General features: G+C 42.9%; 2 protein-coding genes across 3 annotated transcripts in view; both read left to right on the forward strand.

Moving 5' to 3' along the window:
* The first annotated feature begins 3596 nt into the window (after positions 1-3596).
* LOC117514001 (antigen peptide transporter 1-like) lies at positions 3597-80257 on the forward strand. The gene is given in 14 exon segments (XM_034174284.1): positions 3597-3740; positions 27466-27798; positions 57992-58187; positions 59087-59201; positions 59925-60055; positions 60801-61006; positions 61088-61285; positions 76674-76802; positions 76942-77136; positions 78828-79001; positions 79285-79447; positions 79749-79885; positions 79975-80148; positions 80150-80257. Coding segments are annotated over 13 exon segments (2196 nt in total). The 5' UTR covers positions 3597-3740; positions 27466-27477; the 3' UTR covers positions 80207-80257.
* Positions 80258-119871: 39614 nt separating this feature from the next.
* Positions 119872-144179, forward strand: part of LOC117514002 (antigen peptide transporter 1-like) — a 37111-nt gene continuing 12803 nt past the window's right edge. Inside the window, exons 1-10 of one of the 2 annotated variants that reach the window (XM_034174285.1) lie at positions 119872-120171; positions 120863-121192; positions 123372-123567; positions 124270-124384; positions 129366-129496; positions 132402-132607; positions 132699-132896; positions 141826-141954; positions 142105-142299; positions 142406-142579. In XM_034174285.1, coding sequence (XP_034030176.1) covers positions 120872-121192; positions 123372-123567; positions 124270-124384; positions 129366-129496; positions 132402-132607; positions 132699-132896; positions 141826-141954; positions 142105-142299; positions 142406-142579 — 1665 coding nt within the window. In that variant the 5' untranslated portion in view covers positions 119872-120171; positions 120863-120871. Of the gene's footprint in view, positions 120172-120244; positions 120380-120862; positions 121193-123371; positions 123568-124269; positions 124385-129365; positions 129497-132401; positions 132608-132698; positions 132897-141825; positions 141955-142104; positions 142300-142405; positions 142580-144179 lie in introns of those variants that run through there. The other variant, XM_034174287.1, reaches the window with a different exon arrangement.

The following is a 144179-nucleotide window of genomic DNA, read 5'->3' on the forward strand; positions in this document are numbered from 1 at the left end:
CTTCCCACACCTTTTATTTTTCTTTTTGAGGGCACCTTTTTTTTATTTTAACCCCTTAACGCCTATTGTCGCATATATGCTACAATATTTGACTCAAATATGCAACATACCAAATTGACCAGTATGCCTGTTGTTGCAAATTTGCAACATGCCATTATTATTATAACATTAGAACATAAATTATTACCAAAATACCAAAATTACTATTTATTTTTTGTGCAAAAGTGTAATTAATAATCTCAACATTATTTACCATCTACTTAAAGGCAAAAACACACACAAAACATTTTTTATATACAGCTATATAAATTCAGGCGTTAAGGGGTTAAATTCTCCAGTCTTCCACTTCTCCCTCACAGTCTCTCGCACACGTTGCATCTTCACCGTTGGAGTCATCCAACCATCGATGCTTTACAAAACATTTCTTAAGCATTGATATTAGTCTTCAGGTAATATTTTATTCATATGCTTAATATTTATTTTCAATGACCCACCCACAAATTACCTAAATAACAGCAGGTAACCACTCGTGGTGTGCGATACTGCAAGATTTGGTATTGATCCGATGCCAAAGACAAGGCCAGTATCGTTGATACTGATACATTGGAATAATTAAGGTGGATGCATCATCAAATTGCTAAATCTGAATTAATTTTAAAGACCTTTAAGTGTTTTTGTGATTTTTCCTTTGGATTATTAATTAGTTAAAACCCAAGACAGAATTTAAGCAAAGATTATAGGTAAATAGAAAATACTTTATTATTATAATGCACCATCAGTTCCACATGAGGTATCCATGGTTTGAATATGAAAACCTGTCCGTGTGTTTCATTTGCATCCATTCTCCACGTCATGTGTAGCTGTGTTAGAAGGGCATCAACATGCAAATCCACCTTGGATCTGCTGTGGCGACCCTGAGTGAAACTGAAGGGATAATTGAAGGGGCGTACTTATTGGTCCACCAGTTTCCATCACACCCTCGTTATGATTTCATTCACACGTAAGCGGATAAAATGTTTGGAGTTATTTCAAGTGTTGGTCTGCTGAGCTCAGGCCTGTAAGATCATGGATAATAAGTACAATGAGTGACAGAAAAATTGTTTTTCTGGTGAATAAAAATGCTTTGAACACAGGTGGCTCGATCAAGAACAACCCCCAGGAAATTGGTGTATTTGTGTCAAATGCAATAATCGATGAAGCACATTGCCTGAATAAATGTACCTACTGTACATATCAAAAAATGGAAGATACTGTTAAGGTTTCCCAAGAAATAAAAAAAAAAAAAAAAGTCTTGATGAGCAGTTGGACAAAGACTGATAATGATGAAATATAATAACATGAATGATGCAGATTTTGCTGGTGATGATAATCAGATGAAAAGAAGAATGAATAAATAAAATTGTGATATATTTTATGATTACATTGTTTGTCCAGTAGGGCTGCAATTAACAATTATTTTCATATTTGATTAATATATTGATTATTTTCTTGATTAAATGACTGATTGATTGGTTTGATTTGGTCAATAAAATGTCAGAAAATGCAGGATAATGTTAATCAGTGTTTCCCAAAACCAAAGATGACATCCTCAAATGTCTTGTTTTGTTCACAACTCAAACATATTCAGGACCTTGTCAGTGAGGAGGAAAGAAACTGGCAATTGAAACACACACACACACACACACACACACACACACACACACACACACACACACACACACACACACACACACACACACACACACACACACACACACACACAAATCACATTTGAGATAGAAATCATATCCCCCCACCACCATAAAAAAAAAAAGAATTCAAACAGATTAATCCTGATTCAGGCAGCACGGTGGCTTAGTGGTTAACACTGTTGCCTCACAGCGAGAAGGTTGTGGGTTCAATTCCCATGGCCTTTCTGTGTGGAGTTTGAATGTTCTCCCCGTGTTTGCGTGGGTTTCCTCCGGGTGCTCCGGTTTCCTCTCATCCAAAGACATGCGGGTTAGGTGGATTGGAATCTTTGAAATTGTCCGTTGGTGTGTGTGTGTCTGTGTTTGTTTGTTTGTCTGTTTGTGGCCCTGCGACAGACTGTCGTCCTATCCTGGGTGTACCCCGGCTTGCGCCCTGTGACTGCTGGGATAGGCTCCAGCCCCCCGCGACCCTTAATTAGACTAAGCGGTAGAAGATGAATGAATGAATGAATAATCCTGATTCAGCCTATTTGAATGTCACTATCCTCACATTAACACTGAAAGTCTGCATGTCCAGAGTGGTATTCCAGCAAACGCAATTAAGCCAAATCCCCGCTTATTTTGACAATTCGCAACTTTCTAAGCGAGGGTTCCATTCCAGCAATCTCACTAATGTCAAGTCTCGCTGAGTTAGTGTACTAATTTATACTTCTGAACTAGTCTGTTTACTACCAGGCTAATTGTCAGTCTTAGCCTAAGTTGCCGCTTAACCATACCTATCAAATGTGGGAAATATCAGAGAGGGAGATATATATTTTTTGCCATAAACTTATCATGAATGTGCAACCCACCCTTGAGCCCTGTAGTGTGCCGTGCATTTTTTCCTTTCTTTTTTTTTAATTAGTTAATTAATCCTAATTAATTAATTAATTTATTGCACAGTGTGTAAAATAGTGAAAAAAAGTGCCACTCTTTGCAACTTTGAGTTCATCTTTTGCAGGTTTGAAGTCACGGGCCTTGCAATCTGAGTTGAGTTTGAATCAAAATCAGAACTGAATTTAGTGCCAAGTAAGTTATTGGCGCAATAACAATAGAAAAACACTCAAATAGACAAAACCATATTCACTGTTAAATAAATAAAATGGAATGGAATACCAATGCACACACCAAAACATGAACAATTTACTGGCCACCACTTCAAGTTGGACCAATGCAATGCATTAGCCTTTCATTTTTGAATAACTATCATTTTAAATCCAGAGACGATTGAGATAAATTGCATATCCCACTTAGGGTTGTAGCAGTACCGCTTTGACTGATTCTTTAGTAATTACTGTTTTACTTTGATTTCTTTACCTCCGATATAGGCTTTGGCACCAGTATAGTAGGCCCACTTCCCTGCCTTCCTTGCAGCCTCCACCTGAGGCCAGAGCAGGTTACGAGTCTCAATGTCTTTGGGAATCAAATCTAGTTTGAACCACAGCTCCTGGTCTTCACAAAGGCAGACTTTTTTATTTTCTTGTTCGACCGCATGTGCTGCCTATGAATGGCGTGCACACTCAATTAGTCTGACTGGCTGAACCTGTTTTGACTTATTTTGAAACCGCTTTAGCTTCATCTCATTTATTAGGCTTATTCAAGTCAAGTGTTTCACATTAACCACCGCTTTTCTGAGCATGCTTTATGGAATGAGCCCCACTTTGTATTTTATTTAATCTTCGATGTGTTGACAAGTGAATCAGCACGTTTGCCAGTGTCCAAATATTTATGAACCTGGTGTTTTGGAGAGTTTGCGCTCTGGCCACGTGATGTCGCTGTTGTACTGAGCTCAAGTTGTCACCGTATGAGACGTATGTTCATTTTTCATGTCAAACCTTTTGCTGTCTCCCTTTTGTTGGGAAAGCAGAGGAAGAGTGAGCAAGCTGATGGTTAGTTTGGAAATTAGGACTGAAAGTTTATTTCGTGTAGCAGAGAAAATATGAAACGCGCTTCAAAGACGGAGACTAAGCTGTAAACGGTCCATCACAGAAGAATCGTCGGTGGATACACAACGTAAGTTCCAGGACTTAAACGGTGTCAACGACAGTAACTAATTACCTTGTTGTATTTTTTTTCCCCGATAGAAAATGCTTTCAAGCATCATCATGTAAAATGGGCAATGTATCAAACTACAATATGTGTAAAAAAAACAACAACAAAAAAACAAAAACATCAGTCTCAACCTCAACTATTATATTTTTAAGAGGGACTACTGTTTTTTTTAAGAGGGACTACTGTTTTTTTATTTTTTTTTTTAAGAGGGACTTGGACTACTGTTTTTTTGTTTTTTTTTAAGAGGGACTACTGTTTTTTTTAAGAGGGACTACTGTTTTTTATTATTTTTAAAGAGGGACTACTGTTTTTTTTAAGAGGGACTACTGTTTTTTTATTTTTTTTTTTAAGAGGGACTTGGACTACTGTTTTTTTGTTTTTTTTTAAGAGGGACTACTGTTTTTTTTTAAGAGGGACTACTGTTTTTTATTATTTTTAAAGAGGGACTACTGTTTTTTATTATTATTTTTAAGATGGACTACTGTTTTTTTTAAGAGGGACTGCTGTTTTTTATTATTATTTTTAAGAGGGACTACTGTTTTTTAAGTGGGACTGTTGTTTTTTATTATTATTATTATTTTTAAGAGGGACTACTGTGTTTGTTTGTTGTTTTTTTTTTAAGAGGGACTACTGGTTGCAGCGTTTTTAAGGAGAAGCCGCTCCTGTGGCAGTGAGGGACATCACACATTTTTACTGCGCTGAAACAATCTGCAGTAACGCCAGGGAGTGTCACTGTTTTAATTCAGAACCGACTTGTTCACGTATTTATTCTTGTACAGACTTAAAACAATAATGAACATGTTTGTTCACATTCCTCAAATGAAGAACATGATGATGATGATGATGACGAAGACTAGGTAAATGAATGACAGTGTTGTCAAAGTAACTTTGAAAAGTTACTTTTTAGATTTTAAAGTTAATTTATGCAGTTACTTCATTAGCAGCTTTATGCAATTACTTTATTAGAAGCTGCAGAAAACCTGCAACTAATAGGTAATGTAACTAATAAGGTAACTAGTAATCCAGTTTGGTTACTCTTACGATTGAGCAATCAACAAAGTAACTAGTCAGTAAAGTAACTAATAGTTACTTTTCTGAGTACAAAATCTTAAAAATAACCAAGTTAGATTATGAGTTACTTTATTAATTACATTCAGCATCTGCTGACAATTTATATGAAGCTGCTAATGAAGTAACTGTATAAAGTAACTGTAAAATGTAACTGTATAAAGTAACTAATGAAGTAACTTTTCAAAGTTTGGCAACACTGATGTTTGACACCAGAGTAGGGGAAACTGGGGCATGGTGAATCAGTAGCTATAGCTGCAAAACTACATATATATTTGCAGCAATTATGCCATATTTTTATGCATAAGACATCCCCCTTATAAATTACTGTTTTGTTTTTGGATACATTAAGGGCAACCTAAGTGGCAAGTGAAGTCAGTTTTTTCCTGTCAAAAGTAAATTTTGTGGATGTCAGTGTCTTTGTATTTATTTCTCAGAACAGAGGAAAGTTGGCCCAAAAAATGATTAGTTAGAAATGACGGAGAACAAAAGCAAGTCCGTGTTGGAAGTCTCACGGGACATGTTGTGACATGCCCAGCTCTCCACAATTTCTCGGATACTCACTCGAGTAAAAAGCCACCGGAAGCCGTCTGAATCTTCTGAATGGTGGAAGACCTAATGCCATTGTGGCTTCGTCCTGACATGTGAATGCCTCCGCACGTCTTTCATTACAAAATCTCCCGTAACAGTGGAATCTGACGAAAAATGACTGATGTCCACCTTTTCTGCCATTTCTCTAGTAGTCACACGACGTCCCGGATCAACACAGCCTTCACTTTGGAAATGATCTGGTTTTTTCAGCCTGTCGATGGCCGCTCGAAGCGCGGCGCGTCCTCAGCCGCAGTGGGCCGTCTTTAATCCGGTTGTAATGCTCCTTAATCTGTGTGATGCCCATAGGATTTTCACCGAAAGCCATCTGAATTTTCCAAATGGTTTCCACCTGGCTGTCTCACACAGTTTCTTGAAAAATTTGATGCAGCGCTGCTCCAGCCGTTCAGACATTTTCCTGACAATGAAAATCCGACGAGACGGGTGGACCAGTGCTCACTCAAGGCCTGCCCACAGGTGAATGACGCAACCGACAGGCGTGAAAAACTCACGCATGCGCACGAAGGTTCAAGCTTGGCTGATGCAAGCGCACATGATTCAAATCCATATAGTTTTTGCAAAAAATAAAAAGGTCCGATACTTTTCTAACAGACCCGTAATGCTATATGATGCTGTATGTCCCATATTCTGATGCCGTCTATATTCCTACATGTCCTAACTGCGATCGCGAGAGGTTCTATTGCTAAAGTGAAAAGCAGAGGGGACAAAGGGCACCCTTGCCTGGTTGAGCGTTGTAAACTAAAGGGTTTAGAAATTGTATTATTAGTCAATATATCTGCCATTGGATTTGTGTACAGTAATTTAATCCATTTGAGAAATGGTTCTCCTAAACCATATCTAGGTAGCAGATCAAAAAGGTATTTCCACTCTGTTCTATCAAATGCTTGACTAGCATCAACTGATAACATTGCAGTATCTTTGGCATTATTTTTCTCAAAAAGCACATTCAACACTCTCCTGATGTTATGGAAGCCTTGTCGTTACTGACCGATTAAGGAAGATACTGTTCTAACCTTTTAGAGAGAGCTTTGCACAAAATTTTTGTGTCACATCCCATTAAACTAATAGGCCTGAAAGATGAGCAACTGGTAGGTGATTTATCACGTTTTTAATATCACAGTTATCATAGTTAATCGTAATGATGGTGAAAGAGTTCCTGTTTTATATGATTCGTTACACATATCCAATAAAGGTTTTGCAAGTTTCTGTTTAAACTTCTTATAAAATTATACAGGTTTCCCGTCGAGACCAGGTGCTTTACCGCTGTTCATACTGCTCATGGCATCATAAAGATCCTCAACTGTCAATGCCCTGTCCAGTGCTTCCTTTTCATCATCATATAATTTCTGGAACTGTAGCTGATTGAGAAATGCTTGTTGTTGTGTAGCTCCAGAATATTCAGATTTGTATAATAGTTCATAAAAGTTTCTAAAGGTAGTATTAATTTCAGTTGGGTCTGTTGTTAAGTCGCCTGACATAGTCTTTATACTGTTAATTGTCCTTTCGGCTTGCATTTTCTTAATCCGCCAAGCCAGTAATTTGCTTGGTTTTTCACCCTGATCATAGTATGTTTGCTTGATCCATAAAAGGTTTTTAGCAATTTTGTCAGTTGTTAGTTTATTGTATTGCGCTCTCATTACTGTTAATTGTTGCTGTTTATCCTCATCATTATTCTCATAAAGATCTAATTCTAGTGTTTTGATCTGTCTTTCCAATGTCTGTATTTCCTTTTTGTGCTGTTTAGTCTTTGAGCTTGTATATTTAATAATTTCTACCCTTATGTATGCTTTGAAAGCTTCCCACCTTACACTGGCAGTTGTTTCATCCGTATTTAGTAGGAAGTAATTATCTATGCAGGTTCCTATGAATTTAATAAAGGGTGGATCTTGTAGCCAATATATCTGGAACCTCCACCTCTGATGTTGAGCAAATATGCCTAAGCATATTCCCATTGAGGCAGGTGCATGGTCACTAATCACTATGCTGTCATAACAGCACTTTGTGACATTAATAAGCAGTTCAACAGATATTAGGAAATAATCGATACGTGAATATATTTTATACGTAGAAGAGTGACAGGAAAATTCTTTTTTGTTTGGATTTCTTTCCCTCCATATATCGACTAGTCTTAGATCTTTTATGATTTCAGTCAGCTTTCTCCTTGTCTGTACGTGCGATGTACGAGGTCTTTGAGAAAAGTATCCGACCTTTTTATTTTTTTCAAAAACCATATGGATTTGAATCAGGTGTGATTGCATCAGCCAAGCTTGAACCCTCGTGGGCATGCGAGAGTTTTTTCACGCCTGTCGGTGGCGTCATTCGCCTGTGAGCACGCCTTGTGGGAGGAGTGGTCCAGCCCCCTCGTCGGAATTCCTTTGTCTGAGAAGTTGCTGAGAGACTGGCGCTGTGCTTCATCAAAATTTTTTCAAAAACTGTGAGGCACATCCGAGTGGACACCATTCGAGAATTTCAGCTGGTTTTCGGTGAAAATTTTAATGGCTGATGAGAGATTATGGAATGTTACTATCGCTTTAAGGACTTCCCACGGAGCGGGACGTCGCGCAGCGCTCCGAGGCGACGTCGTCATCCTGTTTCAAGCTGAAAACCTCCAAATTTAAGCCTCTGTTGACCCAGGATGTCATGAGAGAACAGAGAAGTTTCAGAAGAGGTCGGAATCAGCAGTTTATCCGGACATTCCACTGTTAAAGGAGATTTTTTTAATGAAAGCCGTGCGGACGGATTGGCGCGTCGGCTCGCAGCCGGCGTGGCGCGCCCGCCACAGGAAGAACACCTCCGTTGGAAGCCTTAAGGACAAGTTGGAACATGCCCTGCTGTTAAACAATTTCTCAGATACTCACTCAACTGAAAGTCACCAAAAGCCACCTGGATTTTACAAATGGTTATCAACACGGAGGTGTTTTTCCTGTGGCGGGTGCGAGCCGACGCGCCAATCCGTCCGCACGTCTTTCGTTAAAGAAATCTCCTTTAACAGTGGAATGTCCGGATAAACTGCTGATTCCAACCTCTTCTGAAAGTTCTCTGTTCTCTCACGACGTCCTGGGTCAACAGAGGCTTAAATTTGGAGGTTTTCAGCTTGAAACAGGATGACGACGTTGCCTCGGAGCGCTGCGCGACGTCCCGCTCCATGGGAAGTCCTTAAAGCAATAGTAACATTCCATAATCTCTCATCAGCCATTAAAATTTTCACCGAAAACCAGCTGAATTTCTCGAATGGTGTCCACTTGGATGTGCCTCACAGTTTTTGAAAAAATTTTGATGAAGCACAGCACCAGTCTCTCAGCAACTTCTCAGACAAAGGAATTCCGACGAGGGGGCTGGACCACTCCTCCCACAAGGCGTGCTCACAGGTGAATGACGCAACCGACAGGCGTGGAAAAACTCACGCATGCGCACGAAGGTTCAAGCTTGGCTAACATAAAAACGTATCAGTCAAATCCATATAGTTATTTTAAAAAATAAAACGGTCGGTTTCTTTTCTAATAGACCTCGAATCAGTTCCAGTAAGTCGATCCAGTGCTGGATCTAATGTGCAATTAGTCACCCCCAAAAATATAGAGACCTTCTAAGGTGGACACAGTCAATTTTCAATTTCAATTCAATTTCAATTTATTTTCATTTATATAGCGCCAAATCACAACAGAGTTGCCTCAAAGCGCTTCACACAGGTAAGGTCTAACCTTACCAACCCCCAGAGCAACAGTGGTAAGGAAAAGCTCCCTCTGAGGAAGAAACCTCAAGCAGACCAGACTCAAAGGGGTGACCCTCTGCTTGGGCCATGCTACAAACATAAATTACAGAACAATTCACAGAACAATTCACGGACGAATATACAAGAAATGCTATTGGCACACAGGACAGGAGGATCGCCAACACGAATACAACTTCCATCTCTGGATGGAGCTGCACTTTAAACAGAGAGAAAAAAACAGAATCAGGCATCAGAAAGACAAAAAATACTGTATAATTTGCCAGCATTAAACAGCAAGAAAAACAGAAATACTAAGGTGATCTCCGGCCACTAGCCCTAAACTTCATTAAAAGACCCAGAATTTAGGTAAAGTTGAGGCCGCAGCCCGCTCCAATTGCTAGCTAATAAATTAATTAAAAGAGTAAAAAGCGTAAAACAAAATTATACCAGTATGGTAGCCATATGAAAGGGAAAATAAGTGCATCTTAAGTCTGGACTTGAAAATCTCCATAGAATCTGACTGTTTTATTGATGCAGGGAGATCATTCCACAGAACAGGGGCACGATAAGAGAACAGTCAACAGTAATGTTTCAAAAAATGAAGGCATGTCCTCATTAGGCCCATAAATATTAATTAGGTTGACCTTACGTGACATAATGTTTCGTTGTACAATCACATATCTACCTGTTGGATCTTGAATAGTCTGAGTAATTTGGAATGGAACTGACTTGTGTACAAGGATAGCAACACCTCGAGCATAATTATAAAGAATAAATCACTTGGCCTGGCCATCTTTTTTAGACAAGGTATGTCTGAGGCCATCATATGAGTTTCCTGTAGGAAAACAATTTTAGACCTGAGATGTTTCAACCTATTAATAACTTGCTTCAATTTAGTCAGTTTTCTAAGCCTCCTAACGTCCCAGCTGGTGATCTTAATTTCGGAATTATTCACAAACATACTTTATTACCCTTAGTAACATCTTCTGATATCCTAATGAAGTTATAAATGTTATTGATTCTGCCAAAACCCATCCATCCATCCATTTTCTTCCGCTTTATCCGGAGTCGGGTTGTGGGTGCAGCAGCTCAAGCAAAGCCGCCCAGACCTCCCGATCCAGACACACCTCCCCCAGCTCCTTCGGGGGAACCCCAAGGCGTTCCCAAGCCAGCCGAGAGATGTAGTCCCTCCAGCGTGTCCTGGGTCTTCCCCGGGGCCTCCTCCCAATGGGACATGCCCGGAACACCTCTCCAGCGAGGCGTCCAGGGGGCATCCGGAAAAGATGCCCTAGCCACCTGAACTGACTCCTTTAGATGTGGAGGAGCAGCGGCTCGACTCCGAGCTCCTCCCGAGTGACTGAGCTCCTCACCCTATCTCTAAGGGAGCGCCCAGCCACCCTGCGGAGGAAACTCATCTCTGCCGCTTGTACTCGCGATCTTATTCTTTCGGTCATGAGCCAAATCTCATGACCATAGGTGAGAATCGGAACGTAGATCGATTGGTAAATCGAGAGCTTTGCCCCCCTACTCAGCTCTCTCTTCACCACAATGGTCCAATACAGCGACCGCATCACTGCAGATGCTGCACCGATCCGTCTATCGATCTCACGCTCCACAACTGGGGTCAGTTCTTGCCGAATGCGGAGCGTTTCTGCAGACAGATCCTGGAAGAAAGACAGCTTGCTGTCGCCGTGCATGATTTCTCACTTCCTTGCTTCACGATACACAAATTCCTTCTCTTGAAACTTCAAAAAACGCACAAGAACTGCTCGGTTCTGGTGAGGCTTGGCCGGTGCCAGCGTGCGATGAACTCGCTCCAGAGTGAAAGTTTTATCAGGACAATCGAGCCATCGCGGCAGCATGTCGCAGACAAAGTCAAAGAGTGGCTTACGTACTTCCTTCAGCTTGTTCATGTATTCCAAAAATCCGTAAGTTCTTTCTTCTGCCACGATTTTACAGATCTTCTGTTTTTGATTCAAGATAGGCATTTCGTTTGGTGGCAGACTCAAGTGCCTCTTGAGTGTGCTGTAGCTTGTCTTCTGTTGTTGCTATACGCGTTTCTGCCTCTCCAATACGTGTTGTATTTGCAACCATGTTTTTTTCCATGTCTGAAAGCTTGCTTTCAATCACCACATTTGAGTTTGCCATATTCAACAGACGGTTATCAGTGTTGTCCAGTTTTGATCCAAAATTCGAGCGAAGGGACTTCAACTCCGTTAGCACATCAGGTAAATTTGCCATCCTGCTATCTTCATTAGCCACCGCTGCTGCCGGAGAAGTTGTCTCAGCGATGTTTGCCTTGCGTGCTCTGGTGAAAATGTTGTAGGGTTTCGATTCGGGTGGTACTGACATATACAGAGCTGCACTGTTTACTCAAAATTGTCTGTGCGTTTGTTGGGTTTTTCTAAAGTTTGTGTCTGGCTGTGTGGAGCTTCTAGGCTACGCCATCTTACTCTCGGTCCCACGTGACCCCGTCATTTCCATGATAAAAAAAAGGGTCATTTTTTTTTTTTTTTACACTGTGTTCAGACCCAGACCCACAGCCTGACGAGCACCTGTTAAATTAGACACAGCAAAAGGCTGTGATTTGACACTTTTCTGCTTTCATTGCTTCGATTGTCATCATATTTTAATAGTTCTTGCAATGTGCACGCTGATTAATTAATTAGAAAAGTCCGCAATCAGAAAAGTCCGCAACTTTACAGCACGAAGTTGGAAAAACAGGAAATTGTACAGCTTACCTTTGATTTGGAGGTGGTGATTGTAGAAAGAAAAGCTTGTTGAGGGACAAATTAGTCCAGAATAAAGCATAATCCAGAGACGGAGAATTTTAAAACTGTCAGGCTTTTCAGCTTGCAGTTGCGAAGTGGACAGTTCAACTGAACGCCGACCTCCACCTGTCCACGGGAGTTTTAATGCTTCAGTCGACCCACAATACAAAAATAATAGTAAGGCACAGTGACTTGAAGTAACTTTAATCTGATTACTGATTTGGAAAGATTAACGTGTTAGATTACTCGTAACTGTAAAAGTGGTTAGATTAGAGTAACGCGTTACAGCATCACTGCTCATATGCTATGCAAAACATACAGTGAGGCAAATAAGTATTTGAGACACTGTTGCTTTTGGAAGTTTTCCCACCTACAAAAACAATGAAGAGGTCTGTAATTTTTATTTATTTATTAGGTACACATCAACTGTAAGAGACAGAATCTAAAAACAAATAATTCAGAAAATCACTTTGTATGACTTTAAAGAATTAATTTGCATTTTAATGCATGAAATAAGTATTTGATACAATAGAATAACAGACCTTAATATTTTGTACAGAAACTTTTGTTTGCAATTACAGAGGTCAGATGTTTCCTGTACTTCACCAAGTTTGTACACACTACAGCAGGGATTTTGGTCCACTCCTCCATACAGATCTTCTCCAGATCTTTCAAGTTTTGAGTTTCAGCTCCCTCCAAAGATTTTCTATTGGGTTCAGGTCGGGAGACTGGCTAGGCCATGCCAGGACCTTCAGTGACAATGGACCAGCATGACAATGACATGACAATAAAATACTTATTTCCCTCACTGTATGTACATGTGATTTCTTAGGCTTTTTTTTTTTAATTTGCAAAAAATTTCACATTGTCATTATGGGGTATTGTGTGTAGAATTTTGAGAAAAAAATAATTTCATCCATTTTGGAATAAGACTATAACATAATAAAATGTGGAAAAAGTGAAGCGCTGTGAATACTTTCCAGATGCACTGTATGTTTGACAGCACTGTTTGACTGACCAGAACAATGGGAAAGTTCAAGGAATTCAGGGAAGAGCTAAGAAGGAGAATTATAGATTTACACAAACTGGGAAGGTTTTTGGAGTCATTTTTAAACAACTGCAGATTTCAAGATCATCAAAATTGACAGTGGATCAAATGCTTATTTGCCTCACTGTATGATGAATACTGTTAAAGTTCTGTCCCGTCGGGTTGTTTTTGGGGTTGTCATTAGGTCTCTGTCTCTGTCCATCCTGTCTTGTCTTCCTGTGGTCCGTCTTAGTTCTCTGTTACTGTTCTGTCTGTGAGTGTCTCTGTGTGTTGTGGGTGTGTCGTATGGATGAATGAGTGTGAGGCGTGTGCGTTAGTTGGCGTCATGTGTATTTGCAGGAGGCGTGGCGCATGTATGTTAACACATCTTGTCTTGGTGTTTCTCTCATGCCTCTTACATGTGTCTCCCCTTGTCTGTTGTCCAAGTCCGGGGTCCCAGTCCCAAATTCTGTATGTCTGCTCTGCTCTCTTTCTGTGTCTGTTCCCTGCACATGTGCACACTTGTGGGTGGGGCTGCCCCTCACAGCAGGCACGCCATGTTGTCCTCAACGGTCAGACTCCGCACTATGTCTACATTGTGTTTCCCGTTTGTGTCTTTCTGCCCTCCAATCTTGGCACCATCCTCCGTCTTTGCACCGTGCATTGTGGGTTTTGCCCTTGTCATAAGTTGTATTAGTTTCTGTGTCCTGGATCACTGTGTGTTATTAGATTAGATATACTTTATTGATCTCACAGTGGAGAAATTATGTTTACACTCCAGTTACCTCAGACAGCAATTAGTCTACAATTATTACTTGTTTACCATAATAATGGCACACATCAGAATTAAAGGCAACACATACACATTTGCCATTGTTTATGTGCACTAAGTTTGAAGAAGTCCGTTATCCGAATTGAGGCAAGTGGGTGAAGGCCACGCAGCAACCCTGAGATGCACCGCCATCAGCTTGGGGGGGACGTGGGCTTGCAGCTAAAACTGCACTGCCCCCTCCGAAGGGAGAAGGAATGATGTTAGCGGCGCCGGAAAGTGTGGGTGTTGATGGGGGAAGGAGGGGGTGGGGGGAGGGAATGGAGCATGCTTCAGTCTTGTGAAAAGCAGTTTGTTGTCTTTGTGAGATGAAATAAGAAACAGCCAATGTTTCCCAGGCCGAAACAAATCCCTCTGGAGGAAAAACAGTCGAGCAATTTGACCTTCAGGCTTGATGAGCCTGTAATGTTATGGTTACAGCAGTGAAATCACTTTTTAACTGTTCCACTTGCACTTGCACAACCAAATCCCAATTATGAATTAAGAATATTCACCGGCCTCTGAAATCTTCAGCTTCAACTGCAAGGCACGCATCTGCTCCAAGATGTCATCCAATTTGCGTCTGAGTTCAAGAGTCATCGAGTCTGAGAATGCACTGCCTTGCCAACCTTGTTAATCATGACGGACAAGCGAGGGGGCGTGGTTCTTGATGCCGCAGTTTTGCCAATTTTGCGGTAGATCAGGGCAGCACATAAGCCAAAAAGTACCAGCCCTGCTACCATGAGACCAAAAATGAATAAATCCTCGACGTCCTCAAGGGAGAATGGCACCAAGCATGCAACACGCCAAGATCCCCAGGAGTCGAGGACATAGCCCGCAGGATACGTTCCATCTGGGCAGGTACAACCCCTGGCAATAATTATGGAATCACCGGCCTCGGAGGATGTTCATTCAGTTGTTTAATTTTGTAGAAAAAAAGCAGATCACAGATATGACACAAAACTAAAGTCATTTCAAATGGAAACTTTCTGGCTTTAAGAAACACTATAAGAAATCAGGAAAAAAAATTGTGGCAGTCAGTAACGGTTACTTTTTTAGACCAAGCAGAGGGAAAAAAATATAGACTCACTCAATTCTGAGAAATAAATGATGGAATCACCCTGTAAATTTTCATCCCCAAAACTAACACCTGCATCAAATCAGATCTGCTTGTTAGTCTGCATCTAAAAAGGAGTGATCACACCTTTGGAGAGCTGTTGCACCAAGTGGACTGACATGAATCATGGCTCCAACACGAGAGATGTCAATTGAAACAAAGGAGAGGATTATCAAACTCTTAAAAGAGGGTAAATCATCATGCAATGTTGCAAAAGATGTTGGTTGTTCACAGTCAGCTGTGTCTAAACTCTGGACCAAATACAAACAACATGGGAAGGTTGTTAAAGGCAAACATACTGGTAGACCAAAGAAGACATCAAAGCGTCAAGACAGAAAACTTAAAGCAATATGTCTCAAAAATCGAAAATGCACCACAAAACAAATGAGGAACGAATGGGAGGAAACGAGTCAATGTCTGTGACCGAACTGTAAGAAACCGCCTAAAGGAAATGGGATTTACATACAGAAAAGCTAAACGAAAGCCATCATTAACACCTAAACAGAAAAAACAAGGTTACAATGGGCTAAGGAAAAGCAATCGTGGACTGTGGATGACTGGATGAAAGTCATATTCAGTGATGAATCTCGAATCTGCATTGGGCAAGGTGATGATGCTGGAACTTTTGTTTGGTGCCGTTCCAATGAGATTTATAAAGATGACTGCCTGAAGAGAACATGTAAATTTCCACAGTCATTGATGATATGGGGCTGCATGTCAGGTAAAGGCACTGGGGAGATGGCTGTCATTACATCATCAATAAATGCACAAGTTTACATTGATGTTTCGGACACTTTTCTTATCCCATCAATTGAAAGGATGTTTGGGGATTATTAAATCATTTTTCAAGATGATAATGCATCTTGCCATAGAGCAAAAACTGTAATAACATTTCTTGCAAAAAAGACACATAGGGTCAATGTCATGGCCTGCAAATAGTCCGGATCTTAATCCAATTGAAAATTTTTGGTGGAAGTTGAAGAAAATGGTCCATGACAAGGCTCCAACCTGCAAAGCTGATCTGGCAACAGCAATCAGAGAAAGTTGGAGCCAGATTGATGAAGAGTACTGTTTGTCACTCATTAAGTCCATACCTCAGAGACTGCATGCTGTTATAAAAGCCAGAGGTTCTGCAACAAAATACTAGTGATGTGTTGGAGTGTTCTTTTGTTTTTCATGATTCCATAATTTTTTCCTCAGAATTGAGTGATTCCATATTTTTTTCCCTCTGCTTCCTCTAAAAAAGTAACCGTTACTGACTGCCACAATTATTTTTTCCTGATTTCTTATAGTGTTTATTAAAGCCAGAAAGTTGCCATTTGAAATGACTTTAGTTTTGTGTCATGTCTGTGATCTGCTTTTTTTCTACAAAATTAAACAACTGAATGAACATCCTCCGAGGCCGGTGATTCCATAATTTTTGCCAGGGGTTGTAGGATCCCCTGGTCCTGACCTTCTTGTATAAAAAATGGTGTCAACAGCATTCATAGACCAGCTGATCAATTCCATGGTTAATCCAGTAGTAGTCCAATAGATCCTGACTGGGTGACTGTGAGGAGGAAGCGTAGTTCCAAACAGAAGCCCCATGTACACCGCCAACCCGTTCACATTTCTAACCGTTTTTCCCCACTCGACGACACACCCGCCGAGGATCAAGCTCGAGTTATTGGCGACTCTGTTTTGAGAAATGTGAAGTTTGCGACACCAGCAACCATAGTCACTTGTCTTCCGGGGGCCAGAGCAGGCGACATTGAAGGAAATTTGAAACTGCTGGCTAAGGCTAAGCGTAAATTTGGTAAGATTGTAATTCACGTCGGCAGTAATGACACCCGGTTACGCCAATCAGAGGTCACTAAAATTAACATTGAATCGTGTGTAACTTTACAAAAACAATGTCGGACTCTGTAGTTTTCTCTGGGCCCCTCCCCAATCGGACCGGGAGTGACATGTTTAGCCGCATGTTCTCCTTGAATTGCTGGCTGTCTGAGTGGTGTCCAAAAAATTAGGTGGGCTTCATAGATAATTGGCAAAGCTTCTGGGGAAAACCTGGTCTTGTTAGGAGAGACGGCATCCATCCCACTTTGGATGGAGCAGCTCTCATTTCTAGAAATCTGGCCAATTTTCTTAAATCCTCCAAACCGTGACTCTCCAGGGTTGGGACCAGGAAGCAGAGTTGTAGTCTTACACACCTCTCTGCAGCTTGTCTCCCCCTGCCATCCCCTCATTACCCCATCCCCATAGAGACGGTGCCTGCTCCCAGACCACCAATAACCAGCAAAAATCTATTTAAGCATAAAAATTCAAAAAGAAAAAATAATATAGCACCTTCAACTGCACCACAGACTAAAACAGTTAAATGTGGTCTATTAAACATTAGGTCTCTCTCTTCTAAGTCCCTGTTAGTAAATGATATAATAATTGATCAACATATTGATTTATTCTGCCTTACAGAAACCTGGTTACAGCAGGATGAATATGTTAGTTTAAATGAGTCAACACCCCCGAGTCACACTAACTGCCAGAATGCTCGTAGCACGGGCCGAGGTGGAGGATTAGCAGCAATCTTCCATTCCAGCTTATTAATTAATCAAAAACCCAGACAGAGCTTTAATTCATTTGAAAGCTTGACTCTTAGTCTTGTCCATCCAAATTGGCTGTCCCAAAAAACAGTTTTATTTGTTATTATCTATCGTCCACCTGGTCGTTACTGTGAGTTTCTCTGTGAATTTTCAGACCTTTTGTCTGACTTAGTGCTTAGCTCAGATAAGATAATTATAGTGGGCGATTTTAACATCCACACAGCTGCTGAGAATGACAGCCTCAGCACTGCATTTAATCTATTATTAGACTCAATTGGCTTTGCTCAAAATGTAAATGAGTCCACCCACCACTTTAATCATATCTTAGATCTTGTTCTGACTTATGGTATGGAAATTGAAGACTTAACAGTATTCCCTGAAAACTCCCTTCTGTCTGATCATTTCTTAATAACATTTACATTTACTCTGATGGACTACCCAGCAGTGGGGAATAAGTTTCATTACACTAGAAGTCTTTCAGAAAGCGCTGTAACTAGGTTTAAGGATATGATTCCTTCTTTATGTTCTCTAATGCCATATACCAACACAGTGCAGAGTAGCTACCTAAACTCTGTAAGTGAGATAGAGTATCTCTTCAATAGTTTTACATCCTCATTGAAGACAACTTTGGATGCTGTAGCTCCTCTGAAAAAGAGAGCTTTAAATCAGAAGTGCCTGACTCCGTGGTATAACTCACAAACTCGCAGCTTAAAGCAGATAACCCGTACGTTGGAGAGGAAATGGCGTCTCACTAATTTAGAAGATCTTCAGTTAGCCTGGAAAAAGAGTCTGTTGCTCTATAAAAAGCCCTCCGTAAAGCTAGGACATCTTACTACTCATCACTAATTGAAGAAAATAAGAACAACCCCAGGTTTCTTTTCAGCACTGTAGCCAGACTGACAAAGAGTCAGAGCTCTATTGAGCCGAGTATTCCTTTAAATGTAACTAGTAATGACTTCATGACTTTCTTTGCTAATAAAATTTTAACTGTTAGAGAAAAAATTACTCATAACCATCCCAAAGACGTATCGTTATCTTTGGCTGCTTTCAGTGATGGTTGGTTGGTTAGACTCTTCCTCTCAGATTGTTCTGTCTGAGTTATTTTATTAGTTACTTCATCCAAACCATCAACATGTCTATTAGACCCTATTCCTACCAGGCTGCTCAAGGAAGCCCTACCATTATTTAATGCTTCGATCTTAAATATGATCAATCTATCTTTATTAGTTGGCTATGTACCACAGGCTTTTAAGGTGGCAGTAATTAAACCATTACTTAAAAAGCCATCACTTGACCCAGCTATCTTAGCTAATTATAGGCCAATCTCCAACCTTCCTTTTCTCTCAAAAATTCTTGAAAGGGTAGTTGTAAAACAGCTAACTTATCATCTGCAGAGGAATGGTCTATTTGAAGAGTTTCAGTCAGGTTTTAGAATTCATCATAGTACAGAAACAGCATTAGTGAAGGTTACAAATGATCTTCTTATGGCCTCAGACAGTGGACTCATCTCTGTGCTTGTTCTGTTAGACCTCAGTGCTGCTTTTGATACTGTTGACCATAAAATTTTATTACAGAGATTAGAGCATGCCATAGGTATTAAAGGCACTGCGCTGCAGTGGTTTGAATCATATTTATCTAATAGATTACAATTTGTTCATGTAAATGGGGAATCTTCTTCACAGACTAAGGTTAATTATGGAGTTCCACAAGGTTCTGTGCTAGGACCAATTTTATTCACTTTATACATGCTTCCCTTAGGCAGTATTATTAGACGGCATTGCTTACATTTTCATTGTTACGCAGATGATACCCAGCTTTATCTATCCATGAAGCCAGAGGACACACACCAATTAGCTAAACTGTAGGATTGTCTTACAGACATAAAGACATGGATGACCTCTAATTTCCTGCTTTTAAACTCAGATAAAACTGAAGTTATTGTACTTGGCCCCACAAATCTTAGAAACATGGTGTCTAACCAGATCCTTACTCTGGATGGCATTACCCTGACCTCTAGTAATACTGTGAGAAATCTTGGAGTCATTTTTGATCAGGATATGTCATTCAAAGCGCATATTAAACAAATATGTAGGACTGCTTTTTTGCATTTACGCAATATCTCTAAAATTAGAAAGGTCTTGTCTCAGAGTGATGCTGAAAAACTAATTCATGCATTTATTTCCTCTAGGCTGGACTATTGTAATTCATTATTATCAGGTTGTCCTAAAAGTTCCCTGAAAAGCCTTCAGTTAATTCAAAATGCTGCAGCTAGAGTACTAACGGGGACTAGAAGGAGAGAGCATATCTCACCCATATTGGCCTCTCTTCATTGGCTTCCTGTTAATTCTAGAATAGAATTTAAAATTCTTCTTCTTACTTATAAGGTTTTGAATAATCAGGTCCCATCTTATCTTAGGGACCTCATAGTACCATATCACCCCAATAGAGCACTTCACTCTCAGACTGCAGGCTTACTTGTAGTTCCTAGGGTTTGTAAGAGTAGAATGGGAGGCAGAGCCTTCAGCTTTCAGGCTCCTCTCCTGTGGAACCAGCTCCCAATTCAGATCAGGGAGACAGACACCCTCTCTACTTTTAAGATTAGGCTTAAAACTTTCCTTTTTGCTAAAGCTTATAGTTAGGGCTGGATCAGGTGACCCTGAACCATCCCTTAGTTATGCTGCTATAGACTTCGACTGCTGGGGGGATTCCCATGATGCACTGAGTGTTTCTTTCTCTTTTTGCTCTGTATGCACCACTCTGCATTTAATCATTAGTGATTGATCTCTGCTCCCCTCCACAGCATGTCTTTTTCCTGGTTCTCTCCCTCAGCCCCAACCAGTCCCAGCAGAAGACTGCCCCTCCCTGAGCCTGGTTCTGCTGGAGGTTTCTTCCTGTTAAAAGGGAGTTTTTCCTTCCCACTGTCGCCAAGTGCTTGCTCACAGGGGGTCGTTTTGACCGTTGGGGTTTTTACGTAATTATTGTATGGCCTTGCCTTACAATATAAAGCGCCTTGGGGCAACTGTTTGTTGTGATTTGGCGCTATATAAATAAAATTGATTGAATTGATTGATTGATTGATCCAGAATCCAATATCATTTGAGGAATTCACAGTCTGGTGAAGTAGGGACTTGAAGGTTAAAGGCAGAGAACAGAGATAAGGGAGATTGGAGGAGATGCGACCGCCCTCGTCGGAGTCCCAAGCTAAGTTATGTTCCATTCTCTGCTGCACCCTTGTGTCCGAGTTGTGTCACTTTCTGAGTTTTGCCGTCCACGTCCATGTCACGTTCTGGTCTCTGCTCTCCTCTTGCATTCATGTTTGAGCAGCATATCCTCTCCGTAGGTTCCCACCTGCAATCCATTGTCTCATCAGTCATTCTGTTTTCATGTCTCACCTGTGTTGATGTCCCTTGTGGGTCCATTGTAGCTGTTTGCCATTGTCTGTTCAGTGTTGTTTAGAGCTTGCTCCGTGTTACTTCAGCATTCATTCAACATTCCATTGTTGATAGTTTTATTGCTTTACCTTTTTGAGGCTCTGTGTTCTCAAACGCTCCATCTGTAGTAAGTAATCTGCTCTGTTTTTTGTTTTTTTTTGCACTCCTTGAAGATTGACTGTCTTAGTTTTTCTTCGCCGTCCCATGCCCTGGATTCCCTTCTCCGTTAAGGGGGTTGAAGTTGTATTTTTGTTATATCCTTAACCAGTTTTTGTATTCCTGTTCACCAGTGTAAATTAAACTTGACATCTTTTGAGATCACTTTTGTCTTGACTGTCCTGCATTCTGGAGTATATTTCTGACTCTATTCCTAGGACCATAAACCTAAGGGCCCCTTCACGCATAGTGCAAATTTGGTTGATTTGCGAATAAAGTGTGCATGAAGCAGGAATTGTGTGCAAAACATGTAAAAACGTAGCTGCCTCGTACACCTGTTGCTACAACTATTTGCACACACCAGTGGCTGAAAGACAGAGTGTGCACTGTGTGAGGCCATCGATCCTTCTCGCGACAGCTGTCGGCCAAATTCCAGGTGACATACACGAACATCTAACACCACTCATTTGGCACTTAGAAAATGTGTGGCCATTCGTACTATTAACACAACAACAGTCAGCAGAAAATCATTGTCGAGCTGGCATTGAAATTTGTCTAAGTGCCCCACGACTGTGAAATTGCAGATGTGGGGAGACGTAGTATTGGCCCCCCCCCACAACACCTGTGCGCATGTGTTTTGTGCACTCCCCCCCCACCCCACAACACGTGTATGTGTGGTTTGCGCCCCCCTGGCAGGCGAGGCATCTCTCATCAGTGTGATATCGGTCTGTGCGCTGACAGAACAGGGGGTGTGGCTGGCTGCCCACAGCTGTTGAGACATCTTCGGTCCTGGACATCACAGCTGCAGCACATGTTCAGTGTTTTGACGGACACGTGCGTGTATGTGTTTGTGTGGACATACATAAAAACGGACCGTCAGTCCATTTGAACACGCGGCAGGCAGTCTGAATGTCACATCTGACAATACACATATGTCGGGCCGTGAGGGCTGTGAGCGGTGCACTACAGAACCAGGACAACCCAACAGTATGACAAATACATCACTTTCAGTCACGTATCAGCAGAAATACGGCATCCCAAACACAGTGTGGTGAGTTATCACAGCACTTTTTTCTTTATTTTATTAAATACGTTTAGCTGCTTGTTGATTTTGGCCATTTCACACTCCCGTTACAAGATGGTGATTGTAGCGCAGTGGTAAAGTTTCTGTCCAGTGATCAGTGTGTGGGCTCAAATCCTGTGAGTGGCATTTTTTTTTAATTTAACCAGGGTTATTTAACCGTGTGTTTCTGTATTGCTTCCCCTTTTATATATTATTTATATCAGTCCAGTGATATTCACAAATTATACAGCTGGTTTTTACTTTTTTTCCTCCACATCGCGCCGCTGACGTGGAGGAAAATAAAAATGCTCGCACTGTGTTCCTGCTCGAAAGACACCGTCGCACTAACTGTCGTACCGACATCGTGCATGCCTGCCCATCAGCATGATGTTTCGTGGTGCGCTCACACGAGCTCTACTGCCGTGAGTCGCCCTGAGGTGTAGGTATTCGCACTATGTGTGAAGGGGCCCTTAACAAATACATGTTTAATTTTTTACAATTTTTTTTTCTCTCCACATAATCACTTTCTTCCTTTAGAGACATTGCTGAATTAATACTTACTGGCCAGGGGCTCTCGATTGGGTAGTATTTATAAAATAGGTAGCTGATATTTTTCAAAGGTGGTAATAAATTATGCAAAATTTCTATAATGATTTGGAATGATGTGTGAGTCCACAATGTAATTATCAATGTCCATTGTTCACTGTTATGGAATATCCGTAATTTCTCCAAAAATATTAGTCCAATCAACGTTCCATTTTGGCAGTGTTCATCCTTGATCCAAAATACAAAAGCATACCAAATGGCAGATTCATATCTCCCAAGTTTGTCCATGTTTGAAGGCACACACACACACGTATGCATACACGTACACGGAGGCCACTTCACTTTTAATATATAGATGATTTACCGCCCTCTGCTGGAATGGCATGTTAGTCCAGAATATAACTCTGTGTCCATTTTTGACTGTTGAGGGTTGGGTTTTTACCAGAGTTTTTGTATGCTCTTATCTATCCTCTTCTGTCGGTCAAGTGCATGCGTGTTTGTCAGGTCCACCCTGGATTTAATGTATTTTTATATTTCTGTATTTCTGTTCCTATGTTGTGCGTACTGTCCAGTGGTCACAAGTTTATTTCCTCCTTTGCCTGCATGTTGATCTTGTGTTTAAATAGTGTTTGTCTTTCACGTTTATTTGGTCTCTGAGTCCCAGGCGTTGATAATCACTTGCTTTATTAACTTGTTAGCTCCTCTATTATCCACCTACCTCCTGTTTTCATGGCTCATGTTTTGCTCCATGGATCATTACGAGGTCTGTTAGAAAAGTATCAGACCTTTTTATTTTTTGCAAAAACCTGATGGATTTGAATCACGTGTGCTTGCATGAGCAAACTTTGACCCTTCGTGCACATGCGTGAACGTTTTCACGCCTGTCGATTGCGTCATTTCCTGGTAAGCAGCCTTTGTGTGGGATGTGTGTAGTGCGCTCGGCGGATTTTCATTTCAAAGAAAAAGACGGAACGACTGGACCAGCGCCGCATCAAATTTTGCCAGAAACTGGGTGACAGCCAGGTGGAAACCATTCGGATGATTCAGACTGCTTTCGGTGACGATGCTGTGGGCATCACACAGATTAAGGAGCAGTACAACCAGTTTAAAGACGTCCACACAATGGTGGAGAGCGAGCCACGCTCCGGTCGGTCATCGACATGCTGAAATGACCAGATCATTTCCAAAGTGAACGCTGTGGTGATGCGGGACCATCATGTGACTGTCTGAGAAATTGCGGAAGAGGTGGACATCAGCGCTTTTTCAGCACATTCCACTGTGGCAGAAGATTTGGCCATGAAAAGAGTGGCTGTGAAATTCATGCTGCTGCTGACGGCGGAGCAAAAGCGCCTCCGTGTTGAAGTCTCACAGGACATGCTGTGACATGCCCACCTCTTCCACAATTTCTCGGATAGTCACATGACTGAAAAGTCACCGAAAGCCATCTGAATCATGTGAATGGTTTCCACCTGGCTGTCGCCCAGTTTCTGGCAAAATTTGATGCGGCGCTGCTCCAGTCGTTCTGTCTTCCTTCTGTCTGTTTTCCTTGAAATGAAAATCCGCGGAGCACACAGCACATGTCCCACACAAAGGCTGCTTACCAGAAAATGATGCAATCGACAGGCATGAAAAAGTTCACGCATGCGCACGAAGGTTCAAGGTTTGCTCATGCAAGCACACGTGATTCAAATCCATCAGGTTTTTGCAAAAAATAAAAAGGTCCGATACTTTTCTAACAGACCTCGTATTTCTGTTATGTTGCGGTTTTTGCCACAGTCATGAGTGTCTCTTATTTCCGGATTTTATTTCTTGTTGGTGGGTTACCATATGTCATTTCTTTCTTACCTGTTGTTTTCTTGATCATTATTCTTGAGTAGTATTATTCTTACACCGGTTGTCTGTTCAGGTTATCTCCCTGCACTTTTTAGTCCACGTGAGGTTTTAATTCCATCGCGCCCTCCGTCGCTGTGGGCCGTCTTTAATCCGGTTGTAATGGTCCTTAATCTGTGTGATGCCCAGAGTATCCTCACCGAAAGCCGTTTGAATCTTCCGAATGGTTTCCACCTGGCTGTCTCTCACAGTTTCTGGAAAAATTTGATTCAGCGCTGCTCCAATCGCTCAGCCATTTCCCTGACAATGAAAATCCGACGAGGTGGGTGGACCAGTGCTCACTCAAAGCCTGCCCACAGGCGAATGACGCAACCGACAGGCGTGAAAAAACTCACGCATGTGCACAAAGGTTCAAGCTTGGCTGATGCAAGCGCACATGATTCAAATCCATATAGTTTTTTTAAAAAATAAAAAGGTCGGATAGTTCTCTAACAGACCTCGTATATATACATACATACACTCAACAAAAATATAAACGCAACACTTTTGGTTTTGCTCCCATTTTGTATGAGATGAACTCAAAGATCTAAAACTTCTTCCACATACACAATATCACCATTTCCCTCAAATATTGTTCACAAACCAGTCTAAATCTGTGATAGTGAGCACTTCTCCTTTGCTGAGATAATCCATCCCACCTCACAGGTGTGCCATATCAAGATGCTGATTAGACACCATGATTAGTACACAGGTGTGCCTTAGACTGCCCACAATAAAAGGCCACTCTGAAAGGTGCAGTTTTATCACACAGCACAATGCCACAGATGTCGCAAGATTTGAGGGAGCATGCAATTGGCATGCTAACAGCAGGAATGTCAACCAGAGCTGTTGCTCGTGTAGTGAATGTTCATTTCTCTACCATAAGCCGTCTCCAAAGGCGTTTCAGAGAATTTGGCAGTACATCCAACCAGCCTCACAACCGCAGACCACGTGTAACCACACCAGCCCAGGACCTCCACATCCAGCATGTTCACCTCCAAGATCGTCTGAGACCAGCCACTCGGACAGCTGCTGAAACAATCGGTTTGCATAACCAAAGAATTTCTGCACAAACTGTCAGAAACCGTCTCAGGGAAGCTCATCTGCATGCTCGTCGTCCTCATCGGGGTCTCGACCTGACTCCAGTTCGTCGTCGTAACCGACTTGAGTGGGCAAATGCTCACATTCGCTGGCGTTTGGCACGTTGGAGAGGTGTTCTCTTCACGGATGAATCCCGGTTCACACTGTTCAGGGCAGATGGCAGAAAGCGTGTGTGGCGTCGTGTGGGTGAGCGGTTTTCTGATGTCAATGTTGTGGATCGAGTGGCCCATGGTGGCGGTGGGGTTATGGTATGGGCAGGCGTCTGTTATGGACGAAGAACACAGGTGCATTTATTGATGGCATTTGAATGCACAGAGATACCGTGACGAGATCCTGAGGCCCATTGTTGTGCCATACATCCAAGAACATCACCTCATGTTGCAGCAGGATAATGCACGGCCCCATGTTGCAAGGATCTGTACACAATTCTTGGAAGCTGAAAATGTCCCAGTTCTTTCATGGCCGGCATACTCACCGGACATGTCACCCATTGAGCATGTTTGGGATGCTCTGGACCGGCGTATACGACAGCGTGTACCAGTTCCTGCCAATATCCAGCAACTTCGCACAGCCATTGAAGAGGAGTGGACCAACATTCCACAGGCCACAATTGACAACCTGATCAACTCTATGCGAAGGAGATGTGTTGCACTGCATGAGGCAAGTGGTGGTCACACCAGATACTGACTGGTATCCCAACCCAATAAAACAAAACTGCACCTTTCAGAGTGGCCTTTTATTGTGGGCAGTCTAAGGCACACCTGTGCACTAATCATGGTGTCTATTCAGCATCTTGGTATGGCACACCTGTGAGGTGGGATGGATTATCTCAGCAAAGGAGAAGTGCTCACTATCACAGATTTAGACTGGTTTGTGAACAATATTTGAGGGAGATGGTGATATTGTGTATGTGGAAAAAGTTTTAGATCTTTGAGTTCATCTCATACAAAATGGGAGCAAAACCAAAAGTGTTGCGTTTATATTTTTGTTGAGTGTATATCTATATACGTGATCTGTCCATAAATTAACGGTCCTTTTTATTTTTTTAAAAAACTATATGGATTTCATTCATGTGTTTTTACGTCAGACATGCTTGAACCCTCGTGCGCATACGTGAGTTTTTCCACACCTGTCGGTGACATCATTCGCCTGTGAGCACGCCTTGTGGAAGGAGTGGTCCCGCCCCCTTGTCGGATTTTCATTGTCTGGAAATGGCGGAATGAAAAGGACTTTTTTTCCATCAGAATTTTTTCAGAAGCTGTTAGAGACTGGCACCTAGAAACCATTCGAAAAATTTATCTGGCTTTCAGTGAAAATTTTACAGGCTTCACAGAGATTAAGGACTTTAACTACAGCTTTAAGGACCCCTTTAAGGACAGTCGGAGTGCTGCGCTGCGAGCTGCGACGATGCGACACAAACCACTGGATCATTTCTAAGCTGATGGCTCTGTGGATACGAGACCGTCGTGTGCTCTTTCTCTGGTTATCACAATACCTGGACATCAGCCATTTTCCGGCAGATTTCACTTTTAACAAGAGATTTTGTCATGGAAAGCCGCGCGGAGGCTTCGCGCATCACAGCCGATTCGCTGATGAAGCGAGACAAAGGAACACCTCCGTTTCGGAGTGTTAGAGGACAAGTTGGGACATATATATATATATATATATACACTGTATGTGTGTGTTCACTGTTTACTGTTCTGCAAATTAATTTCCTTTGGGATAATACAGTTCATCTTGTTCTTTTTCTTATGCTACAGTTCAGCCCACCAGCCCTACCTGTAGTATTATTGTTGTGTGCTCTCAACCTTCACTCTCTCTTGTATTTGCAGGTTCACAACATCATGCAAAAAATGAGCTGCTTCTTCCCGATGATCTTTGTTTCTCTGGATGTGTGTGTGGTGCACGCTATCCATCTGGCACAGTTCTCACCTCTGCTCCTCTCCCATCCCTTCATCGCCCTGTGGGGAGGAGGACTGACCAGGGCTTGCCTCCTCCTCCTCCTCACCTTTACCTATCCTGGCAGCGTGACATGTGTGAGCAGCTTTGAGGGCCTCCAGACTTTAGGGGTACTTTGCTTCCACTTCCCAGTCTACACCAGTCTTCTGTGGACTCTCGGGCAGCCGACCATGGATGAAATATCTGGGTGTCACTCATGGGAAAGGGTGGGTAATAATGTTGTTTGTTGGTTGGCTAGTTGTGTGCCTTGTTTAAAAAATACAATAATTTAATTGATCAAGTGTTGTGAGACTTATTTTTCCGCAAGATACAGAGCTAAAAACTTTAAAGTGTGTTGACGCAAAATGGGGATGATGTTGTCAGCAACCAAATATTTAGAGTATTTATTTGATAAAAGGCTAAATCTTCATTTTTTATTTTAGGATTTTATTTTATTTTTTTCTTCAGCATACCTTCCAAACATGAAAATACCATGAAACACAGAAAAGTGAACCATAACCAAAATTCTCGACAGATATTTCAAGTTTGTGCTCAGTTAAAAAAATGTTGTGTCAGAAACAAGTGGAATTGTCTTACTTTTATCATGCTAATGACATTAGCTTTAAGTAAAACAAAATTTTCTTTCTCCTCTGTTGTGCTCTCGTTTTATTCAAAATTTGTTTGTTCATCTGTTGTTGGTTTTGTTTGATGTTTAACTCTCAGTAAAAAGTTAAATAATCACAGCTTTTGCACAAGATGACTGGTTTAACATTACTGTAATGTTTCTGTAAACTTGATATGCAACTCACAGGAGTTTAGACACCAGACCTCTTTGGTCACCTAGTGAGGTCAGCGTCAGCACTTGTGACTTAAGGTGAGAGTGTTACAACTCTACACACCCTTTGTTCTGGATGAGATACAAATTAAACTAACAGAACACCTATGACACATTTTATAAACTGAGCTCCAAGTGTCATGTTGCACCACAGGACTACGAGTAAATTACGAGGTCTGTCCATAAAGTATAGGTCCTTTTTATTTTTTTCAAAAACTATATGGATTTCATTCATATGTTTTTACGTCAGACATGCTTGAACCCTCGTGCGCATGCGTGAGTTTTTCCACGCCTGTTGGTGACGTCATTCGCCTGTGAGCACTCCTTGTGGGAGGAGTCGTCCAGCCCCTCGTCGGAATTCCTTTGTCTGAGAAGTTGCTGAGAGACTGGCGCTTTGTTTGATCAAAAGTTTTTCTAAACCTGTGAAACACATCGAAGTGGACACGGTTCGAAAAATTAAGCTGGTTTTCAGTGAAAATTTTAACGGCTGATGAGAGATTTTGAGGTGATACTGTCACTTTAAGGACAGGTCCGCGCGTCGGAACGCAGCCGGCGCGGTGTGGCGGCACAGGAAAAACACCTCCGTGTTGATAACCATTTGTAAAATCCAGGCGGCTTTTGATGGCTTTCAGTGGAGTGAGTATATGAGAAATTGTTTAACAGCTGGACATGTTCCAACTTGTCCTTAAGGCTTCCAACAGAGGTGTTTTTCCTGTGACGGAGCGTCGCGGTGGCTGTGAGCCGACGCTGCAATCCGCCCGCACATCTTTCATTAAAAAAATCTCCTTTAACAGTGGAATATCCGGATAAAATGCTGAAACCGACTTCTTCTGAAACTTCTCTGTTCTCTCACGACGTCCTGGATCAATAGAGCCTGAAATGTGGAGGTTTTCAGCTTGAAACAGGCTGATGACGGCGCCTGAGAGCGCTGCACGACGTCTCGCACTGTGGGAAGTCCTTAAAGCGACAGTATCACCTCAAAATCTCTCATCAGCCGTTAAAATTTTCACTGAAAACCAGCTTAATTTTTCGAAGCGTGTCCACTTCGATGTGTCTCACAGGTTTAGAAAAAATTTGATCAAACAAAGCGCCAGTCTCTCAGCAACTTCTCAGACAAAGGAATTCCGACGACGGGCTGGACGACTCCTCCCACAAGGAGTGCTCACAGGCGAATGACGTCACCGACAGGCGTGGAAAAACTCACGCATGCACACGAGGGTTCAAGCATGTCTGACGTAAAAACATATGAATGAAATCCATATAGTTTTTGAAAAAAATTAGAAGGACCTATACTTTATGGACAGACCTCGTACTTAAACGAAAACTGTTGAGGCCACCTCCCAGAAGAACATGAGAGAGAGCACATGAGATTAATAGTAAGGTATGGCCCAAGCAACGAAACTGTTCAGAAAACAAAAAGAAGTTCACAGTGTTTCCATGAGATCCTGTTTGTCAGTAAGAGAAGGTGGTAACATAATTGTCCTTGCCTCGCTGAGCACTGTATTTGTTGACAATAACCCAGCTATTCAGATAGGTAAACACTCTCCCATCCATCTGCCAAAAAGCACTCCATTTGGTTCTTCTGCAGGTTTTAATTGTAAAACTGTAGGATACAAAATACAGCAAAATTACTGCAAAGCTGGTAGAAAATTACAACTTTAGCATTATATTTTATTATATATAATATGCATATGTCCCGGACATGAATGAGCAAAACTCGTCAGCATCTCACCATGTCATTTAGGTCCTTCAGACTTTATTTTGAGTAAATGCTCCAGGGGAGCATTAGCATGGCAAAAACCTTTCAGACCCCCGCCTTTTTAAGCATTTTTCTTTATTTTCCTCTTACATGCCTGGAAAAGCTCCTCACCATCTAACCATGTCCTTTAGGTCCTTCAGACTTTTTTCATTAAAATGGTTCTTGGGAGCATGAGCATGACTAAAACCTTTCAGCTTCTAATCCCCCCCGCCTTTTTAAGCATTTTCCTTATTTTGCCTTTCAGCTTCTGGAGGGGCTCTACCCCCCATACGCCCCACCTTTTTAAAGCATTTTCCTTATTTTGCCTTTCAGCTTCTGGAGGGGCTCTACCCCCCATACTCCCCACCTTTTTTAAGCATTTTTCTTTTTTTTTTTTTCTTTTTTTTTGCTTTTCAGGTGACCCCTCAATTACAGCCCTCTTAACCCCCTGCCACTTTAAGCATTTTTTTAAATGTAGATGTAAATTAATATTCAAAGTTTTCAGCTTGTTGGCAGTAGAAATATGGAAATAGTAGTGGTACAATATGGCCAAATTATCGTATCTCAATATTGTCATACAAATTGTCATGTAAATGTCACTTATATACATGCTGTCCATATTCTTGAGCCATTTAGGTGGGTAGGGAGAATTCCCATGGGATAAAAAAGCTTTTCAACTTAGCGTCCCTGAATCTCAAGACCAGGTACCTAAGTAGCTCAACTCTCTCTCTCTCTCTCTCTCTCTCTCTCTCTCTCTCTCTCTCTCTCTCTCTCTCTTTAAAAGATATTTAGGTGTAACTTAATAAACACTAGTAGAGTTCCACCTTAGATTTGGAATGTATAATAGAAGATATACCTTACTGAATTTTCATATCAATATGATATACGATATGACTATGATTTGATACAAAGTGCAGCAACAGTGAAAATTGAACATTCTTAAAAAAAAAAAAACAGTAATAATACCACACTCATTTTGCACTCATCATAAGGTTAGGATACTGTGCCCTCCAAAAGTATTGGAACACTTGGAATTTCACACATTTTAATTTGTTTATGCCATTTTAAATACAAGAAATACAAAAAAAACAAACAAATAAATAAATAAATAAAAATAATAATAATAATAATAATAAAGAAGAAAAATTTCTAAAATGATCTTCCTCAAACTCAAACTGAAAGCAAATCTCTAACACTTGATAAAACCTGTAAATAATAATCACTTTTATTGCCAGTTTTCTTTAGACAAGGCAGGAGATGGAAACATGAACATTTCCAAGTCACTGAATATGTCTTGGATTTTTTTTTTACATCAATTATGAAGAAATAAAAAGTTTTGTTCACCAAAACATCAAATCCAGGCTTTCATCTCAAATGTATTTTATGTCAAATTGTAGCTGAACTTTCAGGTATTCTTTTTAAGAAAATCCTCCTCTATACCACTTCATCAGGAAGCTGGATTTTATATTTTTAATTAATTTATATAAAGTTGTAGAGATTTGCTTTCAGTTTGAGTTAAGGAAGATAATTTTCAAAAGTTAAAGTTGTTCCATTAATTTTGCGCCAGCTGTATTTGTGCTGAATTTGATGCTTGTATCACCATTTGAAGGATGGTTTTAGTTATCTGCTTGTACTAAGCCAACAGAGCATGAACCAGCTGCTGTCTGTTAGCTTAAACGTGTATATAAGGCAACCCGAATTAAAGGAGAAATGCTGCTTTTAACAACCTGGACCTCATTTCTTGCATAAAATATGGTCGTTTAATCACCAGTAATGTTTGGTGTCATTAGAAGTTCATAGTTCAAACGACGTGTTCAGTTTAAATGGTAAATGGACTGCATTTATATAGCGCTTTTCCATCTGCATCAGACGCTCAAAGCACTTTACAATTATGCCTCACATTCACCCCGATGTCAGGGTGCTGCCATACAAGGCACTCACTACACACCGGGAGCAATAGGGGATTAAAGGCCTTGCCCAAGGGCCCTTAGTGATTTTCCAGTCAGGTGGGGATTTGAACCCATGATCTTCTGGACTCAAGCCCAGAAGCAAACCTTTTTCATCTTCTACTAAGGTGGATTAGAACTTTTTGTGGTACACAGCACAAACTGCTGGACAGGAGGAACATAGCAGTCAGTGTGACTCACTGATTTGAAAATGCAGGTCTTTCAACCAGACATGTGATGCACATGTCTGATCAGATTTCAGGGGAGTCCAGTGAAACCCCGACCTCCGCTCTCGCTCTACCCATGCCAGGAAGTGTTCAACATTTCCTGTTTCACTGTGACTGAGAATTTGGCACTTCCTGTTTGAGTGTGAGCTTGCCAGTGAGTTCCTGCGAAATTCCATGGGATCTCATCTGTCAACCAGGAAGTGCTTGACATTTGAACATTTCCTGTTTTACTGTGGATTTGAATTTTGGCACTTCCTGTTTAGGACGCCCTGTACCATGAGTGAGCTTTGCGCCGCTGCGCGCCACTTCGCTCATATTATTATATTCCAATGCAGAATAACAAATTATTACTTACAGACAAGGCAGTTTGAGGGTTAGCCCAAAGAAAAGACAACAAAATGGTTGCTAACAGCACATGGTCAGATTGACTATTCTAGAAAACAAAACTGCAGTGCTAACTTTTGCCACTAGGTCATCATTGTACAAGATTAAAACAAATAGATTCCATTACATTAATCCTGATAACACCAGTTGGGTTAGGTAATGTAGAGGCAGGATTTTTGAACTATCAAGTGTCCTCCATCTGAACTGTTAAAGTGGATTCCATTTGAGCTATCAAGTGCCCTCATTAGTCTCTCGGACTGTGCCCTCATTAGTCTCTTTGACAGTTAAGTACCTTCCCACCTGATAGCTGAGCTGGCTGGCGCCAAAGAAATGCATTAAAATCATGACTCTCTAGTCTGGTTGGTGTCAAGAATGTGTTAATGACAATGAAACAGCAATGAACCCTCATGCCAGGTGGTGCCAGCTGATAGAAAGCAATGATTTAAAAAAAAAAACAGTTATTAATCTATCTGAACATAATGGTGGCAGCTGTCATATGGGAATAATTAGCTCTAAACCTGCTTAGGGTGAACTAAAGGTCGCTTCCATTAGAAAACCATGTTTGGAGAATGAAATAAATAAAATATCGGAGGAGGAGCGATGCCTGCGGGTTTCCTATAAAAGATGAGCGCGGTTGGAACATATTCAGTCTCTCTAGAGGACTCAGTTTGTGCAAGTATTCTGCTTTGCTGAACACTTGAATAAACTTAAACTCTGTGCATTTTATCCTGTCCAAGGCTGAGTTTTTCTAAGTGTTGTGGCCCCTCTCTTGCAAACCACCTGCAGTCATTTTTGCGTTATCCAAGAAGGCATTCTGAGACGAACAGAGAGAAGGACCACGACAGTAACTCTACCGGACCAACTCACTACCAGTTGCCTGTCAAATGAATCACTTGTATTGACCCTTGGAGTGACACTGGGTGGTGCAGGTGGTAGGGGTGACATTTTGGACAGTTCTTGGATCAGGTGCTCTGTGGGCACGTTCCCCTCAGAGCTTGCTGGCTTGTCAACCCGAAGGAGAGGTCACCTGTTCCTGATAAACTTGGTTCTTTGTGATGTTATGTAGCTGTTGGGTTACAGAGCTGGGCTTTTCACTCTGGCTACTTTGTCAAAACCATGTGCAGTCTACACCCTGACTGTTTGACCTGGTCTTAATGAAAGGATGCGCCGAGCACTGCGCCCATGATACACTTTCCTCCTCATTTTCCATTTGGTGATGGTAGCTGTCACACTGGCAAGAACAGCAGGCCGTAGCATGTTTTTGATTGCTGGCAAGAATGTTTTGGTTTGTCTTGACATGAGGTGCTGAGCAGGGGAAGAGAGACCATCACAGGGAATGTTGCGAGTATGGAGGACTGCCACTTGGATTTCTGTGCCATCACAGTGGCATTTTACAGCAGATACTTGACAAATCTCACTGCACACTCAGCAAGGCCATTTGATTGAGGGCAATATGGACTGGCTGCGGATGTGTTTAAAGTCCCATGAGTGTACAGAGCTGCAAAGTCCTTTCTAGTGAACTGAGTCCCTTTATCCATCATGAGAGTGTGAGGCACACCATGTGTTGTGAAACGTTGTTTCAGTTTTGCAGTGAGCATGGTACTGGTCATGTTCGGGATGTAGTCTAACTCAAACCACCCTGAGAAGGAGTCCACCAGGATTAAGTGCATTTTGGAGTGCCATTGAAATATGTCAGCTATAGGCAGGGGTGGTGGCCAAGTGGTTAATGCGCTTGGTTTCGGTTCAGAAGGTTCCGGGTTCCGGGGTTCCACATTTCTCCACATTTCTCCATGTAATGTGGGGTTGCGTCAGGAAGGGCATCCGGCGTAAAACTTGTGCCAATTAACATGCAGATCCACCTTGGATTTGCTGTGGCGACCCCGAGTGCAAACAAGGGAGTAACCGAAGGGACTTACTATTGAAATATGTTAGCTGCAGTAAACAACCATGGTAGTTCAGGATGTTGTGGAGGTGCATGGGTTCCATTGTGTGTTGAGGTGAGTAGGAGTTACAGAATGTGCAGTGAGACACTTCTGTTTCAATATCTGTGTACATTACGCCCAGGGCCAGTACACAGTGTCTTGCATTCTACATTTGGTGGCTTTGATTCTGGGATAAAACATTTGCAGTGCAGCTGGTATTATCAGCCTTGGTCCATCCTCCACCATCATCTCCCTTCATGGAGAAGAATGGCCTCAGCCCTTGAGGCAGTTCCTTAGAGGTGTTCGGCCAACCATGCATGATGACGTTACCAAGCTGTTTGCACATGATATCACTCTTTACTGCATTCCTTAGTTTATCTGCATGATGGGAGGAGAGCACCTGGACTGTCGTGACCTCCAATAAGTCATTAGTGAGTGATGGCTTAGTCACTGGTAAGCAGTGTTGCCACAGTTACTTTGAAAAAGTAATCCAATTACTGATTACTGATTACTCCTTGAAAAAGTAACTTAGTTACTTTACTGATTACTCAGTTGTAAAAGTAACTAAGTTAGATTACTAGTTACTTTTTTAGTTACTTTCCCCAGCTGCCGACAACAACCCACGTCAACATGACAATGATACCTGTTTTGCCAAAACTCACTTTATAGTCACCCTTTCTTGACTTCAATGAAAATAAATACTTGTTTTATAAAAAGTAAAATAAAGACCTCTTTCTTGACCTCATATTTAACTGTTGACAGCACTGTAACAGTAAAACTTGCAATTTCAAACCTACATTGTTTATAAATGTAACTATTCTAACATTTTTCTAACATTTAAATTCTCTCTAAACATTTTACTTGTTGAAATTATTATTATTTTAAGCAATATTAGTAGTTGTAGTAAAAAACAGCTTCAAAACTGGACCTTTAATCTAGGGGTGTTGTGGGGGAGGGGGGCACATCCTTGCCCCACGCCCCCATCCATCTGGATTCGCCCCTGCTTTGGCGTTTGCGCACAAAGAATGGATAACATTTATTTATGCAGAAAACAGGACCAGATTTACAGGTAAGAAAGTTTTATTGCGTTTTCACATCATGTGGTCCTCAGAAAGAGAGTTTAGATGCATTTGAGTGGAAAATAGTGTTAGTTGACGCGTCGCGGAGTATCAGCTGTTTTTAACGAGACGATATGGAGTGGCTCAGCTCAGAATTCTAAATAAAGGAGGGAAAAAAGTATAAAAATGTCTTTGTAAAGCTCAGTGCAGGTGTGCTGATCACCGCGCTTTAAGAGGTGAGGACGAGTCGAGCAGCTGCAAAAAACCGTGGATGAAAAGCTCACAGCTCGCTGAAAGTGGGCAGTTCAGTCGAACCCCGACCCCGTGCCCACAGACCAAGTTTAGTGCTGCTATTGACCCACAATGTAAAATAATAGTAACGCACAGTGACATGGAGAAGTAACTTTAATCTGATTACTGATTTGGAAAGATTAACGCATTAGATTACTCGTTACTAAAAAAGTGGTCAGATTAGAGTAACGCGTTACTTAGTAACGCGTTACCGGCATCACTGCTGGTAAGTCAGGTTAAATCTTAAGTATATCTACTAAGTCACTGGTAAGTGTACATGTGACAAAGCATCTGCCAGACAGTTCCATACCACACATATAAATCACATCAAGGTTGTATCGAATGCAATTTCAACATCATACCCTGTAGGTGAGGCGATGCAGTGTGCAGTGGTGTTGTCAGAATGGTTACTAGGGGTTGATACTGATCTGTTTCAGCATTGACAGGGAGGCCATAGATGAAACTGTTGAACATTTTGGTTGCAAAAACCAATGCCAACATTTGGCACTGGTATGAGGCCCATTGGGAGGAAATGGAGCCTGTTACTGAGGCCAAGAGGAGAGCCCTCCTGGCCTACAAGGCAGTGCCCAGTCCCAGCACATTAGAAGCCCTCAAAGCTGCCAAAACAAAAGCCCAGCAAACAACCCGCCACTGCACCAACTCATATTCGCTGAACTTCTGCAGCAGTATTTCTGTGAAGGCTCTCAGTTGTCCAGGTGGTTTCCATAGTAGAGAAGCTTGAATCTTCAACTGGACTGGGTTTGCTTGACGGGAGGACGTTTTGTTTCAAATCGCAGAAGCTTTCTCAGCTAAAATTCTTGCTCTGGTAGTCTGACTTCTGTCTTGACTCTTGTAGAGAAGAATAACAGAAGCCACAAAAGCTGGAGTTTTAAAACCTAACCAGACCCCTCCTACCGAGAGGCAGACTGCTATAGGCTAGTGACTAAACAGTTGCTCTAATTAGCATCTATTGTGCTTCAGTTAGCACCCTCCTAATGACAGGGCAGCTGTCCCTCCTAACGATGGGACTGGCAGCTCTCCGGATGACGGGAATGACTCCTTACCATGAACAAAAGACTGAAATTGCTTTGACCTGAGTACCCCATTGTAAACAGGGGACAAAGCATGTCTCAGACCCCCTCCCCAGTTAAGGCTGGGTTTCAACTGTTTCACATACAATGCCTCCTTCACTCCTCTCTCAAACCATTTCCTTTCTCTGGCTAAGGTTTTAACTTCCTTGTCCTCAGACGTGTGGTTAGTGTCTTTAAGGTGGAGATGAACTACAGACTGAGGTCCACCAGTGCCCTCTTGAACACTACATAGGTGAGAATAAGCAGCTACAGTTACACAAAAGGCTATACCAGCACTGCAGAGAGGGCACCGGTGGACCTCAGTCTGCAGTTCATCTCCACCTTAAAGACACTGTAACAGCACCTACTGATTCAAGCCCAAATGAATTGTAAACACGACAGAGGTCGAGCTGTTTTTGGACAATTTTTTGTTTTTGCCAGCTGTTTGGTTGTAATCAACTGATAAAAAATAATAAATTTACTATCTGTGACATCAGAAAAAAGTAATGAAGAAGTGTGGATTTTTTATTTATGTTTTTTTTTCTTAGAAACAGGTACATGCATTTCAAATCTGAGAAATGACACGAGGGACTGAAAATATTTAATATTTAAATAAATATGCTATTTTTAAAATGAATATTGGTTCCTTCTTGAATACAGTTAGTGTACTGTACATTAGTCCCCTAACATGTTATTATTAAATATTTAACCATTCACACAAGGAGTAAATAATGTAGTCTTGCCTGTCCATTTCAGTGAGATCATCTGAAAACATCCACCTTTACAAAACGACATCTGAAAATAATTTATTTCCTTCTGTCTTGGCTGAAGAAAAGTCCATCTGTCACACGGGAGTTTGGTGCCAGGTTACAGCGCCGTCTGTAATCCATTATTGTGGCTGATGGATTGAATCTCTGCTGTTAACGAGCCCCTTTGCGTTGCAAGTTAAAAGACTCCCAGTCCCTCATCTGCTCATAACGTCTCAGTTTGCACGTGATGAAATTATCCCATGGTCCAAAAAACAATATACATTCCCCAGGACATGCGAAATGCGACCATTGTCACCCTGTTTAAGAACAAAGGACACAGAAGCGACTGCAATAATTATCAAGGCATCTCCCTTCTCAGCACTGTTGGGACGGCCTTCGCCCTTGTTGCCTTAGTGTGTCTACAGACCTTGACCTCGCATGTTTACCCAGATTCGAGTGCGGCTTTTGAGCTGGGAGGTCTATCGTGGATCTTTTCAATACCCCAGCTGCAGGAAAAGTGTCAAGAGCAGCAAATGCCACTCTACATCGCCTTCATTGACCTCAAGGATTTTGACTTGGTCAGTCGAGATGGACTCTTTAGGCTCCTGCAGAAGATCAGCTGTCCCCCAAAACTCCTCGCAGTGGTCTCATCATTCCATGAGAACATGCATAGTAGTTTGCTTCAACGGTGCAATATCAGAGGCCTTCCCAGTTAGCAGTGGGGTGAAACAGGGCTGTGTCCTTGCACTGACGCTCTTCAAAATCTTCTTCTCCATGCTCCTCCAGTGCGCCTTGAAGGATGGCAGCAAGGGAGTGTACATTCACACCAGGGCAAGCTCTTCAACATCACCCGACTTTGCGCCAAGACCAAGGTTGTGGAGGTACTCATCCATGAGATGCTCTTTGCCGACGATGTAGCCTTGACATCACCCTCCAAAGACAGTCTGCAGCAGCTTGTCAGTTGCCTCTCTCACACCTGCAAGGCGTTTGGACTGACCATCACTCTTAAGAAGAGAAACGTCATGGCACAGGGCACAGTTGCTCCCCCTCACATTGATATTGATGGGTACAGCCTGGAAGTCGTGGAGCACTTCACATACCTTGGGTCAACCTTCTCTAACTCACTCTTCATTGATGCAGAGATGAACAGCAGGATTGTGAAGGACGCAGCAGTTATGGCAAGACTAAGCTACAGAGTCTGAAACAACTCCAGCCTCGCTGAGAAGACAAAATTGCACGTCCACCAGACCTGCATGCTCAGCTCACTCCTCTGCAGTAGCGAGGCATGGACCGCCTACACCAGACATGAGAAAAAGCTCAACAGCTACCATCTGAAGTGCCTTAGACAAATTCTGCACATCGGATGGCAGGACAAGATGCCCAACACAGAGATCTTGGAACGCGCCAACATGAACAGCATGTTCACCATTCTTGGCAAAAGGTGACTTCGTTGGCTTTGCCGTGTCAGGAAAATGGATCCAGGCCACATAAAGATTTACTGCAAAGGGCACTCGTTTGGCTTGTTGACCACACCTGCGCTTCAAGGATGTCTGCAAGAAACACTTGAAAATGTGTAGCATCAATGTCAACACGTGGAAGCAGTGTGCACAGGACGGTGCAGCCTGGCGCCTTACTGTCAGAACAGGTGCACAGAGGGCTGAGCAGGAGAGGAACCAAAGCCTTGCTGAGCAACGAGCTAAGAGGAAGGAGCGACAGCGGCAGCCTTAGCAGGCAAAACAGTACACGTGCAACAAATGCAGCAGAGATTGTCACTCGGGCATTGAATTGATAAGTCACTCGCGCAGGTGCAGACAGAAACAAAAGGCAAAAAATTCCTGTATATTTGTATTGTCAACTATGTCGGTAGCATGGCCCGAGCAGAGGGTCACCCCTTTGAGTCTGGTCTGCTTGAGGTTTCTTCCTCAAATCATCAGAGGGAGTTTTTCCTTACCACTGTGTGCTTGCTCTAGGGACTGGTCAGGTTAGACCTTATTTGTGGCAACTTTGTTGTGATTTGGCACTATATAAATGAAATGAATTAAAATTGAATGGGAAAAGTGGCTAAAAAACAAAAAAATAACAAAACAAAAAAAAGCAAAAGCAAACTGTACGCTACACCATCATCTCCCACAGGATGCCAGGAGGAAGGGGATCTCCCAAAAAGCTACATTTGGCATCCAGTATGCTTATGATTTTGATTGCTCATGGAGCATGCAAATGCTTGCCACCAATTCAAGGGTGACAATCTTTTCACGTAATAGCTGTTTGGGCACATTGGGCCTCATGTATCAACGTTGCGCACTTGTGGCGTAAATTTATGGTGTAAATTTGAAGTACACCGAAGTTGCGTGTGACATGTATCAAGCAGTGCGCACCTGCCCATTTCCAGCGTACGCCTGACGTGACCTTGATAAATGCGGCGGGTGAAAACAGTCGTAATTATAATAAACACGCCCATAAATATTCAGACTCCGCTTCAGACACACCCTCATTTTACGACATGGAAGCCAGGAAGACAGCAAAGAAAAAGAACTCCACCAATCACGACGTGTGCCAATAGAGCATCAAAAGCAGCCGTCGTATTAACTGTTTTGTAGTATAATCAAAAAAGTTTTACAGTGGTCCCTCGTTTATCGTGGGAGTTACGTTCTAAAAAATAGCCCGTAATATGCGAAACTGCGACGTAGTCAGCGTTATTTTTTACAATTATTATAGACGTTTCAACGCTGTAAAACCACTTTATACACTTTCTCAATCAGGCATGAACATTTTCTCACTTTTCTCTCATGTGTAAACACTCTCAAAGTTCATACCTTATTAGAAAAATAAGACCAACCTGTTTTCAGGCCCAAACATTTGCTTGAGAAATAAAAATAGAACGTTTTCCTATAAATAATTACGATGGTTTTTAGAACTAACGAATTTAATTTTAACGATCAACGTACGAGGTTGGACACATAAGAAATTATTAATAGTGACTGACCAGTATTTCACAGATCGCGCCTCTGCGTCCTGACGCCGCGCCTTTTTCCACTCACACCTGTTTCTGTTTCCGAGTGACAAACACAGTTATGAGTAGTTGTTGGTGCTCTTTTTCTTCTGGGCAAGAAGATTCTTATAAACAGACACGCAGACCACAATGCACTGTAAAAAAGCATGCAAAATTGGACTAAAAAAATCCGCGAAACGACGAGGCCGCGAAAGGTGAACCGCGTTATAGCGAGGGACCACTGTATTCTCTTTTCACGTCAATAATTCTTGACGTGGATATTTGCTCGCTCAATTAATAAGACACGCCTAATTTTTCGGATTTCTTTATTTTTTAAATGTATTTATTTATTTTATTGTGACAAACGAATGGAGAAGACAAAACCTGATTGCAGCACGGGCGAAGTGAATGAGAACACTACAGTTGTAATTATCAGTTTCATTATCTAAAACGATCACACCACATAAAGTTAAGCTCAGCGCTGCTCTGGCTCCAGGCTCTGGAGAAAAAGGTGAGTAGCGCTTTCTTTGCAGTCAGCGCTGTGACCACGGATCATGCTCGAGACCAGCAATCCCGCAAAAGCGGGATTTGTATTGATTATTATGTAGTATAATCAGGAAAGTGTTATTTATGTAACATATGCATTGATTTGTATAATGGCACTGTTTATCATGTTCATCATTTACATTTTTATGTGGATTCCGGCGCTGGTTCATTTTGGTGTATAATTTACGCCACCTCTCGACCTGGTGTATATTTTCAGCGCAGCGTACGCCAACAACCACATTGATAAATGCCAAGTAGCGCAGCCGTTTTGGCGTGCACCCCATATACGCTCAAATATCGCCGTACGCACGTTGATACAAGAGGCCCATTATCACTCTTAATCCCACTTACAATATGATTCATTATTAATTCATCATGGAGCGGACCAAAATCACACTTCTTTGCCAATATTTTCAAAGTGGAGAGTGTAGAGAAAGAAGGGCTACAGGATGAATATTATAATATTTTGGAATATGGAAAATTATCACTTGTGGATAATTTTACCTCAGGGGCACCACTTATTTAAAGGATAAGTCCTTCTGAGTTCAAGCATTAATTAATTGATTAGTCTCAATTTAATTAATCAACCTCAGTTTCTTTAATCAGTTTAATTAGTCAGTCTCAAGCTTCTTTAGGAGTAAGCTCCGCAGGTCAGATCCGACACCCTCTGTAAAACCATACAAAAATCACAGACAACTTCACAAGTTTAAGATATTTATTTAACCCTGGCAGGAGTTAAATAACAGGACATATCACAGTGAGCAATTTAATTATGACGACATTCAATTAACAATGATTATATGATGTTCTGTTTGTTTGGTTTCATAGCGGGAGTTTTGGAGTAAAATTCGTCCTAATGTAACAGGTAGTTTACTTTGGTATTTGTTAATCAGAGAGAGAGTTAATGATTTTGAATAGAGTTAAATAAAGCCACTCTGTTTATCTGACAACATAGCCCGGTCTTACTTTGCGCCGTCTTCATGAGGTCCGATGCTGGAATCTTCTGGTTCAATCGACGCTCTGTCAACCACACAGCTTCATCAGGGACCTTGACAAAGGCTCTGCTGGTCCGACCCACTCGGTCTCATCAGTGGCGGGGATGAATTGCTGTGATTTCACGGTGGCAGATTGAATCGCTGGGACGTCTCAGCTGACCTGGATGTTTTTCCTCTGCAGCGCTCTGGCGTATGGCTCGTCAGAATAAAAGTTTGAGTGTCTTTATTCTCTATCAAAAATCAAAAATTCGTCTTTCGTCGTCGTCTTTTGGAAGCTTGGTCGAATCAGAATTCAATGCAAAAAGGGTTGACTTTAGGAGAAAAGGTTCAAAAAGAAATTTGGATTCTTACGAAAGAAAAAGGTTTTAATTTGGAATTCGAAAAAGGAAGTTGAAGGCGTCCAGCGCTTTTAACTTGACAAAGGTTGCAAAGTTATCTGTCGGAAAAATATAAAGTAAATTCTTGTCGGTACGCCATCAAGAATTGAAATCTTAGGTAGCACGTGGCTTCAGACAAAGGGCTGTAAAAATGATGGCTTTAGGCGGCGTCTTTACCCAAGGAAAAGAAAAGATGATAGAGTAGTCAGAGGAAGAAGAGAAGAGAGAGGCATTCTCGGGCATGGGCTCTTTTAACCGGGTTAATAAGCTCCACCCCGAAGAATTCGGTGTAATGTAATTTCTGGGGTTCTTTGTCTAATTTTTATATATCTGAATCAGCGAGGTTCCAACATTCTGCTTTGAAACCAAATCATCTCGCAGAATAACTCTTGTAACTGTTTACCAGAAATTATATACCACACATATATATATCGTATATAACACATTAAGTAAACATTTCCAAATGCAGAGTATACACATCAAATATAAAATCTTCAGGCATGCATAAAGAAAAAAAACGTTTCCTTCTCTTCGTTTTTCTTCTTTTTTGTTACAGACGATATAATGACTTTTCGTTTCTTTAAAATGTCGTTATGACGTTTGAGGTTGGGAGATCATTCATAGCCTGCTCTTCCCAAATCGTCCCACAGGGGTCGCTCTTGTTCCATGGTTAAAGTTTTATATTTATCCAACAGAGCGGTTAAAGGTGTTGAGCATGCACCTGGTTTTGGGTAACTGATAAGAGTTCACAGCTATGTAAAGAATACTTTTTGGGGTAATCTTAAATCCTTAAAGTGTTGGGGGTTTGTTGATGGATCCAAGCCGTGCCGGGCTTAAAAGTCTCTTCTTTGACACCTTGAGATACACCAGGCCTGGTTGTAGGGAGTTTCTCTCTGTTTAAAGGAATTCAAACCCCATCTTAATGCAAGCTGGAGATGGTGGTTTGTTTGATCACAGCTTTCCGCTACATTCCCCCACTCGATTCGACTTTGGGTCCCCAATGTTGAATCGCCAAGACGAGGAAGGCTGTGACGGTCGGTGGGTGATGTCTTCCACTGGTGGTGAGGCTGAGGAGGGTTAGAGTCAGACTAGCAGAGTGGCTACTACATGCTAAAGTGGTCCGACTATGGTACCACATCCTACGTTTGCCTAATTATTTACATTATTCACCGCTGGTTTGGCTAATCCAAATAAGCTCGGACACCTGGTCGGTTTCAGATTCTTGGTCCAAATTTGGGTTAGCTTCAGTATCTTCAGACTGTTCGGCCGCGCGTCGTTTTCTTCGGGCTAGTCTGGCAAGGGCTCGAGAACACCTGGTAAATACCATTCTGGAGGGTATTGGCGTGTCTGCACGCTCATAGAGCTAAGCCGAGGGTGGTCAAGTAACCGACGATTGTGGCTACAAACAACAGTGTGTCAGGAGTAGACCAAGCATACGATAGGGCTTGGTAGGTTTTGAGATCTCGATCTCGAATCTCTTTCAACGTTTTATCTATTGGGGCCACGTCGATGACTTGAGAACCCTCTTACTGGATTTTCTCCAGAGTCTGTTGGTCTATTTCGATAGCGGTTTGATTGTAAAAGTCGGACACTTCGATGGCTCCTTCGTATTGGTCAGGATGCAGGTGATAGAGAGATACCTCACCAATACGGAGCAGGGCGTTTTCGGTACCGTGACCCACAAGGTTTTCCGCGGAAGTTCGATGCGAGTCGACGTGTCATGACGGTTGTACACTAGTAGGGCTGATTTTTCAGGGGTGTTGACTAACCAGCATTGTCCTACTATTTCTACCTGAGTGTCCGTGACTTGGTGGAACGGCGTGACAGTCGTTGGACAGCGATTTGTCCCGGTGAGTGTTTTGAGACTGTAGATGCTGGCAGTGTCATCCCAAATGAACGGTTTGCTGGGACACAAATAATGAATCTCTTTTGTGGCAGTGCACATTTTCAGATTGGGCACTAAGTATAGCTCAGGATTAGCGTCGTTGAAAGCCACTACGGATGGTGTGTGGATCTTAAGATGACTGTCTCCTTGCCAGAGACCTACGTTCACGACACTTTTGAGCCTGTAGATGTTTTCAGTAGTGACAATCGGTAAGTTAATTAGAAACGCCATTTCCAGATCCTCCGGGTCTACATAGATTGGGATTGAGCTTCCCAATGCGCACGCGAGGTGAGCTTGTAATGGCGTGACTAGACTACGAGTTGTGGACTCGAGAATTTGGTGGACTAGGTTTAAAGGGACAATATAGGGTGGAATCCTACCAACGGCGAGGCTGTCAATGGAAGATCCGACGTCCTTGGTCATGTCTGCCATGAGCATATTCAACATCTGTGTGTGTGCATAGTCTTCCTGCAACACTGACGTTAGTTGATCAGTTACGCCCACTGTCTTTTTCAGCACATTGGTATGGTTGTTAAGGATTACCACGGTGTCTCGTACGGTTTGTCCAATGGTCTCAAGACCTTCTCTCTGCCTGTTAAGCTGAGCCTGTATCTCAGGGATTACCTCTTGGAGCTCGCTAACGTGTCTCTTTACCGTTGATAGTGTGATGTGTTAACTGCTGATAAGCCAAAACTGAAGAGGGATCCTACAGCTGAGGCTGCCATTAGCAGACCTCCACTGAACCTCTTCTCTCTTTTGTTGAGTCCACTCAGTTCTGCCTGTGTTACTGTGAACTTCTCTATCTGGCGTAGCATGTGGACTATGTCTGCCTCAGCGTGCTTCAGGACAGACTTGGTCCACCGGCTACCTGCCCAAGAGACCAGGTTCACTGTACTGCTGGCGAAGTTGGCCCTGTACACTTCTGTGGGGTCGAGCCTGACGAACACCCTCTGTGTGTGCAGGTGGCAGTTTGTTATCAATAAGCCGGGCTGGTCCTTCAGGACGATGCCTAATTCTGGTCCAAATTCAACCACGCCTGGGGAGCTGTTGGCGATGGTTGCGCTGAAGAGCAGCAGGGTCACGAGCCAGGTCATCCTGGCAAAGACGATAAGCATGGTTAGAAATTTGTCTTAAAGTGGTCAGAGATTTTCTTTTGCTTTTCTGGCTTATAGCACAGAGTTTAAGCTATCGGACTGATTCTTAAATAGAGTGTTAGGCTGTCGCCTCCTTTTCTTTTTTGATGTTAAGGACGGAATTCACGTGGTGGTTCACCCCCACTACAGTGGTGTTGGTGAGATCACCCGAGTTGTTTTATTTGTCCTGTTGGAAGTTAAAGTGATTTTCTTAATTTGTCTCGATCTGTGTGATTCGATTGTTTGGGACGCGGCAGGTGTCGATATTCCTTCTTTGCGTCCTCTCGACCTACTGAGTTGTTTTAAGTTCTATCGGCGAGGTTGACGTCCCTGGCGAGTCCCATGGGGTTTTTGTGAGGCTTAATTTGGTTGCGGTGTACCCACTTAAAAACTGGTTCTCTTTGACCCTTGCTGACCTTAATTTGGAATACGACGGCGGAGAGTTTGTCAGTCACCAAATACGGTCCGGTCCAACGGGGTAGCAACTTCCGAGTTAACCTGGTTGTTTTCTGGCTGGGTTGCCAGAATGAGTAGTACCACACCTTGTCCCCCACTTGTATCTCATGGTGGGACGCCTTCTGGTTGTAGTAGGCTTTTCGGCCTTCTGCGCTTTTGTTCAAGTGTTTCTGAGCAAAGGAGAAGGTTGCTTTCAGATGTTCAGTCAGGTCGGTCATGTATTGTTGAGCCGTATATGCTGTGGCAATGTTTGCCTCACCTGGCTGATACAGCAGGTGGAGGGGGAGCGTCATTTGACGGCCTGTCATCATTTGAAAAGGGGAGAACCCTGTTGATTTGTGAGGGGTCGCCCGGATGGTCATGAGGACCAGGGGAAGTTTCACATCCCAGTCTCTGTGGTTGTCTGCCACATATTTGCGCAGGATGGTCACCACAGTTCGGTTGGCCCTTTCCACCTGTCCTAACAACTGAGGGTGGTGGCTGATGTGGATGTTCACCTTTACCCCCAGCACTTGCCAGAGCTGTTGCATGACTTCACTGGTGATTGTTCCTCTATCCGAGTTTATTCGGATAGGTAGTCCAAATCGTGAGAAGATGTGATTCATTAACAAATAGGCTGTCGTCAAGGCTGTATCGTTCGGAGCCGATAGACATTCCAGCCATTTGGTGAAGTCACATGTGACAGTGAGGAAATATTTGTTTCCTCTTGCAGACTTCGTGAGGGGTCCTACCCAGTCGATTTGCAGATCTGACCAAGGGAAGGAAATACTTCTTTTTTGTAAGGGAGCTCTGTGAATCGGGTTCACAGGTTGGAATTGGCAACAGACCAAGCAGCCTTTGATGTAATTGCTTACATCCTTCTGCATTTTTGGCCAATATGCCACCTGTCGTATCGCATTGTATGTTGCTTTTGTTCCTCTGTGACCTGCGCATGCTGAATTGTGTCCGCGCATCAACATCACCCCCCGGTGGTTGCGAGGAACCACGAACGCAGGTGAAGAGAGCTCCTCGGAAGCATAGAACAAGATGCCACGGAGCACTCGTAGGTTATCTCGGGCATGGTACAGCTGTTTCAAGTCAGGGACGGAAGCAAAATCATCCTCAGTGAGCGGGTGAACTTGAGGATCAGTGAGGTTTAGCACCATTTTGTTTATTGCCGGATCCAGAGCCTGGAGTGAAGCCAGGTCGGAGTCGGAGAAAGCTGGAGCGACAGAGGCTGTTGTGGGGATGGGGGCTGTGGCAGGACCTGCGGTAGCAGTCCTGGCATGAGTCACCACTGATACAGCATGGGTGGGTGGGTGGGGCAAAAGTGCCTCATCGAATGCCCACGGCGTGCCGTCCAGGGCACCTTGCTTGGCTAGTGTGTCAGCCAAGTCATTAAATTAATTGTCTTGGTCTGGTGTGCGGGAGTGACCTCTGACCTTTTTCCAGTGTATCTGGAGGTCGTGCGTGGTTATGAGGTGATCACAAGCCGCAAACAACTCTTTGTGTTTGACCAATTTCTTGGTGGAGGTCATGAAGCCATTGCGTTTCCAGCAGGGTAGATGGCACAAGAAGCTAAGGCGTGCATAGTTCGAATCTGTGCATAGCACAAATGTTTTGACATTTTGCACCACAGCTAACTGGCATGTTATGAGTATGCCCACAATTTCGGCATACTGAGAGGACTGTGGTCCCAGCTGGAATTTTTGTGGCTCATGTGGTGTCCACGCAACCCCACTCCTGCCCGGGCGACTGTTTCATGGTGAAATGAGCAGCCGTCCACGTACGCAGTGATCATGCCTTGGCAGGCATTGTGGTCAAAGTAGTGCTGATTAGTATAGTCGGGTGGTGACACGTCTTTGTTAAATGGGTTTGCAGCCGGTGTGTCTTCGGTGCAGCGCTGGCAAGCAGCTAACCCTGTGCCTAGGGGAGTTTTGCGGCCTTGTGCGTACCGCACCTCCATGTCAAAGCTTTGCAGTGCCATCAACCACGAGGCAACTCGTGAGTTGGTTACTACACCTTCTCGCAGTCTTTGACTGTTAAGGAATGTCACTGGTTGATGCTTGGTTTCTACAATGACTTTTTGTCCGCCCAGGTAGTTGGCGAAATGCATCACAGCCCAGACTGTTGCTAGTAGGGCTTTTTCACAGTCACTGAATTTAAGTTCCGGCGGTTGTAGCGTTTTGCTCGCATATGCGACCACTCACCTATCTTTGTCGTACATCTGGTACAGTCCCGCGCTTAGGCATTGATTGGAGAATCCCACCTCTAGGTGGAATTCTTTGCTACAATCAGGGTATGCTAGGCATGGGGCTGAGCAGAGTTTGTCTTTCAGAGCCTGCATGGCCTGTTCTTGGGGTTCACCCCATAGGAACTGCGTACCATTTTTGAGCAGGTCTGTCAATGGTTTCGCCAAATCTGCATAGTTTTCAATGAACTGGCGGGAGTAATTGCACACTCCCAGAAAGCTGCGCAGTTCTGTTATGTTCGTAGGCGTTTTGATGTTGGTGATGCCTTGGACTCGTCCAACTTGTGGTTGCACTCCGTCTGGTCCGACAAGGAGGCCCACATAGTCGACCTTGGTCCGACACCATTGACACTTCGAAAGTGAGATTTTTGCACCAGCATTCGTGAGTTGGCTCAGGATGTGGTCTATCTCGTCCAAATGTGTGTCTAATGTTGGGTTTCGCATTAGGACATCGTCAACATAGATAAGGATGCCTCGCTCGTTTGCGTCGGGGCACGCCTTGTTCAAGAAGATGTTAAATTCTGCAGGTGAGTTTGCATAGCCAAATGGACACCTGGTGAAAGTGTACTGGCGGTTGGCGAAGGTGAATGCCAGTTTGTGTTGATCGTCTTCATGGACAGGAATTGTCCAGAACCCGGAGGCCACATCAAGCGTGGAAAAATATTTTGCGTCTTTTACCTTAGGAAGTTCCTGCTCTAACCGAGTCATCGGCCATTGAGATAGCGACACCTGTTGGTTGAGTTTGCGGTAATCGATGGTAAGTCTCCACTTACCATTTGATTTGATAACCAGCCATACAGGGGCTGAATAGGTGCTGTTGCACGGTCTTATGATCCCTTTTTCCAATAGGTAATCTATGATTTCCTGTACAGGTTCATAGGATGCCCGAGGAATTTTGTACTGCCGCACGAAGGTGGGCGGTGCATTTGGAGGAGTTGGGATGTGCACAGAGTGGATGTGGGTGAGCCCACAATGCAACGAATCATTAGCGAAGGACGCTCGGTATTTATAGAGTAGGTCTCTTAGATGTCCTCGTTCCTCGTCATTCTTTAAGGCATCTGCTGCTGCTACGACTTGTTCTATCTGAGATGCAAATTCAGAATCAGAACCTGGGTTACGGTTCAGAACGGGTTCAATGTCATTTCCAGCACTCGTTTTGTTTTCAGTGTCGACCGTGAGGACCGTAAGGGTCTGGAGGACCATGTGGTCAGGATCATCAAGGTCTATTCTGCTGACAGTGTCTTCCTCGGAGATGTTTGCTGGAAATACAGCGATCACTCCTGAGGGTTTCGAAAAGACAACCCCCCGTTGTGAACAGGGGAGAAGCGATGGAGGGACTTGGCCAAGAACTGGGATGTTCAGCTCAAAGTCCTGGAATTCAGTGCTGATTAACCAACCCAGTGGGGTGGCTTTGGGAATCAGAATGTCTTCGCCAGTGTCATTATGCACCATCAAGCGAGTTGTCCGACTTCCTAGGCTCAGAAGTGGAGTAGCTTCCAGAGATAGTCCCAGTTTGGTGAAGAGCTGGGATGGCTGGAAGACTGCCTGTGAATGTCGGAGCCATTGTTCTGGACGTATCACGAGGTGGAGTGGTGCATTTTTCACGTTGGCTGGTATCGTGATGTGACCATCACTCACTACCTGACATGCATCAGGGATCAATTGTCCAGACCTTCGATACTCCGGATCGGAGTAAGCGGGATCATTGCATGCTCTGGTTAGGGACCAGAGGACCTGATTGACTCTGTCAACCTGCACCTCCAATCGGACAAGGAGGTCACCTCCTATATAAACAGAGTGTGGTAAGTTTGATATGACTAAGAATGAGTGGTTCAATTCTCGTCGGTTCCAACGCATTCTGAGTGTGCAGATTCCAGTTGCCTTGAGTACGGACTGGGGTAGAGGGTCCTTTGGAAAACGGAAAGATTTTTCCACATATAAAATGTCTGGATTGGATTTTCTCAATGAGTCAAACAGACTCAGGGCTACTTGAGCAGTGGGTGTGTTTTCCAAATGGAGACCATCTACTACCAGAGGGCAGTACTCACTCGCATTCGTGTCCTCTGACAACTTACAGAGGAAAGTGTCCTTCTCAGCCAGCAGTGCATCTGGGGGCCAAGAAGCATCTTGCGGGTCGACAGCTGACGGAATGTCTGCTGTGACCATGTCGCGTGGGGGTTCTGCGTCATTTTGGATCTCAATGGCATAACACTGGGGCTTTGCTGGTTGAGTCACCTCAGGCGGGTGAGGGTGACGGACCTGTGCCCACAGTTTTAACCATTTGAAATCGATGAGGGGTTCAAACCGGTTGACAAAATCTTTCCCTATGAGGAAGGGAATGGTGTCGAGCGCTGATATGTACATGGGGTGTACCAGACTCATGGGTCCAACAGTGATGTTGACCAGGGCCATTGAGGACAAAGTTGCCGGGTTGTTCGTGTAGGGCTGGATCTCCAATGAACACGGCGACAGTTTGAGGTTTCTGTTGGCCTGCCGTGCTGCTACCTGCAGTTGTTTAAACAGTGAGGTAGACATCAAGGTGACATCGGCAGCGGTGTCCAGAAGAGCTTCATGTCTTAGTAAGTTTTCCAGGGTTAGGGACAAATAAAATTTCTTTGCAATCCCCTTCTCAGAGAGGTTGCCTAAGAATTTTTGTACGGGTGGTTGTCCAGTTATAAAGGATGCTGGATCAGCGCAGGATCTCTTGTCCTGATCATCCTGGACTCCCAAGATGGCACTGGGAGGACCAGACTTGGTCTCTCCTGGTTCTTGGTCCCTATCTGAAAGATATGGTGCCTCAGGACGTGGGTCCTGGGATGGTGACGCTAACGGGTTGTCCACACTTCAGTATAGGTCTTCCTCAGACGCTTCTGGCAGAGTTTGTGAAGACCCCGGGTGGGTGGTTGGAGCTATGCGGTTTACACACAGCACGTTAGCTTTCTTTTTGGCCATTTCGTCCTCGACTTCCTGGAGGAGGGCTTTCATGATCTTCCGAATTTCTTGATGGAGACTTGAGTCCACATACTTATCTGAGGGCTTGGATCGGTCTCTTTCTCTGGAGTCTCGGTTCCAAGTGCCCTTATTGTTGCGTCCAGGTGGTCCCTGATGTGGGTGTCTGGAACCCTGCCATCCTTGGGATCGGTCACCTGGGTACTCACGTCTGTCATTGGGGTGATCTTCCCATGTGGTGGGCTTCTCCCACTGTCTGGGTTTGAACTTATTTCCCCGATTTTCAGCAGTTTCGGAGCCCTCTCTGGTTCCGAAGTCACTTTGGTTTTGTGGGGACCAATGCGGTTTTGCTCGTGGTCCACCTCGGTCCTTGGGTCGGCTCTTGACAGATGGTTTCATCTGTCGAGGGGAGGTAGTGGCAAAGCCAGCATGAGATTTAAATGACCCCCTGGAGGTGTCTTCAAGCTCGAGGGTAGGTCTAGGTGCTTCAAGACTGAGGATCATCTTGTCCTCGGAATTACCCTCTCTCTTAATTTGTTTAGCGAAACCTTTCATAGCAAGGTCACGCAGGTACTGTATGGGAGCCTCATTGGGATCGCCTAGGATTCCCAGATGATGACTCGTGTTGACCAATTTTTGGTTTAAAATTAAGGTCCTCCTCCATACCTGGTTCATTTCGGGTGCCGAAATAGGTACAGAGAAGCCTGTTGTAGTATTGTTGGGGCGGTTCACGCCTGCCTTGTTTGACGGCCATAGCGGCGGCTAGGCCTGTCCGGACGGAGTGATCCGAATATTCTTTTTCTAATGCTAAGCTAAGTTTAGCAAAGTCTTGTCGTACCTCAGTGGGTTGACGCTCAACGAACCGGCTGACCTCGCGGCTGGAAGTCCGCTTAATGAGGTAGATGTAATGTTCACCGGTAGCATGAGTGTAATCCCTGAGGTAATAGCATATGTCATTATGTCGTTTAAATACGCACATGTGACAGGGGAGCCTCCTGGAGTTGGCTCAAAACGGTTAATAAGTCGTGCAATCTTGTCCAGTTCTCTGTCGTTAAGGACAGTGGTAGGACGCATCTGAGGGAAAAGGAGAGGCGGTGCCTCTCGATGACCATGATAAGGAGGTTGGAACTCCTGAGGATGCGGCATGGGTCCTGACAGGGGTTCAGGGCGCACTTCCTTGCGGTCTGTGGTGGTGAACGTTTGCGTTCCGCTTTTCCACATGACCTTTTGTTCAGGGTCTCCCAGTGGTTGGGAGTTTAACTGTCGTTCGCGCTTTAAGGATTGCACTTCAGCATTGAGGCGCTCATTTTGTTCTCGAGTATCGTGTAGAAGATTTTGTGTGTCTGTCAGATGTCTCAGCACCTCGCGAGTCTTCAGCTTTCCAGACTCCAAAATGTCTTCATGCTTTCCAGCATGACTCTTTAATGTTTTAACCTCACCATACGCCTGTTGGAGTAAATCATGAGCTTCTCCTTGTTCTCGATACGCGGAGCTAAGTTCAGTCTGTAACTCCTTAATTTCATTGTCATGTTCCTGAAGAGTTTCTTTCAGGATCCAGATGCGGTATCTAATTCATCGGACTGATTTGGGGAAGGCTGTAGGTCTTCCAACTTTTCTTCAACAAGGGTCAAAGACTGCTGTTTTTCTTCCAATTGCTGTCTCAGGAGTTTATTCTCCTCACGCAGTTCAACATTTTGTTCTTTCTGCCTTTTTATAGAAAGAACTGATTTGTCCATGAGTGATTCAGTGTTTTTGAGCTTCAGGGCTGTGGCAATGGCTAGCTTGCCAAGCACTGTAGCCAAGTTTTTCTTTTCCACAGTTGCTGCTAATGTCTGACTCATGAGTTCAGATATCTCAGCACCTATGCTTTCGCGCGTGGCTTGTTGCATGTCGTGCAAGTAGCCAGGCAATATTTCGGCGGTCAGGTCAGATAAGACCTCTTCTAAAAGTCGCTAAGAGTCGCTACAACCTTGGCTTTCCAGGTCGGTAGAAGTTCTTGGTTTGTTGTCACTGGGCGTGGCCATGTTGGCTTTCTGGGGTGACGGTTAGACGGCGTGCACCAGAAACAAAACAATAAAGAACTGACAACAAAATAAGATGAGCGACAATAAAAAATATTTACAGATGATCCAGCTGCAGAAGTATGAAAGGGATTAGTGAGTTAACTGCAGGTGAAACCAGCAGTGGAGAATTCACACAAATGCAAAAGGAAAATATTGAGGAGTGTTATTTGTTGTGTTATGAAGAACTTTACTTTGTTTAGTTATTGTGATGTAACGCCAATGTTCTCTGTTTAGAACTGCTATGGGTTACACTTCGGTAAAGCTTCAGTGCTTTCGCGTTAAAAAAAAGAAAAAAGTCACTCCTGAAGGAGGTGTTCTTTTAATGAGGTAGGAGTATCAGAAGCAATAAATTTTTCTTTATTGTGATTAAATGATCTCCTGATTAATCTTAATTAAATAGGATTGAAACTGTAAAGTTCATTAGTTAGTTGTGAAAACAAGATTAAAAATATAAGTGTGTACACTAGATTAGTATCCAGACAGTAGAATAAAAGATTCGTATTTCCAATTAGAATTGGAAAAAGCGACTTAAAAGAGAAAAAAAAAGTTATTATGCAAGATAAGACTTGATAAAAAATGTTTCAGTTAATGGTAGTTATTCTTTTAAGTGGTAGCAAAAAGTTAAAAAGTCGCTGGAAATTATTTACATGCAATACAGGCTAGTTACCAGCAGTTGGCGGACTATCCGGTTACTGTAGCATGCTGTTATGTGGTTAGCGGAAGCTAGACTAACTGGTCAGGAGCTTAGCTGCGGTGGTTAGCACCTGGGTTAATTCAATGATCGGAGCCTCGGCGTTTGAGAGCGGCTAATGGCCTGTTAGCACGCTATTGCCTCCGGTTTTCCGATGGCTGATTAGTGTTCAATCCGAGTTAAGGGGCCGTTAGCACGGCTGTAGACGCCAGTGCGTGTTAGCGTTTTGTTAGCAGGCCCGAACTGTCGCATGTCGCGCCGACAGCAGAAATCGAATGAACAAAATTACACGGACTGATTAACATACAGGTTTCATGCAGTTAGTGACCGTTAAAGCATTAAAAGGAGCTTGGTTCACCAAGTAATGCTTAATGAAAACAAATCGTTATGATTTTCAACACCGCTCATGGGCCGCTAAGCCGTTCAGAGCGGGCGTTGTAAGATGGTGACTGTTTACGTTGTGCATATGACGTAGGCAGTTTGACGGCGGTGCGTCAAGCCGTTGATGACGTCGTAACGTCGGCGCTTCATGACGTGTTTTGCACACAGAGGGGGTTTGAAGCAGGCAACGCCTCCTCTTCAAACTTTTCCACTCAACAACAATAAATTCTTAAAAACGTGCTTGTTTTTCTTCACAAAATGGTGGACTCGGCGGTCCTTTGGAACAACACAGCACTTTTAAAACACAAGATGGTGGACACGGCGGTCCCCCTCCCTTTTCTCTCAAACAAGCTTTTAACCTGGACGTCTCCGGGTCAGGGAAGCAATCACTTGGCAAGGCTCAGTGTAACATCAGAATCTCAGCTCAGTCAAGCCATGGCTGGACAATCAGAGCACAACGTGCTGACTGACTCACACGTTTTTTGACTGGTTAAGTAGCTAATTTAACTAGTCCCTTGGAGTCACGAATACAGTGATTACAATAATTGGAATCTCGCAATTTTGCAATATGTATCCGGGTGACCAGTTTAAATCTGGAAACTCGCAGAATTTAACTGTCACCGAGGCCTCACATTAAACATGAATTTCTCATGTGAAAATAATACAGCGCTTTCTTTGTTTTCTCTTTTTTCTCTCTCACATGCACACACACACAGTTGAATAAAGACAGATTAAGTTGCTCTATACGCTTCCAACTTAATTGACTGTATTTTCTGTATGACTCACAGAGGTTCAGACCTGATAAGTGCACCTCACACGGGGCACCAATATACTGTAGAGAAAGAAGGGCTACAGGATGAATATTATAATATTTTGGAATATGGAAAATTATCACTTGTGGATAATTTTACCTCAGGGGCACCACTTATTTAAAGGATAAGTCCTTCTGAGTTTAAGCATTAATTAATTGATTAGTCTCAATCCGACACCCTCTGTAAAATCATAGAAAAATCACAGACAACTTCACAAGTTTAAGATATTTATTTAACCCTGGCAGGAGTTAAATAACAGGACATAACACAGTGAGCAATTTAATTATGACGACATTCAATTAGAAATGATTATACGATGTTCTGATCGTTTGGTTTCGTAGCGGGAGTTTTGGAGTAAAATTTGTCCTAATGTAACAGGTAGTTTACTTTGGTATTTGTTAACCAGAGAGAGAGTTAATGATTTTGAATAGAGTTAAATAAAGCCACTCTGTTTATCTGACAACATAGCCCGGTCTTACTTTGCGCCGTCTTCGTGAGGTCTATTGCTGGAATCGTCTGGTTCAGTCGACGCTCTGTCCACCACACAGCTTCGTCAGGGACCTTGACAAAGGCTCTGCCGGTCCTACCCACTCGGTCTCCTTAGTGGCGGGGATGAATTGCTGTGATTTCATGGTGGGAGATCGAATTGCTGGGACGTCTCAGCTGACCTGGATGTTTTTCCTCTGCAGCGCTCTGGCGTATGGCTCGTCAAAATAAAAGTTTGAGTGTCTTTATTCTCTATCAAAAATCAAAAATTCGTCTTTCGTCGTCGTCTTTTGGAAGCTTGGTCGAATCATAATTCAATGCAAAAAGGGTTGACTTTAGGAGAAGAGGTTCAAAAAGAAATTTGGATTCTTACGAAAGAAAAAGGTTTAAATTTGGAATTCGAAAAAGGAAGTTGAAGGCATCCAGCGCTTTTAACTTGACAAAGGTTGCAAAAGTTATCTGTCGGAAAAATATAAAGTAAATTCTTGTCGGTCCGCCAACAAGAATTGAAATCTTAGGTAGCACGTGGCTTCAGACAAAGGGTTGTAAAAATGACGGCTTTAGGTGGCGTCTTTACCCAAGGAAAAGAAAAGATGATAGAGTAGTCGGAGGAAGAAGAGAAGAGAGAGGCGTTCTCGGGTGCGGGCTCTTTTAACCGGGTTAATAAGCTCCACCCCGAAGAATTCAGGGTAATGTAATTTCTGGGGTCCATTGTCTAATTTTTATATATCTGAATCAGCGAGGTTCCAACATTCCGCTTTGAAACCAAATTATCTCGCAGAATAAATCTTGTAACTGTTTACCTGAAATTATATACCACACATATATATATCGTATATAACATATTAAGTAAACATTTCCAAATGCAGAGTATACACATCAAATATAAAATCTTCAGGCATGCATGAAGAAAAAAGTTTCCTTCTGTTCTTTTGTTTTTCTTCTTTTTTGTTACAGACGATATAATGACATTTCGTTTCTTTAAAATGTCGTTAGGACGTTTGAGGTTGGCAGATCGTTCATAGCCTGCTCTTCCCAAATCGTCCCACGGGGTCGCTCTTGTTCCATGGTTAAAGTTTTATATTTATCCAACAGAGCGGTTAAAGGTGTTGAGCGTGCATCTGGTTTTGGGTAACTGATAAGAGTTCACAGCTATGTGAAGAATACTTTTTGGGGTAATCTTAAATCCTTAAAGTGTTGGGGGTTTGTTGACAGATCCAAGCCGTGCCGGGCTTAAGTCTCTTGTTTGACACCTGGAGATATACCAGGCCTGGCTGTAGGGAGTTTATCTCAATTTAAAGGAATTCAAACCCCATCTTAATGCAAGCTTAAGATGGTGGTTTGTTTGATCACAGCTTTCCACTACAAGACATACGCCTGGATTGACTCACCTCCTGTCCAGCATGCCTGTCCATAATAACATTTTTTCATGGCAACCATCATTCAGCAGGCTTTGCCAGTAAAATCTCATAATCTTCATGATTTCCCCCTCTCTGTAGTCAAACGATTCCAACCTTTCAACAGCCTCTGGGCCAGTGAGATTCAGAATTATGTGCACTTGTACTTTCTTTCATTTATCCTACAGTCCTGTGTTGCAGTAGATTCTCCATTCCTTCTCAGTTTTTTGGCAGTTATCAGCAATGTTGTCATTAAAAAACTAATTGATCAATGACATGGAGTGCTTGAGTCATTACCAGGCACTTCTGACATCATGTGATATGACCGTAAACTTGACATGCAACTCCCAGGAGTTTAGCCACTAGACTGCTTTATTCATGTGGCTCCAACATGCAGTGGTCACCACTATTCAGTTTCTCTTATATAGTGCTAAATCACAACAAAGCTGCCTCAAGTCGCTTCACACAGGTAAGGTCAAACCTTACCAACTCCAAGAGCAAGAACACAGGTGACAGTGGTAAGGAAAAACTCCCTCTGAGGATTTGTGGAAGAAACCTCAAGCAGACCAGACTCAGAGGGGTGAACTTGCCATGCTGCCAACACACTTGACAACACAAATATACAGACACCACCTAGTGACATCAACATCAGCGTTGCCACTTAGTGATGCCAATATCAGCACTTGTGATTGATGGTGACAGTACTACACTACAATTACAAAGCAGGAGTTTCTGGGCCTTGGCAGAGAAATTGTATGCACTTTCAGTGCATTCTTAGAAATTTTGCTCAAGATGCCAGTTGTTTTGCAGATACTACAGGGTTATGGTGTAACAGTAGTGGCCTGGATCTACTGGAGTCGATATATCTTACCTTGGTTGATGAAGATGACCACCAACAAGCCCAGTGAGGATACTGGTGCCATCCTGAAGAGACTGATGGAATACATGCTGCCTTATCGCTGGCGTTTTGTTGCTGTGCTGGTTCTTGTGGTTCTGTCCTCTTGTGGTGAGTAAAACATCTCCTCTCTTTAAATGTAGTCTGCACGAAGTAATTAAACAAGTGTAGTGTTTTGATCAAAACATGAACATAGCCTATATTTTCTGCTGTTTAAAGTTTTAAGTGAACATCTCCAGTAATTCTGCATGTTTTAGCTGAAGCCTGTTCATATGATGTGTTCCTTACAACCACTTTACACAGCATGAAACTCAAGGATGCAGAAATTATTTTTAGGGTTTCCATTTGATTCACTAGATTCTAGTATAATCTTACAATCTGATTGCTGACATGTGGGGTTGATCATCTGCCACAGCAAAATTTGTGTGTTGGTTTTTATAAAGTCATATTTTAAGCATTTGAATGTGACAAAAAGTGCAGACAGTAGTTTTGTCAGGATGAATTTTGGAAGTGTTGTGAAGAACATTCAGCTGCATTTTTATCAGGTTGGGAACATCAATGTGTATTCAGTAACATTAACCATATCAAAATGTTATTTTTTAACCCTGTACTGAAATTAACTCAAGCATAAAATGGTTCTCAGAACATAATTTGTTGCAAATTGTGTTTTCATAATTGGCTAACGCATGCAAAATTGTCAAAATCATTCTTTAATATCAAACCAGTTGCTCATCACTTTTCAAGGAATCACTCCATTTCAAGGAAAGGTGGTAACGCATCGTTGGGCAGCCAAATGGCTTAGTGGTTAGCACTGTTGTCTCACAGCAAGAAGGTCATGGGATTGATTCCCCCTGGGACTAATCTGGTTAAATTAAAGAATATTAGAAGAATATTACATATTGTGTGACTGAACCCCTGCAGTCGTGTTTGCAGGGATGTTGATGTACAGTAACACCCAGACTGCTGTCACCAAAAATGATTGTCATGATAATATGAACTTCTGACTTCAGCTGAGATGGCTGTTCCAAAATACACTGGTCATGTGGCTGACTGGATCCAAAATGAAGAAGCACCTGGTGTATTCACAGAGGCCGTCACAGTCATAACAATAATGACTGCTGCCAGGTAATGTAGTCTTCTGCCACAGAGTGAAAGATTTGGTACATTTATGGCAAACACTTTAAACACTGCCATCAGCCATACAAATATAAACACTGTGATAAATATGAGGGTCCACATTGTTCATACATCAATTTTAAGTTTGTCATCTTATTCTTCCAGCAGCTTTTGTTAGATGTCAGAACAGCAAATCACCCATCTCCATCTCACCCTGTCCTCTGTCACACCAACCACATGCATGTCCTCCATCTCCATGTCATAAACTTCTTCTTTGGCCTCCCTTTTGTCCTCATGCCTGGTATTTTCATCCTCAGCATCCTTCTCCCTGTATACCCTGCATCTCTTCTCTGCACATCAAAACCTTCACAATCGTACCTCACTGACTTTGTCTATAAACAGTCCCTTTGTCCAATTTCTCTATGTTCATTCCTCATCTTGTCCAGCCTTCTCAGTCTAAAAGAAACCTGCAGCATCTTCACCTCTGCCACCTCCAGGTCTGCCATCTGTGTTTTTGTTAACACCGCTGTCTCTGTCAACACTGTACAACGTTGTTGGTCTTCCTACCAGTGTCTAAATTTTCTGTTTCACTCTTGCAGTTACCCTTCCATACCCGCATTCTAGCTTGCAAAGCAGTGCCAGCTTTGTCAGCAATGCACCAGTCACAAGAACTAAAAATGCTATTGTGTTGCTGATCTTGTTATGTATTGTATGCTGTGTTATCTGTTTCAGTGCTGTGCTCGAGCTGATATGTGACCTCATCTTCAACATCACCATGAGCCTCGTACATGCCTCAGTCCAGGGAATTATATTCCAGTCAGTGCTAAAACAGGATATTGCTTTTTTTGATGTCATACCAACAGGTAAGTCATACATATAAGTGACTAGACAGAAGCTCTGCTTTCAATGTTGAAATTTTCAAAGCCGGCACAAATGATTCATGCACATTCCGAGGCAGCAGCTCACAAATCCAGGTCGACTACCCAGAATGGGTGGAAGGTGAGCAGGGGGGGCGGACCTGGACCTGGTACTGCTGGTGAAATTTGATATTCTACTGGCCAACAGGGAAGGGTGAACAGTCATTATAACTACACAGTTGTGCCAGATTTAAAGAAAATATATATAATAAAAAAATAAACAACTTTGCAAGCATCACCACCACCAACCACTGCAAAGTGACCAAACACGGTGCTCTTTGCACTCTCAAATCTAAAACGTGATGCTGCTTTTACACAGCACTTCTACACGAAAATTTAAAATAAAATAAATAAAACGAAACAGCCACCCCAGCCAGATTTGTGGGTACTGATGTTTTCCCCTTAAGTGTGTGTTAACTGCGATAGTGTGCTCCACTCTTGCAGGAACTGATCCGTGTGTACGTGTGTGTGCATCAGTGTGATCTGCTTGCGCGGTATAACATCCAGAATGGGCATGATATCACACATCCATTGTCAGTCCATCTCATGGGTCAGAGGATGCATCTGTAATATCATGGCTGTTAGAACCCATACAGATGGCCGCTGACTTTCAGAAATCCTCGATCGACCACTGCATACATTACATTTTTCTACTTAAACCCGAAATGCTAACATGCTGCTCTGTTTTTAGGTGAACTGGTGTCACGTATTACCACTGATACCAATGAAATGAGTGAGGCGCTTAGTGCGAAACTAAGTTACATGATGTGGCGCACAGCACGTTTTGGCTTCATCTTTTTCTTCATGGTAAACCAGTCATGGAAGATGTCCTTACTCATTTGCATGGGACTGCCCATCATCTGGGTCATACCAATGCTCACCGGGCATTTCCATCAGGTAAAGAGGAGAGAGATAACATTGAAATGTTACATAAATTGTTTCAGTACACGTAAAATGTGCATCTACTGTATGTTTCAGGCTGTAGCTGCAAAGGTTCAAGAGTCGCTGGCTAAGGCCAACCAGGTGGCCACAGAGACCTTCTCCTCCATGAAGACAGTGAGGAGCTTTGCCAGTGAGGACGGTGAGACAGAGAAGTACAGACGGAAACTGGATGACATCCATGCCCTAAACAAAAAGAAAGCAGTATATTCTGCAGCCAATACCTGTGCCAATAGTGTAAGTTACAAAACTACTTATGTTAACATTTTCAGTACTTCAGATGGAATTAATCAACAGAATAATGCTGTATATGTAGATACTATTGGAAAAATTCTATTTGGATTTTTTTTTTTTAATTTACGCATTTGGCAATCTGTATTTGTGCTTTCTTTTTAAAGCCTGAATATGGATGTGCAATTTGATTGCTTCAAGAAAATGTTTGGTTCATATGGCATAGACTATGTGACTAAAGTGTCAGGCTTTAGATTTAGCGGTTAGCACTGTTGTCTCGCAGTAAGAAGATCCTGGGATCGCTTCCTACCTTAACCTTTCTGGGTGGAGTTTGAATGTTCTCCGTGTAGGTTTTCTCTCACAATCAAAAAACACACACACATTCATCTTCAACCACTTAGTCCAATTAAGGGTCGCGGGGGGCTGGAGCCTATCCCAGCAGCTATAGAGCGCAAGGCAGGGCTGGGCCACTCAAGGACATTCACGGAGTTGTCCTGAAGTCACTTTGATATCTTGGTGTTTGCTTAGGGTCATTGTCCTGATGAAAGATGAACCGTCACCCCAGTCTGTGGTCAAGAGCGCTCTGGTACAGGCTTTCATCCAGGATGCCTCTGTACATTGCTGCATTTATCTTTACCTCAGTCCTGGCTAGTCTCCCAGTTCCTGCTACTGAAAAACATCCCTATAGCCAGCGGTGGGCACAGATAACCAAAAAAGTATCGATAACAGATAATCAGATAACTTAAAAGTTATCTTTGATAAAGATAAACTGATAAACCACCCAAAAATGTATTGGAAGTTACAGATAACCGATAAATTCTGGTATTGTCTCTGGTACACTTGCAACTACTAACAAGCTGATTTTGAATTTTAACACCACGATCACTTTTGGAAGCATTAAAAGGGACGATGAACCCAAATGAGTCAGCACTTCTGTCTTTGAGCGTCCTGCCCCCTGCTGGAAGCTCCTGTTTACTGCATGGCTTCCAGCACAGACGCAAGTTGAGGAGAGCTATGAAGGTCACCTCATTATTATGACTGAGCAGAGAGCCGTGAGGTGAAAATATCCGTGATGCTGTGAGGCGGAGGAGGTCTTGGAAAATAAAGCAATGCTGAGTTATGGTTTGGTGTATAAATAAAATGAATACTGATAGAATAACTGTCACTTCTGTCATTTGTACAAAGTTAAAATATAACATATATCTTTTAATGTTGAATAATGCACTAATTCTGAAGTTTTGTAACAAACACAGACAGATCACAAAGGATTCTGGGTAAAATGTGCCTCGGCTAACACTGATTGGTTTGACTCATACATTATGTAAACCAACATTATGTAAATTATGTAAAACATTCCATTTTTTTATTTGTAAAAAAAAAAGGCATTTTCCCAAAAAAAAAAAAGAGCCAAGTTGTAATTAGATAACCGTCTGATATAACCTGTGTCAAAATAAATAATAGAACACTATCATGATCTACTGGTGCCAGACGTTCAGTACTTAAGCTGGGTTTACACTGTGCGAGTTTTGGCCCTTTTTCAGATGATTTTTCATTCATGCGAGAATTTTTTGGATCACACGAATTTCAGGTTAATCGTGCATCCTGCATCGTGTAGTGTACATGGAGTAACGAGCTGCGTTTAACATCTCACGACCACCTCCTGATCGCTGATCGTATGGTTGAATGAAAATCAAACCTGTTTGTATTATTCTGGTCTGCCGTCGTGAGGGTATCCTGCTGCTAAAGAGCTACAAGCATCCAACCGCTCGCACTGTGCATGTGCAAACACTGCAGACCTGTCTTGTAATGTTTTTTTTTGTTGTTGTTTTGTTTTTAAATTTTGATGTCTCCCATCGAGAGTTTTTGTAAATTAAGTTTGAAAAAAAAGCTTCTGTTTACGTTTTGCTTCTGGAAAATGAGTCCGACATGTGGTTTTTGAACGTAAAATGTGTGTGAGAACATAAATCGTGCACTCTGAACTTTTACACCGTGCGGTTCTGTGGTACAGTTTGAACTGAAACCGAGTATAGCGATTAAACATATCATACAGTGTCTGCCCAGCTTCAGGACGAATACTGCCATGAACACTACTGGCCAGTAGATGGCAGTAGAGACCATGAAAACTTGCCAAAACAAAATTCCAGATAATCCGTGTCTGCTACATTTAAGATGCATGGAATTTAGCAAACACAATAACAATGTCTATAAACCCAGAGAATATATTCACAAGAGTTTTACGCACTAGAGTTTAATGCTGTTGTCCATGGAGCCTCAACAGAGTGTCTGAAATGCATTTGTCCTGTCGTGAACATATTGAGATTACCCTATCCTACCCATAATGCACTGCTGGGCACAGCATCTGCTCACTAAAACCTTAAAAATTAGCGCATTACTTTAAAACATATATCTGATATTTTCACTTTAGAAAACTTCAGACGTGATAATAATTTTAAATAACTTGTCCAAAATTAGTTTGGTTAAAATTTGAACCATAAGTTAAAAATGTATGCCTCTGGATGACTCTGGTGATATTGCCAGCGTATCAGTGTGGTGATTTTTTTTTTTTTTGTGACCAGTTCTCCTTTGCCTGCAGAGGATGGAGTGGTTTCTCCTAGAAGCAGCTCTTTTCTGTTTGCAGAGCGTAGAACTACACATCTGCTATGAAACTTTTAACAGGTAGGTCCTCAACTGATTTTAAATTTTAAAAATGTTTGTAGCTGTTTACTATGGTAATGGTCTAAAAATTATCGGACAAAAATTTATTGGAAGATAATTAGTCTGATAATGGTTTTTAAAGTTATCTAAAAAGATAATCAGATAATGAAAACATTATCTTCGATAGTTATCGGAACTGTGCCCACCACTGCCTATAGCGCAATGCTGCCACCACTGCCCATCACTGTAGGGATGGTCTAAGTCATTCAGGAGCCTTTTTTATCAAACTCCAGGTGGGTTGCCATGTGCCTTTTAGTAAGGTGTTGCTACTGTCTGGCCTCTCTGCCATACAGGCCTGATTGGTGGATTGCTGCAGAAATGGTTGTCCATCTGGAAGGTTCTCCTCTTTCTACAGAGGAATGCTGGAGCCTTGACAGAGTGACCATCGGATTCTTGGTCACCTCCCTGACTAAGGGCCCCTTCACACATAACATGATTGAAGCCGATTGGCGCACAAAGCAGGAATGGCATGCCGTTCCTGCTTTCATCCAAGTGTGCTCTCCCCTGCCATGAAACAACATTGTCAGGTGATGCTGACGTGGCTGGGGTGCGATCGCTGTACAGCACAGCGTGCATCTGGTCAGCTGTAATGTCCAGCTGGAACAGCTGACTGCTGTGTACTCGCAATTTTTGGTTGGGACTCCGGCGAGGGCGGTCACATCTCCTCCTCTCTCCTCTCTTTCTGTGTTTATCTCTGCCCCAACCTTCAAAAGTCCCAACTTCACCAGACTGTGAATTCTTCAAACTATATTTGGAATAACCATGGAATTGATTTATTCTTATTTGCTTTATGGCAGGAGGGCTTTTGCTGATTAGGCACTGCCCTGACCTACAGGAAAATTGGCAAGACGGTTGCTACCAAAACCACAACCCCACACCTGTCCATGATTAATGAGGTGGGCAAGGCGATACAATCTCAACCTGTGTGAACTCTTGAACTTAAATGCAAATTGGAAATCATCTCGGAGCACATGTCTGCCTTGTAAAGGAATTGATGTTGGAGACCAGTGAATATTCACAATTGGATCTGAACGGTTAAACAGAGGCCGTATTGGAATTCTGTGCTCTTCTGCCTAACCCAAATATGGCAGCCTTATCAGCTACCGAAGGTTAAAATGCCCTGTTTGTTTTCCTCCAGAAGGATTTCAACAGCCTTGGTGAAGCATCTGGCTCCTTTTCATTTACCCTCTCCTACAGTCTGCAGTCGTCAAGGACTCCAGACTTTACACATACATCGACAGAGACTGATATGAACTCACCTGCACACATGACGCGTGCCCCCCACCCCGGCCTCCGCTCTGACCCCCCCCCCCCCCCCCGAGATCGGCTGTGCGGTGGAAATGCTGCTGCAGCTCCCACACACTCATTGCCTCAGTTCGGATAACGGACTGTTTCAAAGCTTAGCGTACATAATCATATCAAATGTATATGTGCAGTTGTTTTAATTCTGATCTGTGCCATTATTATGTTCAGCTAGTAATAATTGTGGTTTATCCCTGTATTTTTGTTTGAGGTAATTGGGTGTGAAGATGAATTGCCCTTTTAGGGATCAGTAAAGTTATTTGAATCTTGAATCACTTCAGCTGGAGGACATATGTTGTGCCATTGACAACATGATCATCACTCCAAGTAATGCACATGACATGCTGATAATTATGTACAGACAAGATCACATACGGACGGCCATCCACATTTGAGCATGCACGGCACAGCAAGGCGCCTCTCAGCTGATCGCCGGCAAATGACTCACTGACAGCTGTAAGTGACTGCTCAGTGCACATGACATGTTAAATTAAAAATACAGAGAACACAGCCATGGCAAGTATATAAATAAATATTACAATAACGATATAGATAATTACATGACCATGCATGTGCATGCTGTCCTCACATGGAAATACATAAAAGCACATATTGCCTTTGCAACGGGCAGCAGCAAATGTGCCACTGCACACAACATCAGACGACTGCCCATGTGACAAGCTCCATGTGATCATATGAACACTCAGCTAACAATCGGACTGTCACGTCCATCATGTGAGTAATGGGCCATATGACGCTGTGTCCTTTGGCTCCCTGCTCACTGGACACCTGGACACGTAGCGCTGGCTGATGTGCCCACATTATGAGGGCACAGCTTCATTCATGTTATTCCATCTGCCTGTGTACGTGCATGACCATGGGTCATGCACGTACACAGGCAATTAGAGACTGAGGTGTTTTTCTTTTTTTTTTATATACAGTGACAACAGATTCATGACCAGTAACATGATTGTGTTACATTTAAACAGTACATTCATTGATCCTCTAATGTTCTGAATCTGTGCTTCATACTATTGTGGGCTTCCATGTATTTGTTGTATTTGTCATGTATTTATGTCCAGCATCTAATTGCTCCGCTGTTGTAGGAGCGCAGTGTAGTGCCACATGTTCCATGTGCTCACACTGTGTTCGTGTGCTTGCACTGTATTCATGTACGCGTACGAGCGTGCGAGCACCACAGTATCATACACCCCTGTCCGACCATGTGTCCCTCCAGACAGCAGGTGGAATGTTTCGCGATTCCCCATTTCGTTTTTTTGTTTGTGGTTTTTCAGCTGGTTTCTGCTTCTTTCGCCAAACTTCGTGTTATGTGTGAAGGGGCCCTAAGGCCCTTCTCCCCTGAACGCTCAGCTTAGACGGGCGGCCATCTCTAAGAAGAGTCTTGGTGGATCTGAACTTCTTCCAGTTCTTACTGTTTTTTATATCCGATCACGTGATCGGAAATCGGGCCCGATCATGTGGTTTCAGACTTGATCGAAATCGGACGCACTATTTCAGGCTCATTATTGCAGATTAATGGGCCTTTCACGCGTCGGAAGTGTCAGAGGCGTGAGATGCGTTGCTTTTTAGAGGCATCAGAAGCGTCGCTTTAGCTCGGCTTTTGACGCGACGCTTCTGACAGGAGCACGCATTGCAGCTTGTCGGCAGGCTGACGCGGTCAAAGTTCAACCCAATCTTTTTTTTTTTTTTAATTGAACAAAAGAAAAAACATAAGTTCAACCGGACAGAGGTGGGGGGAGTTACGCGCGCAAAGTTTCTTTTGCAGAACTGCTGTTTGTGTGTTTACGCGCTCAGCCTGACGCTTCGATGGAATGACAAGAGGATGATGGACACTCTCCCACCGAAACTCTTGCTCAGTCATCCTTCCGTGCGCAGCAGGACCCGGTGCTGACCAAGTCCTCAGGATGACGATCTGATTAATAAAAAGAAAAAAAAAATTGTCCTGTGATCGTTTGTCTGCAAAACGGAGCGTGAGATGGTGTGTGCACGAGCGACGTGCGCACTCATCACATTTAGGAGCGCGTCTTAAAGAGCTTCCGTCTTCATTCACGTTCACTGTGCTGCTCTGAACTTGTTGAACACTGATAAAGCATCAGAGGGGTACACTGAGGACTGTCAGGACGCAAATGTAAGTTTTTTTTTTTCTTTTACTTTTCAAGTTGACTTTTGAACTTTCGACGCTCTGAGCTGCGACGTAGCTTCACGCTGTCCAATAGGAACGACGCGTCGGGCAAACACGGAAGACTAGTGGAAGAAACCACTGATCTGTACAAATGGTAAAAGGACTGCATTTATATAGCGCTTTTCCATCTGCATCAGATGCTCAAAACGCTTTACAATTATGCTTCACATTCACCCTGATGTCAAGGTGCTGCCATACAAGGCGCTCACTACACACTGGGAGCAATAGGGGATTAAAGACCTTGCCCAAGAGCCCTTAGTGATTTTCCAGTCAGGCTGGGATTTGAACCACAGATCAGTGCAGAAACCACATGTCTGAAGAAAAATCCTTGGAAATGTTTTTTGTTGTTGTTTCTTACCTCAAAATTTCTGATTACTGTTTAAAAAAGTTTAGAACACTTGTAATTAAAATAGCTAAATCAATAAATGGTTCTTTAGAAATCTTTCATCTATAAATTAAAACCACCTGTTATTTCAGATTAGATAATTTCTTGTTTAACACCTTTGACATTTATTTTTAGACAAATAAAATAACATGGAAATTTGCACATATTTTAAGTCTGGTAGATTATTACTTGATTGTTCAAGCTACCTCAAGAAGAAGTACACTGTTTAAGTGATAAATAATAAAATAAGGTGATTAAAATGAAATTATTATATATTTAGCTCATATATTTGTTCATTCAGTTTTTTAAAGTATTGGATCGGGACTCAGTATCGGCAGATACTCAAAATGACTCGGAATCGAATCGGGGCCAAAAAAACCTGATCGGGACATCCCTAGTTTTTATATCACTCTTCAAATCGGAATACACATACAAGGCTCTCGAAAGCATTGAAGAAAAAAAAATTCACTCAAAACAACAATTTCTCAAATATTATCATGCATAAAGTTAAACTGCAGTCTGTGAGCTTTGCAAAGATGGGGCATCATGAAAACACTGAGCATTATTTATTTGATTAGATTAGATAGAACTTTATAAATTTTACTGTTGCACTACAAAATGTATTTTGAAAAATGTCATTAATTCATTCATTTCCTAAACCCGCATACTCCAGTTAAGGGGTGACGGGGGGCTGTTGCTTATCCTAGCAGTCATAAGGCAAGACGCAGGGTTCACCCTCAACAGGACGCCTATCTGTTTTGATTTTTTTTTTAATCACTTAAAGTGATGTAGTATGCGATGGAGCAATTTTCACTTTCAGGGTTTTTTTTTTTGTTGTTTTTTTTTTTGTCATTTTGGAATGCAGCTGTAATCCTGGGCTGTGGAAAATGTGTGTGTGTGTGTTTTTCATAATCAGAAGTAAAACTGGAGGATCTGAGTGGGCGGGGTTATTTCTGTTCATATGTCACAGGGGTGTTAAACAAAATGTGACATAAATTCAGTTTAAATCAGGAGAATATCTGTAAAAAGACTAAAAGAATTGTGGGACTTTGGAGATGCTTCACATTAAGTACAGTATTAAACATGAAAATGTAAAAGACAGATAAAACTGGCATAATATGATACCGTATGTGTTCTTTAAGCTCGGACTGCTCTCTTCCGGACACAGACCTCTGATGTTGTGCCTGGAATCTGCCGGAGCCACTCTTCCAATTTGAGGGTTACAGCTCTTGGTGCTCCTATTACCACTGGGACCTCTTTACCTTCCACATCTGCCCCAGGTGCTCCTTCAGCCATTGGTACTTGATTTTCTCATGCTCCTTCTTTCTGATGTTGCTGTCAGCTTGGATTGCCATATCGATCATAACTGCGGTCTTCATTACTTTATCAGCCACCACTATGTCTGGTGGTTGAAAGTTGCTTTTATAGGCGTTACCCCAGACCTCCACACAGTAGTTTAGATGTCGTAAAATTAGCGAACAATAGATCATATACAGTGACTTATATTCCAGTACCCCTCTTGTTTTGCTTTGCCCAGAATTACCCCACTCCTCACCATATTTGATTGAATTTATGTGGGACTTCCAGCTGATTTTGCAGATAAATCCACTGTGTGTCCTGTTGATAAATAGATGAAAACTCTTATCAAATCCAATAAGAATCAGCCCAATAAAGGCATTTTTGATTAGTCAGTTGATTCTTTTGTTTAAAAAATAGAATGTGTACTTTAGGGCGCCTTCACACATAGTACGAATGTCAGCGAATTACAGTGAAACAGCACAAATCAGCGAACCACAAAAACATCAAGCCGACATCGGGAGGGACACGCGGTCACATAGGCGTGAACGATCCCACTGCACGAAACTGTCGTAGCGGGAACACAGTGCGAGCAGCTGGAGTGTGTGGAATGACGTGACACAGCTGCTGTGGCAAAAAATACATGCCACCCTTGGGAGCCTGTCATTGTGTGCGCTGTGCGCTTGCTTGCTACAGCCCGTTGCAACAGTGATATATGTTTTTATGTATGTCCACGTGAGGACAGCATGCAGACACACGCGCTTCACAGTGGACAGTTGTTAGGTCATGTCCTTCACAACACGGTATGTGTTCTTCAGCTGGGACGTCTAGAACCAGAGATTTCAACAGCTGCTGCTGTCGGCGACCACACCCTGTCAGTCCAGCACATACACCAACATGTCACTCTGTGTCTGTGTTATGTGATCATTTCTTTTTAGTTGTTATGTAATTGTGTATGTAGGTAGTGTTGTACTTTTTAATATACCTGTCCTGTCTGTGGTTTCTGTGTTTTTAATGTGACATGTCATGTGCACTGAGCCGTCATCTATTTGTAGCTGTCAGTGAGTCTCTGGTCAGCAGCTGACAGGCAGCTTGCTGTGTTGTGTGCGCCATATCAGCAGTTCATGCAAATGTGACCCCCTCCCCCCGGGGCACACCGCATGTGTGGCGGATGGGAGGACGCAACACATGCACGATTCACACGCACGGCACGTGTTGTGGGGGGAGCCGACACTCTGGCAGGCCACGTGTGTTGCTGTTTTGCAACGCCACAGTCATGGGAGCACTTAGACAAATTTCACAGCCAGCTCAAAAGTTATCGTTTGCTCACTATTTTCGTGCTAACAGTGCGAATGGCCACACATTTTCTACATGTCAAGCGAGTGGTTCTTAGATGTTCATGTGTGACACCTGGAATTTGGCTGACACCTGCCGAGAGGGGGATCGAATGAGCATGCACAGGGCACTCACTGTCTTTCGATCGGTTGCGTGTGTGAATGTTGTGGCGACAGCTGTACAAGGCTTTTGAGGCAGCTCCGATTTTTCATGGCATGAATGGCATGAAATTCCTCCTTCGTGCGCAAGTCGACATCAGTCATGTTATGTGTGAAGGGGCCCTTAGAACTGTATGATATTGGACAAAATAAATAATCACAGGAAAAAATTCTCACCCCCTGCCCTTTCTTCTGTCAGTATTTATTTTATTTATGTATTTGTTATGTAAATATGTATTAATTTATTGTAGTATATTATTTAATTTTCCTCCCTCTCTCTGTTGTCTTTGTTTTTATGTAACATGTCCTGTTCACTCTGTCAGTTCCAACTAACAGTGAGTCGCTGGGCATGTCCTCTTCAGCATAAGGCAACATGACCTCTTCAAGTATTTTGACATATCCAAACTGATCCATGATACCGGGTATGCGATATATAGGCCCAACACCATAGTAGGAGAAACATGCCCATATCATGATGCTTGCACCACCATGCTTCACTGTCTTCAGTGTGAACTGTGGCTTGAATTCAGAGTTTGGGGGTCGTCTCACAAACTGTCTGCGGCCCTTGGACCCAAAAAGAACAATTTTACTCTTATCAGTCCACAAAATATTCCTCCATTTCTCTTTAGGCCAGTTGATGTGTTCTTTGGCAAATTGTAACCTCTTCTGCATGTCTTTTATTTAACAGAGGGACTTTGCGGGGGATTCTTGCAAATAAATTAGCTTCACACAGGTGTCTTCTAACTGTCACAGCACTTACAGGTAACTCCAGACTGTCTTTGATCATCCTGGAGCTGATCAATGGGTGAGCCTTTGCCATTCTGATTATTCTTCTATCCATTTTGATGTTTTTTTTTTGTTTTCTTCCACGCCTCTCCATTTTAAAGCATTGTAGATGAACAGCCTATAATTTTTTGCACCTGTGTATAAGTTTTCCCCTCTCCAATCAACTTTTTATTCAAACTACGCTGTTCTTCTGAACAATGTCTTGAACATCCCATTTTCCTCAGGCTTTCAAAGAGAAAAGCATGTTCAACAGGTGCTGGCTTCATCCTTACATAGGGGACACCTGATTCACACCTGTTTGTTCCACAAAATCGACGAGCTCACTGACCGAATGCCACACTATTATTATTGTGAACACCCCCTTTTCTACTTTTTTTTACTAATCGCCCAATTTCATAGCCTTAAGAGTGTGCATATCATGAATGCTTGGTCTTGTTGGATTTGTGAGAATCTAGTGAATCTACTGGTACCTTGTTTCCCATATAACAATAAGAAATATACTCAAAACCTGGATTAATCTTTTTAGTCACATAGCACTACTATTATTCTGAACACTATTGTATTTAAGATGGTTTGCTTTGAGACATTCCATGCGTGTTGTAGGTAGGACGGGTCCGCGCATCGGGACGCAGCCGGTGCGGTGCGGCGGCACAGGAAAAACACCGCCGTGTTGATAACCATTTGTAAAATCCAGGCGGCTTTTGATGGCTTTCAGTGGAGTGAGTATATGAGAAATTGTTTAACAGCTGGACATGTTCCAACTTGTCCTTAAGGCTTCCAACAGAGGTGTTTATCCTGTGGCGGAGCGTCGCAGCTGCTGTGAGCCGACGCTGCAATCCGCCCGCACGTCTTTCATTAAAAAAATCTCCTTTAACAGTGGAATATCCGGATAAAATGCTGAAACCGACTTCTTCTGAAACTTCTCTGTTCTCTCACGACGTCCTGGATCAATAGAGCCTGAAATGTGGAGGCTTTCAGCTTGAAACAGGCTGACGACGGCACCTGGGAGCGCTGCGCGATGTCCCGCTCTGTGGGAAGTCCTTAAAGCGACAGTATCACCTCAAAATCTCTCATCAGCCGTTAAAATTTTCACCGAAAACCAGCTTAATTTTTCGAACCGTGTCCACTTCGATGTGGCTCACAGGTTTAGAAAAATTTTGATCAAACAATCCACCAGTCTCTCAGCAACTTCTCAGACAAAGGAATTCCGACGAGGGGCTGGACGACTCCTCCCACAAGGAGTGCTCACAGGCGAATGACGTCACCGACAGGCGTGGAAAAACTCACGCATGCGCACGAGGGTTCAAGCATGTCTGACGTAAAAACTGTTTGTGTCTGTGTATGTGTATATATGTGTGTATATATATATATATATATATATATATATATATATATATATATATATATATATATATATATATATATTTGTAACAGGGTTGCAAATTGAGTTGCAACATTATTTATTGCTCAGATGAACTTTAGATAAATATGACATGTTAAACACCCAGTGACACAGATTTTTTTTTTTTTTTTTTTTGATGGAAGATATTTGAATTTTCTTTACAAAATACTTAAAATGAATAGGTATGAAATATATCACCAATGAACATAACCCCAAACAGTGTGCTCAAATATCATGCACAAAGATAGGCTACATGCCAGCAGAATCAATTAACTTTGTCAAAATACTCTTACTGTAAATACATCAATGTCTTACAAAGTTGATCCCAAACTACATTTTACCAGAACTTATTTGAGTGGTATAAATCTAATGTAACCATTACCACAAAGTTGTTTTTTTAAGCATTTTAAAAATATTTTCAGTGGCATAAATCAGACGGGATAAAAGTGATAAAAATAAAGTCAGCATGACCTGGATCTTATCTTAAATATATAGCTAGTAAGCAAAACCACAACATGTCATCAGAATGAATGAACTAAAACTGATTACCATCTGAATGACTAAAAGAGCTGCATGTTCATACTTCATTTTCACAACTGGCCAAAGCATCCCATACCTCCTTAACAATGGTCCTGTGGCATGAGGTAACATCTCTAGGTGGAGGAATAAGGCATAGCACATCCACAAAGGGATACCAATGAATATCTTCCCTCGATGGCCAGAGATAACGGTTTCTTCCCACCCTGCGTATGCATTTTACTTGGCAATGGTCGCACTGACCTCCTGAATGATTCCTGGGTATATTAAGTCCTCAGACACCACTGCACACCATTTCCCCTGAACATCTGGGCTGTGCCAATGGATTTCTTCCAGTGTATCCTCAGGTGTTGGGCCTTGTGTGTTGTGTGTGAGGTCAAAGGTGAAGATCTTGGTTATATCACACTATGCAGTAATGACGCTGTTCAAACTGAAGAAACGTGTAAATTCTGGCTATTTATTTAAATATGTAAAATATGTAAATATTTTCATAATATAAAAGATATTTATAAGTAAATACATTAAAGTACACAAATAAATTCATTTTTATCATTTAACTAAACATCTTTAACCATAAACACCCTGTTAACTATGATAATAACCATGTTTTATACCATGGTCAGTGAGAATTCCATGTCTAACTGGCGTGCATTATTTTCGTATATACGCACACATAGTTCGGCGAGTTAAGTCACTGTTATAATCACTCCGCTCTGGTCGTCACAATAGCAACGCGCAAATCAGTTGGCACAGATCAGCTGTGTTTTGACAGGTGAATGACATAAACGCGATAAAACATGGATTTCCAAGTGAATTTGAATATTTTTGGCCACAATAAAATGTTTGAGTGATGGAAAGAGGAGGACAGCAGACGAGAAGAACGGCAAAAGCAGCGGCATAAAGATTTAACATCGGACGAACTGGACAAGATTGAAGATGGGAAAGAAGAAGAGAACGGTTCTATCCTTGCGGGCTGTCGGAGCGCTCTGCATCAAAACAGTGAGCGTAGTTTCTGGACCTCTTGCCAGTTGGTCGCAGCTCCACACAGCAGAGAGGGGGGGTGTGAGTGGCCCGCTGCGGCACGAGCCCACAGACTCGGTAAGCGCATCGGAGGCAAAATGTCTTGAGACTGGCATGAAATAGTCCCAAATACTTACGCATTTTTATCAAGTTCTGTTAACTTAAATAAAAATTTGTGTGTTAGCTCACTGTGTGGGACCATGGTATAAGCGGATTAAACAACGAGAAGCCGTGCATTATATGGTTTGAATGCACTTCGTGGAGTAACACCACTCCGCTTCGCGTCTTGCATTCAAACCGTATAATGCACAGCTTCTCGTTGTTTAATCCTTACATATAATTTTAGTAACAGGGTTGCATGTAACAGGATTGCAAATCAATGCTAGCATCTACCTAATGAACAAAAGCTAGCTGCTTAATTTAGCTATTTTACCAAGGTCAAGGGCCAATGTAGTTTTACAAATAAAGAAAATAAAATTTGAAATATTCAACATTATTCTTAAACTATGAGTAACAGGGTTGAGTGGTTTAGCTTTATGCACTCAGTTAACCCAGAAAAGTTTGAAAATATATCAAACATACAAGAGGGCACTCACCCTTGGTCTACCCATGGATTTTGAAAATGTTTGATGTAATTTCCTGTTTGTAATATGACATATTTTAACCCTTCATCAGCCAGGCAAAAATGGTATGGGTAACAGGGTTGCGTGCACATTCAGGGACACAACTTCATAGCGCAATAAATGGTATTCAAAATATGTTTTATTCATTTTTTGTTTTTTACAGGTACAATAGATTCATGTAATGAAAATACAACAGAAGACAATTAATTCAAGACTTATTTTAGATGCTAAAAATGATGTAAAAGCTTGTCACCAGGAGGCGGGGACAAGAGAAAAACCTCATTTTTAGGGGTATTTTGCACCTATCAGTATATTTAATTATGTAAAGACACAATTTCTTTCCAGCAAATTATTATATTTTGCTTTATGGCAGTTTAATTGGCAGGTTATGTGATATATTTTGTTATTTTGGACTCAAATATTTTAAATATCAGGTGGAGGACAGCAAATGTCCTGTAATTCTGGAATGTCTCATATATATACGAGGTCTATTAGAAAAGTATCCGACCTTATTATTTTTTTTCAAAAACCATATGGATTTGAATCACGTGTGATTGCGTCACACAAGCTTGAACCCTCGTGCGCATGTGTGAGTTTTTCCACACCTGTCGGTTGCGTCATTCGCCTGTGAGCAGGCTTTGAGTGAGGAGTGGTCCAGCCCCCTCATCGTTGTTTCATTGCCAGGAAATGGCAGAATGATTTGGGCTTTTTTTCCATCAGAATCTTTTCAGAAACTGTTCGAGACTGGCAGCTGGAAACCATTAGAAAAATGTATCTGGCTTTCGGTGAAAATGTTACGGGCTTGGTAGAGAATAAGGAGTGTTACTGTCGCTTTAAGGACGGCCCCCAGTGGCTGTGGGGCGCGCCGCGCTCCAAAGCCGCCATCGACAGGCTGAACGACCATTTCATTTCTAAACGGATGGCTGTCTGGATCCGTGACCATCGTGTGCCATTTCTCTGGTTATCACAAGAGCTGGACATCAACCATTTTCTGGCAGATTTCACTTTTAACAAGAGATTTTGTCATGGAAAGCCGAGTGGAGGCTTCGCGCGTCACGATGGATTCGCTACTGGAGCGAGACAAAACCACCTCCGTTTTGGTCTCACAGGACGGCTTTGAGATGGCATTCAGACAGCTTTCTGTGGTTTTTCCATCGAGTGATTATCCGAGAAATTGTGGATGTGCCTGGACATGCCAGAACATGTCCCGTGAGGCTTCATCACGGCGTTGCTTTGCGCCATGCGGCACCGCCGCGACGCGAGAAGCCTCCACTCCTCTTTCCATGACAAAAACTCCTGTAACAGTGGAATGTGCCGTTCATTTCCAAAGTATTTTATCCGGGACGTCGTCTGACTAGCACAGGAATTGTGAAAAGACGTGGACATCAGCATATTTTCGGCACATTGAGACAGACGTGCGGAGGAATTCCGCGCGTCGGTCGGATACTTTTCTAATAGACCTCGTATATATATATATGTCTCTCCACAACTGAAGCAGTATACTTGCAGTCACAGACAACATCAGTTATCAAGCATTTTCATAGTGCTGACAATAACTTTTAGACAGTTACTCACATATAAATGCACAGACTGTTTTGAATTACAATCTCAATGTTTTTTGTGTCTTTTTAGATGACCACTTTGTTTCTAAAGGTGTGCATTATGTACTATGGTGGAATGCTGGTGACCAGAGGAACTGTTAGCAGGGGAGACCTGGTGTCCTTCATCATCTATGAGCTACGATTGGTTTCTGCTATTAAGGTGAGGAATAGAAAAAGATGTAGGAATGGAACTAGCACTCCCTTTTCCAGCAGAATTCTTGTTTTGTTGAAAGGTTTTCGCTCAGTCATAATCAAATGTGTTCTAGTGTACTCACCAATCACTAACCCCTGTCTTCTAGACTTTCATGAATTGTTACCCTGTGGTGAAGATGGCGATTGGTCACTCACAAAAGATGTTTGAATATTTGGACCGGAAACCTCAAACACCTGCTGATGGTACCTTGTCACCAGAAAATCTTGAGGGACACATTAAGTTGGAAACTGTCACGTTTGCATATTCTGGCAAAACAGATGATGACAGTGTGGTGCTCAAGGTATCTTACCTTATTTTTGCCTGTGTGTTTATATACAGTTCTATGCAAAAGTTTGGGCACCCTTGATCATTTTCATGATTTTCCTTTATAAATCATGACTTGTCTGGATCAGAAATTTCAGTTAAATATATCATATAGCAGATGAACACACTGATATTTGAGAAGTGAAATTAAGTTTCTAGTATTTACAGAAAGTGTGCAATAATTATTTAAACAAAATTAGGCAGGTGCATAAATTTGGGCACCCTTGTTATGTTATTGATTTGAATACATTTAGCACAAATTATTGAAACACAAAATTGGTTTGGTAAGCTCAGTGACCCTAGACCTCTTACATAGGTGAATCCAATCATGAGAAAGGGTATTTAAAGTGGCCCATTGCGAATGTTTCCACTCTTTGCATGTCTTCTAATGAGTGGCAACATGGGAGCCTCTAAACAACTGTCAAAATGACCTGAAAACAAAGATTGTTCAACATCATGGTTTAAGGGAAGGAAACAAAAAGCTATCTCAGAGATTTCAGTTGTTAGTTTCCACTGTGAGGAACATAGTGAGGAAATGGAAGACCGCAGGCACAGTACTAGTTAAGGCCCGAAGTGGCAGGCCAAGAAAAATCTCAGAGAAGTTGAAGTGAAGGATGATAACAGTCATAGTCAACCCACAGACCTGCTCCAGTGACCTACAACATGATCTTGCTGCAGATAGTGCCTCTGTGCATCATTCCACTATACAGCGCACTTTGCACAAGGAGATGCTGTATGTTGCTGTAATGCAGAGGAAGCCTTTTCTGCGTAGACACCACAAACAGAGTCGCTTGAGGTATGCTAAAGCACATTTGGACAAGCCAGCTTCATTTTGGAATAAGGTGCTGTGGACTGATGAAACTACAATTGAGTTATTTGGACATACAGTGGGGCAGTATGCATGGCTAAAAAGAACACAGCATTCCAAGAAAAATAATTGCTACCTACAGTAAAATTTGGAGGTTGTTCCATCATGCTGTGGGGCTGTGCGGCCAGTGCAGGTACTGGGAATCTTGTTAAAGTTGAGGGTCACATGGATTCCAGTCAATATCAGCAGATTCTTGAGAACAGTGTTCATGAATCAGTGACAAAGTTGAAGTTGCGCCAGGGCTGGATCTTTCAACAAGACAACAACCCTAAATACTGCTCAAAATCTACTAAGGCATTCATGCAGAGGAACAAGTACAACGTTCTGGAATGGCCACCTCAGTCCCCAGACCCGAATATTATTGAAAATCTGTGGTGTGATTTTAAGCGGACTGTCCATGCTCGGAAACTAACAAACCTGACTGAACTGCAGATGTTTTGTAAAGAAAAATGATTAAAAAAAACCTTCATCCAGAATCCAGACTCTTATTGGAAGCTATAGGAAGTGTCTACAGGCTGTTATTTCAGCAAAAGGAGGATCTACTAAATACTGAAATAAATAAATAAATATTACTTTTTTTTCTGTTGGGGTGCCCAAATTTATGCACCTGGCTAATTTTGTTTAAAGAATTATTGCACATTTTCTGTAAATCCTATAAACTTAATTTCACTTGTCAAATATCACTGTGATATATTTAACTGAAATTGCTGATCCAAACAACCAATGATTTATAAAGGAAAATCATGGAAATCTGTGCATATACTTTATATGATTCAACCCCTAACCTCTCAGTATGCTAGGGCTTGTCTTTGGAGATCATGCCAAGCCAGGTCACTGCTCTTGTTGGGTTCAATGGATCAGGGAGGTCGACCTGTGTCAAGCTCCTGGAGAGGTTTTACCAACCCCAACTAGGGCAGATTCTTCTTGATGGAAAACCACTGCAGAGCTACAAAGACCAGTACTTACATGGCAAGGTTTACAAAAGCAACCATTTTATTTATGTACTTAGTTACTAGTGAGCAGAAAAACCAAAGTCCTACGATCGTCATCATACTGTAGTGTTATATTGTTATGGCCAAATAATTTTCGACTTGTACATTCATCATATGGTGAATTCCCACTAGAATCAGGTGTAGATGAGATGTAGACTCATTCACTATTCCATTATTGATTTACTTATTTCTTCACCTTACACATGATTTTAACAAGTCAGTAATATGCCTGCACTGATTTCTCTCTGTCATTGTTTGTTTTTAGATCGCTGTGGTGAGCCAGGATTGTGTGCTGTTTGCTCGTTCTGTGCGTGAGAACATCAAGTACGGTTATGAGAGCGCCTCTGATGAAGAAATGATCGAAGCGGCCAAGCTGGCAAGCGCCCATGAGTTCATCATCAGTGATCTGTCAAGTGGATACGACACAGGTCCGATCCAGTACTGCAGCACAGAGTACAGTGGATTCACAGGGATCCCACTGATGCCCAACAAAAAATAATTCTTTAATTTCATTTTACATTTTGGATGTTTGCAAAAAGACAGAATACAATATTTGTCTTTGGAAAACGTTTTGTAAGACTGCATGACGATTAAAAAATGACCATAAAATGTACATAAGTAAAACATTTACATGTTACTGTTAGAACTTACAACACTGACTGTAATCTGTACAACACACTAGTTCATAGTGATGTACATGAACATTAAAACTGCTTTTCTGTTTGCTAGATGCTGGTGAGAAGGGAGGTCAGGTGTCAGGTGGCCAGAGGCAGCGCATTGCCCTCGCCAGAGCTTTAATCAGACGTCCAAAAATCTTAATTCTGGACAACGCCACCAGTGACTTGGACAGTGAGAATGAATATCAGGTTGGAGATTATTGAATCTCTCTTAATTTACCTCATGGTTCTCTGTTGTTTTTCTGTATGTAGTGACAGGTCATAATTGTGCTCAACAGGTTTACCAAACTTTACTGAAGAATACCAACAACGTCACTGTGCTGCTGATATCGAACAAGATGGGCGTTGTAGAGACGGCCGATCATATAATCGTTCTCGGTGACGGGGTGGTGCAGGAGGAGGGCTCTCATGATGAGCTGCTGAAGAAAAATGGTCTTTATAGTGAAATGGTGAAAAAAGCAGAACATGGGCTTCCACCGTCAAAAAGGAGACAATACTAATGTACAATAACAATCAAATGTGGTGGTCACACACAGGCCAGGGAATAAGAAAACCCAGATTTGAAAATACTCATAATGAGACAGTTTAAACTTAAAGAAATGTTTTAATTGTTCCATTTTATGGTTCTCCTTTGCAGTAAGAGGTTGGCGCAGTTTTTTCGAGAGCAGAAAGTTCCTGGTTCAAAGGGTTCAAAGCCACCCCCTGCCTGTTTTCTATGTATTGTGGAGTTGTGTCAAGAAGAGCATCTGTTGTAAAACTTCTGCCAAATCAATATGCAGATCTACCTTGGATCTGTTATGGTGAGCCTAAGTAAAACAAGGGAGAAGCTGAAGGGAATTACTAAATGTTAATAATTTGACTGTACAAATATATTGATTGCAGAGATTGGGTTTTGATAAATGGACTGCATTTATATAGTGCTTTTCCATCTGCATCAGATGCTCAAAGCGCTTTACAGATAATGCCTTACATTTCACCCTGATGTCAAGGTGCTGCCATACAAGGTACTCACTACACACCGGGAGCAACAAGGGGATTAAGGACCTTGCCCAAGGGCCCTTAGTGATTCTCCTGTCAGGCTGGGATTTGAACCGATGATCCACTGTTCTCAAGCCCAGCGACTTTGTTTTTATTCATTATTCATTATTATTTTCCTTGTTTGACTTTTTGATAATCTGAATTGATCTTTTACAAGATTTAGCAATTTCCGGTTGGGATATGATGTGCATCAAGATTGAGATTGGTATTTGCATCCTGCAAAATATGAGTCATTTCTGAAATCTAGCTCCACACTGACAGATGCCCACTCCCACAATTGGATCTCCTGCTTTTGTGGTCAGTGCACTTTACATTAATCTATTGGTTTGTGATATTGTGATGAAAAGCGCCTCATTTTCATCACAGCAGCACAAATTAATTCTAATTCATTCCGTGATGGCTGCATGAAATTAAAAGTGAAAGGTGGGGGGGTTTGGGTGGTTAAGGTTAGGGTCGGGGGTAGGAGTAGGGCTTGTAATAGTGAGTTAAAAAGAAAAAAAACCCTGTCACAAAAATTTGACTAATTTCATGACGGGAGCATGAAAAAACCATGAGACTGGGCTGCATGGAATGGCAAATGCTGACAAATGTAGTGAATTTTGGGTTTTGTGAGGGTTCATAAAGTTTGCAAGAGGTTTTTAGGGTCGCAAACAGCATATCAATATATAGACCTTAGCTCACAGTTCACCAAGCCGGATGGGAATGGTCGGCATTTTGTATAGTGGGGTATCAAACTGGTGATCGTCTGGTTACAAGCCACCTCCATACTGTAGAAGTGGGGAAATAACCTGTGATTGACTGGCCAGAGGGAGTTCTCTGCTTCATGGTACATTATGCATAACATCAACACCAGTGGGCTTCAGGGTCGATAGAGAATGCCAGTATTGAGTTTGCTTATTGGTAAGTACATATGTATGTACTCCTCCTCACCTTTACCTACCCTGGCAGTGTGACATGTCAGCAGCTTTGAGGGCCTCCAGACTTTAAGGGTACTTTGCTTCCACGTCCCAGTCTACACCAGTTTTCTGTGGACTCTCAGGCAGCCAACAATGGATGAAATGTCTGGGTGTCACTCACGGGAAAGGGTGGGTCATAATGTTGTTAGTTAGTTAGTTGACTACTTGTTTAAAAAATAAATAAACTGATCAAGTGTTGTGCTGCTCAGTTATTTTCATGGTGTCAGGTTACAATGTATGAAATGAAAATACACTACAGACTGTCATGGTTGCTTAGCAGGGATGGTTGGAGACAAATGCAGGACTCAACACAATAGCTCAAGTTCAAAAAAGAGTTTACTGAATTAATCAGAGGGGTTCGGTACACAAAGAGGCAGTCCAAAAACAGCAAACAGATCCAAATCATCAGGTGAGTAGCGTGGTCAAGAAAAACAAGCAGTCGGTTAAAACACACATGGTAGCAGGACAAGAATAATTCAAGAACAGAGCTAGAAGCGATGGCACAAGGCACAACGATCAGACAAACTACAGTGCAACCAGAGAAGCTTAAGTACACCAGGAAGTGCCACAGATTGGGAACACCTGTGGAAAGAACCGGAACTGGGTGTGGCCTAGACAAAGTGTGACACCCCCCCCCACCAAGCACAAAGTGAGACAGACAAGAGAAATAGGGAAAAGGGAGCCCAAGCAGGAAACACCCAGCAAGAGAAATCACCACTACCGCACACATCAAGCCATTCCCACAACAGATTCTAATGCAAGAACTACACAGAAAAGCACAGAACCCACACCAAGACAATACCGAAAACAAAGCAGTGACACGGGCAGGCTTCACTTGGCTGACATGGAAGGTGGGGTGCACCCTCATGGACCTGGGTAGCTGAAGGTGAACAGAAACAGGGTTAACAATCTTAGCAATGGGAAAAGGACCCACGAACCTGGGAGCAAGTTTCTGCGGGACACCACAGAGGGCCAGATGGTGGGTGGAAAGCCACACCCATTGTCCGTGTGAGTAGACAGGCTCCCGTGACCTCTTCCTGTCCGCGGAAACTTTGTAGGCCCCAGATGATCGTAGCAAAGCCCGACAGGCCCGCTCCCAGGTCCGTCGGCAGCGGAGGATGAGCGACAGAGCCGAGGGCACACGAGAAGTTAGGTCTGTGGAGGAGAACAGAGAAGGCTGAAAACCATGTGACACATGAAACGGGGAGTAGCCAGTGGATGAAGACGGTAAACAGTTGTGGGCGAGTTCCACCCAAACTAATTGCGTAGACCAGGATGACGGGTGCTGCGATGCGAGTATGCGAAGGCCCTTTTACATGTCCTGATAGATCTTTTCAGACTGTCCATTAGCCTGTGGGTGGTACCCGGAGGTGAGACTGGGGGAAACCCCTTGCAGTCGGCAGAATTCGCCCCAAAACTGGGAGACAAATTGCGGACCCCGATCAGAAACAGTGTCCTGAGGAAACCCATGCAGCTTGAAAACGTGGTTCAATAGTGCTTCAGTGGTCTCTTTCGTCGTGGGTAATTTAGGTAAAGGTATAAAGTGCGCCATCTTGGACAGGCAATCGACTACTGTCAGTACTACGGTATTACCCTTGGACGGGGGTAGACCCGTTATGATGTTGACTGAGATGTGCGACCAAGGTCTTCTAGGAATGGGTAGCGGATGGAGTTTGCCTGCAGGTGGTCGGTTCGAAGTTTTGCACATCGCGTAAGTAGGACACGCCCTGATGCAAAACATCATTAACCAGGTTTTGAAATACGGCTGGTGCATTAGTTAAGCCAAAGGGCATCACTAAATACTCATAGTGACCGGTGGGAGTGTTGAACGCAGTCTTCCATTCATCACCTTGTCTAATGGTACGCATTGCGGAGATCGAGTTTAGTGAAAATCGTGGTGCCCTCTAGCAGTTCAAATGCGGTAGCGATCAGTGGAAGAGGATAACGGTTTTTAACGGTAACATCAAGTCCCCGATAGTCTATACACGGCGGGAGTGACTTGTCTTTCTTTTCAACAAAAAACCCCGCCCCTGTGGGACAGGACGACGGACGAATCAAGCCAGGCTCTAATGACTCGCGGATGTAAACATTCATGGCGAGGCGTTCAGGTACAGTCAGAGAAAACAACTTCCCGCGTGGAGGGCTGGTGCCGGGAAGTAGCTCGATAGCACAGTCATAAGCCCTGTGGGGAGGGAGCGATTTAGCTCTTGCTTTGCTGAACACTTCTGCTAAATCGTGATACTCTGGAGGAACACCAATTAGATCGGAATTAGGAGAACAGGTGATTCTTGCGGACGAAACTATGCATCGACCCGTACAAGCGGGGCCCCAGGAACTGATACGTCCCTCACCCCAGTCTATCTGTGGACTGTGTTTCTTTAGCCAGGGATGCCCCAAAATGGCAGAGTGAGTCATTCTACCAAATATATGAAAGCTTAAGGTTTCAGAATGTGTACCGGCTATGATCAGCTGCACTGACTGAGTGTGGTGAGTCATTTGGTTGAGTTCATGGCCATCGACGGCGGACATAACCAGCAGACGTGAGAGACGATAAAGCTTAAGGTGTAGTGACCTGGCCAGAGAGGACTGCAGTAAATTAGCATCTGATCCAGAGTCAATAAAAACCGGTACCGAACATGATGATTGTCCGGAAACAAAGCTTGCCATGATTACGTTCTGAGGAGAGATAGAAGTAATAGAATTCTGACTCACCCGTCATACCGATTGTGGCCGCACGGGGGCACCCCTGGCTTGACATTCAGTGACCACATGACCTGCTTGTCCACAATAGAAACACAGGCCCTGGTCTCTTCAGCGTTGCCGCTCTTCTGTGGTAAGCTTAGTGCAACCCAACTGCATGGGTTCCTCTGCAGGTGGGAGAGAAGAACTGGACCCGGAGCTGGAGGAGGTGGTACTGCCGTGATGAGCTGATGACACCTCCGAGCGCTGGACCGGAGGGAGTCGAGGCCGGTCCGCCAGCCGGTGGTCAGTGCGGATAGCCAGTGCTATTAGCTGGTCCAGCTCTTCGGGGAGGTTGACGGCAACTGGTCTTAGATTTGTGCTGACAGACCTTGAAAGAACACATCATGGAGTGCTGCTGGATTCCACTCGCTCTTTGCCGCCAGGATGCGGAAGTCGATGGCGTAATCGGCCACACATCGGTTCCCCTGATGAAGCCGCATCAGGGAACGGGCCGCTTCCCGGGCTGGAGATGTGTGTTGGAACACCTGGAGGAATGCTGTTCTGAACGCCTGGAGAGAGTCACAAGCTGGGGACTGCCTACTCCACTCAGTCGATGCCCACGCTGCTGCCCGGCCGGTCAGGTGAGTGATTATGAATGCAATCTTTGTTCTGTCGGATGGAAACATGGCTGACATTAACTCGAAGTGGAGATCACACTGGGTGAGGAAGGGTTTGGCGTCTCCGGATTCTCCAGAGAACCGTTCTGGTCGTGATAGTTGGTTGCAGATGACAGGGTGTGCAGTAGGTACAGGCGGGGCAGCACTCGGTCCGGGAGATGGCGGATTGGCGGTGACCGGAGTAGACAAGGCCTGACGAGTCATAGTTGCCAGTAGTTGGTCGATCTGCGAACTTACAGGCGTCATAAAGGCATCCTGCCTCTTAGCAAGATCTGAAATGCCGGCACCTAATGCTGTGAGGTGATCCTCCTGTTCTGCCAGCTGGCGGCTATGATGACGGACTGCCAACTGGAAAGGGTTTGAGTCTGCTGTCTCCATCGGTGGCCTGATCGTTCTGTCAGGGTTGCTTAGCAGGGATGGTTGGAGACAAATGCAGGATTCAACACAATAGCTCAAGTTCAAAAAAGAGTTTAATGAATTAATCAGAGGGGTTCGGGACACAAAGAGGCAGTCCAAAAACAGCAAACAGATCCAAATCATCAGGTGAGTAGCGTGGTCAAGAAAAACAAGCACTCGGTTAAAACACACATGGTAGCAGGACAAGAATAATTCAAGAAGAGAGCTAGAAGCGATGGCACAAGGCACAACGATTAGGCAAACTACAGTGCAACCAGAGAAGCTTAAGTACACCAGGAAGTGCCACAGATTGGGAACACCTGCGGAAAGAACCGGAACTGGGTGTGGCCTAGACAAAGTGTGACACCCCCCCACCAAGCACAAAGTGAGACAGACAAGAGAAATAGGGAAAAGGGAGCCCAAGCAAGAAACACCCAGCAAGAGAAGTCACCACTACCGCACACACCAAGCCATTCCCACAACAGATTATAATGCAAGAACTAGACAGAAAAGCACAGAACCCAAACCAAGACAATACCGAAAACCGGATAACACACCAAATACATGACACAGACTGTGTTATTTGTAAAGTGAGTACACAACTGCAGACTGCTGCTACAAACAATTGTACCTGATTACTTCGCATTTGGGCTTCGGAAGTCAGTCTGCCCAAATATTCGGCAATGGGGGACCAGCCTCAGTTTAATCAACTGCCCTTTCTATATCTTTTGTTATCATCTTAAAGTAGACCTGCATTGAAATAAATGTGGTCAGATCTCAGAAAGAAATAGCTGATATGTATTTATAAGACCCTTATGAATGCAGTAAAGTAAATCTGCAAGCCAAAATTTGTAATTCAGCGGAGAAATCTTTGTTTAAAAATGACAAATTTGCAGCTAAAATTTGGCCCTCAGCGAAAACTGTTTGTACATCCGGGACATTGCAGTGACATGCGGCAGAAGACGAAGCGCTCGCGCCTTCAGTCCGATCCCGCATTGAAATTGATTTTATCTGTTAGTAATGTTACTGTTATACACATCCTGGTTTCAGCATCTAAAAGTAAGCAGCAATGAATATGAGATACAGCTCTGCATGCTCAGATCAGCGCCGACATCGACAGCGGGCAACGTTCTTCCCCAACACCTCGCTCTCTGCCTCCGATGCGCTTACCGAGTCTGGCCCGGTAAATGCCGCAGCGGACCACTCACATTGCCCCCATGTCTGCTGTGCAGCCGACACCACCTCTCTGTCTACTGAATGGAGGTGCAGCCAACTTGGCACAAGTCCAGAGACTATGCTTGCTGTTTTAATGCGAAGCGGCCAGTGACACCTGTTGCTCGCAAGGACAGACTTCTTGCGGCAAAATCCGCAGCGCTGCACGTCTCGGTAATCGGAGCCGCAGAGCTTCGTGGCCGCTGAGAGAGGTTTATATCTTTTTAATGACTTGAATTCTTTGCTGGTCCAGCCTCCGTACCCCGCGACGGTAACACCGGAGGCAAAAGACAGTAGATTTTCAATGCGACACCACTCAGTCAAACTGGCGTATGAAAAAGTCCCCCAAAATAATTTTCAAGCACAAATAAAAGAAATGTGTACTCACCAAACGTGCCGCAAGACAATAAGAAGTTTTAAAAAAAAGTAGATCCTTCCGTGTAAGACAAGAAAAAGGTGCAGATGCAAACTGACATAAATCCACAAATTACAGTTGACGCGCGCAATGCATGCTGGGATAGGGTCTTCTCTCTGACGTCTCAGCAGCGTCCCGGATGTGATGACAGTTTTGCGGAGGGCTAAATTTTAACTGTAAATTTGTCATTTTTAAACGAAGATTTCTCCGTTGAATGACAGATCTAGGCTTGCAGATTTACTTTACTACATTCAGAAGGATCTTATGTGTAAATATGTCATTTTTTGGTCCAAAGATCTGACTGCATTTATTTCAATGCAGGTCTACTTTAAATAACCAGGTTGGGGGGTGTGCCCCTGGACCCACAAGAGGTGAGCAACATTTTTGATTGAAGCACTTTAACTTTGACAGCAGTATATATTAGATTATGTGTATAAAATAAGTTGGCAAGAATGTAAACAACACTTTTAATGATGAATTTGGTTTTATTCTGGCATTTGCTTGTTCATCTGTGTTGTTGGTTTGTCACTTTGAAGGAGTCATAATTTGTAACTTTACAGCAAGTTAAAAAAAAAGTCAGCTAAAAAAAAAAAAACCTACAGACATGGAATTTTTCCAGGAAACCCTATCAATAAAAGTTTAATAACAGCTTTTGCACAAAATTACCTGTTTACCATGACACTTTGGGTCATTTTGGGACTTGGCAGAGAAATTGTATGCACTTTCAGTGACTTCTTTGAAATTTTGCTCAAGATGTCATTTGTTTTGCAGGCGCTACAGGGTTATACTGGAGTCTATCTATCTTACCATGGTTGATGAAGATGACCACCAACAAGCCCAGTGAGGACAGTAGTACCATCCTGAACAGACTGATGGAATACATGCTGCCTTATCGCTGGCATTTTTACGATATTGTGTTTTACCCGCCATGTTTCTGTGTAGGCTCTCAGTTGTCCAGGTGGTTTCCATAGTAGAGAAGCTTGAATCTTCAACTGGACTGGGTTGCTTGATGTGAAGACGTTTCGCTTCAAATCGCAGAAGCTTCCTCAGCTAAAATTCTTGCTCTGGTGGTCTGACTTCTGTCTTGACTCTTGTAGAGAAGAATAATCAAGAAGTCACAAAAGCTGGAGTTTTAAACCTAACCAGACCCCTCCTACCGAGAGGCAGACTGGTATAGGCTAGTGACTAAACAATAGCTCTAATTAGCACCTATTGTGCTCTAGTTAGCACCCTCCTAATGACAGGGCAGCTGTCCCTCTCCTGATGGCTCCCTTGACGACTCTGCTGATGACGTGAATGACTCATTACCATGAACAAAAGACTGAAACTGCTTTGACCTGAGTACCCCATTGTAAACAGGATAAAGCGTGTCTCAGACCCCCTCCCCGGTTAAGGCTGGGTTTCAAACGTTTCACAAAGAATGCCTCCTTGACCCCTCTCTCAAACCATTTCTTCTCTCTGGCTAATATTTTAACTTCCTTGTCCTCAAACGTGTGGTTAGTGTCTTTAAGGTGGAGATGAACTGCAGACTGAGGTCCACTGGTGCCCTCTCTGTGGTGCTGGTATAGCCTTTTGTGTAAAGGTTGCTTAGTCTGACCTATGTAGTGTTCGTTACAGTTTTCCTGACATCTGATAGAATACACTACATTGCTCTGTTTGTAACTAGGGATCCTGTCCTTAGGGTGAACTAATGTCTGTCTCAAGGTGTTAACTGGTTTAAAGTAAACTGAGATTTTGTGCTGTCTGAAGATCCTCTGTAGTTTTTCCCCTACTCCTGCTAAATAAGGGAGAGACACTCCTCTTCTTCTTGTCTCCGTCTCCTGTCTATCTGGTCTCTTTGTTCTCTGGGACTTCTGCACTTTGTCCAGGGACCATCGTGGGTACCCACATACTGTGAGGGCTTTCTGGACAAGTTGTTGTTCTTTAGCCCTTCCCTCTGCAGTTGTGGGCACCTGTAGGGCTCTGTGTTGAAGCGTCCTGATCACCCCGAGCTTGTGTTCAAGGGGGTGGTTTGAGCCAAAGAGCAGATATTGGTCAGTGTGAGTTGGTTTTCTGTAAACCCCTGTCTGGAGCTGCCTGTTCTCTCCAATCGTAACATCACAGTCCAAGAAGGCTAAATGGTTGTTTCTGGCATCCTCACGTGTGAACTTGATATTGGCATCCACCGAGTTGATGTGTTCTGTAAAGTCCTCAACTTCCTGTTGCTTGATTTTAACCCATGTGTCATCAACATATCTGAACCAGTGACTGGGAGAGATGCCTGTGAAAGATGTCAAGGCTATCTTCTCCACTCGCTCCATGTACAGATTGGCCACAATGGGGGATACCGGAGACCCCATCGCACAACCATGAATCTGCCTGTAGTAATTCCCCCTAAACAGGAAATACATGGTGTTCAGACAGATCTCCAAGAGTTGGCAGATGTGGTCTGGTGTGAGTTTGGTCCTTTCAAGTAGAGACACATCCTCCAGCAGTCTCTGCCTCACAGCTGAGACAGCCTCAGCGGTGGGGATGCAGGTGAACAACGACTAACTACAGCACAATAGGTGCTAATTAGAGCTATTGTTTAGTCACTAGCCTATAGCAGTCTGCCTCTCAGTAGGAGGGGTCTGGTTAGGTTTAAAACTCCAGTTTTGTGACTTCTTGATTATTCTTCTCTACAAGAGTCAAGACAGAAGTCAGACCACCAGAGCAAGAATTTTAGCTGAGGAAGCTTCTGCGATTTGAAGCGAAACGTCCTCACGTCAAGCAACCCAGTCCAGTCGAAGATTCAAGCTTCTCTACTATGGAAACCACCTGGACAACTGAGAGCCTACACAGAACATTGTGACCAACTGTGGGCATGAGGCCCTGGCACTGGTAGGTAAGCTGGAAAAGACTGCTAAAAAGATAGCTAACTTTAGAAACCACTTAAGATTTAACCTGAGATGCAAACAAAACAATGTTATTCCCAAAATGCATGAAGCAAAAGGCACTAGAAGCAGGTCACACAGCAGAAATGATCCAGCACAGTTACCTTAGGAGGATTTTGGGTCATAGAATTAGAAGGCTTCATTTTAAAATATTAGACCAAATTAGACCATATTAGACAAAATAATCTTGATAGTCTGCACAAAATGTTAGAAACTTTAGTGGAGGAAGAGGCCCATAAAAGATCACAAAGTTCATAGTTAAAATTCAATGGCTGAGCATTGAAAAAGTAAGGAGCAGCAAATCAGAAGTTTCACAACCTTTTAGTGCAGAAAAAGGCGTACTTTCAGTGGGAGTATTTTTAAGATACACCCAGACAATTAGTGACAACAGGGAGAATTGGGTAAAGAATCTCTCCGACAGGGTTTCTTACACAGAGAAAAGGATGTGCTCGCTAAAGGACTAAATTTCTCAGTGACCCCTAAACATATAATGACAGTAGATTACATCACTGCAGTAGAGTCAGTCATTAAACATAACAGTTTGTCAGAGTCAGAAGCTGGGGACCTCAGACCTAAGAGTCACAGCAGTGCTGAACAGTGCTAAGCCTCCTCCGTCCAACATCACAGGAGAAGAACGGAAAGCTTTGTCAGCACTGCAAAAGGACCAAAGCATCGTTATCCTGCCAGCGGATAAAGGCAGATGCACGGTGGTCCTGAACACATCGAACTATGAAAACACACAATGAGGCCAAGATCAACAACTTGCTCAGTGACTCCAATACATACGAACGTCTGAAGAGAGACCCCACGAGTAGCTATAAGAAGAAAATCATTAGCTACCTCCAAAACCTGGAGAAAGAGGGACTCATCGACGGGCAGACATACTACAGACTGTACCCTGGGGATGCCACTCCGTGCATCTATGGACTGCCCAAAATCCACAAACAGGACGTGCCACTCAGGCCTATTGTATGTAGCACAGATTCCATTACGTACAATTTGGCCAAGCACCTCAAGTGGATTTTGGCTCCTTAGTGGGTAACTCAGAACACCATGTGGAGAACACACAAGATTTTGGAACAAGATCAAGGACTGCAGCTGGAGGCAGATATAAACATGTCATTGATGTGACTTCGTTGTTCACCTGCATCCCCACCGCTGAGGCCGTCTCAGCTGTGAGGCAGAGACTGCTGGAGGATGTGCCTCTACTTGAAAGGACCAAACTCACACCAGACCACATCTGCCAACTCTTGGAGATCTGTCTTACCACTTACCATGTATTTCCTGTTTAGGGGGAATTACTACAGGCAGATTCATGGTTGTGCGATGGGGTTGGCAGATGTGGTCTGGTGTGAGTTTGGCGGTCTTGACGTCTTTCACCGGGCATCTCTCCAGTCACTGGTTCAGATATGTCGATGACACATGGGTTAAAATCAAGCAACAGGAAGTTGAGGACTTTACAGAACACATCAACTCGGTGGATGCCAATATCAAGTTCACACGTGAGGATGCCAGAAACAACCATTTAGTCTTCTTGGACTGTGATGTTACGATTGGAGAGAACAGGCAGCTCCAGACAGGGGTTTACAGAAAACCAACTCACACTGACCAATATCTGCTCTTTGGCTGAAACCACCCCCTTGAACACAAGCTCGGGGTGATCAGGACGCTTCAACCAGAGCCCTACAGGTGCCCACAACTGCAGAGGAAGGGATAAAGAACAACAACTGTCCGGAAAGCCCTCACAGTATGTGGGTTACCCACGATGGTCCCTGGACAAAGTGCAGAAGTCCCAGAAAACAAAGCGACCAGATAGAAGAGACGGAGACAAGAAGAAGAGGAGTGTCTCTCCCTTATTTAGCAGGAGTAGGGGAAAAACTACAGAGGATCTTCAGACAGCACAAAATCTCAGTTTACTTTAAACTGGTTAACACCTTGAGACAGAAATTAGTTCACCCTAAGGACAGGATCCCTAGTTACAAACAGAGCAATGTAGTGTATTCTATCAGATGTCAGGAAAACTGTAACGAACACTACATAGGTGAAACTAAGCAACCTTTACACAAAAGGCTATACCAGCACCGCAGAGAGGGGACCAGTGGACCTCAGTCTGCAGTTCATCTCCACCTTAAAGACACTAACCACATGTTTGAGGACAAGGAAGTTAAAATATTAGCCAGAGAGAAGAAATGGTTTGAGAGAGGGGTCAAGGAGGCATTCTTTGTGAAACGTTTGAAACCCAGCCTTAACCGGGGAGGGGGTCTGAGACACGCTTTATCCCGTGTTTACAATGGGGTACTCAGGTCAAAGCAGTTTCAGTCTTTTGTTCATGGTAATGAGTCATTCACGTCATCAGCAGAGTCGTCAAGGGAGCCATCAGGAGAGGGACAGCTGACCTGTCATTAGGAGGGTGCTAACTACAGCACAATAGGTGCTAATTAGTGCTATTGTTTAGTCACTAGCCTATAGCAGTCTGCCTCTCGGTAGGAGGGGTCTGGTTAGGTTTAAAACTCCAGCTTTTGTGACTTCTTGATTATTCTTCTCTACAAGAGTCAAGACAGAAGTCAGACCACCAGAGCAAGAATTTTAGCTTGAGGAAGCTTCTGCGATTTGAAGCGAAACGTCCTCACGTCAAGCAACCCAGTCCAGTTGAAGATTCAAGCTTCTTTATTTACCCGCCATGTTCCCTGTAATGACTTATGGTGACCTCCTGTTCTGTTCCTGTAGTATTTTCTGTTCTCTGCTTGATGGTGCCCTTTATTGATCTGCACACCAGTTATAGTTATGTTTGATTAGGTTGAGACTATTTAAGCCCAGATATTCTGTTTATCCATTGCCAGATACTACTGTGGACCCCCATGTCTATTTGTCTTTCCATGCTTAACCTTTTGCCATGCCAGCTGCCACGTCTCATCAACACTCCAGACGGTGATCAGAGAAGTTTTTCCTGACTGCTGCACTGTGACCTTGAATGCGTCTCCAGCTGTGCGCTCAGACGCCAAAGTACCCGGTACTGCATCCGTGTGGACCCTGGACCCTGGTACCTGGCTATTAGTGGTGGTGGGTACTGTTCAGCTAATCTGATAATCGATAATTATCTAAGATAATGTTTTGTTAGCAGATTAGCTTTTCAAATAAGTTTTAAAACCATCATTGGACCAATTATCTTCTGATAAATTTAGTTCAGATTATCTTCCGATAAATTTAGTTTTTAGACCGCTAACATTTTTTTTACATAGTTAATAACTTGAAAAACATTTATAATCCCTTTTGTTCCTGTCTGCTATGTATTTTGCAGCAGTGAGGTAGCTAAGAAAAGCTGAGCTCAACTCTGCCCCCAGCAGAAAAGGCCTGGCTGCCAAACTGCCTTAAAAAAAAAACAAACAAAAAAAAACAGTATTCCTTAACCCTACACAGTGATCCAGCGATGAGGCAGAGGTCTTGAAATGGGAAGCAGGTTTTGCTTTAAAAATAAAATTATTCCGGATAGAATAAGTACATTAATGTAAACTCTTAAAATGTATGAAGTGGATATATAATACATATCTGTTAATTTTAAAATAATGCACTCATTCTGAAGATTTGAACATTAACACACAGGTTCCCAAAAGGATTATGGGTAAACTTAGCCTCCGCTCATACTAATTCATTCTATGTAAAAACTAACACCAGTGAATCAATGTAATGTGTTGGTGTTTACAAATAAATGTGCTTTTGTAAAATATGTAATTTTTTTCATTTGTGAAAAAAAAAAAAAAACATTTGCAAAGCCAAAAAGTCTGTTAAATTGTGATTCAGGCTGTGTGATATAACTGGTGTCAAAATGCATAGAACACCGCCATCTACTGGTGCCTGGTTATATCACAGTGTTGTTGACCGCAGGATTTTAAAATTATCTGTAGGTTTCCAAAACCTGAGAGACCCCACAAGTGGAGATAAAAACAAATCATAGATCTGACAGGTTTAGTTGTACAGTGTGTGGTGTCAGCCACACAGTAAAAACAACACACACGAACATATTTCACACATGAACATTCCCAGGTCAAACACCTCGCTTTCTAATTGGCTGCATGTCACATTTAGCTGTTGATGTCTTTCTGAGCAGATCAGAGCGCTCTTACAAACCACACACGGCAGGAATATCTGATAAGATTATATTTAGCGTCATCACGATTGTCGGGGCATCCTTAAGATTGTCGGAAGGGGAAGATCGGGTCCGATATCGGCCTAATTATCTTGCCACATGAAACAGGCTTGATGTTATGATGCCTCACGGAGCGACTGATTGATCCATTTTGACACTGCACGGAGCCGCTAACCGAGCAGATGTTATGACGCCTCACGGAGCAACTGATTCGTTATGACGCCTCACGGAGCAACTGATTCGTTGTTATGACGCCGCACGGAGCTGCTAACCGATTGGATGTTATGATGCCTCACGGAGCGACTGATTGATGCGTTATTATGACACCACACCGCAAAGTTCAACGACCAAAATACCAACATTCTGGGCGTAATGAACATGTTTTCACTATTATTTGATTTTTTTGTGCGACTGACATCGTTATTCAAGCATTCAAAACTCCACACACAAGAAAGTTTTTGACAGTTCTTGTTATTGAAAGAAACCTTGTCTCCCTAACCGGACAGAGTTGTGATGTCATCACGCATGCACTTAGGCGTTGTCTAGCTGGATCTTGAAAATTTTTCTTTTTTTTATACAAATAAAAAATGACATTTTACAAAAGCACATTTATTCGTAAACACCAACACGTTACATTGATTCACTTGTGTTGTTTTTTTTACATAGAATGAATGAATCAACCAATCAGTATGACCAGAGGCCAAGTTTACCCATAATTCCTTTGGCAGAAGCGCTGGCTCATTGGCTGTTTGGGTTTGTGATTCCAATACAATTGTTGGGAAGGTGTCGTGACACGGACCCACAACAGGGGGCGTTAATGAACGGACAATGGATAAGCCAAAAAGTAACAATTTAATGTTGTGAATCGCACAACGAAAGGCAGACAATGACAGAGAATGTGGATCGTCAATCATACACAAGGTGACGTGTGGGCAGGCTCGAAGATAGAAGACGTCTGGCAAGAGAAGAGCCGGATCCCACACAGTTTCCACCGCCAACGGATCTGAAGAACACCGGAGCCGCCAAGCCCTGCGCCCCAGGTGGCCACTGTCTTCAGCAGTCAGACCCGGTACTGCTGGCAGAAACAAAAACAGTTAATGGTGGGTGTGTGTATATACCCCCAGCAATCTTACAGAGCTTAATTCCTCCAGGAGGGAAAACCTCCACCTCCAGACACAGAATCACCCATGCAGCTCCTGTCAGTCACTTCCCTGGAAGGAGTGAGAGGCGAAGACTTCGCGCTCACACTATCCGCCAGTCCAGCTTCAGACTGTCACCACAGGAAAACGGCTGCACACAGAACAATATTCAGTCTCAGAAAAATCACAGCAGAGAAGGTTACCTGAATGGTAGCTGATTTCTCGGCGGGGAGGTGGAGTTGCAGTCCGGCTTTTATGGAGGATGTGGTTGATGAGTGACAGCTGGTGTTGATGATGTGTGACAGCTGTCACTCCCAGTAGGTCCGACGCCCTCTCGTGCTTGGAGCCCGCACTCCAAGCAGGGCGCCATCTGGTGTTGGTGGGCAAGCAGTACCTCCTCTTCAGCAGCCCACACAACAACAATCTTGAAATCTGATTGCTGACAAGTGGGGTTGATCATCCATAGCAAACAATTTGTGTGTTGGTTTCTATCAAATCAAATATTTATCATTTGAATGTAATAAAACTGCAGACTGAGTGGTTTTGTCAGGATGAATTTAGTGTTGTGAAGAACATTCAGCTGCATTGTTATCAGATTGGGAACGTCAAAGTGGATTCAGTAACATTAAATATATCAAAATGTTAATTTTTAACCCTGCACTGGAATTAAGGGAAGGAGTAAATAGTTCTCATAACATAATTTTATGCAGATTGTTTATTTAGAATAGGCTAACACATGCAGAATTGTCAAAATGTTTCTTTAATATCAAATGAGTTGTTCATCACTTTTCAAAGAATCACTCCATGAGGAAAGCTGGTAAGAATGCTGCATACACTTGCGGTTAAAGGTTTACATACACTTACATGGTAATGGATGCCATGGTAATTTGGGGCTTTTAATTATGTCTATGAACTGTTCTTTTGCCAGGGTGGAATGATTGTACAGCATACATGATTCAGGACTTGAAAAAGCAAGAACTGGATGCACAGATTTGAATTTATATTGGATCTTCTCAAATCCACACAGGGTCAAAATTATCAAATATATACATACATTCCCCATGAATATTTGGTTAAATGTCCCTTAGCAAGCTGTACCTTGACCAAATGATTTTGGTAGTCATCAGCAAGTTTCTGGCATCATTCTGGCTGGATATTTGACCACTCTTTTTGGCAAAATTGTTAATTGAAGTTAATTTAAAATTACAAACACAGCTTTTCAGCCCATAAACAGAGGTGGTAAGTATGTGTAGCAGGTGAGGGTGGTAAAAGATGTACATGGTAATGTGCTGATAAGCAAGGAGAGTGTGTTGAGAAGGTGGATGGAATATTTTGATGAGCTGTTGAATGAAGAAAATGAGAGAGAAAAGGCTGGATAATGTGGAGAGCATAAATTAGAAGTATAAGATATTATGATGAAGTGAAGGCAGCTATGAAGAGTGGAAAGGCAGTTAGTCCAGATGACATTCCAGTGTAGGCATGGAAAAGTCGAGGAGAGATGGCAGTGGAATTTCTAACCAGATTGTTTCATAAAATCTTGAAAAATGAGAGGATGCCTGAGGAGTGGAGACAAAGTGTGCTGATTCCTATTTTTAAGAATTAAACAGGTGAAGATCGGTGAGCAGGAATATGGTTTCATGCTGAGAAAGAGCACTACAGATGCAATGTTTGCTCTGAGAATACTGATGGACAAGTATAGAGAAGGCCAGAAGGAATTACATGGTGCATTTGTGGATTTAAAAAGAAAGCTTATGACAGGGTGCCAAGAGAAGAGTTGTGGTATTGTATGTGAAGGTACTACAGGACATGTACAAGGATAGTGTGACAGCGGTGAGATGTGCAGTAGGAATGACAGATTGAGACTCATTCAAGGTGGAGGTGGGATTACACCAAGGATCAGTCCTGTCTTGTTTGCAATGGTGGTGGACAGGCTGACAGATGAAATCAGGCAGGAGTCTTCATGGACTGTTTGCAGATGACATTGTGATCTGTAGTGAGAGTAGAGATTAGGTTGAGTCTAGCCTGGAGAGGTGGAGATACAGTGAGTCAAATATGTATTTGATCCACTGACGATTTTGCAAGTTTTCCCACTTACTACGATTGTAGAGGGCTGTAATTTTATCATAGGTGCACATCAGCTGTGGGAGACAGAATCTAAAAAAAAAAAAAAAAAATCAGAAAAACACATTGTATAATTTTTTTTTAATAATTAATTTGCATTTTATTGCATGAAAAAAGAATTTGATCACCTACCAACCAATTCTGGCTCTCACAGACCTGTTAGTTTTTCTTTAAGAAGCCCTCCTATTCTGCACAAGTTTGGACATGTCTATCTCGGCTTTCAATGCTTACCAGTCCAGTGAGTATCAGTGAAATTGTGGAGAGCTGGACATGTCCAAACTTGTCCTCTGACACGCCGAAACGGAGGTGTTCCTTTGTCTCGCTTTCAAAGCGAATCGGTCGTGACGCGCGAAGCCTCCGCACGGCTTTCCATGACAAAATCTCTTGTTAAAAGTGAAATCTGCTGGAAAATGGCTGATGTCCAGCTCTTGTGATAACCAGTGAAAGAGCACACGACGGTCTCGTATCCACAGAGCCATCAGCTCAGAAATGGTCCGGTGGCTTGTGCCGTGTCGTCGCAGCTCGGAGCGCGGCACGCTGAGCGTCCTTAAAGGGGTCCTTAAAGCTGTCATAACAGACCTTATTCTCTGTGAAGCCTGTAAAATTTTCAACGAAAGCCAGATAAATATTTCGAATAGTTTCCAGGTGCCAGTCTCTAACAGCTTCTGAAAAAATTCTGATGGAAAAAACCCCAAATCATTCCACCATTTCCAGACAATGAAAATCCGATGATGGGCGGGACCACTCCTTCCACAAGGCGTGCTCACAGGCGAATGACGTCACCGACAGGCGTGGAAAAACTCACGCATGCGCACAAGGGTTCAAGTTTGTCTGACGTGTAAACATATGAATCAAATCCATATAGTTTAAAAAAAAAATAAAAAGGTACGATACTTTGTGGACAGACCTCGTATACACACACTAGCAAAAACTTGTTTTGACCAGTATCTACAATGACAGCACAAAAATTACTAGAGTCATGATATATTGGAGTAACCTTGGCATTAATATTGGCTTTCCAAACAGTCGTCACACCGCCATAAGGTCTACCCCTCAAACTCTCACTCTTGTTCATGGTACTAGCACCATGTGTGACTACATTATACCCAAGTTGGTCAAACCAACCAAATTGGCTCTTAAAGAGACCATGTTCGTGCACCATTAAAAAAAAATCACATTTTGTGAACAAATCTTGTAAAAACATAAGTCGTGCTGAATCAGCATATTCACAGTTATAGCTGATAAAAGTCAGCTTATCTGTTGTGAGGTGAGAGGTGAGAGGTCTCGTTGGCCATTGTCAGTTCTGTCTGTTCTCTCATTTGCATCAGTACGAAGCCTCCATCGCTGGACCTTGATGCCAAGTGGCCACACCTCAGAATGGAACACCTTATCTTTGTTAACAATATCAACAGACAACCTAAAAGATTTAAATTTTGCATTGACATTAGAAGTCAGTATCAAATCAAAATTTCTCACAACATTATCACTGATAAACTTTTTAAAATCAGCGCCATTTGTCTGAGGTAACACTCTTGATATGAAAAAGTCATGTTTCGGTGGTGGAGCACCACGGACAACGTCACTCTGCACACTACCCTGGATAGTACGCTTTCTCCTACGACGTGGGGAGTTGTTATCCCTGTTGTTACCACGGATATTATTGCCGCGATTCTTGCTGCCTCGTAAATTGTTGCCCCGCTTGTTGTTGCCCTGGTTGTTGTTGCTGCCACGGTTATTGTTGTTGTTGCCCTGGCTGTCGTTGACCACCTTTCCACCACAACCGATTAGGAACCAGTCGTTCCCACCAGAGGAACTAGCATGGCCACCACCAAACATTGGTTGGGAACCAGGAGGGTTGTCACCAGTCATTGAACCACCCAGGGTATGACCAACTGTAGTTTCACCAGTCACCAGGACAGACACTTGACTAACTGCACCATCACCTCCCATCTCATCGGCAGCAGCAGCAGTACCACGACCACCAGACTCATCATCTCTTAATACAGGAACTTCAGTATCCTCATCATTGCTGGGTGCAAATGCACCACCACCAGTCATCTCCTTTCTGCCATTAGGAACAAAGGAGGCCATTTCAGCAAATGTGGGATTAGGTGAGGCGAACCTCTCCCACAACAGGGTATCATGAGTCTTCACATCATTCATAACAGCCTCTATGTTATCACCATGTCGAAGTGTTCTCGCTACATTCTCACTGAGATTATTCTCTAATTTCCTGTATTTTTCCTCAAGCACAAGGATTCTCTGCAAAGCAGCAAAGTTATCAACGTCCTTAGGATGACAGTTTGGCAAATTCTGTAGGTCCATAGCAACAAAGTTTGTGGGTATTTTGTTATGATGAAGCTCAAACATTGCACTCACTATATCATCAACAGTCACATCAGCTTTCATCTTATCTTGACCATTACACCGCTGCTTCAGCTTTGTCAACAGTTTGTCACCATAATGCTCGTTGAGCACATCATGGGCGTGCATGATGACATTTTCACAAAAACATCTTCCAACCACTTCCACGATATTTTTCTTAACACATCTCTTCACATGATATTGCACAAATGTTAAGAGTTCATTCTGGATGTATAAGGCAGGCTCACCCACTGAAGTATCACCAATCTGTGACATTCTTGCTGCGTCAATGTTGAGCGATAACTAAACTCACTAAAAGATGTAAATAGCGAGTTTCAGTGCATTCCTTAAAGCAGCTGAAAAGCGTCTCCAATCCCAACAAGGCGTGCAGAAATCTCTCCAAATCTCTTCAGCCCACTAACCTCCCCAGTTAGCAGGTCAAGCTAATTCAGCTAGCTTTTCAGGCCTCAGGCAGATTAATCAGCAATAAAACGCCAAGAAATGTTTTAAAATCCGGTTTGAATCAAAATCCAAAATTAGCTGTAAAGCACTTTGATGATGAAACACTGGACACGGGTTGCAGAAACATTTATTTAATACATTCCTTCAGGTTCTCCCTCCTCCTCACGGTGTTGCCAGATTCCGTGTCACACAAGAAACTATTCTTGTCTGACACCTGTTGTCATCATGATAGAGTTAGCACAGGTGCAGAGCTGGATGAAGGCAAACCTCAGGCCGCACAACTTGATGGATGGAAGTAGGCCTCAGGTTGCTGTACTGCTGCAATTCTAGGCTGAAAACTAGCCACACTGCAGCAGCTCCCGATCACTGTTTTTTTAGTCGGATGTGCTCCGTCTGTCATTGACATCAGCAGCCCAATCTGCATCACTATAAACCTGCATACCCAAGTAGTCTTCATTTTTCCTATAACACAACTTTTGTTGCTTGTGCCTTTGAGATATTGCAGTACATGCTTAACTGTATACCATTGCTGTTCAGTAGGTTCAGTAAAGTACTGTGACAATTTGCTTACTACAAAGCTTAAATCAGGTCTAGTACAGAAAGTCAAATAGATGAGGCTTCCCACTGCCTCTATGTATCTTCTGACGTCACTCATCAGTGTTGCATCATCTGTGTAATTCAGATTTTGTTCATCAATCCAAATAACCATGATCTGAATCTGAAGCTTGTCGAGGACTGCCTCACCTCCATTTTGGTACACCTCTGCTGGGATGCCATCTATGCCAGGAGACTTCCCTGGATTCAGCTGCGTGGTGGCCTTTCGGATCTCTTCAAGTGTTGGAGGGTCATCAAGCTCCCATTTCACCTCCACCTGGGGAATCTTCTCGATTGATGACTCTTGCACAGTGTGCTTGTCACTGAAGAGGTTTTCAAAGTGTTCTGACCAATGCTGCATAATGGTTTCCTTGTCCGTCAGAAGGGTGGAGCTGTCTGAGGAGCGCAGGGGTGCTTGCACTTGATGTGCTGGCCCATGGATGGACTTAAGGGCTTCATAAAAGGAGTGCATGTCTCCAGCATCGGCATGTTGTTGTGTCTTCTCCGCAAAAGCTAGCCACCAGTCGTTCTGCAGTATGCAGAGCTTGCTTTGCAGTGTGGAGCAGGCATTTCTGTAAGCTGTCTTGGCAGAGTGGTCATCAGGTTTAGCTAAAAGAGTCTTGTGGCATGCACGTTTCTTTTCTAGTAGTTCCTGGATCTGTGCATCAGACTCATCAAACCAGTCTTTATTTTTCCTGGCTGAGAAGCCCACTACTTCTGCTGCTGTCTCCTGAAGGATGGTCTTTAATCTCATCCACTGTTGTTCAGGGTCATCAGGCAGGCCTTCTTTTCCACCCAGTCTCTCCTCTAGTTTGGCCTGGAACTCCATTTTTGTGTCTATGTCTTGCAGCTTGTGGACTTGTAGCTTCTTAAACTGTGGGCCTTTCTTCTTAGGAGGGGGCTTGACAGTGAAAGCAATCTTGGAACCGACCAAGCGATGATCCGTATAGCAATCCACGCTAGGCATCACCCTGGTATGTAGTACGTCTCTTCTATCACGCTGTCACGTCAGAACGTAGTCCAGAAGGTGCCAGTGTTTGGAGCGTGGGTGTCTCCAGGTTGCTTTGAATCTCTGTTGAAACAGGCTGTTGGTGATCGTCAAGTCATGTGCAGAGCAGAACTCCAGCAGCAGGTGGCCATTGTCATTACAGCTGCCTATGCCATGTCTCCCTAGCACGTCCTTCCATACATCAGAGTCGCGGCCCACTCTGGCATTGAAATCTCCCATGATGAGGAGCTTGTCCTGGGTGTCGACGCGCTGTAGAAGGTTGTGCAGATCGCTATAGAAAGCCTCCTTAACTCCGATGTCGGCCTGTATGGTTGGGACATACACACTAACAATAGTGGCAAAATCCTTGTTGTTGATGGGGAGCCGGAGTGACATGAGTCCGTCAGAATGTCCAACTGGCAAACTGTGTAACCTATGTGCTATGGCGCTCTTAATCATGAACCCGACCCCTGAGAGTCGACGATCTTCTTCCCTGACCAGAACAGTGTGTAGCCTGTGCCTTCCTCAGTGAGTGACCCTTGGTCTGCAAAGCGCACCTCGCTGAGTGCAGCAATGTCTATGTCAAGCCTTGCTAGCTCTTTGGCGACTAAGGCTGAGCGTCTTCAAGGACGATCACTATTGTCTGAGTCCATCATTGTGCGTACATTCCAGCACGCAATTTTCAGGTTCTTTGTTTTTCTTTTCGCACCGCGTGTAGTGATGCCCATTGGCAGCGGTGAGCCAACCGGGTCTAGTGAGACAAGCCATGTTTAGACCACCTTTTCTAGGTCTGTCTCCATGTGGAGCAAGAGGGCTATCCCTAAACAGGACTGCTTGGTCACCCAGGGCCCTGCCGGATGATGCTGTTGTCTCGGGTCAGCAATCAAACGACCATAGCTCCTGAGCTGCCTGCATGCAGGATCGAGACTGCAGCTCCCAGTGCCATCACGCACCTGCTATTTTCGCCTCTTCCCATCGCTGCAGGGCTTTCCTTCCCGCCTGCGCTCGTTGCTTAAAGTGGGGATCAGCTCGTGCACACCAATTCCACTCTTTAGGCAAGGTGGCACTCCACAGTGGCTGAGACGGCTGTGGCGACCACCAGGCTGTAGGTTTTACATCAGAGTGACCTTCTCCTAGCCTCTGGCTAAAGAACCTTCCTCGGAGGCACGGGGGCAGTAACCCAGGCTGGGGGTTTAACATCAGGGTTTTCCTTCCCCTAGGTGGACCGCCTTAACAGGGCTAATGAGTCCCATCTACCCACTGCTATAACCCAATCAGCTGGGAGGCTCGTGATGGCGGGAGTGCCTAGATCCCGTATAGGTCATGGACCTACCACTGCCATACTTGAATAAACAATGTCTGTGTTGTAAAACAACAACAAAAACACAAAGCCAACCTAATCAAAACCAAAGTGAGTGCAGCTCCAGGAAAACCTATCTGAAACAATCTAAAACTGACTGAAAATAAATCTGACTCAATCTAAACCGAAAACAATTCATCTAGCGCAACGTAACTATAGCTTGTAAGCTAACAAACGGAATATCAAATCAAATTTATTTATTTATTTATATAGTGCCAAGTCACAACAAACAGTCGCCCCAAGGTGCTTTATATTGTAAGGCAAGAGCCATACAACAATTACAGAAAAACCCCAACGGTCAAAATGACCCCCCTGTGAGCAAGCACTTGGCGACAGTGGGAAGGAAAAACTCCCTTTTAACAGGAAGAAACCTCCAGCAGAACCAGGCTCAGGGAGGGGCAGTCTTCTGCTGGGACTGGTTGGGGCTGAGGGAATATAAAGCTAACCAAATCTAAATGCATTTAAAACAATCACAGTCGAAACCTTTTATCACTATGAAAACAGATAAGTGTGTATAAAGCTAACTGAATCTGAAAGTAACTGAAAAACAGGTAACTGAACATAAATTAATGCAAAGATATGCAAATTGTTAAATGAATATAAAGCTAGCAATCTAAAATGTACTTAAAATCACACTATCTAAATCTAAAAATGTATTTATCACTATGAACATAATTTCATGCAAAGCAATAGCTAAATGGATATAAAGCTAACAAAGTAAAATTGACATAAAATAACTATCTGAATCTAAAAATGTATTTATTACTATGAAAACAGTTAAGTGTATATAAAGCTAACTGAACATAAATTCATGCAAAGCTATGTGACTAGCTAAATGAATATAAAGCTAGCAATCTAAAATTTACTTAAAATAACACTATATGAATCTAAAAATGTATTTATCACTATGAAAACAGTTAAATGTATATAAAGCTGACTGAACATATAAATTCATGCAAAGCTATGCAAAGAGAGAGTTAGAGAAGTAGAAAAAAATCATACTTACGTAAGTATTATATAAGTATTTAATTCATATATATATATATATATATATATATATATATATATATATATATATATATATATATATATATATATATATATATACAGTGAGGAAAATAAGTATTTGAACACCCTGCGGTTTTGCAAGTTCTCCCACTTAAAAATCATGGAGGGGTCTGAAATTTTCATCTTAGGTACATGTCCACTGTGAGAGACATAATATATAAAAAAAAAAAAAAATCCGGAAATCACAACGTATGATTTTTAATAATTTATTTGTATGTTACTGCTGCAAATAAGTATTTGAACACCTACCAACCAGCAAGAATTCTGGCTCACACAGACCTGTTAATTTTTCTTTAAGAAGCCCTCTTATTCTGCACTCTTTACCTGTATTAATTGCACCTGTTTGAACTTGTTACCTGTATAAAAGACTCCTGTTCACACCCTCAATCAATCACACTCCAACCTGTCCACCATAGCCAAGACCAAAGAGCTGTCTAAGGACACCAGGGACAAAACTGTAGACCTGCACAAGGCTTGGATGGACTACAGGACAACAGGCAAGCAGCTTGGTAGAAGACAACAACTGTTATGATTATTTATTAGAAAGTGGAAGAAACACAAGATGACGGTCAGTCTCCCTCTATCTAGGATTCCATGCAAGATCTCACTTTGTGGGGTAAGGACAATTCTGAGAAAGCTAAGAACTACACAGGAGGACCTGGTCAATGACCTGAAGAGAGCTGGGACCACAGTCACAAAGATTACATTAGTAACACATGATGCTGTCATGGTTTAAAATCCTGCAGGGCAGCAAGGTCCCCCAGCTCAAGCCAGCACATGTCCAGGCCCGTTTGAAGTTCACCAGTGACCATCTGGATGATCCAGAGGAGGCATGGGAGAAGGTCATGTGGTCAGATGAGACCAGAATAGAGCTTTTTAGAATCAACTCCACCCACCATGTTTAGAGGATGAGAACAACCCCAAGAAAACCATCCCAACCGTGAAGCATGGGGGTGGAAACATCATACTCTGGGGGTGCTCTTCTGCAAAGGGGACAGTACAACTGCACCGTATTGAAGGGAGGATGGATGGGGTCATGTATTGCGAGATTTTGGCAAACAACCTCCTTCCCTCAGTAAGAGCATTGAAGATGGGTCATGGCTGGGTCTTCCAGCATGACAATGACCCCAAACACACAGCCAGGGCAACTAAGGAGGGGCTCTGTAAGAAGCATTTCAAGGTCCTAGAGTGGCCTGGCCAGTCTCCAGACCTGAACTCAATAGAAAATCTTTGGAGGGAGCTGAAACTCCAAACCTGAAAGATTTGGAGAAGATCTGTATGGAGGATTGGACCAAAATCCCTGCTGCAGTGTGTGCAAACCTGGTGAAAAACTACAGGAAACGTTTGACCTCTGTAATTGCAAACAAAGGCTACTTTACCAAATATTAACATTGATTTTCACAGGTGTTCAAAAAAATCATACATTGTGATTTCTGGATTTTTTTTTATTATTATTATTTTTTAGATTATGTCTCTCACAGTGGACATGCACCTAAGATGAAAATTTCAGACCCCTTCATGATTTCTAAGTGGGAGAACTTGCAAAATCACAGGGTGTTCAAATACTTATTTTCCTCACTGTGTATATACAATCGAAATAGTTTTTTTTTTGGGGGGGGGGGGGGGGGGGGGGGTTTGGTTTTTGTTTTGTTTTTTTTTTTTTTTTTGACAGTCCAAAATGACACGTTTTTTTAATGTCCTCCAGCTGCTTCCGGTTCCATGTCAGGACAGGAGGGTGAGGATTTTAAAAATAGCTGATGCTGTTGATGTAACTGTCCACGAGCTGTGAGGAGACAGAAGGACAAAGAGAATGGTGTCAGTGCATTTCTATAATGAAGCTGAAACACTGATCAGACACATGAAGCTTCACATGAACAATCAGGTGCAGTAAAAAGCGCTGACAGGCCCTGGTTCCATCTGATCTGCTCAGACTGCATGAAGTGACTCAGTGTGCACGCTGACAAACTGGAATCAGTGTCAGTGTGACTGAGCAGCTCGCTTCAGCAAACTCCTGCATCTTATTAATGATCATTAATGTTTGTGAAACTGCAATCAGATCTTGATGTTTGACTCAAACACATGGACGTATTTTCAGACTAATTCACACAAATTCAAAGGACAATTTTACTAAACAGGATTTTTAAAGCTTGAGAATTTTCACTTTTTTGCTTTCACAGCATGTGGAATAAAAACATCCCAAATGAGATCTAATCACACTAAAATAACTTGTGTTGTCACGTGTCTGAGCAGAGAAGTCATGTGGCTGTGGGAAATCCAAAGTCTTTATTCAAAATCACAATAAAAGCATAGTGTAAACGCAGCCAGAAAGTGCCTGTGGATTCATCAAGCACTCACATTTCGGACGTAGACGTTGGCCATCACGGCATCAGGAACGACGAAACAGTGGCAGGCCGGACACTCGTGCTGCTCTGAATCCAGGAGAATGTCTTGGATACCTGTGAAGGAGACAAAAGAAAAAGTTCCAGCTGAAGTGTGATGACTCATAAGTACGCTGAGGATCAAAGAGTGTCTGCAGTTAAACTCACATCAAAGTACGTACACACCACACATGACATCAGCAGCTTTTACTGCTCCATTTTTCATGCAAACAGTTTTTTGTTTTGTTTTTTTTGTTTGGTGACATTTACAATGACTCAGCAGAAAATGATGATGACGTCATATGTTGTGTGTGTGTGTGTGTGTGTGTGTGTGTGTTTGAGCTCCAGTGTTGGCATCAAGACACAAAACCTCACGACCAAGACACAAATAAAAGGGGGGAAATGAATGTGGTATATTATGAAAGTAACTTCAAGAACTGTAGTTCTTTCCAGTCAAAGTAGTGTTCAGGTTGCTTATACTCCAAAACTGTATTGGAAATGTGGACAAAAATACCTGGACCCTCATTTGTCAAACTGTGCAGAGAAAAGGTTCTAAATGCTGCCACACAAACAAAATTAAGTATGTGTGTAAGTACAAAAAAAATCTGTATTTATCAAACAGGTACACATCAGTCAATATCAGCTGGTGATAAATCATGTTGTAAAGCACACGCTCGTGCACGTTCATAGTCTTTTGCATTCAGAAACTCCCTTAAATAACTACGTAAGGTAGCAAAACCAAACTTTGTGTTCCTCACTGGAGTCATGGCAAAGAGTACGAAGGAAATCAACTTTTGTGAGATGGAGATCGAGGTGCTGGTGTGTGGTCACAGCAGGAGGATGACAAAGATAAATGCAGCAAGAGGCAACAATAGGTGGTGACAGTGAGTCCCACAGTAGTTTTGAACCCAACTATCTGTAACAATCAGCCATTCATTCATTCATGGTGTCATGTTTCTTAATTTTGACATTACAATCACTTATGGACATAATCTGAACAAGCTTTGGCTTGAACAGGTTCACCACAAGAACCAGCACAAAACTGTCAAATTAATGGCCACACTCTTTATCGCAAAAAAAAAGTGAGAAAATTTAAATAGCTTGAAAACCGTTGATCCGAGAAAGACTAAATTTGAAATTCTGGCTTTTCTGGCCAAGAATTGCCTATAGGCCAAATTTCATGTAAACTGGAGGGGGTGAGGTTTAAAAATGCAATTTTTCTTTTTTTCTTTTTTTTTTTTGGATGATCTGAGATGGACTGACCTGTGTGTGTGTGTGTGTGTGTGTGTGTGTGTGTGTGTGTGTGTGTGTGTGTGTGTGTGTGTGTGTGTGTGTGTGTGTGTGTGTGTGTGTGTGTGTGTCAGGATCAGTGTGTTGTGCTGCACACACTCACAGTGGTCACAGAAGGTCCTTCTGCAGCACGGCACGATCACTGCCTCTCGCAGAAACTCACAGCAGAGGGGACAGCAGAGGAGCTGAGGTATTGGCTCCTCCTCCTTCTGTGAGGTGGAAGGGACCTGTGGAAGGAACTGAGGCCTCTCCCTTTGCTTCCATTGGTACGCCTCACTGCAGACACACACACAAATATGTTTTATCCACACTCGTCATCAGAGCCACTTTCACAGCATCAGATGATGGTTTTACTGAAGGTGACGACGAGTGAACACGTGACATTTGATGTGACGACCTCGCCGATTTCTTTCTGTGTGTTTGTGCAGAATCAGAGCAGAACTTCTAATTGCTGACAAACATCTGGGTCAAAGATTGTCTCTGGTCTCCAGAAAGCAGATAAAGGAGCAGATTAAAGCCCCTTTAAGACATTCTGCTGCTGCTTTAGAGTTTAAATCTCTGTCCTCAGTGTGAACAGATTAAATCTGCTCCAAACAGTTAAAATCAAAAATCAACAAATGCTCACATGAAGGAACATTTAAAAGTTTTGAATTGTTTCTGCAGAAATAATCCATTAATTAAAAAAAAACAGTCAGTGATTGTTTTATGTTGTTTTGACAAATTCTTTCAGATCCAGGAAGTTTTCCATCAAACAGAAGAAGCAGTGATTGCACACACAAACACACACATCCTGACTTTTGTTGTCACTCACGCATGCATGGTGGGAATGGCAAATTCCCCCGTGGCAGTCATCATGGCTCCTTCCACGGTGGGATCGTCCACTTTCATCAAGAAGGATTGAGGTATCTCTGAGCTCCACTTGATCCTCTTCAGAGGCTGGAAACTTTCATCCTGCTCCAAAAGAACACAAAGAGGGCGTGGCTTCAATGCTCAGCATGAACGTATGAAACATCAATCTATAGTGTGTTTACTGGATGAATCACTCCACAGCAGCACCTTGGAGCCACACAGGGCACTGCAGTGACATTTGAACTCGGCATGATATTGCAGGATTTGACCTCTTATGGGGACCTTCGCTACCATTGTGTAATATATACACAGCATAACTTCACACAGACAAACAGTGTACTGTTTTTGTTTTCGGCTGCAATCACCAAAGCAGTCACGAAAGTGGGTTTTTTTCAGTTCCCAACAGAGAAAGAAAGATGAAACGAGTGGGAGACATCGTGTCAGTAAGCCCTGGTCCCACCGAATAATGAAGGATGAATAATGAGGCACGTAGCTTTTTTTTTTTTTTTTTTGGTATGAGTCCACTTATTCAACAAACGTGGGAGAATAGTGACTCTTAGAGGCTCTTTGAGGCAGAATATTCAGCTAATGAGGCTCATCTCTGAGTGTGGCGCTAATTTCAAGAAGTTCAAAATTTAGCAAAAACAGCGTGGGTGGTTTGGGTACGAGGTACTATGAGGACAAACGAGGATGTTAGAGGCATGTTTGTGGTGAGGACGAGGCTCTTAAAAGCCCATTATCTGAGTACCTGGCAGCTACGAGGACAGGACTGGCTATTTTGGCTCCGCCCTCTCGCACACTTCATCGTGACAAGCCCACCTGCTTTGTGCGTTGGACGCTGTATATAAAATAATTATTTTGTAGTGGAGTAATCATATTCTGTCAGAGTTTGGTTATTCAAAACACTTCCAATCGCTTCCGGAATCACAGAGCAGCGTTTCATCTGGAGCTTTTTTTCCTCGCTCTCTTGTGAGCTTCACGAGGTGGAGAAGATACTTGGAACAGTCTAATTATTTGTCATGTTTATATTGTAATAGCTTGGTAAAACAGTTGCATGTTCATTCCTTCTTATGAGCAGCTGTAAAAGTATGTTTATGATAGATTTAACATCTCTTTATAATCGTTCAGATGAGCTGCGCTGTGTGCGCTGACACAGTCACTCACACACACTGTTAATTAACTGTTTGCGCAATGTTCATATACGCGCCGAGTTATAATAATCATTAAAATTTCTGTCAAATCCATACGTGGCTCATTATTCATGGCTTTATTATTCAGTGAGATCAAAGTTTTAGCCTACACAGCTAACCAGAGTAGCTCCGTTCTCTTGCCTGCAAAAACGCCTCGACATGTTTGTTCTCTGGGTGATAAACAAACCACAACACATGTCCACTTTCCCATCGCACTGTCACTTTTTCTTTACATATTCACTTTGTGTGTAATTTTCCCAGAAACTCAGAGAAAGGCTGTGTGTTTCTGTCCCCTGAAGAAGAGAAATTACATCATACGCATCATATTTTAGCCCTTTAGCACCCGCCCTCAATGAGACTGCGGTGCCAAATTGGAATGACGACAGGATGAAAATTACTGTGGAATATTGTTGGAACTTTGGAATTTTTTTCTGATAAACAACTTGCACATTTTGTGGAGTTGAGGATGAATTTGTGTGAGGGGCACCGACTCTGTTCTTACCTGTTTGGTGGGACAGTCTCTGATGTGGTGCCCGCCTCGCCCACAATGATAACAGACGTAGGAGTCTGGTGAAGGACGATCAACCTGCTGGTAACTGTGGAGGTGAAGAAAAGACCAAAGGTCAAAGATGACAAACTTTAGTCCACCAGTGTGGTGATGAGATGAAAGCATGAATATACAGGATGTGTGAAAGTGAAAAAGCAGGGACAGAGTTCTGACACAGCTGTGGATGAAGGACAAGACGTGAAATCTTGAGAGAAGTGACTCACTGTGTGGAACTGTAGCAGGAATAAGACACGAGCACTTTGATTTTTTCATCCTCTGTCATGTCATCAGTGAATTTCTGAAAGAGAACACGAATGTTCACTTCATTACAAACAAATATGCAACCTCTAATTCTAACAAATAAGCAGTGGTGCAGGAAAAAAGGTGCAGTGGGACTGGGTTTGGTTCCTTACTGGTTCAAATGGTGCGAGTTGCTGGATTTTCTCAGCGTCTCTTCTCCACCTGAAACACACACACACAAAAAATTTATGACTGAGATGCTTCATGGTTATTTTACACTCTGAAATACACAATTCAAGAAATCTTTCCATGTTTTAAAGAGTTGACGATGAACATCAAGAAAAGCAACATAATCAAATGCAGAATATCCAAATGTTAATATTTGGCCCCGCCTCTCTTAGTGTTGACACGGTTATCATGGTGTCTGGAGTTAAACTTTGAAGAAAAAAGACCTGCCAGTGACTGAGGCCATTCTAACAGTAAATATGTACGTACGTACACTCAACAAAAATATAAACGCACCACTTTTGGTTTTGCTCCCATTTTGTGTGAGATGAACTCAAAGATCTAAAACTTATTCCACATACACAATATCACCATTTCCCTCATATTGTTCACAAACCAGTCTAAATCTGTGATAGTGAGCACTTCTCCTTTGCTGAGATAATCCATCCCACCTCACAGGTGTGCCATATCAAGATGCTGAATAGACACCATGATTAGTGCACAGGTGTGCCTTAGACTGCCCACAATAAAAGGCCACTCTGAAAGGTGCAGTTTTATCACACAGCACAATGCCACAGATGTCGCAAGATTTGAGGGAGCGTGCAGTTGGCATGCTGACAGCAGGAATGTCAACCAGAGCTGTTGCTCATGTATTGAATGTTCATGTCTCTACCATAAGCCGTCTCCAAAGGCGTTTCAGAGAATTTGGCAGTACATCCAACCAGCCTCACAACCGCAGACCACATGTAACCACACCAGCCCAGGACCTCCACATCCAGCATGTTCACCTCCAAGAGTGTAGTTTGGTCAAAAACAAACATGTTAAAAAAACTTTGCAAAATTAAGAAATTCTTTTAAAGTGTCCAAGCTGCATACTTTAATCTAGATCCAACAAAGTTTAAATGGTTAAAAAGGAAACAGCAGCAAACTGAAAACATCAGTTACATGTAGCGGCGCTTCCTAACTGAGGAGTCGTAGCTTTTGGTGGGGATTCTGAAAACCATCTTCGAAACGCTGCTGATCACTCTGTCGTTTCTGGAGGCTGAAAGAGATGAAGAGAGAAAGTGATTTAATTTTATTTAGGGATGATACTAATCAGTGGATCAGTTCGATGTAAAAAATGAACATTATTGTAATTATAACATAATGAGCTCCCCCAACTATCATCAACATAAAAGTTTTTATTCTGTGAAATGATTTTCCACAAACACTGACTTAACAGCAACTTCATTAGATACACAGGTATTTTATGTGTGTGTATAAATTTCTTAAAAAATTGTGATTAATTACAAATGTGATTAATCACATGTATGTTTTTTGTTTGTTTGTTTGCAAGGTGCACAGCATGCAAACATTAGGATACCAGATTTTAAATAAAAGAACAAAATATGTTACAATTTCTTTTTAAAACCAATTACAGAAATGTTTTAATGTATAAAAATAAACTGTACAGTCTCTGATCTTTGCAAAAAATGGTGCTTCAGGAACTCACTGAGCACGACTTATTGTGGTACAACAAAGAGTATTTTCACAAATGTTTATCACTTTGTTTATTGCTGTAGGGGTTTGATCAAGTGGTTTGTGCACTTGGTTTCAGTGCGGAAGGTTCCTGGTTCAAACCTTGCCCCTGCCACATTTCTCCATGTAATGTGGAGTTGCGTCAGGAAGAGCATCCGGTGTTAAACTTGTCCCAATTTAACATGCAGATCCACCTCCAATTTGCAGTGGCGACCCCGAGTGAAAACAAGGGAGCAGCTGAAGGAATTTATTTGATTTAAAGTGCTGTTGTCTCTGTGATGAAGCAACTTTCACTCTGCACATCAGTTTTTTTTTTTTTGTGACTTTTAAATATAGCTGCAATCCTGGGCCTTTGACAAATTAAAGTGTATGTATATAAAGCAGCCGATCTGCTCTGTGTAAGTCTGATCCCATGAGATCTCAGAAGCTAAGCAGTGTAGGATCTGGTTAGTACTTGGATGGGAGACCTCTTCAGAACACCAGTGGCTGTGTGTGTTTCTCCAGGTAAGAAAAACTGGAGTTACCTGGCGTAAAACTTGTGCCAAATTCCAATGCGGATCAGGTTGTATCAGACCCAAGACGGGGGCACCCGAATGAACAACAACAACAACCTATAAATATATAAATTATCCACAACAATTTTTGGCCAATCAAAATCCAATGAGTGGGCAAAAAGAGAAGGACAGCTATCAATCAACAGCACCAAGGCTGCAGGAGATGCAGTGCTGCTTTTATTCCAAACTAAAAATGGACATAAGAACATGGTTTGTTAGCACTAAACGTACAGTCAGGGAGTACACGACAATTTTGGCAGAAAAGGAAACAAACATTTCTTGAATAAAAGCCTGGTTCATACAAACAACATACAGAGGAGAAAGTTTGGTAGGAATGATGGATGTTGGTGGATCTTTACTGGATGACAGAGTGTCCAGCGAATGTGAGCATTTGCCCACTCAAGTCGGTTACGACGACGAACTGGAGTCAGGTCGAGACCCCGATGAGGACGACGAGCATGCAGATGAGCTTCCCTGAGACGGTTTCTGACAGTTTGTACAGAAATTCTTTGGTTATGCAAACCGATTGTTTCAGCAGCTGTCCGAGTGGCTGGTCTCAGACAATCTTGGAGGTGAACATGCTGGATGTGGAGGTCCTGGGCTGGTGTGGTTACACGTGGTCTGCGGTTGTGAGGCTGGTTGGATGTACTGCCAAATTCTTTGAAACGACTTTGGAGAAGGCTTATGGTAGAGACATGAACATTCAATACACGAGCAACAGTGTTGGGGAAAGTGTAGTGACACGGACCCACAACAGGGGGCGCAAATGAACGGTCAATAGATGAGCCAAAAGGTAACAATTTAATGTTGTGAATGTGCACAACGAATATACAGACAATCTCAGAATCTGATTATAGTCAATTCACAAAGGTGACGTGTGGGCAGGCTCGAGGATAGAAGACGTCTGTCCTGAGAAGAGCTGGAACCACATGATTTCCACCGCCACAGAACCCAGTGAATACTGGAGCCGCCAAGTCCCGAATTCCCAGGTGATCACCGTCCCCGACTGTCGGATCTGGTACTGCTGGCGAGGAGCACAAACAGTGAGATGTGGGTGTGTGCACACCCAGCAACAAAAACAGTCAGAAGGTGGAAAGTCACCTCCACCTCTAATCACACACATGTGCAGCTCCTGTTAAAGCACTTATCTGGAAGGAGTGAGAGGCGAAGACGTCGGCACTCTCATAAACCACCAATCAGCTGACAAGGCTCCACAGGAAAACGGCTGCAAACAGAGCACACGTAAGTCACAGTTCTGACACAGCAGAGAATATTACCTTCACAGGTAGATGATATCTCGGCAATCAGGTGGAGATGACGTCCGGTCTTTATGGAGTGAGATGATGTAGAGCAGATGGGTGACAGCTGTCACTCATTATCTCTTGACAGCTGTCCTGGTTGTGTCCGTGGCGGCAGCGCCTTCTCGTGCCTGAAGCCCGCATTTCAGGCAGGGCGCCCTCTGGTGGTGGGCCAGCAGTACCTCCTCTTCTGGCGGCCCACACAACAGGACCCCCCCCCTCAACGGGCGTCCGGGTGACGGCGGTAGAAATCGGCCAGGAGGGCCGGATCCAGGATGAAGCTCCTCTTCACCCAGGAGCGTTCTTCGGGTCCATACCCCTCCCAGTCCACCAAATACTGGAACCCCCGGCCCATCCGACAGACGTCCAGGAGCCGGCGCACCGTCCAAGCCGGCTCCCCGTCGATGATCCGGGCAGGAGGCGGTGCCGGTCCGGGAGCACAGAGGGGCGAGGTGTGGTGAGGTTTGATCCTTGACACATGAAAGACTGGGTGGATCCGCAGTACAGTTTTGACTTCGTCTTTGTGTACCCGGGACAAGGCATCCGATCTCTGGTTCTTGGTCCCGGGGCGATAGGTGATCCGGAAGTCAAAACATCCGAAGAACAGTGACCAGCGGGCTTGCCTGGGGTTCAGCCGCCTGGCGGTCCTGATATACTCCAGGTTCCGATGGTCAGTGAAAATCGTGAACGGCACAGACGCTCCCTCCAACAGGTGTCTCCACTCCTCAAGAGCCTCTTTCACCGCAAGGAGTTCTCGATTGCCGACATCATAGTTCCGTTCCGCGGGGGTCAACCTGTGAGAAAAGTAGGCACACGGGTGAAGAACCTTATCGGTCTCCCCGCTCTGGGATAGCACGGCTCCTATCCCTGAGTCAGAGGCGTCCACTTCAACCACAAACTGGCGGCTAGGGTCGGGCTGCACCAGAACTGGTGCAGACGAGAATCGGCGCTTCAACTCCTTGAACGCGGCTTCGCACCTATCCAACCAGGTGAAGGGGACTTTTGGAGAGGTTAGGGCTGTCAGGGGGCTAACTACCTGACTGTAGCCTTTAATGAACCTCCTGTAGAAATTTGCAAAGCTGAGGAACTGTTGCAGCTTCCTACGGCTTGTTGGTTGGGGCCAGTCTCTCATCGCCGCAACCTTAGCCGGATCAGGGGCGACGGAGTTGGAGGAGATGATGAACGCCAGGAAGGACAACGAGGTGCGGTGAAACTCACACTTCTCGCCCTTCACAAACAGCCGGTTCTCCAACAACCACTGCAGGACCTGACGTACATGTCGGACATGGGTCTCAGGATCCGGAGAAAAGATGAGTATATCATCCAGATATACGAAGACGAATCGGTGCAGGAAGTCCCGCAAGACGTCGTTAACCAAGGCTTGGAACGTCGCGGGGGCGTTGGTGAGGCCAAACGGCATGACCAGGTACTCAAAGTGACCTAACGGGGTGTTAAATGCCATCTTCCATTCGTCTCCCTTCCGGATCCGAACCAGGTGATACGCATTCCTAAGATCCAGCTTAGTAAAGATTTTGGCTCCATGCAGGGGGGGTGAACACGGAATCTAACAACGGCAACGGGTATCGGTTGCGAACCGTGATTTCATTCAGCCCCCTGTAATCAATGCATGGACGGAGTCCGCCATCTTTCTTGCCCACAAAAAAGAAACCTGCACCCATCGGGGAGGTGGAGTTCCGGATCAGCCCAGCAGCTAATGAGTCCCGGATGTAGGTCTCCATTGATTCGCGCTCAGGTCGTGAGAGGTTGTACAGCCTGCTGGACGGGAACTCAACGCCTGGAATCAGATCAATGGCACAATCGTACGGACGGTGCGGGGGAAGGGCGAGTGCCAGATCCTTGCTGAAGACATCAGTAAGATCGTGGTACTCAACCGGCACCGCCGTCAGATTGGGAGGGACTTTGACCTTCTCCTTAGCATGTAAACCGGGAGGAACCGAGGATCCTAAACACCCCCGATGGCAGGTTTCGCTCCACTGAACCACCACCCCAGACGGCCAATCAATCCGGGGATTGTGTTTCAACATCCACGGGAAGGCCAGAATCACGCGGGAGGTAGAAGGAGTCACAAAAAACTCGATCTCCTCCCGATGATTCCCAGACACCACCAGAGTTACAGGTTGTATCTTGTGCATGATTAAAGGGAGAAGGGTGCCATCTAGTGCCCGCACCTGCAATGGCGAAGGTAGCACCACCAGAGGGAGCCCTACCCCCCTTGCCCATCTGCTGTCTAGCAGATTCCCTTCTGACCCCGTGTCCACCAGTGCTGGGGCTTGAAGGGTTAAATCCCCACTCAGGATTGTAACTGGGAGTCGTGTGGCAATGTGTGTGTGTCCCACGTGAATGTTATGACCCCCCTTAGCCCAGTCTCTAAGGGCGGGTGTTGTCGTTTTGGCCGTTTGGGACAGTTTTTCTGTATGTGCTCTTTTGAGCTGCAGAGAAAACACTCCCCGCGGACCAGCCTCCTCATTCTGTCAGTTGTTCTCATTTTGTTCCTGTGCGTCTCCCTAGCAACGTCAGCAGGGGGAGCTGTTGCCCCACGGAGCGCTGCGGCTGTGGAGCGTGGGGAGGGCAGAACCTTTTTGAACCCGGAAGGGAGAGGGACGGCGCGTGCCTGGTCATGTCCTTCGCCTCGCTCACGACGGCGTTCCTCCAACCAATTGTCTAACCGTATGACGAGATCGATAAGCCCATCTAAATCCCACGGTTCTTCCTTAGCTACCAGGTGCTCCTTCAGGACCGACGACAGTCCGTTTATGAAGGCTGCGCGGAGCACAACGTTATTCCAGCCGGACCTCGCAGCCGCGATGCAGAAGTCGACTGCATATTCGGCTGCGCGCCGGCGCCCCTGTCGCATTGACAGCAGCACTGTTGAAGCAGTCTCTCCTCTGTTAGGATGATCAAAAACAGTTCTGAGCTCCCTCACAAACCCAGTATAAGAGGCAAGGAGCCGTGAACTTTGTTCCCAAAGCGCTGTAGCCCAAGCGCGTGCCTCACCTCGAAGCAAATTAATCACGTAAGCCACCTTGCTGGCATCAGACGCGTACATCACGGGACGTTGTGCAAAGACGAGCGAACACTGCATAAGAAAGTCCGCGCACGTCTCCACACAACCTCCGTACGGCTCTGGGGGGCTTATGTATGCTTCAGGGGATGGTGGGGGGGGGGGGTCATTGAACGACCAGTGGAACGTCTGTATTCGGCACCGGGTCGGCAGGAGGAGGAGCTGCAGCAGCGCCCTGAGCGCGCGCTTCCACCTGTGTGGTGAGAGCCTCCATCCTGCGATTGAGGATGATGTGCTGATCGGTCATCAGGTCCATCCGAGCGGTAAAGGCGGTGAGGATGTGCTGCAACCCACCAATCATGCCTCCAGCCGACGCCAGTGCACCCTGCTCTTCCATTGGCTGTCCAACAGATGGTTGACGCCCCTTGGGATCCATGACAGTGGCCGAGATATCCTGTTGGGGAAAGTGTAGTGACACGGACCCACAACAGGGGGCGCAAATGGACGGTCAATAGATGAGCCAAAAGGTAACAATTTAATGTTGTGAATGTGCACAACGAATATACAGACAATCTCAGAATCTGATTATAGTCAATTCACAAAGGTGACGTGTGGGCAGGCTCGAGGATAGAAGACGTCTGTCCTGAGAAGAGCCGGAATCACACGATTTCCACCGCCACAGAACCCGGTGAATACTGGAGCCGCCAAGTCCCGAATTCCCAGGTGATCACCGTCCCCGACTGTCGGATCTGGTACTGCTGGCGAGGAGCACAAACAGTGAGATGTGGGTGTGTGCACACCCAGCAACAAAAACAGTCAGAAGGTGGAAAGTCACCTCCACCTCTAATCACACACATGTGCAGCTCCTGTTAAAGCACTTATCTGGAAGGAGTGAGAGGCGAAGACGTCGGCACTCTCATAAACCACCAATCAGCTGAGAAGGCACCACAGGAAAACGGCTGCAAACAGAGCACACGTAAGTCACAGTTCTGACACAGCAGAGAATATTACCTTCACAGGTAGATGATATCTCGGCAATCAGGTGGAGATGACGTCCGGTCTTTATGGAGTGAGATGATGTAGACCAGATGGGTGACAGCTGTCACTCATTATCTCTTGACAGCTGTCCCGGTTGTGTCCGTGGCGGCAGCGCCCTCTCGTGCCTGAAGCCCGCACTTCAGACAGGGCGCCCTCTGGTGGTGGGCCAGCAGTACCTCCTCTTCTGGCGGCCCACACAACACTACAGCTCTGGTTGACATTCCTGCTGTCAGCATGCCAATTGCACGCTCCCTCAAATCTTGTGACATCTGTGGCATTGTGCTGTGTGATAAAACTGCACCTTTCAGAGTGGCCTTTTATTGTGGGCAGTCTAAGGCACACCTGTGCACTAATCATGGTGTCTAATCAGCATCTTGGTATGGTACACCTGTGTGGTGGGATGGATTATCTCAGCAAAGGAGAAGTGCTCACTATCACAGATTTAGACTGGTTTGTGAACAATATTTGAGGGAAATGGTGATATTGTGTATGTGGAAAAAGTTTTAGATCTTTGAGTTCATCTCATACAAAATGGGAGCAAAACCAAAAGTGTTGCATTTATATTTTTGTTGAGTGTGTATATATATATATATATATATATATATATATATATATATATATATATATATATATATATGTATTGTGTGTGTGTGTGTTTGCAAACAAACCCAAAGTCAAATTTATTCATGTTTACAAATGTAATTGTTTGGTTAATATATCCAGTATAATCCTCTCCATTTCTGCCAGGACATTAAGTTACAAAATTTTAAATTACATGGATGTAAGAAAACTGAAATAACTATCGGTGAATTTCCAACAGTTGCAGAATGTTCATGTCTGTGAATCACTTTGAGAAATTAAATATTTGACAATGAAATAAAATCAACAGTGGGCAATGTGTGTGAACACAAATATATGCAGCGGGTTTTTTTTTGTTTTGTTGTTTTTGTTGTTGTTGTTTTTTTTACATTACACGCCCTTCACACACACACACACACACACACACACACACACACACACACACACACACACACACACACACACACACACACACACACACACACACACACAATAAACTAGTCACAATCCAGTCCAGTCTCACGCGTTTTTATGCTCCTGTCACGAAATGAGTCAGATTTTTGTAACGCCATCACGAAGACTTGTGAGATTGGTTTGACCATTCTGGTTGATTCACTTATGTTTTATTTTGTTTTTTTTGTGCCCCGTCAAGAAATGAGAAATGTTTTTTTTTTTTTTTTTTACTATATCTAATCCTCCCCTTCTCCTAATCACCATAACCATAGATTATATATGTATGAACCATAATGAGGACTCTGAGAGGCTTCGTGCCCTGTTGTTTTAAACAGTTTCTGCTCTGGCCACATGATGTCACTGTTGCACAGAGCTCAGGTTGTCACCGGATGAGACGGACATATTTTCACTTCATGTCTTTTGCTGTCTGACAAAAGTACAACGCGGGACTTGCAAACTACAGCGCAAAAGCTTTAAAAATTGCAGTTTGTTTAAATCTTGCAAGAGGTTCAGCCTTTAGTAACACCCCATCCTCCTCCTGGCGGACAGATAAGGGACTTTCTGGTGGGAACGCGATATAAAAGCCATACTTTCGCTTTCACTGTCGTCAGTCGTGGCTCGGACGGAGAGGGAGCAGGCTGATAGGAAATTCGGACTGAATGTTTTTTACGTGTGGCAGAAAAAAATATCGAACTCGTTTCCAGGACGAAGGCTAACCGGTTCGGTTAAAGGTCCATCACAGAAGAATCATCGGTGAATACGAGACGTGAGTTCCAGGATTTAAACGGTGTCAACGACATTCACTAAGTCTAGCTGGATTCGCTCTTTTTTTAAATACTGGCAGTAGTTTTTAAAACCCTCCTGCTAAATGTTAATTTTCTACTATATGGGAGTTGTTCAGACATTGTGTGTTGTAGTTTAGCTGTTTCAGAGAAATCAGCAGTGCTAAAGAAGGTGAAAGTGAAAGTGTCTCAGTAAGGACTCAAATACATCTTTTTGTCTGGTTACCTGTTATGTTTTCACTCCTGTTTGTGTTTGTCTGTTTGTGAAAAGCTTGTAACCCACAATTTTTCATACATCGTTTTGAAATGTTTACACAGGATTTATGTCCTGATAGGTAACAACTGCTTCGATTTTCAAGGTCCAAGGCCAAAGTCATTTAAACTCGCGTGGAGGAAAATAACGAAATAAATAATAAAAACTAAAAAAATTACAGTGTCCAAATACTGATGGACTTGAACATATTTTCTTGATACATTAAAAGATTTCGAACAATATGTCCTCTTTAAAGCCTGTTAATATTATGTAATTGTAAATCCATATTTACACCAGTGTAAATATTTATCTTGCTGGTTATACTACAGTTCAGCCCACCAGCCGTACCTGTATTATTATTATTATTATTATTATTATTACTATTGTGTGCTCTCAACCTTCACTCTCTCCTGTATTTGCAGGTTCACATCATGCAAAAAATGAGCTGCTTCTTCCCGATGATCTTTGTTTCTGTGGATGTGTGTGTGGTGCACAGTATCCGCCTGGCACAGTTCTCACCTCTGCTCCACTCCCATCCCTTCATCGCCCTGTGGGGAGGAGGACTGACCAGGGCTTGCCTCCTCCTCCTCCTCACCTTTACCTATCCTGGCAGCGTGACATGTGTGAGCAGCTTCGAGGGCCTCCAGACTTTAGGGGTACTTTGCTTCCACTTCCCGGTCTACACCAGTCTTCTGTGGACTCTCGGGCAGCCGACCATGGATGAAATATCTGGGTGTCACTCATGGGAAAGGGTGGGTAATAATGTTGTTTGTTGGTTGGCTAGTTGTGTGCCTTGTTTTTTGTTGTTGTTTTGAAAAACCTAATTGATCAAGTGTTGTGCTGCTCATTTACTTTCATGGTGCCAGGTTCCAGTGTACGAAATGAAAATACATTGCAGATATTGTGGAATGTGCTGCGGTCTGTACATTTCAAATGACTCAGTGTTTGCTTACTTCTTTAAATTGCCCCTGGAAATATAATTTACATCCATAATACTATGAAAGGCATGCTGCACTCTTCAGAAAAGCATGTTTTCAGAAGTTAACAGATAATCGAGATTTGTAACATGTTGTCACAGACATTTGCACGTATATACACTGCGAGTGCATGGTGATGCCTTCAGTGCCGCTTGTCATCAGCAGTGATCTGGAGCCTCATGTACAAAGATTTGCGTGGATTTCCTACTGATGACTTGTTGACCTGTTCAACAGCACTGTATAGGAATGTGATGTACCTGGATGACATTCGGATGATTCCATCCCACACAGCTGGCATGGCTTGGCTCAAGGTGGACTGGAACACTCCTGGCCGATCGACCAGCTCCAGTTGGAATGCCCCTGCTGCCAGTAATGCCAGCGTGGTCAGCACCTGTGTGGGCACAGACAACCCCTGGCACCTCGCCATTGCGCTCTATGGCAGGCCGCAGTTCTGAAACGTGTACACTAAAACCCAGACATTGGCGTATGCACAAAAACCATCAAATGTATCACAGTGTGCGTACAAGTGGATCCAAGCATGTTCCTTTTGTACGTCACAATCAATGTGGAATTGAGCGCATATTCAGAAGTACCAAACTCCTCCCTGTTCACACCCCCCATTTTTAACATTAAATTCATTTAAATAGGCCCTGGGGGGTGGGGTTCCCCTCTCTGTCTGATCATTCTACATATAAAGAAAATAAATTATACTGAGTATGAGCTACAGATGAGTGGAAATGAAGTGAAAACATGCAGTGATATTTAATTTGGTACCCTGTCAAACGGGATAAATATGAAACGGAAAAGGTGTGTGTTGTGTGTGTGTGTGTGAGGCTGTAAATGCTGTGGGCTCACAGCAGCAGACACACAGGTAAAAAACAAAACGTGTGCCGCTCCTGATTTTTATTCACAACTTTATGCATGTGTTTGACAAATACTGAACACAGGGAGGGAAATGGGGGCTTGTTAAGAAGCTCCAGTTATTATTATAATAATGACAAAAACATATTTGAATGCGCACATGGTCAAATCTGCCTGCGCTGGTTTTCATTCGGAACAGTTACATGAATAAACTACTTACAAATCAAACACATCCTACCCTGTTCCCAACCCAATTCAGTGCATTTACACATCACATATGATTTGAACATTAATGGAATGGAAAAAGTTTCCTGTTAACAAAAACAAACTCATCATGTTCATCCAGTAACAATCGGAAAATTGCTGAAAATTGCGCTTTAATGTTGGCCTGTTCAACAGCATTGTATAGGAATGTGATGTGCCTGGATGACATTCAGATAATTGTGTTCCACACAGCTGGCATTGCTTGGCTCAAGGTTGACTGGAGGTGATGGTCAATAAATAAATTAAAATAATTCTTAATCTTAAATAACTTAACCATCACTAAAATTTAGTCAGAATATACCAAAAAGCATTCTTAAAAATAAATAAAGCTGCTGGGCTGGAGGTGTGCCCCTGGACACCCTACTTTAGAGGTGAGCAACATTTTTGATTGAGGCACTTCATCTTTGACTCAGACAACATCAAGAAGTGTCTCTAGCCATTTCCTTGAAATAGCCATTCTACATATCCCCTGTATTGAAACATTGAGCAAGACTTTTATCCTTGGTCCATGACCTTGACTTATTTTCCCTCAAAATCAAATCATTTGGTTCTGCGTAGATTTGGTAAGAATACCTATAGGTAATGAATTGTGTTTTATTCCAGCATTTGCTTGTTCATCAAACAAACAAACAAAATGGAATTGTGGAATTTTGAGAATTGTTTTCCAGGAAATCCCAACTCTCAGTAAAAAGTTCAATAATCACAGCTTTTACACAAAAGGATCTGTTTAACATTACAGTTTGGGTAATTCTGAAGTCTTGTCAGAGAAATTGTATGCACTTTCATTGGTTTCCTCAAAATTTTGCTCAAGGTGTCAGTTGTTTTGCAGATGCTACAGGGTTATGGTGTAACAGCAGTGGCCTGGATCTACTGGAGTCGATATATCTTACCTTGGTTGATGAAGACGACCACCAACAAGCCCAGCGAGGATACTGGTTCCATCCTGAAGAGACTGATGGAATACATTCTGCCTTATCGCTGGCGTTTTTTTGCTGTGCTGGTTTTTGTGGTTCTGTCCTCTTGTGGTGAGTAAAACATCTCCTCTCTTTAAATGTAGTCTGCACGGAGTAATTAAACAAGTGTAGTGTTTTGATCGAAACATGAACATAACCTGTATTTTCTGCTGTTTAAAGTGAACATCACCAGTAATTCTGCATGTTTTAGCTGAAGCCTGTTCATGCAATGTGTTCTTTACAACTACTTTACACAGCATGAAACTCAAGGATGCAGAAATTATTTCCAGGGCTTCCATTTGATTCACTTGATTCCAGTACAGTCTTACAATCTGATTGCTGACACGTGGGGTCGATCATCTGTGCCAGCAAACAATTTGTGTGTTGGTTTTTATAAAGTCATATTTTTAGCATTTGAATGTAACAAAAAGTGCAAGACTGAGTGGTTTGGTCAGGATGAATTTAGGAAGTGTTGTGAAGAACATTCAGCTGCATTTTTATCAGGTTGGGAACGTCAATGTGGATTCAGAAACATTAACCATATCAAAATGTTTTATGCAAATTCTGTTTTTATAACTGGCTAAAAATGTGCAAAATTGCTCATCTTTTTTTCAGCAACTTGCAAAGTTGCTCATCTTTTTTCAAGGAAATGTGGTAAGAATGTTGCATATTGTGATACTGAGTCCCTGTAGTCACATTAGGAGGAATCTTGATGTAACACCCAGACTGTGTGTCACCAAAAGTGATTATGATTATGTTAACCTCTGAGATCAGGTGAGATGGCGGTTCCAAAATACACTGGTCATGTGGCTGACTGGATCCAAAATGAAGAGGCACCTGGTGCATTTCGAGAGGCTGTTACAATCATGACAATAATGACTGTTGCCAGGTAATGTAGTCTTCTGCCACAGAGTGAAAGATTTGATACATTTATGGCAAACACTTTAAACACTGCCACCAGCCATACAAATATAAACACTGTGATAAATTTGAGGGTCCACATTGTTCATACCTCAATTTTAGGTTTATCATCTTATTCTTCCAGCAGCTTTTGTTAGAGGACATAACAGCAGATCGCCCATTTCCATCTCGCCCTGTCCTTTGCGTCTTCTTCTATCACACCAACCACATGCATGTCCTCTATCACCATGTCATAAACCTCTTCTTTGTCCTCCCTCTGTGCAGCCTGTCTGTTTCTGATATGTCCTCATCCTGTCCATCATTCTCAGTCCAAAGGAAAACTGCAGCATCATCAGCTCTGCCACCTCCAGCAATTCCTTCTGTGTTTTTGTCAGTACCACTGTCTGCACTATTCAACGTGGCTGGTCTTCCTACCAACTTACAAATTCTTTGTTTCAGTCATACAGTTACCCTTCAATCACAAATCAGTCCTGCTAATCTTTTCCACCCACCCCACAGTGCCCACATTCTAGTTTTTCATTTTAGCTGGTGGAGTTTGCTATACTTGTTCATGCAAAGTAATGACGGCTTTTTCACCAATGCATCAATCACGCACCTTTCCTCTAGAAATAAAAATGCTATTATTATTTTTATTATTTATTTATTTAACCAGATAAAAAGCCATTCAGATCAAAACCTCTTTTACAAGGGTGTCCTGGCCAAGAAAGGCAGCAGCACACATCATAATAAACAAGTTAACACCATCAAGAGAACATTAAAACAAATAAAATACAAGCAATTTATAGATAAAACAATCAGCTTAAGGCCCTGTCACACCTTGACAATTTAGCCAGTGTATGCCAACCATATTAAAAAATGCTGGCATAAGTCCAATAAGTTAAGGATAAGGGTTTTTTTTTTTGTTGTTGTTTTTTTTTTTTTATAAGTTACGAGCAAGTTGAAGCATGTTGAAACGCTGAAGCTCGCTGATGCATGTCCTGATAAGTTGAGCTCCTCAAAAAATTTTGGGAATACTGAAAATTTTCTAGACATGCCAGCGTGTGACTCATATGTCCCACACATGCTGGACATACGTTGTAGGTAAGTTATGTGATTGTTGGCAGATGTTTCTTGTAATTTACTTAGAAGTCTAAATCCATCCATTAATGCTGGCCACTTCTTGTCTGTAAGCTGCGGTCCGTATGCAGAATGACTGTTTGTTTGATTCACACATGGAGTATCTGACCTGTTCATTTCACCATCACAGAGGGACATGAATCCACAAAAAACTCCTGATTTTTGAAAATGACCTTGGAAAATCCTTTAATTCGTGGCTGGAAATGTAGCGTTTTAAAGCAAGTCCCTCCGTGGTTTTTCCTGTTCCAGGTGCGTTTCTCAGAGGATGCCGGTGCTGCGCTCTGAACACACAGAAGCGCTGTGATGATTTAAACTTTTAAAGCGCCATCGCTGTGGTATGATCATCAGATGACCTGATTGATCGATCAGGGTGATCACGCCTGATGAATGCAAACATTTAAAGTGTAAACATTTAAAGTGCCGTGGCTGTCGGCGATCACCACACTGACAGATCACACAGCACTTCCTTCAGATCACACCTGATCGCAGTCGACTGGCGCTTTAAAAGTTTTAATCATCACAGCATTTCATTATTCAGGCCTGTGATGACCTGATCAGTGGATGATCAGGTGTGATCAGGTCCACTGATCAGGAAACAGCCAGTGCTTTCAACATTTAAAGAGTCACAGCCCTCCATTCCGTCGTGACAGCATTTCCCACAGCCGGTCCAGTCATCAGCATTCTGTACGCAATGAAAATGGTCCACCAAGATAAAAAATAAAATAATGTTAAATTACTCTGTTTCTGACACGCACCACACTGTGCAGTACCAACCTGAACCACTGGATTGAAACGGGGCTGTCAGCATACGCTGGATAATCGTCAAGGAGTGACAGCTGCATTAATTTATTAGATGTATCACAACGTGCGCCAGATGAAAATTTTTAAAACACAGGCACTGTGCCAAAGAATTCCATTCGCAGTCTCTTAAAATAAAGTGGAAAGTGTTCAAAGAAAGCAACCCAGACAGTTTCAATTCAGCTTGGAGGGCATTCCAAGCAGAGGGAGCAGAAAAACTTAAAGCTTTCTTTCCCGTTTCAGTGTGGACACGAAGTACACGAAAGCACAACATGTCTTTCTAGCACAAACCATAACACCTTTTAGATCTCCAAAGTAAACTGGATAAATAAATTTGAACAACACAATAATAGCCTTGTATATATACCAGAGTCATCCGATGTGTAAAGAAGGCATGCCAGCATTAGCATACAATTTAAGCCTGGGTCCCACCTAATAATAAGCCATGAATAATGAGCCATGTATGTGTGTCAGCGATAATTCAAAGAATGACCCACGTTTTCATCTATCACGTATCCACTATGAAGGTGCCTCTGTGTGCCTCTGTACCCCGCATGTGCCACGTAGCAGCCTCTAGTGAGCCACGACTGGCCTGTCATTAGAGCCTCGAATGACTCGCATCAGCCACACTAAGCCACGTAGTGCCGTGAGAACGCAATGTTGGCACACGTTTAGGCATGGATTTGGTCCAAACCTCTAGCCCTCCCACACCTGGTCTCTTAAAGTGTGGGTTTTCAATTCACAGCAGCATTTAAAGATGTCACATTTTTTAAATGCAGTCCAAAAATAGATGCTCCAGTATAGTCCCACGGTTGTGAGCTGTGCGCCCGGCTGCTATCTACTTGTAATGCACCAGAACCGCTAGAACCGAACCAAGGGCTCCTGGACAGCCACCTCTGTGCTCCTGGCTGGCTCCGCGGCTCGCTGGCTTCATTTTTTTTTTCCCTGGCTTTAAACACACACACCATGATCCCACTTTAAGCTTTATGTTTGTCTGTTATTTTCGCAAAATCGCTCTTTTGTGTGTGTGCCTCTGTGCTCCTTTTCACTGGTTTCCTTTCCATCCATGGCTTGCTGGCTTTATTTTTTCCCTGGCTTTCAGTCATTTTTACACCGTGGTCCCACTTTAAACTTTGTGTTCGTCCATTTATTTCTGCAAAATCGCTCTTTTGCGCCCGGTGCCATTCTGCATACAGAATTTTAATTATATACACCTGTGGATCACTTTTAAATATATATATATATATATGTGTGTGTGTGTGTACACAGTGGGGTAATAAAGTATTTAGTCAGTCCATGATTGTGCACGTTCTACTACTTATAAAGATGAGAGAGGTCTGTAATTTTCATCATTGGTACACTTCAACTATGAAAGACAAAATGAGGAAAAAAAAAATTCCAGGAAATCGTGGTGTTTCAGACTCCGCGTCGTGCATTCAAACCATATAATGCATGGCTTCTCGTTGTTTAATCCTTTTATTTATATATATATATATATATATATATATATATATATATATATATATATATATCTTCCGCAGCTTACAAGTCACAGTGATACAACTTTTAACTTTGTGTTATGTCTTCAAAATCGGTCTTTTGCGCGCTCTCCTTCTGTGTGGCTGCACAGCTCTGCTCTGCTTTTAGCAGATTCACTGGAGTTAATTCTGGCGTTCTGCCTAAATGCTCCTTTGAAGTGTGATGAGTCAGTGCGCAGTGCGCACACACAGCGGAGCTCATGTGATCCATTAGCAAGATATTAAATCAACTATAGACATACTTTTACAGCTCGGAACTGTTTTATCAAGCTATAAAAACATTAAAAATAGTTACCTTAAGTTGTTCAAAATACATTCCACATGGAGCAGGACAGAGAGGAAAAAAGCATCCAGATGAAACAGTCCTCTGTGATTCCAGAAGCGATTAGAGGTGTTTTCAGCATCCAAGGTTTGGCAGAAAATGATTAATCTGCTACAAAATAATTATTTTATATACAGCGTCCAGCGCACAGAGCAGGTGGAATTGTGTGTGCAAGAGGGCAGCCGCTCCAAAAATAGCCTCTCAGGTCCTGCATAGCTGCCAGGTGCACAGATAATGAGCTTTTAGCAGACTCATAAGCACCACGCAAATGCCTCTAAGTCTTCGCAGTAACTCGTACACAAACCGTGCCACGCTGTTGTTGCTAAATTTTGAACTTCTTGAAATTAGCGCCACGCTCAGAGAGGAGCCTCGTTAACTGAAGATAATGCCTCTAAGAGCCACTCAGAGCCACGAAACTCCCACGATAGTTGAAGAAACCCTCTTGTAGCAAAGAAAACATGCTGTCAATCAATCAATCAATCAATTTTTTTATATAGCGCCAAATCACAACAAACAGTTGCCCCAAGGCGCTTTATATTGTAAGGCAAGGCCATACAATAATTATGTAAAACCCCAACGGTCAAAACGACCCCCTGTGAGCAAGCACTTGGCTACAGTGGGAAGGAAAAACTCCCTTTTAACAGGAAGAAACCTCCAGCAGAACCAGGCTCAGGGAGGGGCAGTCTTCTGCTGGGACTGGGGGAGAGAACCAGGAAAAAGACATGCTGTGGAGGGGAGCAGAGATCGATCACTAATGATTAAATGCAGAGTGGTGCATACAGAGCAAAAAGAGAAAGAAACAGTGCATCATGGGAACCCCCCAGCAGTCTACGTCTATAGCAGCATAACTAAGGGATGGTTCAGGGTCACCTGATCCTGTGTGGCTCATTATTCGGTGGGACCCAGGCTTTACACTGTTGGGTGTAGCAGCTACAACCAGTGATGAATCTCGGAGTACAATGGTACGCTGGAGTCAAGGACTATAGACAACTGGTTGAAGCGCACATATACACGACATCACTTTAGTCCAGTATAGGTTAGAAGGTAGCAGTTATTAGGAGCTTCCAAGCTCCTATGGAAAAACATGACTTATTTCTTTAAAAAAGCCTAGCTTCACCCTTAATTTGGATATTGTGTTATTAATTTTGTTACGTGTACTATGTTGTCTGTTTCAGTGCTGTGCTTGAGTTTATATGTGACCTCATCTACAACATCACCATGAGCCTCGTACACACCTCAGTCCAGGGAATTGTATTCCAGTCAGTGCTAAAACAAGAGATTGCTTTTTTTGATGCCATACCAACAGGTAAGTCATACATACTGTACATTGAAGTGGCTAGACACAAGTTCTGCTTTAAATGTTGAACTACCCTAAGGTTCAAAAAAGTCTTTGACGCTTAAATGGTAAACACGTTTGTTTATACTGCAGTTTTATCAAGGCATGTATTTTTTACTTTTTGATTGTTTTGATTTCTTTAAACAAATATACGTACTTGGTACAAGATTAAACTGCACCCGGGTTTGTTGGTGGTGATCCAACCTGCAAAAAGCTGGTTGATGGTGTAATTAACACTTCAACCACTGTAAAATGCCTCACAATTTTCCACACTCGGAAAAAAGATAACATTGGTTTTGTATATAACTGTGACCGTCACTACGGTCAAAACAGAATTCCTGAGAACTAATGTCACTAGTCACGCCCATGACCCCAGGAAGTGGAACCTCATGCCCTATAAAAGCAGGGTCAACTTTATGTTCATCTTCTTGCCTTGAACTTCAAAGAGCATTCTGAGAGGCAAAGGATAGTGACGATTTTCCTTTAGTCTTATAGATTTGCTGTTTTTATGAGGATTGGCTGAAAAGTTCTTAATGGTATCAAATGAACAAAACACTGCCTCATTTGAGAAACCTGAAATTCAGCCACACCTAGTCTGCATGACCAGGACTGTAGTTGGTGCCCCATAACACCCACCATACTGCAGGTTGACGAGCTGATTTGTACTTGTATCTAGCAGAAAGACTTTGCCGACGTGGTAGGGATTTCAGAAGAGTGAATAGATCACATTGTCCATGATTTATTCAGCTAAAGAAAAGTTTGCACACGACGGATCTCAACTTGAAGCAAATCCGAAAGAGGGTTTATCAGGTATTTCTGACTCAACATGCACAGGAAAGCAATGTTTTCCTCCAGTGGATTATCACTGGTGAGTAAGGTTGGGGATCGAGAACCGGTTCTTTTCGGGTATTGTTAAGAAATGATTCGATCCACCGATATCAATAGTCTTTTTGCTTAACAATTCCCTTATGTCCTTCAGAGCAGCCGTTGTTTTTGAGAGTGTTTGTCAGGAAAATGATCATTCCTCTACATTGATTACAGACCCTGCAGCGGGTCTGTAATCAACCGTTTCTGCAGCGCGACTCCCCTTTGAAGCGTGAACCAACGAAGCAATTTTCCGATCCTCTGGCTCGTTGGTTCTTTGATTCGCTGCACTTTGGAAGTGGCAAGTTTGCTTCTTAACCCCTCTCACTTTTGTGTGGATTAATGTCATTAACTGGGACTCTTGTCTTATTGCAGTCAAAAAACGAGAATCGTCCTCTGTTCCATTGGCACAGCTCCAAACGCTGCTCCGCTCTCTGCCGAAACAGAGTCTGGTCGGAATTAATAACTTCAAAGCAAATTGCTGCTTTAAATAAAATGACACCTCTTTCCTAACTCTGTAATACAGACAATAAACTACAATCGACTAAAATGTTTTTTTTTCCTTCCCAAAATGAGACGTCCTGCATTCTTTATGAATTACATCCTGACGTGCAGCGCAGTCAGCTGCAAGAGTTCAGCTCAGATGTATGGAAAGACATTCATGCCAATAATGTCTAAAAGAAATGCTTTTGACAAAAACTACAGATTTTGTTTATTTCTGTTTATGTCCAGAGATCAAGGATCCACCATGTACAGTTTATGTCCAGAGTTAAAGGATCCAGTGACCAATTTCACATTTATTTACTTTAAGACTCAATAAAATGTTGTTGACATAGAAAACCTGTAAAGACTAATTTTAGTACACAGAAAGTAGTACAAAGAAACTCTTCCCTTTTGCAAAAAAAGTCATGATGACCTTGTCCTGACAGAATTTATGAAAGATGGCAGTACTGTCAATTCCAACCCATATGTGGACACATTACAAAAGTGGAAGAGATGCAGTTCTTCAGCATAAATGTTTCTCCTTACACGAGTCGACAAACACACCTTACCACACCTGCCGTACAGATGTTGCACCCTCCAACTTTTTCCTTTTTCCCCAACCTGAAAAAAGACTGCCAAGTCCTGACGTGAAGAATTGGCCCTCCTGTGTTGAGCCATTCATTTGTTGAGCGGCTGTTTGGTTTCTCCAATGTTGAGGTCATTGCACTGAACTGCAGACACCGTCTTGCTTTTGGCAGTGTTCAGTCTTTGAAGTGAACCATTTTTTGTCTACTGGTGTTGCTGGATTTGAAAAGTACAGGAATGTTGTTTGATGGAAATCCTCCTTTGTTAATCAGACATTCCAGCCACATATGGAATTACAATGTTATTCCTTTTGTTCTTCATTTCTTCATTACCCACACTGTTGGTATTCCTTCTGGGTCTTGTAGCTATTTTCACAAAGGTCCACTTGTGATTATACACAAACTTTAAGTGCCTCCTTCAGGTGGCACTTAAAGTAGTAGTTTCAGCTGGTGGTTTGGCCAAAGCAGATAGCCACCCCACGGAGTATGATCTGCTTCAGGTTTCTTCCTTTTCTCAAAAAACACCTGAGGGAGATTGTCCTTAGCATTGTTGCCATTTTGTTTGTTCAGGGGCTGGGTATCTGAAGCACTTTAGGGTGACTTGTGTTGTGATTTGGCACTGTATTAATAAATTCATTTGAACATTGATTTTATCTTTCCTCAAATCTGAAACTGTAGCCAACTGTGAAATCTGTTTGACTTAAGCCCTAAATCAGTGGTCTCAAACACGTTCCAGAAAGGGCAGAGAGTGTGCGGGCTTTGCAACCACCCACTCCACCAGGTGATGTCACTGATTAACTGATTCCACCTGATCAAAGTGATGTTAATCAGTGAAATCACCTGGTGGAGTGGGTGGTTGCAAAGAAAGCCCGCATACTCTCTGCCCTTTCTGGAATGACTTTGAGACCTCTGCCTTAAAGGCTGACACACTGCTCTGTTTTTAGGTAAACTGGTGTCGCGCATAACCACGGATACCAATAACATGAGTGAGGCGCTTAGTGAGCAGCTAAGTCTTGTGATGTGGTACACAGCACGTTTTGGCTTCATCTTATTCTTTATGGTGACCCAGTCATGGAAAATGTCCCTGCTCACTTGCATGGGACTGCCCATCATCTGGGTCATACCAACGCTCACTGGACATTTCCATCAGGTAAAGAGGAGAGAGATTGATTTGTTTCTAAAAACATTGAAATGTTACATAAGTTGTTTCAGTCCACTTAAAAAGTGCATCTATGTTTCAGGCTGTTGCTGTAAAGGTTCAAGAGTCGCTGGCTAAGGCCAACCAGGTGGCCACAGAGACCTTCTCCTACATGAAGACAGTGAGGAGCTTTGCCAATGAGGATGGTGAGACAGAGAAGTACCGACGGAAACTGGATGACACCTATTCCCTAAACAAAATCGAAGCTGCATGTTATGCAGCTACTAACTGTTCCAATAGTGTAAGTTAGAAAATGACCTGCCTTTGCATTTTCAGTACTTCAGCAGGAATTAATCTGCAGAATAATGCTGTATCTGTAGATACAGGGTAACCCAATAAAAACCATGAAAATTGTAATAAATCCCACAAAGGTCCAGCAAATTTCAGGAAGACTATTGTTCCAATTGTTGTCCTCAACATGTCTTGGTCAACCAAAGAAAAGACCTGGAGGCCTATTTCGCCAAACAAATCATTTTATTTGGAGCATAATTTTGAAAGAACATGACTTTTATGCAAAACGACCAAGATAACTGAAACTTTGAGGAATGATCATACATAGACTGAAGCTGAACCTTAGGATTTAGAACAGTTTTTATGGGTTCTTTTTTTTTTCTTCTTTCTTTCTTTCTTTCTTTTTTTGGTCACCCTGTACTGTTTGAAAATTTCTGATAGGCCTTTTTGTTTTTCAATTTCAGTTCAATTCATTTTATTTATATAGCGCCAAATCACAACAACGCTGGCTCAAGGTGCTTCACACAGGTAAGGCCTAACCGAATCAACCCCCTGAGTAAGCACACAGGTGACAGTGGTCAGGAAAAACTTTAGGTGGCATTTTTGAGGAAGAAACCTCTAGTAGACCAGACTCACAGGGGTGACCCACTGCTAGGGCCATTTTAGCAGTTACAAGGTTTTTACAAAAGATGAGGAAAAAACACAACAAACGAAAAACAGAGAAGCAACAAAAACAGACTCCATTTTTGAGATAAAATTGTCTATCTTGGTTCTTAGTCTCAGCCTCCAGGTCTTGAATAGGCAGGGTGTCTTGGGGTCAGTCTGGCACCCTCGGGTGCAGGGCCAGCATCCATTAATGTGCTCGTCACTGCCTCGGACTGAGAGAGAGCAGAATCAGTTGGCTAGAAATAACTGCGCCTAAGGCATGAGTTCACCAGCACTCAATCAACAGGGAAGCAACGAGATTGCTAAAGTGGTTGCTGGCAATTAGCCCATGATTCACTAACAGACCCAGAATTTAGATGTAATGAGGCTGAGACCTGTTTGGCTGCTAATAATATGATTTAAAAGGAGAGGAAACATATTTCTATACAATACCGTATGCTAGCCATACATGAGGGAGAATGGTCTTTAGTCTGGACTCTAATCTCTCCATGGAATCTGACTGCTTTATCTCTGCAGAGAGATAATTCCACAAGGCAGGCGCATGATAAGAGAAGGCTCTGTGGCCTGCTGACTTTTTTTTCCCCCAATTTTAGGGACATAAAGTAGTCCTAAATCCTGAGAATGCAGAGCACAGACCAGTACGTAGGGTGCAATTAGGTCAGCTAGATGGGAGGCACTAATCCATGAATAATTTTATAAATTGGTAACAGAACGTTAAAATCAGACCTCATGGAGACAGGAAGCCAATAATGGGAGGCCAAAATCTGTGTAATATGGTCAAACTTTGTGCTTCTTGTCAAAAATCTGGCAGCAGCATTTTAAACCAATTGGAGACCCATAATGCTGGATTGAGGTAAACCAGAGATTGACGTTGTAACAATCCAGTCTAGAGGAGACAAATGCGTCCCAGGTGGCCACCGTCTCCAGCTGTCAGACCAGGTACTGCTGGCAGAAACAAACAGTTAGTGGTTGGTGTGTGAAGACACACCCAGTAATCGTCCCTTGATTAGTTCCTCCGGGAGGGAGAACCTCCACCTCCAGAAACAATTTCACCCGTTCAGCTCCTGTTAGTTTCTTCCCTGGATGGAGTGAGAGGCGAAGACTGTCGCACTCCCACTATCCGCCAATCCAGCTTCAGACAGAGCCCGCAGGAACACGGCTGCACACAGAACAATGTTTAGTTACAATATCAATCGCAGAGAAGGTTACCTCGAGTGGTAGCTGATTTCTAGGCGAGGAGGTGGAGTTGCAGTCCAGCCTTTATAGTGATGGTGATGAGTGACAGCTGGTGCTGATAAGTGACAGCTGTTACTCCCAGCGGCTCTGACGCCCTCTCTTGCTTGGAGCCCGCACTCCAAGCAGGGTGCCATCTGGTGGTGGTGGGCCAGCAGTACCTCCTCTTCAGCGGCCCACACAACAGAAAGGGCAGGATGTGATCCTGTGACCTTCTTGCTCTGAGGCACCAGTGGTAACCACTAAGCCACCGTGTTGCCCAGTATATCATAGTCTCTGCATCAATCACAGACAGGATGGGACAAATCCTTGCTATGTTACAAAGGTGGAAGAAAGCAGTCCTAGTGATTTTTCTGTAGGTCAAAAGACAACTTGAGATCAAAAATCACTCCAAGGTTCCTCAGTTTGTCAGTGTGATGTATGATGCATAAGACTAGGTTAAGCGTGAACTGGTCAAACTGGTGTCTGTCTTGCTGGACCAAGAACCATCATTTCAGTCTTTATCGAATTTAAAAGCAAGAAATTGCTCAACATCCAGCTACGATATGATATACTTTATTTTCCCAAAAAGGGAAACTCATCTTGGACTCATATACTGCATACAATGCATGACAAAAACAATCAAAACAGTAAAAACAATAAATACCACATCCAGTATAAACACCCCACATAAATATGAATATAACACAACAAACTCATATATATAACAGACAATCCCCCACCTCCATATTGCACATATCCCATAATCTTGCTTTTCACAGAAGCAAGGCAATCCTCTAAAGCCTTGATGTGTATGAGCTTACCAGCAGTTATTGGTATGTACAGTAGTGTTCAGAATAATAGTAGTGCTATGTGACTAAAAACATTAATCCAGGTTTTGATTATATTTCTTATTGTTACATGGGAAACAAGGTACCAGTAGATTCTCACAAATCCAACAAGACCAAGCATTCATGATATGCACACTCTTAAGGCTATGAAACTGGACTGTTAGTAAAAAAAGTAGAAAAGGGGGTGTTCACAATAATGGTAGTGTGGCATTCAGTCAGTGAGTTCATCAATTTTGTGGAACAAACAGGTGTGAATCAGGTGTCTCCTCTTTAAGGATGAAGCCAGCACCTGTTGAACATGCTTTTCTCTTTGAAAGCCTGAGGAAAATGGGACGTTCAAGACATTGTTCAGAAGAACAGCGTAGTTTGATTAAAACATTGATTGGAAAGGGGAAAACTTATATGCAGGTGTAAAAAATTATAGGCTGTTCATCTACAATGATCTCCAATGCTTTCAAATGTACAAAAAAAAAAACAGAGACGACCATCAAAATGGATAGAAGAATAACCAGAATGGCAAAGGCTCACCCATTGATCAGTTCCAGGATGATCAAAGACAGTCTGGAGTTACCTGTAAGTGCTGTGACAGTTAGAAGACGCCTGTGTGAAGCTAATTTATTTGCAAGAATCCCCCACAAAGTCCCTCTGTTAAATAAAAGATGTGCAGAAGAGGTTACAATTTGCCAAAGAACACATCAACTGGCCTAAAGAGAAATGGTGGATATTTTGTGGACTGATGAGAGCAAAATTGTTCTTTTTGAGTCCAAGGGCTGTAGACAGGTTGTGATATGACCCCCAAACTCTGAATTCAAGCCACAGTTCACAGTGAAGACAGTGAAGCATGGTGGTGCAAGCATCATGATATGGGCATGTTTCTCCTGCTATGGTGTTGGGCCTATATATCGCATACCAGGTATCATGGATCAGTTTGGATATGTCAGAATACTTGAAGAGGTCATGTTGCCTTATGCTGAAGAAGACATGCCCTTGAACTGGGTGTTTCAACAAGACAATGACCCCAAGCACACTAGTAAACAAGCAAAATCTTGGTTCCAAACCAACAAAATTAATGCCTCGCAGATGTGAAGAAATCATGAAAAACTGTGGTTATACAACTGAATACTAGTTTAGTGATTCACAGGATTGCTAAAAAAGCAGTTTGAACATAATAGTTTTGAGTTTGTAGCATCAACAGCAGATGCTACTATTACTGTGAACACCCCCTTTTCTACTTTTTTTTTTACTAATAGCCCAATTTCATAACCTTAAGAGTGTGCATATCATGAATGCTTGGTCTTGTTGGATTTGTGAGAATCTACTGAATCTACTGGTACCTTGTTTCCCATGTAACAATAAGAAATATACTCAAAACCTGGATTAATCTTTGTAGTCACAAAGCACTACTATTATTCTGAACACTACTGTACAACTGGGTATCATCAGCAACAGTGAAAACTAATCCCATAGTGTGACAGTATGTGCTCAAGAAGTTGGGGAAATAAGCAGGGGGCCTAAGACAGACCCCTGTGGAGCCCTGTATTTCATGGGAACAAGATTTGAGGTTACGTTCTTGTACAGGACACAGTGAGAGCTACTGATTAGGTATGATGTCAACAAAGCAAGGATATTCCCAGCAGTCTCATAGTAATTCTCCAGCCTGTGATGATCCACTGTATCAAATTCAGCGCTAAGATCGAAAAGTAGCAGAACCATAGTGGGGTCTGAATCCACTGCAAGCAGAAGATAATTTTTGACTGTAGTGAGAGCTGTCTCTGTGGAATGGTGTGTTCTAAATGTAGATTGCAGTGGCTCAGAAAGGTTATTCTCAATAAGGTGGTCCACGAGCTGCTGTGAAACCAGTTTTTTAAGAATTTTAGAACCAAATGATAGATTTGTAGTTTTTCAGTAGACTGGGGTCAAGGTTAGATTTCTTAAGTATTGGTTTAATCACTACAGATTTAAAACATTTTGGAACATATTCCGAGGTTCGTGACAAGGTAATAATTTTCTGTATACAGTCAGCCCAAGTGGAGGCCACAGGTTCTTCAATAGTTTTGTTGGTATAGGGTGAAAAAGACAGGTTGTACATTTAGTGGAATGTACAAGTTTTATCAGCACCCTTAGTGAAATAATATCAAATTCAGTAAATCTCAGTGACGTATCAGAGATGGCACACAAATCAGTAACGGTGCAGTGGCGGGACTGAAGCATGCTGGGATACATTTGACCTAATGTCATCTATTTTTTTTGTTCAAAGTAATCTAAGAAATCATGAGCTGTAAATGGGGAGCAGCTTACAGGTGGTTCTCCTTGAAAGAGTGTTGCCACCGTGTTGAACAGGAACTTGGAATAATCAAATCAGAGTAGCAGGCCTGTCTTATAGGCAACAGTGCAAGCTTGTAGTCAATAACAGCATCATGCCACACGAGGTGGAATACTTCTAATTTTGAATTATTCCATTTTCGCTCCAGACATTCTTCAGGCCACGTAAGTAATCACTGTACCATTGTTTTGGGGCAGCGTGGTTTTAATGTAGATGGCACAATCATGCCAAGTGTGGTTGTGAGCACTGAGTTAAACCTGTCCACAAAACTACCAAATGATTATTTTCCGAAGGTGATGCAAAGATATCAGGCAGTCTGGCTCCAAGTTCATTTGTACTTAAGGAGTTGATGTGACACCATGATGATTAATAAGTGTCTCATCCCAGTGGATGAGGCAGTGAGACTGTAAACTTAACAGGTGAGTGATCTGAAACCACTGACTTAAGAGAAACGATGTGAATATTTGAGACGGTAATACGAGCGAGAACCAAATTCAGGGTGTTTCTGCGAATGAGAGTCGAACATTGAATGCATTGCTGGAATCCTAATATATCTATAATGTCCATGAATGATTTGCAGAGGGGTTCAGAAGGCTTGTTTACCTGAATGTTGAATTCACCAACAATCAGAATGTTATCTGTACAAATTGCTAAATTAGAGATAAACTCACCCAATTAAGAATTCAGACACTGGGCCCGGGGCCTATAAACAGTGACACAGTAACATGTTTGAAGTTTATCCTTCTGACTTTAACTACCGTATATGTGGCATACTGAACAGAGCAGAGAGTCAAATTTTCAAAAGAAATTATTTTTGGACCCCCAAGAGCCATTAGGATTAAAGCAACACCTCTGCCTTGCTTTGTATCATGAGAGACGTGACTAAATGTGTACACAGGTGGGCAGGCTTCATTTAAAGGGGGGGGGGGGGGGGCGGCGGCAATGCTTGGCTTCACATAAAGGAATCATATGTAAGCAGTAATTAGATCATTTAAACAGTGATTTGGATGAGGACAGTGACCTTATTTTAATGAGACCTAAAGAACCTAAGAACCTCACGAGGGTTGGCATTTTGACTGTTGGTATTTGAGGGTGGCTCTGTTGTAATATACATTGCCCTCAAAAAGTATTTGGCCCCTTGGTATTTCCCACATTTAATTTCCTTGACATTTCAAATACAAAAAGTAAATCAGGCTTCACAAGATAAAAAATTAGTGAAATTACCGGTATCTTCTTTAAACTCAAAGCAAATCTCTACAACTTGATATAAATTAGTAAATAAATAAAAGCCAAGATGATGGGTTGCATATGTTGCAACCATCAACATCAGTTTTATTGCCAGTTTTCTTCAGACAAGTCAGGGGATGGATAAATGAACATTTCCAAGTCACTGAATATGTCTTGGAGTTTATTTACATCAATTATGAAGTTCAAATCTCAACCTTGCCACGTCTCCATGTAATATGGAGTTGCGTCAGGAAGTGCATCTGACCTAAATCGTGTGTCAATTCAATATGCAGCTCCACCTTGGATGTGCTGTGGCGACCCCCTGTGAAAACAAGAGAGCAGCTGAAGGGACTTAGTTTTTATGAAGATATACACACAGGATGGCACTTGATGGTCAATTGATGTGGAATAGACAGTTCTCAAAAACTGAGTGGCTGTACAAGAAGAAGAAGATTGAGGAAAGCCACCAAGACACACAGTCAATCCAGAAGAAATTGAAAGGCTTCTGTGTCTGTGATTGGAGAAATTGTGCATAGTGCATGTTTTGCATGCACTATGCATGAAGCAGACGAGAAACCAGCTAAAACTGAGGAGAATCCTATCAACACAAGCCAGGATGAGAAGTAGACGGACTACAAGCTTAAGATAGAGCAAATTAGTACACAAGACCAGACCAGGACGAGAAGCAGACGTATTCCATTCCTTCAGAACAGGACACGAGGAAATCCTGTTCCATTCCTGTGTACCTGTGTTTGTGAAATATTAACTGCATGTTTTGCAGTTATACAGCTTCATGATGAAGTGGTATAGAGGAGGACTTTCTTAAAAATAAGTCCTGATGTCCACCGGGCGGCACGGTGACTTAGTGATTATCACTGGTGCCTCACAGCAAGGTCGTGGAATTGCTTCCTGCCCTTTCTGTGTGGAGTATGCGTGTTCTCGCCATGTCTGTGTGGGTTTGCTCCGGGCACTTCGGTTTCCTCACACAATCAAAACATGCTTATTTAAGGTTTGCTCCTTTCTCTGCCCTTGACCAAGGCAACATCTCTACATCTGGAGTTGGTCCCTAGACAGGCCTGAGTGGCGCACTGAGACTGCTGATGCTAGCAAATGACACCACGACCCTGGGAGAACCCGTTCCCAAGACCCCAACCAACCACTCGTTCTCACCTGTCCTCCTTGTGGTAGAGTCTACCGCCACCTGATGGGCTCATATATATATATATATAACTTAAGGAAATCCCTTTGGCTTTTGTCTTGTTTTCACCCCGACTTGAGGTGCATCTACTGTGCACACCTGGTAAGGTGAGACCTTACTTGTGTGAAGTGCCTTGAGGCAACTTTGTTGTGATTCTGCGCTATATAAATGAAATGAAAATCTGCATATTGATTTGGCACAAGTTTTACATCGAATGTCCTTCTTGACACACCTCTATATGGCAAAATGGGCAGTTATGGGTTTGATCTGTGAACCTTCCACACTGGAAACAAGGGCACATAGCCACTTGAAGTTTTTTTCAGGAAATGAAGCAGTGCTTTATTGAACATTCAGTGTCACTGGAACAGCTAGAAAATCACAGCGAAATAGAGCGCAATCCCACTCATTACAATCATAAAAGCAGTTTAACCAGTCACATTATTCTGTTGGTTTATTAAAGCTAATCATAACAACAAATAAAAACAGTTGCATTTATCTGCTCAGAAGCCACACGCTTTACAAAACAAGTTTGATAGATCACAGACATCAGTTCTGGAGCATTTCCACAGTACTGACAATAGCTTTGGTCCACCCAGTAAGTTGCCCAAAGTGAAGAAGGTTCATTATCTCGGGGTCGTGTTCATCATGAGTGGGGTTACATTGGAGCGTGATTTCGGAAGATGGATTGGGGTTGCAGCTGACATTTAATGGACACTGTCTCGCTCCGTCATGGTGAAGAAGTTGCTGAGCCAGATGGTGAGACTCTTTATTCACCAGAAGATTTACTTGTACATTTCCTGTATATTTGTTTTGTAATTTGTGTCGGTTGCATGGCCCAAGCAGAGGTTCACCCCTTTGAATCTGGTCTGCTGAGGTTTCTTCCACAGAGGGAGTTCTTCCTTACCACTGTCGCCTGTGTGCTTGCTCTGGGGGTTGGTAAGGTTAGACCTTACTTGTGTAAAGCACCTTGAGGCAACTTTGTTGTGATTTGGCGCTATATAAATGAAAATAAATGGGAAACTCTCCTATTCTCACCTGTGATCCTGAACTTTAGAAATAACGGCATGGTCGCAGATACAAGGGGCAGAAATGAGATTCCTTTGTCAGGTATCAGGGCTTACCCTCCTGCACAGGCTGAGGAACTCAGAATAGAGGCACCGCTTCTTCGCATCAAAAGGAGCCAGCAGAGGTGATTCGGGCATCTGGTAAGGATGCCTCCTGGTTGTCTCCCTCGAGAGGTCTTCCAGGCACATTCATGGGGTCCCCCAGAAAGAGTTAGAGGACTTGGCGGAGGATAGGAAAGTGTGGTATGAGCTGCATGGTTTACTGCCACCATGACCTGGACTCGGTGAAGCAGCAGAAAATGAATGGCAATAACTTTAGAAGATTATTTTAGACAGTTACTCTTATAAATTCATAGACTGTTGTGAATTACAGTTTCAATGATTTTGTGTCTTTCTAGATGACCACTTTGTCTCTAAAGGTGTGCATTCTGTACTATGGTGGAATGCTGGTGACCAGAGGGACTGTTAGCAGGGGAGACCTGGTGTCCTTCATCCTCTATGAGCTACAGTTTGCCTCTGCTGTTGAGGTGAGGAACAGGAAAAGATGTAGGAACGGAACTAGTACTCCCCTTTTTCAGCAGAATCACTTTCTTGTTTTGTTGAAAAGAAAGGTTTTTGTTCAGTCATAATCAGATGTGTCTCAGTGTGCTCCCCAATCACTAATCCCTGTCTTCTAGGCTGTGATGCGTTATTACCCTGAGGTGAGGAAGGCAATTGGTCAGTCACAAGAGATCTTTAAATATTTGGACCGGAAACCTCAAACACCTGCTGATGGTACCTTGTCACCAGAAAATCTTGAGGGGCACATTAAGTTTGAAAATGTCACGTTTGCATATTCTGGCCAAACAGTTGATGACAGTGTTGTTCTCAAGGTATCTTATATAAAAAACAAGCACACAGGCAAAAATAAGATATGTACATATTGTTACATGTGCTTATGTTTTATATGACTCAACCCTTAACATCTCACCATACTAGGGCTTGTCTTTGGAGATCATGCCGGGCCAGGTCACTGCTCTTGTTGGGCTCAACGGATCAGGGAAGTCGACCTGTGTCAAACTCCTGGAGAGGTTTTACCAACCCCAACTAGGGCAGATTCTTCTTGATGGAAAACCACTGCAGAGCTACAAAGACCAGTACTTACATGGCAAGGTGACTGGTTTACAAAAGCAACCGTATTTATTTATTTACTTACTTATTTCTTGATGGCACAAAAACCAAAGTTCAAGAATAGCTCTCATATGCTGTAGTGTTATTGTGCTCTCATTTTTTTTTTCTTTCTAAAGTCTGACAGCACAATAACAGCACGGCAACCCCTAAAACCACCTTGACACTTGCACAGATTTGATACCTGCACTGCCAGCAATTCAGCATCCCAATGTGACCCGCTTTTGTCCCGCTTGACACCATGCGAAATAAAATAAAATAAAATAATCATTTCATAGCCAATGATGAATTTGCTCACAGAAACCATCAGAAGTGGAATCAGAAAAGTTTTATTGCCATATGAGTGAACAAGTTCACAACATTAGGAAATTGCTGCGGTACTTGGTGCTAACATTAAAAAAACATCTCTCATTGCTCCCAAAATCAGAGAAATAATCTGTCTCGTACACGTGAATACAGAGAACACATTTGGAATCTTGTCAAAGGTAATTATTTATAATTTATATTGTAATGGCTTGGTAAAACAGTTGCATTTGCATTCCTTCTTATACGTTAGATAATGTATCTGTGAAATTATGTACATTATAGATGTAACATCTCGTCATAATCATTCAGATGTCCTGTACTCAATGGCACGTAGTGACAGTGTTTTCAAGTGGGTTGCACAATGTTCAGAAAATTAACATGTGCCAGGCGTTTTGAGCATCTCAAAATTTTCTTTGCGCACTGGCACATAGCTGCACACACAGTTTCCGAGTTTCCTCACTGGCATGCGACATTGCGTGCCAGTGCGGGAGTCAAATTCATACAAGTATCAAGGCACCTTTATTCTCGGTGAGCGCACTCACAAAGTAGTCCTGCACCCTGAGATTGCAGAGCCCAGGCTGATATGTAGTGTTTAATTTGGTCCCCTAAGTAGGGAGGTGCCAATCCATGAAGAATTTTATAGGTTAGTAACAGAACCTTAAAATCTGATCTCACAGGGACAAGAAGCCAGTGAAGAGATGCCAAAATGGGTGTTATACAGTCAAACTTTCCATCAGTCAGAATTGAATCGTGAGATACTGAAGGATTCACACCCCTGTACGCTACTTACACAACATGAAGTCTTCCTAAACACTGTCATTTCCATGAGAAAATATCACTTCAACACCACATGACAATGTGTTTGATCATTAGAAACCATATAATTACTCTAAAAAGATTCCAATCATGGTAAATATACCATCAGATGGATTAAAAATGCTCTGATTTGGCATTTTTTAGACTGTCCGCAAGATCGCTCCACTCCCTCACCATAGCAGTTGCCCGCAAACTCCATTTTTCATGAAAAACCTCTGGCTGTTATGGCAAAATAATTATGAGCTGTACATTGAGCATATGGTGAATTCCTACTCAATTCAGATATGGATGACTCATTCCAATAATGGCTTACTTATCATTGAAGTATCAGTTAAAGGTGCAGTAAGTGATTGTTCTTAGACATGTAAAATGTGTGACAGCCTTTGCCCTTTAGAAGGACATGGTTTCTTTTTGATGGTCTAACTTTTAAGATAACTATAAGATAACTGATACGATACGATAA

Source organism: Thalassophryne amazonica, chromosome 7 (genome assembly GCF_902500255.1).
Source record: "Thalassophryne amazonica chromosome 7, fThaAma1.1, whole genome shotgun sequence".
Classification (NCBI taxonomy): Eukaryota; Metazoa; Chordata; class Actinopteri; order Batrachoidiformes; family Batrachoididae; genus Thalassophryne; species Thalassophryne amazonica.